General features: G+C 43.8%; 1 protein-coding gene across 1 annotated transcript; it reads right to left on the minus strand.

The window, feature by feature from the left end:
- Positions 1-13,461: 13,461 nt before the first annotated feature.
- Positions 13,462-120,968, minus strand: MYRFL (myelin regulatory factor like). The gene is made up of 25 exons (XM_008155570.3): positions 120,923-120,968; positions 94,375-94,465; positions 78,254-78,321; positions 77,921-78,164; positions 76,818-76,909; positions 70,717-70,867; positions 66,894-67,089; positions 64,206-64,282; positions 62,935-63,045; positions 61,160-61,250; positions 55,246-55,446; positions 48,525-48,633; positions 47,387-47,496; positions 35,688-35,851; positions 35,025-35,085; positions 31,828-31,913; positions 29,187-29,261; positions 29,049-29,104; positions 28,748-28,927; positions 20,541-20,603; positions 19,873-19,960; positions 17,596-17,670; positions 14,239-14,359; positions 13,809-13,883; positions 13,462-13,703 (listed from the first exon to the last, which is right to left on the minus strand). Exons 1-25 carry the CDS (start codon positions 120,966-120,968, stop codon positions 13,617-13,619), a joined length of 2,718 nt encoding a protein of 905 aa, XP_008153792.2. The 3' UTR covers positions 13,462-13,616.
- Between the last annotated feature and the right edge of the window lie 18,395 nt (positions 120,969-139,363).

Here is a 139,363-nt window from a genome sequence, read left to right on the forward strand (position 1 = left end):
CTGGCTCTGCAGCACCTGTGGCCCAACTCAAGGCTCCTTGCCTTTCAGTCCGGCTCCCAGGCTCCTCCAGGCCAGGGAGACAATGGGGAAAGAAGATTCCGTTCGGTGGCTACTGCGTCAGTGCTGCCCATGGAACTGTTCGAAACATTCAAGAACTATTACAGCCCAGAGTGGCAGTGAGTGGGGTGAGCATGCACTTGCACTCATCCTAATAGAGTAGAAATCAGAGGGTCTGTGTTCAGTTGTCAGCTCTACGACTTTCCATCTCATAAGGTTGGTCTAGTCATCAACTAGCAAATGTCAGCTACATAGCAAGAGCTCTATACTTGTTTGTTATGAATGTTTAAACCACTTAAGCTTTTGGGGGCCTCTATGGCTCTATATTAAACATAAGGAAGTTGGTATGGTTGATAATAATGATGCTTACAATATTTACTGAGCACTTACTGCATGCTGGGCCCTGTTGTGAATTAACACAACCTCTTAGTTGTCACAAGAACCACATTATCTCCTTTTAACGTGCAAGGAAATCAATGCACAGAGAGGTTAAGTAACGGACCCAAAGTTACTCGTTAAGTAAGAGGCAGAGCCAGGGTTCAAAACTCCCAAGCTTATGTGTTGACCCACTTTGTTTTGTCAACTTCTAGCTGGTACTATCACTTTCCCCACTTTATTAACTGTTATTATCCATGGGAAGATATTCAATCTCTTATTCCAATGATCTGTTTTACTTCTCATAGATTGGTCCTCCATGTGTCCATCAATACTTGAGCCTCCAATCATCATGGAAAAGCCTGTATTTATTAGCTACCTAATAAAAGAGTAACATGCTAATTGACCATACCTTCGTGACGCCCACCAGCCAATCAGGAGTGAGTATGCAAATTAACACAACAAAGATGGCGGGTTAATTTGCATACACAGGTGCTGAGCGGCTAGGGGCGGGGTGACAACACAGGCATTCCGCACCACCCCAGCTGCTCAGGGCCTCTGGGGTGTGGGGGAAGGTGCAAAGGCGGCTCCAGGCCGGAGCTGAAAGGCAGCTCTGGCCCAGAGTGAAGGCGCTGCCGGCAGCCAGGGGAAGGAAGGCCCATTCTTGCACGAATCTTCATGCATTTGGGCCTCTAGTTCAAATATAAGAAACCAGGAATTGTACACCTACCTGTGGATAAAGTATGAAGTGGGAAGGAATAGCAAGTTGGTTGGCCAAATCACCAACCCAAACATGCTGCAAGCAACCTGAAGGAGATCTAACGAGATCCTGGACTAGGCGGGCACTCAGCAGTGTGCTGCTCAGTCGTCTCTGAGAGCTAAAGCCCTGATATGCAATTTCCCTGAGTGGTGTCACAGGCCCTGGGCTGATGCAGAGGAGCCTCAGTCACGTGGGAGGAAAAGCACAGGACTTGGATTCTGATGGCTGAGTGTAGGTCTTCCCGGCTGCACAGCCCTAGGCAGGTTTGTTTCCCTCCCGGAGCCTGTCTCACTTCTGTAAAATGGGGATGTGTCAAGTACCTCACGGCTTGTCATGAGGACTGAATGGGATGACCTAGGGGAAAACAACACGGAAGACTTGGCACTCAGCGTGTGTCTCCGGACCAGCAGCATCAACGTCTCTCAAGAGTTTAATGGGAAGACAAATTCTCAGGCCCCACCCAGACCTGCTGAGTTAGAAGCTGCATTTCCCCAGCATCCCCAGGGTAGTGGTCTAAAATCCTTGGCCGTTTTTGTGGTAGGAGAACCAATAACATGCAAACCCACGTACACGAAACTGTCCCAGCCTTGGGAAGGATTGGTAAATATGAGACTGCATGTAAGTAGCCATCGAGGTGGAGTTGAAGTAGATTTTAATCTTTCCTGCTCAGGGCCCCTGAGGACAGCATCTCAGAGTGGGAGGGCTCCTCTCAGAAATAGATCCCTAATTAGATCCCTACTGTGTGAGAGAGACATAGTAGGTGCTTCCCACATAACTGTTAAACTGGGTTGAATACTCTATCAGCTTCCGAACTGTTAAAAGAATTTCGATACAACTGAGAACCTGTTAGAACACCAGGGGTTGGGCAGATAGCATGGAAGGACCCTTTACGTTTGGCAAGTGATAGGTTCAGGACATGCTACCCCCAAAATACTTTAAGCTGCAGGAGTCTGTGAAAACAGCAAAAGAGGACCTCTCCCTCTCCCCCCGCCCCCCACCCCCACCCCCACCCCGTGGCCCTTCTCATCTGAACAGGTTCTGGAACTCCCACGTGAAAGGTGCCCTCCTGTGAGCGCAGGAAAGGAGTGTGCTTATCTCTGAAGACAGAGACACTGCTGAGAGGGACCTGAGCGAGCAGGCCGCTCTGACTTCCCCAGCTGGCCACACTCACCTCCTGCACTCTGCCCTGTCCCTGTTCTCCACAGCTGTCCGCTCTTCACCACACCGAGCACAAAAATGCTCAGGGCTATCTGCTTCTTTGGGTCTTCATGTCCTTAAGGCTCCCCTGTCACATAACACTTATGTGCAATACATTTGTATGTTCTTCTCTGGGTAATCTGTCTTGGTCGGTTTCATCTTCCGCCCCTAAAAGGGTGGAGGGAAACGTTTCCTCCCTTACGTGAACTTAACCCATTTTGCGTGCCCAGACACCCATGTACCATCGTTCCTTCTTATCATTTTCTCCATCTTCCATTCTCCTGGTCAAAAATTAATTAATAACCTGTCAAAGTGTTAATGGAAATGGAATGACTCCATTTGTAAATCATTATTTATCCCTCCCCCCAAAAAATTATTTGGATTTCCAAAGTGTTTTAAATAGATGTCTTACATTTGGTTTGTTTAAGAAACAGTCTGTTCCAGAAAGTCTATGACTAACGAATGAAAAACTAAAACATATTGAAGCAGTATTAGTGCACAGACGTAAGTAATTGTGCATTGTTCTAAAACTTCAAAGGTCAGCGATCCGAGCTGAGTGGAAGTGGGTCAGGGGAGGGAAAATCTGCCGGGAGAATGTCTCACTTGGAGACTATCCCAGATGGGTTTCTATGCTCCTCACAAGTAGGCTGTTCTAAGTTTCCTGTTTGTTTTTGCTCCTGCCACAAAGAAAAAGGATGCCATCATTTGGAAAAGGCCAAAAGCACCCTCTCCTTGGGAAGCGAGCTGCCAAGCACCAACTACCTGGTACAAGGCATAGATCTCCGGGGCCCAGGAGCACGGGAGCTGAAGGACAGCTGTGTGTGCTGGGATGCAACTGCATTTGCAAAAAAAAAAAAAAAAAGGTTTAATATGAGTTGGTTTTATTCTACCTTAGAGGTAGGATTGTATAAAGCACTCTGACAACAGTGGAAAGTCTGTCAGAAGGTGCCCATACATTCTGTTCTAACATCGACATTCTCCCACAATTCAAGCATGCCTGGCCATGGAGTGAGTCCCCAGGGTCTTTTAAAAGAGACCCAGGGGTTCATCCTGGAGGGAGCAAGTAGAGGCCGCTAGGACAAATGCAGCCTCCTGGGAGATGTTTCTAATAAAGTCAAGTCCAACTTTCAGATCATCCCCTGATCCAAGAGGCATGAACTCAAACAAGGCCAACTCCTTGGCAGAGGAGGCTGCCAAAACCAGCTGCCTCCGTGGAGGACAAGCCCTGGCCTGGTTAGACCCAGCAGCGCTGGTGGCCGGGGCGCAGACGGAGCCATCCACACAGGCCCGCAGAGGCTGCCAGCACGCAGACGCTGCCAGCCAGGAACAGCAGCATCTCCAGCAGCTGCTGTGGCATCCTCGCAGGTATCGGTGGGTGGTCACTCAATGGGGCAGTGGTAGTGACCGGAGAGAACTTCCCAAGGAGCCACAAAAGCGAAAAGGAGAACGCGACTGTCACATCTCAACTAAGGGCGACCGCTGTGCCCACAGACACAATACCCTCAGGAACGCTGAGAAGTATTTGAGGTAGAAGTTGAGCGGGTGGGATTGATGGTAGTGGTGGTGGGGGGAGGGGTAAGTCCTGCACAGCTGGTTATATCAGAAGCAAAGAAGTATAAATTTGCCATTGTATTAATTAACTCTTGCTTTCCTCCCCGCACCCCAAGCCTAGTGGGATATGGGAAGGAAAGGATAGAACGGAAAAGTCTAAATATGTGGAAGCATAATATAAATCAGATTCAGCCACCCACGATGCTTATAGAAGGCCCAGATGGGACACTTTATAACAAGACACCACTTTTTGTTGGCAGCATTTACTACTTAAACCTATAAATTTATGTCTATAATTTTTGTGGTTGGGTTCTATTTTTTTTTTTTTGGGGGGGGGGGCGGGGTTGGGGAAAGGAAGGGCAAGGCAAGAGCATGCTCCCAGGAGGGAGAGCTCCCTATTTTATTTTTAATTCTTTTTCTCCTCCAGACATCATGGCACAGCTTACCTCAGGGATAATGTTATATGTCAGCTAGAGGCCTGGTGCATGAATTCGTTCACAGGTGGGGTCCCTTGGCCTGGCCAGCTATCGTGGTTGATAGGGGAGGGGGGAGGGGCTGGCCAGCCGGGGGCGGAGGGGGGGGCGGGGAGAGACTGCGAGAGGTTGGCTGGCTGCAGGAGGTTGGCTGTGGGAGAGCACTGACCACCAGGGGTGGTTAGCTCATGCATTGAGCGTCTGCCCCCCTGGTGGTCATTGCATGTCATAGCAACTGGTCGATGGGTTGTTTGGTTGATTAGGCTTTTATATATAGAGATTATACCTCAGTTCAAATAAATAAATAAGTAAATAAATGTAAAAAAATTTTAATTGAAATAAAATGGATATTACAAAAAAAATATCGTACTATATAGTATTATCATGTGAAAGGAAAAAAATCAAACATTCAACCACCTTGGCTATTGCCCAAACCTCTGCAGCTACTGAGGGACCACATGGGTGCCCCAAGCACAGGGCCTGTCATTCTCCAACTGCATTTCCCTTTTAACTTTTCCCAACAGAGTAGTCTCAGTCTCATTAGCTTCTTCATTAACGGATAGCAGCACTTTGTTCAAGATCTGTAGTTACGTGAAATAAGGATGATAATAATTCCTATCTCTCAGAAATATAGGAATCAAACGAGAGAAAGAGGCTATACTGAATATGCTTATAATTTCCTTCCCTCCCACACCCCCTTCTTAAAGAATCTATCCAGCCCTGGCCTATGTGACTCAGTTGGTTGGGCATCGTTCTGTGCACTAAAAGGTTGCTGGTTCAATTCCCATTCAGGGCACATGTCCAGGTTACAGACTAGATCCTGGTAGGAGGTGTGTGGGAGGCAGCTGATCTGTTACGCTCTCACACTGATATTTCTCTCTCTCTTTCTCCCTCTCCCTCTCCCTTCCCAGCTCTCTAAAAATCAATAAAATATCTATTTTTAAAAATAATCTATCCACCACTACCCTAGTCTACAGGGGCAGCCCTACAAACCACACAGCCCTCTTACCTAGCAACAACTGATTAAATCGCAGGTGGACAGCTGAGCCAAGCTGGATCAGTCTGAATCTCCTCCATAGGCATTTGAAATTTGAAAGACTGAGTCCTGTGGCCTGGAGAACCAAGTTGGAAGTCGATAGAGACTTGGGGTCTAAGCCTACATTTGGGGGGAGCCATGATTGGTGCAAGCAAATGAGTGAACAGAGAAGCTGGTCTACAGAAGGGAGAAGGAAGCGGCCTTGCGAGAGAAGCAGGCACACCGTGCAGTACCCAAATGAGGATGTACAAAGCTTCTTGCTGAGGGCTGGTGTTCATCAGGACTCCTTTGGCTGTGGGGCAGGATCCAAATTCTATCTGGCTAAAGCAAAATGGAAACACATTAGCACACTTAGCTGCTGCTAGTAACTCCCTGGAGGGAGGCGGAGCGTATCTGGCTTGGAAATCTGTCCTCATATCTCTGCTTCCCTTGTGCTAGCTTCATTCTCAGGCAGGCGATCCAGCCTGGTGGTAAGATGGCAGCCTCAGGCTCACTCCCACCAGCTTAATGGCTCCCACAGAGAGTCCATGGTTGCTTATAGTTTCAGCCAGACTCCCAGGGATGGTTCTGATGGGCCTGGTTTCGATCTGATGCTTACCCCTAAACAAACCACCCTTGCCAAGGGCACGGAATATTTTCTTTGCTCAGGACTGGGTCACGTGTTCTCTGGAGTGAGGGAGTGTCCGTTTCACCTGATTCATAGAGATTAAGAGCTGTGGCCAGATCATTTGCCAAAAGAAAATCAGGGGCTGCTGATACCAAAAGAATGAGGAAGGCGTGCTGGGAGGACTTTAAGAGATACTCCCAGCTCTTCTCATCATGAACATCTGAGACTGAAAAAATAAGAAGTGAACTTCCCGTAGAATGGAAAAACCTCTTTTATTTTAAAATGGTCAGAGTGACCCAAAAGCTTGTAGGTGTGTGCTCTATGCAGCCACTCTCACCCTTGCACAAATATTTATCAAACCCGCCACAAAGAGCCGGGTACCTGTTGATGCGTCAGTCACTGTCCTGAGGCTCAGCCTCCCCACCCACCAGCTCCCTGCCAGGTTCCTGAGTCATCCCATGCCCCACCCAATGTGAGTTTCTTTTCCCACAGTCTCCATGAATCTCGTGGGACAGATGGCAGGCTCTCGGAGCTGAGGGTAAGAGGTGTTTGCCAGAAACAGGAGTGCCTCTCCTGTAAGCAAAGCTAGCGGAAGAGCTGCCTCCAGCGGGGAAGGGCGGTAATTATCCACTTTGCAGTTCCTGGGGCACTTGAGGTTAAATTCTTCCTTACAAAAAAAAAAAAAAAAAAGCATTCATATGTCACTTTTACCTTTTTCCATTTCTCTATTTAAATACATACACACACAAAGAAAAAACACACACTTATCAGCCTTTTAGATCCAAATAGCTCCAATGTCTCTTCCTGCTTGAAACCTCCTCCTTTCTACCTCCATTCTCTTTCCCATTCCCCTGAGAGCAGGACTTAGCACCCCTTCCCTGTACTTTCACAGCACAATGCCAATGCCACAGTTACCGCGCTTTTCATACTGTGTGACGGCTAATGGTGTGTCTGTGTGGCTAGTGCACCAGATGGTGGGTGCCTCCAAAAGGTCAGGAATGATGCCACGGACTGGCACATAGATCGTCCTCCACCAATGCTTAAGTGAGTGAGTGAAAATGAACAAACTACTACAGAGCTCTGGGGTTGACTATGTGAAAGATCATCTAAATTGGAGTGTTTCCTTGGAGGCAAAGGGATCCTCCATGAAGGAACCGAGAGCCTTTTTTTTTTCTGAACATGATTCCAGAGGCTGCTCCTGAGAGCCTAGCATAGCCACACTGAAAAAACACACATCGTTTTTCAGTAGTTGTATAGGATGACAAGGACTTACAATTCACTTCAGGGGAAAACTACAGCAGCCTAATTACTGTCATAATGCATTCAGTGTTTGGATATATTATGAGACGTTCATTAAGTTCTTTATAACCAATCTGCAATTAAGTTAGATCCTTACGCAGTGGTGCTGTGTAAAATTCAGCAGTATAAAGATCAACAATGACTAATAGCTGTAGCTGACTCCCCGGGTCCGGAATCCTGTACCAAACAATAGGCCATTTGAATTTCTAGTTGCGATTGGAAATCATTTAGAGGTGCTCTAAGTGTGCTTAGAGAGAGAAGAATAGCAATATTCCAAATAATATTAATTTAAAAAAATTCATGTTGGCAGAGTGAGAAGAACTCCAATCTGTTTTAGTATGCTGTCACGCCACAGTCCCTGGTAAATCAGAGGGAATGTTCCTATTTACCCACCTTCCATTTAATAAATGTTGATTGAGCACCTATCATGTGCTAGCAACTAATTATCTTCCAGGTGAAGATGGTGGTTGAAAATGTAAGTAACTGACCCTGAGCATAATGGACTGAAACTCATTACAAGAAGTAAGAATTTCCAACTCCTTATTACTTGTTCAAAATGTCTTCCCAAGGACCATTCTTAAAATTCTTGTGTTCAAGCAGCACCATCCACTTTAGAGTTTTCACATAAACATCCCATATAGGCAGGACCGTTATGGACCCAATTTTGCAACCGGGAAAGTGAAGTGAAGGATCCAAGATGACACCAATGGCAAGTTACTGAGCCAGGACCCGGACCAAGTTTCCTGGCTCTGAGTCTGGTTCTTTTCCCAGAGATTCGCATTTAAACAGGAGGTCAGACTAGTGCAGCTAAAAATGGCTTGGGAACTCAACTCTGGCAAAGACATGTTATCAAGAGTCTTTCTAAAATATGACCTCATTTTGTATTTGTTTGGGGCCGTAAAGAAATGGAAGGATTGAGACTATGATTTTTGGCCCCCATCCCTTCCTCCAATTACATGTCTTAAGTACTAACAAAGTGTCCCCATTCACAGAACACGGCCAAGCAAAGATGAAGTTGTATACCGTTGGTAAGTTGGAGGTCTCCCACGCTGTGCTCTACAAGCTTTAAACAACCACTCATCAGAAATGCACTAGATTTTGAATCTTTGGATGCTTCTGAAGAGCTCAATTGGCTCTTTAGCCTCAGACACAAAAATCAATGACACATGTCCCTGAAGAAATAAAAGCCAAAACACTTTTAGCTCTGCCAAGTGAGGATTTTGCTGAAGTGTTCCTCGGAGTGAGGTTGATTTTTAGCATTCTTACATGAGCTTTTAAGCCCTGGTGCAATATACTAGTAAATACATGGAACTTAGTGACTGGTGACAGAGAGCCCTTCATCTCTGTCCCTCAACCCACTCTCCATTCTGTATTTCGATTAAATGATCTCTAACAGATCCTATCAGTTTACAAGGCCTAGTACGTGTAAATATCACTTACCAGAGCCATTAACTTGTCAGTACCTTTTTGGTGGGTCAATATCTGAGTTGATGGTTTCTCGAAAGTTACAAAGAGTTGTAAAGAAAGGAAAAAATTTCCAAAGGGTAAGTGATGTAATGCTAAGGACTGAATTGTCTTTTCCTCAAATTCATATATGGAAGCCCTAGTCCCCAGGGCATTTGGAAATGGGGCAGTTGGGAGGTAATTAGGTTTAGATGGGGTCAGGAGGGAGGGGGCCCTCAGGATGTGATCAGTGCCCTTAAGGAGAGACACCAAGAAACTTGATTCCTCCCTCCATCTCTCTCCACACAGTGAGATCACTGTTGTCTGCAACTCAAGGATACAGCCCTTACCAGGCACTGAGCCTGCTGACACCTTGATCTTGGACTTCCAGTCCCCAGAACACTGAGAAATAAATTCCTGTTATTTAAGCCATCAACTCTTAAATTTTGCGATGGCAGCCACACGAAAGGGGATATGAAATATAGTGGAAAGGGATATAATTTAGCACCAGAAAGCCTGGCTCACCTCTTTTCCTTGCTTAACCTCTCTGTCCTCCATTCCTTATCTGTAGGATGGGAAAATATGAATAACTCTCCTCACTCCCAATATCACAAAGCTGTTGTGAGAATCCAGTGAGGAGGTTTATGAAAGTGCTTTGCAAACTGCTAAAAGAATTGCCATTTTGCTTTTTTCTTGAAGATCTTTAGTTTAATGATTCAAACAATGTAGTGTTGGGAATCTGCCACTGAAGTGAAATCCAAAAATTGCATAGAAAAAAATAAAAATGAAAACAGAGTAAGTTAAGAGTACTACAAGATGATTTTGTTTAAAAGTGCTGTAGGGTTGAACACACACATGCTAATTGTTTTAAGTGCACGTTGGTGGTTTGGTTGCTTTAAAAAAATTGACAGCTTTCAAAATTTTGTCTGAGTTCCTCTGTTAGCACTCATGAAAAATTATTATAATTCTATTTATCTATGTTATATGATTATATATTTTATTATGTGCGTATATTTCTATTTTATAATTCTATAGTATTTACCATGGTATTTGGGAACTAATTAAATTGATATGCAGAATATGACAAGTAATTGGCAAAGTAGGGAAATAAAGTACTTTGGCCTGAAGTTAAAAATACCTATTTTCAGGCTTGAACTTATCCTCTATTATCACAAATGGCACCTGGTGGCAGGATCTGGTGCTGCAGCCCAGCTCTTAATGATTTTTTTCCCCTGACTTTTTTTAAGTGTTTTATTTTGGAGAATATTTAGATTTATGAAGCTAGTACACAGGGTTTCAACAAACCCCACACCTAGTTTCCCGTTATGAACATCTGTCACAATAAATAAGCCAATATTGGTACCTTACCACTAACTGACATCCATACTTTGTTCAGATTCCTTTTGTTTTTACCTAATTCCCTTTTTCAGTTCCAGGATACCACATCACATTTAGTCATCCAGTTTCTGTAAGCTCTTCTTGGCCGTAACTTTCTCAGACTTGGCTTGTTTTTGATGACCTTGACTATCTTGAGGAGCACTGATTAGGTCTTTTGTAGCATGCCCTCAGTTGAAATTTGTTTGATGTTTTTCTCATGATTAGACTGGAGTTATGGAATGTTGTGAGGAAGACTCATATAGACATTTTAATTATTTGAATTTAGAAATATTCCAGTGGAGAGTCATGTAATTCTCTGACACAAGAAAAAATATTTTGGCCTGAAGTAGCATGGTCCACAGTGGACAGCTCACAATTGGAAAAGTGCTACAAATGCAAGAGAATTTTCCAGCAAAACCTATTCTTCTCCTCATAGGTTTAACTAATCCCCGGATGCCCTGGATTGCCACAGGTCTGTCCACTCTCTTCAATCCTTTATTTCTGAATACTTTCAACCCAATCTTCTATACTAAGTTTCCTGTGGGAAAAAGACTTCCAGTTTTTAAGTGGAATTTAATAAGAACACAATATTCATTTTACAGAAATCCCCTTATAAGCAACATGACTGAACCGCATTAGATACCTGAAACCTTCATACCATCTTGAACATAAGTGTGTGAGTAAGGACATGGGGTTTATATGCTGAAGAGAACTCTTGCAACTGTTGCTGACAAGGATTCCTTTACCAGGAGAAGAGTCAAGTTAACGGAGTCTCTCTGGTACCAAGCACCTGGGATGCTATTATGAAATGGAGTGGCAGCAGCAGACCCAGAGCTAGGTCATTCTGGACAGGGTGATACAACACAGGAGAACCAGTTTTAATTGGAATCTAAGAAATGGGAGGAATTCTGAAATACTCCTCCCAAGAATAACTACCTTATTTTATTTTCCACAAAGATTACGCTGGTTAGTAAAAGAGAAAACAATTTTTCAAATATAGAAAAACATATAAACATTATCTAGTACACATCATATGTTCTGTCTGGGTGTGGTTTTTTTGTTTGTTTGTTTTGTTTTGTTTTTTTACAGTTGACACAAATGCTTTAATATCTGTGAATATTTAGCTATTCAATTTCTTTATAATCCCATGGTAGTCTTTATAATGATTCAGCTCTGTGAAGGTATAATAATAATAGCTTATATGTGTTTTATCCCACTTATTCCTATCTGTAAATTTCCTCTTCTATAAGTGAGGAAATTGAGGTGTAGAGAAGTTAAATAACTTGCCTAAAAAGGCACAGATAAAGTCAGAATTTGAATTCAAAGCAAGGACTTTTTGGCTCCAAAGTCTCAGCTCCTACTGGGTTAAACTATCTTTATGTCAATAATCTATTTCAAAATGCCATCTGGGAGAATGCCCCTCAGTTGGGATTTGTTTGATGTTTTTCTCACAGAAAGTTTAGTATCCATCAAACATGACAAAGTAGACATGCAACTATTTCTCTTAAATTCATTTCATCAGCAAGCCTTTCTTCTCTTAAGTGTTGGGGCCTCACAATTAATTGATATTCAGATGACACATGTTTAATAATACTTGAAAACAAGGAAGAGGAGGATATGTTAATACTACTGATTATTATTGTCAAGGGGAAAAAAATCAAATTGTCTCATCCTAATTGATTTACAGGCCAATAGTAAGATAAAGGAAGGCCAGCCATTCAGCAGTTCTGTCACCTGGAACCAGAGCAAGAGTGGCTTGATTCTGTTCTCCATGTTATAAAATATAGTGTGTTAATAGAAAATTTGAGGTATAGGAAGACCAACAGTTCAGGAGATGTTCAGCATTGAAAAGATAATCTGTTGCTCATGGTTCCCAAAAGGAAGAGACAGGACACGCCTCTGGGGGCCACATTGGGAGGTACCATGGTTGTTAGAAGAAAAGGGAAGAACTATGGGCAAGAGCCTTCACTGTAGTTTCCACAGGAAGGAAGAGGTGAGCAGGGTAAACAGGCTCAGGACTGGCTCATTTCACAAGGCTCTGTATACGGGGGCTGTGCCTGGTTATCACCTGGCCCCTGGCCCTGGGGTGACTGGCACAGGTGGAATGTGAGAGTGTGATAAAGAACGTGGCTGGGGTATGGGCTCTGCATTGGTTGGTTTGTATTTGAAAAGACTCGTGGGCAACTTGTTTATTGTCTCTAGGAACTGGCTAACCCTGGGAGGTGCAGTCCCTCCAGGGTCAGCAAGACCTTGAGATGTCAAAACATCAGAATACAGAAAATAAAAGACATAGGTAACACACTCTAGCCAGAGGAGTTATGGCCATTCTAACTTGGGAAAAGCATACAAATCTACCCATAAGCCAGGTAGACATTTCCAAAGCTAATTTCGCTATAAAGAACCGAGATCGTCTTGATGCCCTTTAAGGGAACCCCTCATAAGTAGAGGAAAAATGGCAATGACAATTAGATCCAATGCAAATACCTGGGCCTAGATCATCTAAGGCAGTGGTCAGCAAACTGCGGCTCACGAGCCACATGCGGCTCTTTGGCCCTTTTGAGTGTGGCTCGGTGTTAGAACCACTTCTTCAAAATAGACTCGCCCAGGCCGAAAACCGACTTCTGCGCATGGGCCACGAAGTTTCAATCGCACTGTACATGCGCGCCCGCACGTGGTATTTTGTGGAAGAGCCACACTCAAGGGGCCAAAGGAGCCGCATGTGGCTCGCAAGCCGCGGTTTGCCGACCACTGATCTAAGGAGACTTTAAAAACTTGTCACAAGCTGGTGCTTCCCTCTTTACAGGAGGGAATATCCCACCGCACAGAAAGTTTAGTGTCCATCAAACATTACAAAGTGGATGTGCAATTATTTCTCTTAAATTCATTTCATTAGCAAGCCACTCTCTGTAGTGTAGTGTATATAGTACACACACACTCACACACACACACACACACACACACACGAGCAAACACATAGCAATGGTTTGCCTAAATATGAGCTCAGCAACAGACATCACCCACCCCTCCTGCCAACACACTCCATAGCACACATTCTCACAAGTCTACGTTTAGTGGGTCTAAGTTGACATGGCTTAATGGGTCTTTTTGTTTTTCTCCAAAGCTTTGAAATACATTCAGACAAAATAGAGCTAGACCTGCCTCTTTGACCTCAGAGCTTCCTTAATAGCAGAAGCAGTAAGTCCAAGAGTGCTGTTTTCTTTGTAGTCATGGCAAAATCAAGCACCACATTATCTCAAGTTTCAGCAAACACTTTATACTCTTCATTGATGTCTCAAAACCAAAGCCTGATCAAGTCCTTTGGCAAGAAATGTGGGTGTTCGACAAAAAGATGGAAGAAGTTGAACATAAGGATATAAGTTTCTGTTAACCGTATCTCTGAGTATTTTTCCTTGGTGAAGTCCCCAACCAAACTTGAATAAATTAGGCACAGTGTCGATGGAAGTAAAAGAAGTAATCTGTAAAGAATATCCCAGCAAAATAAGGATCCGTTGAACAGTCGGCTAAATCCTGTCAGAACAGGAGAAAAAAAGAGAATGATTAAATGTAAGAATTGACTGTAGTTAATTCTTTTTTTCTCACTGAAAAGAAACCTTAAATTAAAGAATAGCTTACCGGTGCAGCCACACGGAAATGGTAGGCGCTATCAAAGAACGGAGCTACCGGGAGGCTCCAGATGTGCTGGTATCCCTAAATAATGAATGAAAGAGATCCGTTTCATAACCACATTTTACACTTAATTGGGAAGAGTATAGGCTGAGAAAGCATTTCCTTGCCCACTGCAGGAGAGGTGTCTGTGACAACAGCTTTTGATAAGGATTGTCAGAGCTGCAGCTTCCGGAGGACACACGGAAGAGGCTGAGCAAAGCCGGGGAACCAGGGTCAGCCAGCAAGGGGAGGCCCTGGCATGCGGCTCAAGGCATCGCTCTCTTAGTTGGGAGCAGAGGCTCACCACAGTCACACACACACACACACACACACACACACACACACACACACGTCTCCTGGAACAGGGGCGCGACGCTGAGGAGCCAGGAAACATTACCTGTGTCGTCTCCTGGGAGGCGTCTCCCTGGGTCTGCATCCCTTTGGCCTTCCCTTTCCTCTGGAAACATATATTTCCGAGGGAGAGTTTGCACTGGAAGACTATCAGTGGCTCAGTTGTGCTTCAAAAGACAAAGGAAATAAAGGGTAAATGGAAAAGCAGTTATCATCTCCTTCCAGGCGACACTTTAATAAGAGGAGGGAGCAGTGCTCGCTTCGGCAGCACCTAGTCTAAAATTGGCACAACACAGAGCAGATTACTCCTAAGAAAAAAAGAATAAGAAGAAGGAGAAGGAGAAGGAGAAACATAATGGGAACATAATGTGGAAATCCATTCAAAGCTCAAAATAAGCATTTTATTACCCAGAGCTCACTGATGCCAGTGTGCTAGCCCACGTCTCATTATTACAGAAGGAAACTCAATCTCAGGTGACTACTGCTTTGGACTGAATGCTTGTGTTTTCCCAAATCCAGGTATTGAAATCCTAACCTCCAGTGTGATGGTGTTAGGGCAGTGGTCAGCAAACTGCGGCTCGCGAGCCACATGCGGCTCTTTGGCCCCTTGAGTGTGGCTCTTCCACAAAATACCACGGCCTGGGCGAGTCTATTTTGAAGAAGTGGCGTTAGAAGAAGTTTAAGTTTAAAAAATTTGGCTCTCCAAAGAAATTTCAATCGTTGTACTGTTGGTATTTGGCTCTGTTGACTAATGAGTTTGCCGACCACTCCTAACAGTTAGGAGGTAGAGCCTTTGGTGATTAGGTCAGAGGGGGAGTGAAATTAGTGCCCTTATAAAGAAGACCCCAGAGAACACTCTCATGCCTCCTGCCATGTGAAGACACAGCGAGATGACCATTAATAGCCAGGCAGCAGACCCTCACTAGACACCGAATCTGCTGGTGCCTTGACGTTGGACTGCCCAACCTTCAGGACAGAGAAAAACAAATGTTTATTGTTTAGGCCACCCAGTCTATGGCATTTTTGTCATAGCAGCCCAAACGGACTCAGACAACTACTGAAATAGTATTTGACAGCCTCTGAAACCTAATCCCCCGATTTAAAAATTACACCGACATTAGAATTTCTTCTCTCCATAGATTTTAAAATAACTTTGAGCTATATTCCTTCCCTTTTCACTGAAACTAACTTGCAACTATCTGAAGTTTCCAGGATTTCAGAGTCTGCAAAAGCCTGATCTGGGTAGATTTTGTTGGAAGCAGCAAGGCTAACAAACACAGGTAGGGGTGTGGGGGTGAGACCCACTGGAAATGAACAGCCTTTAAACCTGTCAGAGTGGAAGAATGGTTCTTCCCTGGAGGCTGGCCCATTCATCATCACCAAGACGATGAGATTCGTCTGTGCTGGGAAACAATCTTTTTGCACAGACAACCTATAATCTCAGTTGAGTATCTGGGTTATTTTAAAATCACCCATATTAGAAAAATGGCCAAGTTAGTGGCTCAAGATGGACCAGCTGCCACTTCAGGAGATGTACCATTTAGGCTCATTGCCCTCCATGAAGCCAGGAATGAAGGAGGAAACGCTGTATCTGGTTACTCGGTGAGTGCCGGAGAATAGGAGTGCATTTAACTCCTAAGAATAGTACATTTAGCTTTTGCTCTGCCTTGACTTATCGTGGGTTCTGGGCCATGAAATATTAGCTGCTTGAAACAGACCTTTCCAAGGCAAGTGGTCGGGGTGAGAGTCATTAGCTCATTGTAGGAGCAGGTTGATGAAAGGAGGCATATGAAGCCCGAGTGAACCAGAGGAAGAGTCAAGACTGGGGGTGGATGATGGAAGAGGAACAACAGACCTGGGGAAGCAGAGGGAGAGAAGGCAGAAAGGGAAAGAGAGAGCAAAGGATGGGGAGAAGAGAGGAAATGCGGAGGAAGGAGAAAAGGAGAAACTAAAGTCAAGAGATACAAAATGAAAACCATCTATCTCCGTGGTAAGAGGTAGCGCATTGCGTACTTTCTGAGTGAAGTGAGTAAAAAGTCTTAAAGTACCATAATTAATTAAAATTGATCAGAATAGTTTTGTGATTTTGGAGGAAAGGTAGTCATAATAAAAGCTACCATGTTTTGAGTGCCGACGATGTGCCAGGGAGGGGCAATATTCTTACATATCTCATCTCATTGGGAAGGCGGGAAAGTTTGGTTTAAAAAATGGGCCCAGCTCCAGCTCTTAGGAGCTCTGAGCTTCGTGTTGGGTTTTCTGACCTCTCAAAACCTGTGTTCCCATCTGAAAAACAGAAACTAGAAAAATAATACCAACCTTGGAGGGTTATTGTGAGGATTATATGACCCGATACTAAAGCGTAGTGTCTAGTTTATAGTCTGTGCTCGGCAAATGGTAGTTATTAATCTCACTATTATTTACAGTGATTCCCACAGCAGCTCTCCTTGTTATGGCATAATGTCAAACTCATTTTATAGATGAGTAAACAGTAGCTCAGAGAGGATAAGTGGCTCCTCCAAGATTACAGAAGTCGTAAGTGACAGAAACAAATTTGAGCCTTGGCCTGCCCAATTCCAAACTCTGACTCCTTTTTTAACTCCGCTGGGGAAAGGAGGTGGTGTCTGCATTAGCACTGCTACCAGGAGCTCACAAAAATGTGCAGTCCCCCCATCCAGGGCCCTGCTATTGCTCTTGTTTCCACCCCAATTCAGAGGGGCACAGTCAGAGGCAGTCTGCAGCTTGTGAGCGAGATTCAAACCCAAGGTCACTTCCATTTTGTAGGTGTGAGTGTATAGTTTAGAGCCTTTCTAGCCCCGTGAAGGGAGGGAGCTTGGAAGATCTTGGCCTTCATTTTTTTTAATTACTTTATTGATTAAGGTATCACATATTTGTCATCAACCCCCTCCCCCCGTTCCCTTCCCAAACCCCCCCACACGCATGCCCCCCTCCCCCTGTTGTCCGTGATCACTGGTTAGGCTCATATGCAAGCACACAAGTCCTTTGGTTGATCTATCTCCCTTGTCCCCACCCTCCCCTACCTTCCCTCTGAGATCTGACAGTCTGATCAATGCTGTTCTTGTTCTTCAGTCTATGTTGTTCATCTTTTCCCCCTAGATGAGTGAGCTCATGTGATACTAGGAATACACTTATAGGAACCGAAAATGAGACAAACAATAATGGTTATGCTGAGAGGCAAATGAATCAGTCTATAGTGAGTTTCTTTCTGGTTGGCCTTCATTTTGAAAAACACTTTCCCAAACTGGTCCACCTCTCAACCCAACTGTCATTGGTCAACAGGGACTGATAAGTTTCTACCTCCTGACTTACTGATCAAATTGTAAATTCAGGCTGGCTACTCAAATAATAATAAAAATAGAACTGGTTTTTACAGTTACACACTTACTTGATTTCCAGAGAGAATTTGACATTTGTGGGTGTGTGCTTATTAACAGGAATATTGTAATTGTAATTTCCAGACCTAATTATAAAAAAAAAAAATCAAACCACAAATCAAAATATGCAGGAAATGATGCAAAAGGCTTTTTGCTGCTCATTGTATACTATGTAAAGTAAAACATTCTATAGTAAATATATAAAACCAAATTTAACATGGTATAGTTTAATGTTTTTCAGATACATACCTGTCAAGTTGCAAAGGGATTTCTTTCAGGTCTTAATATATAAAATGTACCACAAAATGTGTAGCTTGTTAGAACACACAGACAAAGTGATGGAAAGTCAAATCCCAGGCCAAATGCACAAAGCTAAGCACACAGAAATGACTTCAGTTCCCCTAAGAGATACAGATTTCAGAAAACAAATGAGGCAAAGACCTCAAACTAACAACCCCTCTGGAAGGAGGATTGGACATAATAAACACCAGCTTTTCTACCGTAAATCACTCCCTTTTAGGAAACATTAGCAGGAAATATTATGCACTTTCAGAACTTGAACCAACTAAAATTATTATAGTCCTAATTACCACTTAGTAATGGAGATAATTGCAAGACAGAAATGCTTATACAGTGTCCTCCCCCCTCCCCTGTAAGAGAGAAACTGGGGGCAAAGAGGGAGGTCCTTTGATTTCATATTGAAATGAAAACTCCAGAAAAAAAGGCATATCAGACCTAAGTTCTTATGACCTGACCATCTTTTAAATTATATATAGAAACAATTTAAAACCCGGTAAATGGGAAAAATAGCCAGTGGTTTTAGATTCTCTACACTGACCACTAAAATAAGTTGTCAAAAATGAGAATGCAAAAATGAAGGAAATAGATCTGCATTGGAATCAGGAGAGCTTTGTTCAACTGGATGAAGCTTCGATGAATGGAATTCATTCCCCACCCCATGACTCCCAAGATGGGAATACTTCTCGGCAACCCTACTCAGTGGATGAGAAAAGGATATGTAGGAGAATAAAGATCTTGTCAAAGTTCTAGAATTTAAACCTGAATTGTCCTACTCTTCTTCATTACGTCACCCTACCACATTCATTAATGTCTGTCTCTGGCTTTTTCAAGTTTACTGAACCTCAAGTTCCTTAACAACAAAATGCAAATAAGTAACACCAACCTTCAGGGATGTCCTGAGGACTCAATGAGATGAACAGGCAGAGATCATAAACAAGTCATAAAGGACCATGTAATTTATTTTTAAAACTCGGGACCATCAACTTGCTGCCTAAGTTATATCAGGTTGAAAAGGAATAAGGCTGAGAATTCAAAGGATTTGTGACTCTAGTTTAAAAATATGTAGCCTTGCTTTCAAGCTGGCAGGCACCTGGTAAATATTCATCAAAGAAAAAGAAAAAAAGAACTCCCATTCTTTTTTTTCTTTTTTCAATAGGTTGTGTGTTTTTTTGTTTGTTTTTGTTTTGTTTTGTTTTGTTTTTTTCAGTAGGTTTTACTGATTTCAGAGAGGAAGGACGAGAGAGATAGACACATCTATGATGAGAGAGAATCATTGATTGGCTGCATGTGCCCTGACTGGGAATCAAACCGTGACCTCCTCGTTCATAGGTCAACGTTCAACCACTGAGCCATTGTGGCTGGGCAGATGGGAAAAATAGCCAGTGGTTTTAGATTCTTAATGCTATAACTTGTGTATGGTGCTTGCTGAAGCCACTTGCTCTCCATGCTTCTGACCCAGCATTAGCGCCACACAGACATACAGCATGCACTAGAGGTAGATGCTGCTGATACCTTTTCAGTACCTGGATTTCCCCCCCTCCTAGCTGAAAAAGCTAAGATAAGCTATATTTTTCCCCAGCAATTAAAATAATGATATCCCTGTTTATTTAAATATACAAATTTCAACTCACTCATAAATTGAAGCCATTGGTAACAATGTCTTTCTTGTCTATAAAATTAACTAGCCCCTCTGCATCTCTGGTTTGTTCCCGCAGAGAGTCGGCCACAGGGCTGCCACTAAGCTTTTTGCTTTGGTCATACCCATTAAAACCAGGAGACTGGGATCATTGGAGCCGTGGTTTATTGACATTTGCTAATACCAACCGTTTTATGATTCCCTCTTCCACCGTGTAACAAATGTGTTTTTACTTAAGGAGCAATGTAAGCACACATTGATTTTACCATGTGGCTTTAGCTTTTATTCAAAACACCCAGAGCCTGGAGTAAATTCCAGAAACAACTGGGGTGTAATGGGGAGGCTTACCCACCCGCACTGGAGGCTTCTACTGCAATACCGGCGATCTATTATTTGCTGGATTTCCATAATCTGAATAGAACTGATGGTTGTATCAATCCCTGGGTTGAGAAGAAATAGAGAAAAGAAGGTAAACTCTTCTGCAGAGGAAAGGAGTACTGTACTTCAGCCCAGTGTCCACATTTCAGAATGCAAAGCAAGAGTTTCCTGGATCAATGGGTGTCACTTGTGTTCAGATAGAAAAAAGAGGAGGAGAAGGGAAGGAAAAAGGCGTTTTTGTTGTTGTTATAGTAAATTTTAAGAAAACTATAAATAGCCTCATCCTATCCAAAAGAATTCCCGGATCCTGGAAGCCCTAAAAAATTGAAATTTATTGAAAATGCTTTTAAAATTGAGAAAACAGAAGACAAATGAAAACATAATGATAAAAAATAGAAGAAGCAGGAAGTTTAAATAAATTATTAAAATCCATGGAGATCAACCATATCTGCCTAGTAATGAGCCACCATTTCTAATGCTCCCCTGAATGGTTAGGCTGGCTGCCATTACACAAGCATAATGCCATGGGGGTGTGTGGCAGGGTGCAGCCTTTGCCCTGTTCCTCACTCTAGTAACCATAGCCCATAGTCCTCTGCCTGGTCCCGCCAGTCAAAGAATCGAGTCACTTAAATTTGAACTTACAGTCACTTCCCCAGTCGGGGCTGGTTAGCACACCCCCTGCCAGGAATGATGTGCTTCTGTCTTCTGAAAAGAGAAAAGTCTGTCAGTCTTTTTCTTTTTTTAAAAATAACTTTAAATTGATTTTTAGAAAGAGAGGAAGGTGGAGAGAGGGAAACATCAATTTGATCGGCTGCCCTCTACCCAGGACTGAGTCCACAACCCAGGCATGTGCCCTGACGAGGAATCAAACCGGCAACCTTTTGGTGCACAGGACAATAGCCAACCACTGAGCCACACCAGTCAGGGCAAGTTTACCAGTCTCTAAGGCCCGTTCAGGATGAGAAGAAAACCCAGTGTGCGATCCAGTTTATCTCTGTCAATGGAATGTTCCCCCACCCTTTCTCTCTCCTATCTTTCAACCCATCATATCCCTTACAGGAGATTCTCACTGTTCTCCAAGAAGTTGTCTGCTTTGAGCTAAACTGTGTACCTAAAATTCTCATGTGTGACATCCTAACCCCGCTAGTACCTCAGAATGTGACTGTATTTGTAGGTAGGGCCTTTAAAGATGTAATTAAGTTGACATGAGACTGTGAGAGTGAGACCAAATCCAAACGGAGACTAGGCCAGAGAGAGTGTGTGCACAGAGGAAAGACTTTGCAAGGGCGTGAGAAAAAGCGGCCCTCTGTGAGCCAAGAGAGGTGCCACCAGGAGAAACCAGGCCTGTTAACACCTTGATCTTGAACTGCTAGCCCCCACAGCGCTGAGAAACGATACTTCTGTGTTTAAGTCGCTTGGTCATGCCAGTCCCAGCAGACTAAGACACCAGCCCCGATTAGATCACTGAAGCTCATAGCTCCCTCCTTTCTAATGCCATAGCATGTGTTACTGAGTCTTCTATGTGGTGACCCATCAGTGGTATATCTGTCACTATAGCAAAGGGCATGTTAACTCTATCAGTATTTAAATGTTTATGTATTTTTGTCCTTTCTCCACAACTCCACAGGAGGGAACCTCTGTTAACATTCTTTTTTGTTGCTGTTAACCCTCATCCAAGGATATTTTTCCATTGATTTTTAGAGAGAGTGGAAGGGATGGGGAGAGAGAGAGAAATATTGATGTTGACACATTGGATTGGTTGTCTCCCGCCCATGCCCGACCAAGGTCGGGGATGGAGCCTGCAACTGAGGTACGTGCCCTTGACTGGAATCAAACCTGGGACACTTCAGTCCACGGGCCAGTGCTCTAACCACTGAGCAGACTGGCTAGCACTACATTATTTGAATCCTCTGTATCTCCTGCATAACGTGATCCACTTGGGAATAAGTTGAGCTTAAGGTAAGGACTGAGTTGTGGCCAACTGAGGAGAGGAATCAGATCCCTGGTGTGCAGCCAGAAGCTGACGGTGAAAAAGGAAGCTGGAGAAGTGGTTAGGATCCATCAGAGCCAAAAAGGCATTTCAAGTGCAATTTTGAAAAGGTAACCATTCAGATGACTGTTGTTAAGACTATGACGGAAAATATATTTTTTTAAAGTGAATAGTGAAAACAATCATTTAATGGGTGGTTAAATACATAAACCTAACAAAAGAATTCAAAAAATTTTGCAGCATGCATTTTTTAAAATTTGAAGATTACTTCCAAGTCTCTGTACTTTTATTGCATTCCTTCATTTGCATTAAACAACATAATTTTATATTTTTCAAAAGTTTTTGTACAGAACACAAAGACATTGACCTTATTTAATAAGAGATACAAGTTCATAAATCACATGCTGCTTTCATGGGCAGAAAAAAGAGGCACGATGTAAAACAAGTTTCTGTGTGGCATTTCAGGAGAAAAAGCAAAAGGGACTGAGGGCGTTACTTCGGGACAGTCACTCCTAAGTCCCTCTGTCCTCATCAGCACTTCCCACACTAGGTGCACGGGCTGCTGTACTTGTCGTTCACCTGACTGTGAGCTTCTGGAAGACTGCATCTTGCTCGCTGTTGTATCCCACCTAAGGCAAGCCCAGGCTCAACTGAGGGTGCTCAGTAAATATTTGTGGAAGGGTGAAGGAAGAGAGGTGGGGCGGGGGCGGGGGTGAGGGGAGGGAAGAAATGAGAGAATATCAAATACCCTCTAAAAAATGTGTCCTCTTACACACTCAAAGGGGAGAACCCCAGGGGATGGGTGTAGAGGGATGCTGGAAGTGGATGTGAGATGTTGATCCCCTTCACTGTATTAGCAATGGGAGTGAGACAAAACGATCAGACCGTCAAACCTCAGAGGGAAGGTAGGGGAGGGTTGGAGTAAGGGGGAGAGATCAACCAAAGGACTTGTATGCATGCATATAAGCCTAACCAATGGATACAGACAACAGGGGGGTGAGTGCATGATTGGGGGGGTAGGGGGATAATGACACATATGTAATACTGTAATCAATAAAGAAATTAAAAAAACCTTAAAGGCAAGGCAAGTACCCTTAGCATCTGCCCCAACATGATGCTTTCCATGAAGAAGAAATGATCTTGATATGTGAGGATTTTCTAGAAAACTGGATATCTATTTCCCTTTAGATGGAAATATATGTGCTATCTAAAAAGGGCTCCAGACTGCTTGGATTCCAGATATTGCAATAACAATTTTCAAGCACATGTCTCCTGCTGTGGGTTTTGCTTGTGATGGCTTCCACAGAAGGCTGTGAATTTACAAGGCAAATGAGGCATAAAGAGAAGGGAAAACCAGAATTCTCCATCCCTCTGTCTTCTTCCCCTACCTTTTGTTCCACGTTCCTGCTGAATTTGCAGGAACGTGGCTCATTATAAACTCTATAAATAGAACTACAGAGTGGCCGCACTTCCACAGGAGGAGTTTTCAGGTTCCTGAAGACTAGAACCCAATGCTAGGATTTACTATCTGATAACAACATATTTTTTTTAACAGTAATAAAAAGGTGAAGGTGAGGAGAAATCATCCTGCAGATTTAGAATTACAAAAATGGCTTTTGAAAAGCAGGATTGGAAATACCAAATTTTAAGTCTCCTGTAAAACACCTCCAATTTGTCACTTCTCTGAGGCAAAACTATTCAATTCTGAAAGGCTGGTTATTGAAAAACCATGAATTTTCCTGTTGTCATACAGGAGTGGCTCTCATTTTACAAATGCCTCCCAGCAATATTCACTTTAAATGTAATATACATCCCCAGTGGTTGTCATTGTAAAGTTGAAGATATATTTCATAGTTGGTGAATAAGATCTCTCAATAAGCTAAATTAGAAACTTCTGGAGAGGAGAGGTTTTTCCGAAGCGTCTCCTGTGGTGGTAGAATGTGCGTATTGCACTACTTGTACAACTGGGCTGACGGCTGAGCTCCAATACAGCATCTTGGATATCTCTTCCTTTCCTGATTGAACCAGACTCAGGCCAAGAAAAAGTCAATGAACCCAACCAATCAATGACTGAGTCCTTTAACACAGCGAACGATTTTCTTTGGGAAATTTGCTCTTCTTAGAGTTCTGGTCTCCAAAACAAATAAGTATGAATTCCAGATGCTTTTTTTGCCTTGTGAGATTGAAAAAAAAAATGTATTCACTAAATCTCTATAAATCTGTAGAATTCCATAGATTCTCCTCCCTCCCCCCAGTTCCCTGCCATAGGCTCTTTGCTTTTTTTTCAGTGTCTCCCATAGGAAGGAAGTTGAGCAGACATTCTTCATCCCAGAGAAGAGAGCAAAAACCTTCAGAAGAAGAGCTAGTTGCTGCAGCAGTGAATTTGCTCACAAAGGTTAAGAAACCTTGAAAATGAAAGTTGAATCAGTCCCATGACCTCTTCCTGTCCAAATTCATTATCAGTACTTCTCTCATAGGTGAGATGGTCTCTTCTGAGGACTGCTCTCAGAAAAGGGACACCATCCATACTACCCAAAGCAATCTACAGATTCAACGCACTCCCCATTAAAATACCAATGACATATTTCACAGACCTAGAACGAACTCTCCAAAAATTCACCTGGAATAAAAAAAGACCCCAAATAGTTGCAGCAATCCTGAGAAAGAAGAACAAAGTAGGAGGGATCTCAATACCAGATGTCAAGCTGTATTACGAAGCCACTGTTCTCAAAACTGCCCAGTACTGGCACAAGAACAGACATATAGATCAATGGAACAGAACAGAGAACCCAGAATTCGACCCAAGCCATTAGCTCAATTAATATTTGACAAAGGAGGCAAGACCATACCATGGAGTCAAGATAGTCTCTTCAATAAATGGTGTTGGGAAAGTTGGACAGATACATACAAAAAAAATGAAACTAGACCACCAACTTACACCATACACAAAAATAAACTCAAAATGGATACAGGACTTAAACATAAGACAGGAAACCATAAAAATACTAGAGGAATCCACAGGCAGCAAAATCTCAGACATATGCTGAAGCAGTATCTTCACCGATACAGCTTCTAGGGCAATGGAAACGAAAGAGAAAATAAACAAATGGGACTACATCAAAATAAAAAGCCTATGTACAGCAAAAGAAACCATCAACAAAACAACAAGAAAGCCCATTGCGTGGGAGAACATATTTGCCAATGTTATCTGCAATGAGAGTTTAATCTCCAACATTTACAGGGAACTCATACAACTTAACAAAAGGAAGATAAACAACCCAATCAAAAAATGGGCAACACACCTAAATAGACACTTTTCGAAAGAGGACATATGGAAGGCCAAGAGACATATGAAAACATGCTCAAAGTCACTAATCATCTGAGAGATGCAAATCAAAATGACAATGCGGTACCATCTCACACCTGTCAGAATGGCTATCATCAACAAATCAACAAACAACAAGTGCTGGCGAGGATGCAGAGAAAAAGAAACCCTCGTGCACTGCTGGTGGGAATGCAGACTGGTGCAGCCACTGTGGAGAACAGTATGGCGTTTCCTCAAAAAACTAAAAATGGAACTCCCATTTGACCCAGTAATCCCACTTCTAGGGATATATCCCAAGAAACTAGAAACACGAATCAGAAAGGATACATGCACCCCTATGTTCATAGCAGCACAATTCACAATAGCTAAAATTTGGAAACAGTCTAAGTGCCCATCAGCAGATGAGTGGATTAAAAAACCGTGGTACATCTACACAATGGAATACTATGCTGTGGTAAAAAAGAAGGAATTCTTGCCATTTGCAACAGCATGGATGGAACTGGAGAGCATTATGCTAAGCAAACTAAGCCAGTCAGAGAAAGATAAATATCACATGATCTCACTCATTTGTGGAATGTAATGAACGACATAAACTGATGAACAAAAACAGATCCAGAGACAGAGAAGCATTGATCAGACCATCAAACCTCAGAGGGAAGGTAGGGGAGGGTGGGGGTAAGGGGGTGAGATCAACCAAAGGACTCGTGTGCATGCATATAAGCCTAACTAATGGACACAGACAACAGGGGGTGAGGGTATGAGTCGGGGCCGGCGGGGGCGGGGAATGGGCGATAAGGACACATATGTAATACCTTAATCAACAAAGAAAAAAAGAAAAGAAAAGGGACACCAAATGTCCCCAAAGTGGGCCCCCAAGGTAAGGAAAGGATTCAGCAGCCACAACATGTGCGTTCACAATGGATGAAGGCTTCTTCGGGGGCGGGGAGGGGATAGCAACAGACCTTTGCGTATTTAAAACTATTGGGAATATGACTGAAACAAATTCCTTTCTTCATATTGAACCTTTATCCTCACCCTATAGTAATGCATGTTTCCAAGTTCAATCAGAAGCTGCTTTCATGAGAAAAATAGTGCAAGCATTGCCTCCTATAGGCGTGGGGGAAATTCTCTGTACATAAACTTCCTCATTGGAAGAATGGGGATAATTACAATGCCTATCTTTTAGGCTTGTGAGGGTTAAACGATTTACTTATGTTGACCACTTATAACAATGCCTTATAAATAGTAGTACTTCACTATGTGAAGATGATGATGATCTGTAAATGTTATTTATTCAAGACTAAGATATGAAATAGTATCAAAAGGGAAAAAAAGTACATTGCCACCCCAAAACTTCAACCACTGCCCATATTCTGTGTCAGTTAGTAGGGCTGCTCAAAAATATTTGGGTTCCTCTTCTTCCAAATGTATGTTAGGTATGTACTTCCCCCAACTGTTTTCAAGTCAGACATGACCAATATCTCCTTTTGTTACCATAGCATCCTAATAAATTACATTAATACATATTTATTGCTATTATTAGCATCATCGTTACAATTTTAGACAATACGTGTGTATAAAATATTTCTTAAAACAAATGTAAATTATCATTCACTTGGATATATTGTATTTGATCTTACAGAGATAAATACACTTTTAGTCCTTGTCAAGTTTCCATATTTTTTAACATAAAATTCTGTTACTTAAAAAGCATCTGTGTGTGTGTGTGTGTGTGTGTGTGTGTGTGTGTGTGTCTGTGTGTCTAAGAGGAAAAAGATGTTCTGAAAGTGGAATGCCAATCTTGTGTTTTTTCACTAACTTAAGGATTACATTGAACTCAGAATTTCTAAAGCCTTTTACATTTGCCCTACTTGGTTTGGGCAGAGAGCCCAGATACTACATCATTTTTAAAATTTTAAGTGAGCCAAAAAAATCTAACCATCCACATGTAATTGCTTCAGTTGTGCAACTATTACTGTCTTTGTTGTCAACAGACAAATGAGACCCTTTCCCTTGGATCAACCAAAATTTCATTCCTTGGCAGGGAGTTCAATATATTCACTCACTGCTTAGCAACAGGGATATGTACCGAGAGATGTGTCTTTAGGTGACTTCGTTATGTGAACATCATAGTGTGCACTTGCACAAACCAGATGGTACAGCCTCCTACACACCTAGGCTATCTGGCAGAGCCTATTGCTCTGACACCACAAGCCTGTACAGCATGTGACTGTACAAAACAACCTGAGATTAGATCCAGCACAAGAGAAAATGATGCAATCAAGTGATGTATGAGGCTGCTGCCTGTGTAACATGGCATACTGTTTTACAGAAAACATTTTTTTCTAAGTAGGAAGAGTACACTCTAAAAGAATGGTAAAAAAATGTAGTATAGTACATACATAAACCAGGAGCATAGTCATTTGTCATCATATCAAGCATTACATGCTGTACATAATTGTATGCGCTATACTTTTATATGGTGGGCAGGCAGTAGGTTTGTTTACACCAGCATCACCACAAACACGTAAGCAATGAGTTGCCCTATAACATTATCCCATCACTAGGCAATAGGAATTTTTCAGCTCCATTATAATCTTACTAGAGGCCTGGTGCATGAAATTTGTGCATGGGGGGGGGTCCCCTCAGTCCAGCCTGCACCCTCTCCAATCTGGGACCCCTCGGGGGATATCTGACTGCCTCTCGCAATCCGGGACTGCTGGCTCCTAACTGCTCACCTGCCTGCCTGCCTAATTGCCCCTAACCCCTCTGCCTGCCTGCCTGGTCACCCCTAACCACCTCTGCCTGCCTGAATGCCCCTAACTTCTCCCCTGCTGGCCTGATCACCCCTAACCACCTCTGCCTCACCCCACACCCGGGACCCAGGATTCCCTCCCTCTGGCTGACCGCAGGCACCCAGGATCTGGGCCAGCTTCACCCAGGCCAGCCGCAGCCACAGGGGACTGTGGGCAGGTGGCTTCGCCAGGGCCGCAGCCGCAGGAGCCCAGGACTGCGGGGCGGGCAGCTTGTCCCTCTCCCGGGCCGCAGCCGTAGGTGCTCGTGTCCAGGACCGCAGGGCAGGTGGCTTGTCTCTCTCCCAGGCTGCAGCCTGGATGGTCCCCATTCCTCTCTCGTGAGCTCATTTGTGCCTGGCTGGTCCCCATTCCTCTCTTGCGAGCTCATTTGTGCCTGGCTGGTCCCCATTCCTCTCTCTCCAGTGTTGAGTGTCTGAGCAGTTCTGGTGCGAGTGTGCGAGGGCATGATGACAATTTGCATATTAGCTCTTTATTATATAAGATGGGACCGACCATCATTGCATATGTGGTCACTCGTTGACTAGAACACTGTTAGGCAGTGCATGACTTTATTATAAGTGACTGCAAGTTCGTTTCTTTGTGTTTTTAAATATCTCACCACCACAAATAGAAGAGTAGAACAATTATCTGGAACTATTAAGAGATTATTCATGTAAATATTGACAAGGAGATGGGGGTCGGGGGAAGCTCTAGCTGTTTCTCTTTGAACATCCTTTACCTGCCCATGACCTCTGAAGAGGTTTCATTTCCTTGGACAGTCTTTGCACAGGACTGGAGAGGATGCTTCTTGTTCCCCAGATGGGGCAGCAATAAATCTCCTGACACGGCAGGATCTCACAGAAAGTGATTTCTGGTATTTGGAACGAGGATTGTGTGGTTGCCAGAGACGTTTTAGGTGCTGCACGGCATTGGGCAGAGAGGAGAGAAGAGACAAGGTTAACCTGACAGGCTACTTCCTCTGTTGACAATTCCTAGGAAACACAGGTTGGGTTTAAGGGTGAGGAATGTGAAGATCTTACCTGAGGAGGAAGAGGCTATGGGTGGCAGGGCCGGCTCCTGAGAACTTGTGACATTGCTGGGAAAAAATAATGAAACGATTTATAAAGAGGCCCTCAAGGACCCTTCTCCCCAAAGGAAAACAAGACTGGAATTCTCACCTCGGAGGGAGATTTGGGGCACGTTGGTCTTGATCTTTTAAACTAAGTATGTAAAGGGAGACTATCGTCAAGGCACTGTTTAAAAAATAATAAAGAAAGTATTATGTGGCAGGTTTGATTCCAGATATATCTCACCCAACCAGCTGGCCAGAGATGTTCTCTCACAGGCCACACAGATGGGAGGGGCGGGGGGGAAGGGGCCTGGTTGACAGCGTGCCATGGAAGCCAGCAGTTCTGCTTCTCTGCCCTGGTAAGAAAAGCCCAGGTGGTCCTGGAGCTCAGAGGCACCTAGGATAGCCCATGCTGATGGGTTTTTCCACAGGGCAGCCCCCTGGCCCTGGCAAGCTGTCTCAGAAGCATCTGTCACTGGTGGAAGATTACAAGAGGAAGCGTGTAAAGGGCTGGAGGCAGCCCTCTGCTCTTTGCAGGAAAAAGCCAGAGCAAAGTTCACATCCACTAGTGGAGGGCGTCCACACTGGTGTGTGGTGGTGTGTGTGGGGGCGGGGCTTAAAGGAGGCACAGGTTTAGTCAGTTGTGGATGCCAAACCCTTTGGCCAGTGCTGACACCTTCCAGCTGCCTGTCTCTTCAGAGCACAATACACCAAATTGGACAGAGGAAGGAAAGACATTCAATAAAGCACCCATTTCCACACTCCATGGCTTCAAAATAATGAGTATATCTCCCCCCACCCTGGTGATCAGAACTGATACATCCAAATGGGAGCTTTCCTTAAAGGTTCTGAGCTTGGGGAAGCTACCATTCCCAACAATGCTCACGCACTGAGCATTCTCCTCTTCGGGGGAGTCTAGAACGCTCCTGTGAAAGTCTGCTTGGTGACCTTACAATCCCCCTGGGCTGGCCCGACACAGGGTGACCAAACTTGATCTCCTGCCAGTTCAACTTGACACCTGATTCTGCAGACTCAACTCATTATTGTGTTCCCCATCAAAGGTGGTGGATTTCCATCATTAAATACGTACAAAGTATGTGCCACATGTCTGCATGCCACTCAGGAGGAAAGAACTCCCAGTGCGTCCTCCGCGGCAGCTGCTTACAGCCCAGCCGGCACGGCCCTGCCTGGGAAAGTGGTGCTGAGCCCACTGAGGCCTCGGGCATTGGTTGTGTCCCTCGGGCGACTGCCTGCTGTGGCCCAGTCTCCCTTACCTTGTTCTGCCACAGCCCTCCTTTCCTATCTGCCTGTGACTAATCCTCACTATTCCTTCTGAATTCTCTGACGTCTGCTTCAATGCACGATCCACAGAACTTCTAGAATCTTAGAGTAACATGGCCATCTGCTCCTTTCTTTGGGGGCAAACTCTGCTTTTGACCCTTCTCAGTTAGACCACAGGCCAGAAATAGGATAACAAGCCTAATTCCACCCATTTACCATCCTGGCGGTCAACAGTACCGGAATGCATAAGCTCTCATGAGCACGTTTCAAACGCAGCCTCTTTGTGTCGGGTTTAGAGCTCCTACAGCCTTTCCTTGGGTTTTCACGGCAATATGTGACTCTAGAGAATGCTGAGTGTGTCTGTAGTGGTGAGAGGCTCACACTCTCCTGAGCTGGGAATCTCAGCGGAAGACAAGCGCACTTAGGAGAGTGAGCAAAGGGGGAATGGCTTCTCATGGGAATTCTGTGTCAAATATAATGGGGATGTTCCCACAGTGGGCAGGATAAGGGAGAAGTTAAAATGGAAAGGGAGGCAAGCAGATGGAGACCCCACTGTCTTCTACAGCAGAAGCTGCTTTAGACGAAAGGAGTGCAAGTACCCTGGCTCCATCCCTTACTTTTCCTCTGAGAATGACTGTTTCCCCTGAGATGAGCCAGCAGCCGGTCCTTCCCCACACTAACAAAGCATTTTTCAAGGGGTAGATAAATGCCCCTTTCACCACGTGAATACTTAGACTAAGAACAAGAAGCCCTGGAGGACAGAGGCAAGATGACCAGGGCTCAGTGTCTGAGGGGCATCACAGCAGCAGTGGGAGCCTGGAGGCCAGAGGCCAGAAGACTCCTGCATCCCGGGAGGGTGCCTCCACGTCCCTGCAGAGGAGGGATGGCAGACAACAGGGACCCAGAGCTGGCGCAGCACACACTTTGGTCCTTACTGTACTTGCTTGCTTTAACTACAGGTAAATTTGGCTACGAATTCATCATATTGTACATCTTGGGGTAATCTCACAGCCCCTTTGGGGTGAAGTCTCCACTGAAGAATCTAGAAGAATCCTAATAAAGATGACTGTCCAGGGGAGAGTGGGTTGTACCTGATTACTTACTCACTGTCTTCTCCCACGTAGGCCAAAGAATTTGAGAAAGTTATTTGCAAGACTAAAAAAGACACACACACACACACACACACACACACACGTGAAAGGCACAGTAACCTGTTACAAAACATCAGTTGACTGAAAAAAAAATCATCCTTCATTGTACATTAAAGTGCAGAAATCCTGTGCTGCTTTTCTTCCAAGCATGAGTCTATAAAGGGCTCCCTCACCTCTAAGCTGAATCAAAGGTCAAAGCCCAGTTTAAAGGGCTCCTTGTCTTCAAAGTAAATAAAAGGCCAGGCCTCCATTCACATGTGAGAAAAGGAAGATGGGAAGAACAGGAGCTCCCATAGATAACATTGATGTTTTTCTTACCAAAATGTCATCACAGCAATGAGCGTTATAACCAAGGTCTGGAAAACCCAGTTAGGACACCACTGTTTTTTTCCTGAAAAATAAACCTATAAAAAGATTCAGTAACGAGCAATGATAAAGCGGTAACGCCAACTGCGGAAAGGACGCCTAAAGACTCACTCCCAGTGGGGCATCTTCGCTGCTCCCTTGGGATGGTAAGCGTGCTCCCTTCATCCTACATATCCCTCCTCCTCAGCCTCCCTGAAAACAAAGCTCTCTCAAAAGCCACTCCAATTCCCTCCTTTCCCTTGATACTCCAGGCTCCAGGGAACCCGCTTTTCCCTGATGTCCTACAGATGATCATCTGTGCCATTCATTCAGTGCTTATTCTTAAAATTTGATGAGAGAAGAGGGCCTACAACACAAGACACTGTCAGAAGCCAAATGTCCACTTCTCTTAATAGGATGCTTTTCAAAATCAAAAGGCTTTTAAGACATGATAGGATAAATCCCAGTGGAAGGATTTTAGGCATCATGACAAACCATGGAAAAGATTTATGTGCCTTCTCAAATCTTACACATCGGTATCTAATTCCACCACCTATTTTTTTGGGCCTGTGTCTTATTTATACATTCAACAAATATTTATAAAGTACCAATATGTACAACATGACAGGGGACATGAAAATGAATAAATTACAGTCTCTAGGAAGTGAATGAGACAAACCTTTAGGACTGACACATATTGGTATGGAACTTGCATATGGGGAATGGACCAACAGCTGCAGGCTAGACAGCTGTGCAATTGCTGGGAAATCTGGCCAAATAGATAGGAGAGGTTTGCTGTGCCCTTAAATAAGGTGCTTCTTAAATATGAGTTTTCCTGCCAATGCAATAGGGAGTATTATGCTTTCTTCCTCTTGGGGAGTACAGGGTAGAATTATGCTTTTGATCAGAAGGAAATTGAATGATGGTGGTAGTTAAGAAATGGCTTAAAATTGGTCTTTGTTTGAATTCCTTGAGTACTAATAATGGTGAACGCATCTACAGCCCTTATTAAGTATCATAAACTCTTCTGAATGCGTTGCACATCCTATTTTTAATCTTCATAATTATCCTCAACCATCTTCTGAGACAGGACTGTTATCCCCATTTTAAAGAGGAGGATAATGAGGCCTAGGAAGGCTAGGTTCCTCGCCTAAGATCATACAACTGGTAAGTCACAAAGCCAGGATATGAACCAAAAACATTTGGCTTTAGAATCTGTGCTCTTAATCACAATGCTATGCTGCCTCCCTTTGTCCGTAAAAGAAGGAAATACCCTACAACTTAGATATTCATTGTTATTTAAAAGGTCCACAAGGCTTAGCAAATGAACTCCTTAACCTGGTGATCCAGAAACTGAGCCTAACTTGTATTTTCAGCCTTATCTTCCACTCTCCTTCCTAACCAACTCCCACTTAATCCTTCAATGAAGCTGTGTCAGCTCCCAGACCTTTGCTCATAACATTCCATCTGAAACCCCTAACAGCTCCTGTTGGTCTGGCCAACACTCACTCTTCCTTGAAGACCCGGCTCCCATAATACTCCTGCAGGACCCTGAGCTCCTGCAATGTTTATCAGATTCAGAAACAACTGTTCTTTGCCTTTACTCCTGATCTTCCCTTGAAATTCTTTAGCTAAATAAGTCATGTCTCACCTTTATCTGCCTTCCACAGGCCTAGGACATTGACTTCAAGACGTCTCCAAGTCGAATGGGTGCTCTTCAATCCCTATATCATTTCCTGACTCTGTGTTCACCTCCCCACCTCCAACCCACCCACACATCCAAGACACTTAATGTTTTTAATTTAGATTGTGAGACTTCAAGGAATATTTTCAGACTGAGCTCTCCATTTATGCATTCATTTGCCAATATTATGTGCCAGAGCCTGAGGCATAACATGAAGAAGACAGACACAGGCCTGCTTTCATGGACCATAAATCCTAGTTAATTTTCTGAGATAACTGCAAAATAAAGAGATTCTTTGGGTGCAAGATGCAAGCTATAGAGGTTGCACATGAGCAAATTGCACCTATTAGAGTCGTTATGGATGGAGATACCATCCTGCCTATCCCATTGCAAACTAGTTAGTACATAGGGCACCTTCCCTGCACAATATTTTTAATGTTTTGTGTTGATTGAGTACCTGCTATATGCTGGACATTGTGCTAAGGGCTTTAGCTCATTTAATCCTTTCAGCATTTTTTGTAAGGTATCATACTATTATTATCTCTATTTTCTAATGCAATTAAGTAACTTGCCCAAGAACACTTTCACATATGTATTTAATCCATGTATTTACATTTATCGGTACATCAAGAAGCTTGTCAGCAACATAACATTGTAATAGTTTTTAGTTAGAATATTAAGCTTTTTTTTAAGTCCTTTTAGCATAGTTCAACGTAGCATAACGTGAGGAGTAGAGAGAAAACTAGTGCAATGGCCCTCACATCAGGTCATCCCTTACCAGAATAAGGTCATGAATCTCTTCCTCAGGGAAGGACCAGCTTTGGAACACTGGTGGGTTAGAGGGGGCACAGCTATCTATGAACTGCAGCTAGAAAGGGAGTATTGTAGCTTCTCCCTCCCTGACACTCCTTTTTACAGAGAGGGTGTCCTCTAAATTAATAAATGATTAACCTTCACTTTTTACTGTAAATGCTATCCTACTAGATGAAAGGTCTCTGTTCATTAATAAAGCCATCACATTTTAACCTCTGCAAGCAAGTGAATACCTCCTCTCTATTTGCATATATAGTCCTAAATATCAAAGGGAGAAGAGGGGCTTGAGGATTAACTGACATCCTTTGGGATCTTCTGAAGTCAAAGGTGAGGCACTGTGCGGAGTGAAGGCATCCACACTGAGATCTTACAGCCCAGGACCATATGCATGTGGAGGCCAGCGAATTTCCACCTGATGGGGACACTAGAAATAAAAACTGGCGGAATACTATGTTCTGAACTGAACATGTTCTGTATTCATTTCTCCAAACCTCTCTGAAAAACCAGGTAATATCTATTCAACGGTTAGTATTTAAATACCTAAATGCATAAGGATGCAAAATAGGGACTTCATTAACAAAGAAATGAAGAAAAAATATATTAATAAATTGCTGTAAAGACTTTTTTTATAGAAAATATTATTTCTGTTAGTTATAAATGTAAGTTTACTTACCTTGTTGGTTTTTTTGGTAATGTTCCTTCTTGGAGGAGTACTAACAATTCTGCTAAATTTGCTTTAAAAAGAAAGAGAAAATTAATTACTATTCTAATGCCTCTCCAGCAATTATATGACAAAGACCCAGGCTGTCGCTAACACAGCAGTATGACTATTTTTTTTGTAATGCAGTGGTAATGTAAAGAATGAAAAGTCAAGGCAATTGAGAGTTCCTTTTGTGGAAAAGAACCTTAGTAAACATAAATGAATGCGTTAAACATTACATTATATTTCTCTTTTTTTCCCCCCTAAATTATATCCCAGGAATTGTGCTTTTACCTCCTTAAATAATAAAAATAATAGAAGTTGTTTTCCTGAGGACCAAACATGGTTTTCTAAATTTAGAAAAGGCCACCTCGCCTAGTTAAAGGAGAAGCGACCCTTTTACTAAAATGTAACACTTCTTGTAACATCTGCTCCTAAACAGATGGGTGAAGTTTTGTCTAATCTTTAAAGCTGCAACAGAAAAAAAAATAAGAAAATGATCATTTAAGGCAATTGTGTTCCAAAACATTCTAAAAGAATAGGGACTTAATGATCAGAAACAAAGGGCTGCTGCCTGACCTGGTTATGGAAAGACTCACTCCTTTCTCCAGATTCCTGTGGCAATCCTGGGCATACCTGGTGGAGCTTGCTTCACTGCCTGAGGACTTCCAACTACTGAGCCGCTTGAGCCTGGCCAGCTTCTGGTTCCATATTTCTAATTCCTCTATTCTTTCTTCAAGGTTGTTGGTTAGTTTGCAGAGCTGCTTCACTGCACCCACATTTTCCATAAAGATCTGGTCCTAAAAATAAAAATAATACAAAGTGCATAAATTTATAAATTCAAGACCATCAGAGAACTGTCCATAGCCCATTCAGAGACATTGGAAGGCACTGCTGAAAATGGTTACGCACAACCTTGAATTCATTCAAGATAAATCTGTAGAGGTTTGCCTCTTAAAGAGGTTTTGTTAAACTGCTGGCTGCATAGTAAAAGTGCTTATGTTCAATTTGCAATAAAATGGAAATATGTCCTTGTAACCCAAGAGAGAGAATGGAGCTGGAGGACACTGTCAAGTTTGGACTCTGAAGAATTATTTCCAATGGTCATGTGCTATATTTAAAAGTCATTAAAAGAATGTTGATGTGTGTGTGCATCACTAAATCATCCTAAGAGATGACTCCAGTTCTTCCGGGTAAAATGTGCATCGAATTGCTCAGGTGAAGGAGGAGGAATGAAGACCTGGGCTTTTCTCTGAGTTCTGCCACTTACTGGTTGTGAGACCCAGATAAAACACAACCTCTCTGAGCTTCGGTTTCTTCATCTGTAAAGGAGAGGAAAGTTCTTGAGGTGTTAATTTCTGCCCTAACAGCCCATGAGCTATCATGTATATTTCAGCCTAACTCCCAAACAGAATTTAAAACAACAGCAATACTTAACTCTTTCTGTTCAGAGAAAGTCACTGACAGGTCAGAAAGAGCAAGAGAGGGGAAATCAACCAAAGCCAGAGTAAGAGAGCCTTCTCCTCCCCCACCCAATACACTTCATTTATTTATTTATTTATTTTTAAAGATTTTTTTTTTGTTGTTTTTTTTTTGTTTTATTGATTTCTTACAGAGAGGAAGAGAGAGGGACAGAGAGTCAGAAACATCGATGAGAGAGAAACATCGATCAGCTACCTCCTGCACACCCCCCACTGGGGATGTGCCCGCAACCAATGTACACGCCCTTGACCGGAATCGAACCTGGGACCCTTGAGTCCGCAGGCCGACGCTCCATCCACTGAGCCAAACCGGTTTCGGCTACCCAATACACTTCATTTGTCATAGGAATATAAGTGTCTATCTCTCAGCCATAACAACAACCCTAGAAAGCTCTCATAAACTCACACCCTGATCCATACTTCTCCTCCTTACCCACAGAACTCTTGGGGGCTCATAGTAGCTGTTCCACTATTGTAATGAGCTAGAGGCCAAACAAAAAAGACTGTTTTGTGGCTGGGGGAATCAAACCGAAAGGTGTGTGTCTTTGAGATTCCCATCATGCAAAACAAAATTTTAAGGGTTTCAAAAGCTGTAAAGCAACTACTCAGAAAGGATTCAAAGGCTGAACATAATGAATTTAAGGCTTAGTTCATGCAGTTTAAAGACATGCACACTGCTACAGAACAGACTGGTAAAGGTAAGTATACAGTCAGTTTTAGAACACTCTACTACTGAACTATGATGGTATATAAATCACTTAACTCTAGCACAAAGGTTAAAGAACAAAAGTATTAAAAATAACTACAGCTACTGTTACAGAAGACCAGAGAAAAACCAAGCAATGTCCAGAGAAATGGAGTACACTCCTTATTATGCCAGCGGGCTCAGAGAAAGATTTCAAATTCTGAGTAAAAACATGGAGGAAACTTTTCCTTTTTATATCTTTCTAGCCCTTTGTCTCCCAAATAAGGGTTTTTCTGGTCCCCTTTGCAAGTTCTTAAAGAGCCCCATGTGCTGGGGCCTTGAGACCACAACTAAAGGCCTGGCCTGGCACCAGCACTGATAACTCCATCTGGGGATGGTTTATGGCCTCTCTAAAATGGGAGTAAACAGGTCTTGAAGGACCAGACAATTAAAGGGGCAGTGGCTAGACTATAGGCTAATAAGAATGTGCATTAGGTTAATGGCACAGATTCAGATTGCTAGCACCCAAAAATGTCTCATTTTCCCCATCACTACAATAATTTGCTAATGGTACACACATTAAAAAAGGTAAATTATAACATCAAAAACATAAAATGTGGAAGGGGAGTAAATGGGTAGAGTTTTTGTATGTGATCGAAATTAAGTTACTATCTGCCAAAAATAGGCTATTATATCTATACTAGAGGCCCGGTACATGAAATTTGTGCACGGGGGTGTGTGTCCCTCAGCCCAGCCTGCACCCTCTCCAATCTGGTACTCCTCGAGGGATGTCCAACTGCCCGTTTAGGCCCGATCTCAGTATGATCAGGCCTAAATGGGCAGTCGGACATCCCTCTCACAATCCAGGACTGCTGGCTCCCAACTGCTCACCTGCCTACCTTCCTGATTGCCCCTAACTGCTTCTGCCTGCCAGCCTGATCACCCCCTAACCACTCCCCTGCCAGCCTGATTGATGCCTAACTGCTCCCCTGCCAGCCTGATTGCCCCTAACTGCCCTCCCCCGCAGGCCTGGTCACCCCTAACTGCTCTCCCCTGCAGGCCTGGGTCCCGCCCAACAGCCCTTCCCTGCAGGCCCGGTTGCCCCCAACTTCCCTCCTCTGCTGGCCTGGTCACCCCTAACTGCCCTCCCCTGCAGGCTTGATCACCCCCAACTGCCCTCCCTTGCAGGCCTGGTCCCTCCAAACTGCCCTCCCTGCTGGCCATCTTGTGGTGGCCATCTTGTGTCCACATGGGGGCAGGATCTTTGACCACATGGGGGCAGCCATCTTGTGTGTTGAAGTGACAGTCAATTTGCATATTACTCTTTTATTAGATAGGATAGAGGCCTGGTGCACAGGAGTGGGCCAGCTGGTTTGCCCTGAAGGGTGTCCCAGATCAGGGTGGGGGTTTCCTTGGGGTGTGGGGCAGCCTGGGCGAGGGGCCTGTGGTGGTTTGCAGACCAGCCACACCCCCTGGCGACCCAAGCGGAGGCCCTGGTAGCTGGGATTTATTTATCTTCTATAATTGAAACTTTGTAGCTTTGAGTGGAGGCCAGGGCTGGCCAGGAAGCTTGGCTTCCTTCATCGCCAGGGGCAACCCAAGCCTCCTGCTCTCTCCAGCTCTGTGGCTGCTGCCATTTTTGTTGGGATTTATTTATCTTCTACAATTGAAACTTTATATCCTTGAGCGGAGGCCAGGGCTGGCCAGAGTGGGTGGGAAGCTTGGCTTCCTCCATTGCCAGGGAAACCCAAGCCTCCTGCTCGGTCTGTGGCTACAGCCATCTTGGTTGGGTTAATTTGCATACTCGCTCCTGATTGGCTGGTGGGCATAGTGGAGGTACTGTCAATTTGCATGTTTCTCTTTTATTAGTGTAGAAGGTATGTCATGTAAGCCTGATGGTGACCACACAATAAAAACTTACAGGAGATAGTAAGGATGATTATTTCAGCATTGTTTAGGTAAGTCTGCATTTCTCTAATACTGTATTTAGTGAATACTAGTATTCAGCAAATATAAAATGACAAAACATGCTATACAACAACACATATAATGTATAAAAAATTATTTTGGTGTGAATAAATGCATTAAAAAAGATAAAAAAAAAAAAAAACTTACAGGAGATACAAAAAAGATAAAGAGGAGAGAATCAAAGCATTTCACTATAGAAAATCATTAATTCACCCAGGAAGACAGCAAAAGAGGAAGAAGGGAACAAGGGAAGAATAGCCGGAAAACAATATGATGGTGTTAGTAAGTCCTTACCTAGTAATAATTGCCTTAACCAAAAATGAATTAAATTCTCCAATCAAAAAGCAGAGAGTGTCTGAATGGGTTAAAAACAAACAACAACAACAAAAACACAGAACTCAATTATATGCTGCCTACATGAGGCTCATATCAGCTTTAAGGACACACATAGGCTCAAAGTGGGAGGTGGGAAAAAAGATACTAATGGAAACCAAAAGGGAGCAGGGGTGGCTATACCTATATCAGATAAAATAGAATTTAAGTCAAAAACTAACAAGAGACAAAGAAGGTCATTATATAATGATAAAGGAGTCGATTAATCAAGAGGATATTACAGTGGTAGATATATATGCACTCAAACCCAGTGTGAGATGAGTAAGTCCTGGGATCTAATAATGTGCAGCATGATGACTATAGTGAACAGCGCTGTATTATATACTTGATCATTGGTAGGAGAGTTACAGGGGAGCAGGACTTTGCCACCCCAAAATATGTCTCATTGGCATAAAGGTTCTTTTAGGCTATTTTTTTAAAGAAACAAAAGACACAGGAAGAGCTTTCTACCTTCCCCTTCGCTGCCTAAAACAATTTGGATAGAGGGCCTGTTTCAGGAAGCTCTCACCCTAGATTACTGTGAAGAATAGGAGCCAGGTGTGGTGACTAGAGAGCAGTCCTGCTTGTTCAAAGTCCTCTCTGTGTCTCATTGTCTCCACTTGGCATAGCAAACATTTGTTTATCAAACATTTGCTTCTTCACCATGTAAATTGCCTTCCTCCCCTTGGAAGTCTCAGACTCCCAGCCCCTTCTCCTGAGATCTGGATGGCATATAAGCCTCAATTGCCGGATTGCCTCTGGGCCCTCATTTTCTTATGGAGCCCCAATATGTACAAAATTCAACTTGGGTTTTCCTTGGTTATCTGTCCCATGTCTATTTAATTCTTACACCAGACATAAGAATCTATAAGGATTGAGAGAAACTTTTTCTTTCCAACAGAGTAAATCTTAAATGTTCTCACCATACACACCAAAAAAGGTCATTATGTGAGGCCATGTGTATGTAACTTGCTGTAGTAATAATTTTGCAATATATGTGTGTATCAAGTAATCATGTTGTATACCTTAAACAGTGTTATGTGTCAATTATTTCTCAATTCAGCTGTGAGGGAGGATACTTTATTTTAAAAAAATAAGATTGGACATGAATTGATAACTGTGAAATAAGTGACATATATACATGGGTTTCATCACTATTCTCTTTATTGTATATGCTTGAAATTTTTCATTAAAAATGTTAAAAATAAATAAATCACAAAATATGAATCAACCAAAAAAAAAAAAAATCTCCTGACAAAAGCTCTTCTAAAAGTTCTAACTCTGGTATATACTGAGTGGCCAGATTATTATGATCTCTGAACACATAATAATCTGGCCACTCAGTGTATATCCTATATAATAAAAGGCTAATATGCAAATTGTCCTCTTGACCAGGAGTTCGACCAGCAGGCAGGCCAGCCAACCGCCCATGTCCCCTCCCCCTGGCCAGGCTGGCCGGACCCCACCCATGCATGAATTCATGCACCGGGCCTCTAATAAATATATATATACACACACACACACACACACACACACACACACACTAAGTGGCCAGATTATTACGCGTTCAGAGATCATAATAATCTGGCCACTCAGTGTAGATATTCTTTTACTTCTAAATTTGTTTTAATAAGTATAAGGCAAAAATGGTGAAGCTAAGAATAACATTCTATAGTTCTAAATCATAGTAAATGTCATTTCACTATTTCCTATGTTTACACTGCAGAAAGCTTTGTGCTGTAATGATAACTATCTTATTTAGTGGATCAGATGGTCAGTTGATGTCCACCTCAAATCCAAATCAGGTTCCCAGCCATGGCGTCTGATTCCCCACCCCCCACCCCCACCCCTCCACTCCCCGTGCTCCCCACAGGCAGTCCATTGGGCAGTGCTGTCAGCTCAACTGCCTAAATCTCCTGATCTACCCACTTCTCTGCATCCTCACTGACACTACTATACCATATACATAAAGTGTCCCCCCAAAATGTATACACACACTTTGAATATTTATAGACAGTGTTATTAAAATACATTTCATTTTTGAAATTGAGTTATCAGCTGTTAATGTCTGCATACATTTTTGGGGACACCCTCTATGTTTTTATTTTTACTGGCAACTGATTCTTCTTTAAAAAAGAAGAATCTTTTTTAAAAAATGTTTCCTTGATACATTCAATTGTGATTTAGCCCCAACCAAAGCAGACCATGGAGAAGGATGCTAACGTCCCCTCTAAACCGCGGCATGATCGTTCCGCAGGGTCTCCCCAGGACTTTTAATGCTGCCTAACATGGAAAGAGCAATGGCTGCCTGTCCAGCTACTTGTCACTAACGATAACAAGCAGCTCCGATTCCTCCAACTCAAATTTGCTGGCACCAAGTGGGTCCACTAGGCCAGAAATAATTCATGTGCTTTCTTTCCTATTTAGGGGGAAATAAAAGTGGAGAGGGAATTTACTCATACCTTCCCAATTATAATGAAGGCCCGGACATTATGGATCCAGTGGAAAATTACCAAAAGTAACTTTCTAGGACGTGTTCTGGGGACTGACTCTTACTAAAATGCTCTGACTTCTGTCCTCTGTCGTCACGGTGAAGCCAAGACAGAGTGGGCAAAAGTAGATGTATAGTTGTAAGCATGCGAAACAGTTTATTCTTATATAATTACTAGAGGCCTGATGCATGAAAATTTGTGCAAGAGTAGGCCTTCCTTCCCCCGGCTGCCGGCACTGGCTTCCCTCCGGCACCTGGCACCCAGGACCCGGGACCCAGGCTGGCTTCCCTCCAGCCCCAGTTTCCTCAGGAAGGATGGCTAGAATGATGTCCAGAAGAAGTCTGGTCTAATTAGCATATTGCCCTTTTATTATTATAGATTTATTAATTACTTGTTTGTATTAAAACTATAAACCTATTTTCCCCATCCCTGTATAAATATGCTAAAAAATTAACCTATTTCCTGAAAATGTCTCTCCGAAAATAAAGAGACAAAGGTCCAAACCCCCGTGTTAGGAAACGCCCATGAAAATGCAGGTGAATTAAGCAAAGAAACAGTAGTGTTTGAAGTTCCCAGTGCAGTGGGATAGTGGCTCATTTGTACTCAGCAAACTGGTTTCCGCTCTGGTTCCGTCCTTTCCTCTTTGGAAGGAGACCGGCTCAGGAGAGAGAGGGATGCCCCTTCAGTCCCCCTCACTCGCTAGGAAGCCCTGGGACTCTGCAGAGCACAGCTGCAAGCTCCTGGGTCCCGAGTCCCGTGCGGGTCTGAGAGTAAGTGAGCCCACAGCCCTGGGGAGCAGCCGGGCAGTGCCATCGATCGCCTGTCTTCAGGAACTACAGCTTGTCCTCGGTCAACGACACTGAGGAGGGGTGACTAAGCCTGGTGGCAAAGAACGCTGGGAGAAGTTGAAATAGGCTCTGATTTCTTCCCCAGTGAGAGTCACAGACTGGAAAATCTCTCCTCGCGGCATCTGATGTTGCACGGACTGGCGTATTATAATCAGATCATGGGAATAAAACAGCCTGTAATTGAGCATTATGAAAATGATTGCCAAAGGGAGAACAACTGTCCTCAGCCAATGGGTGTGTCTGACAATTGTTTGGGCTTTGGATAAACTCGGCTTTAGATCTTTGTCCAGGAGTTTATTTTGTGGGTAGTTCTCCAGGCCCTGACATGGCCTTAAGAAAACAGAATCTCCAAACCAGAAGAGCAGGCTGCTGAGACGGTATGGCCGCTCAGCCCTCCAGCTGAATGTCTGCCAGGCCCCCCGAGGAGAGGTTTGCATATTCCTCTTGCAAAGAGGACACGTCCTGGGTTCATTTCCCTGGGTTTGTGTTTTGACCTCTGCTTTATAGGGGGAGAGCACAGCTTTATAGAACTGTTTAAAATGATGTTTCATTGTTGCCTTCTGTGTGCTGTAGAATCCTTGCTTAATTTATCTCTGATTGAGTGGAATTTTCTGTGGAAGGTCACAGTTTGTTGCAATTCTTCGCTTTCTTGTCTTCCCTGGGTGAGGTGTGAGCTCCTTTTGAGGGCAGTCACTGTGTCTTGTGACTCCCCAGGGCCAACTAAATACCTGGCACATGTCGCTTAATATTCAATTAATGGACAGAATCAATAGTTCTTTATCACGCAGCTATGATGTGCTAACCATTTTTCTAGGTGCACGGGTAAAACAATTAGATAAGGCAGAAAGGGTCTCATAGAGCACATTTTCTAGTGGGGAAACTGGCCAACAGCAAGTAAACCACAAGTAAATAATACAGTTTTAGGTTGTAATTAGCACTAGGAAGGAAGCCAACAAGGCACTGAAATAGGAGATAATTGTCCCTATCTTAAGGCATTGCTACAGCTTTGGCCTATTAGTTTTATTTTTTAAGAGCCCTGGGAAAGAATAAAGTGGCCTCAAGTGGAAAGTTACAGTCTCTTCCCGAGACTATATAAAACTGGGCCCAACAATTCACAGAAGGAGAAATCTCAGCAGCTAACATAGGAAAGAAATGCGCAGCTTTATTGTCAGAGAGAGGCAAATTAAAACAGTAAGGTATCACTTTACCCCAATCAGATTGCAAAATGTAGAAAGTCTGGTAATGTCAGGTGTTGAGTATGTAGAGAAACAGTAAGCCTCGTGCACGGCTGTTATGAGTTAGAACTGACCAACTCTCTGGCAGTATTCCATAAGAGTAAGGCTATGTGTACCCTATGCCCCACTCCTGGTATAGGTCCCAGAGAAAACCTCCCACAGATTCACACGGGGGCCTGTGTGAGAACATTCATAGCTGCATAGTTGTGGTCAAGGGATCCACACTTGAGAAGGAGAAGGAAAAGACACAGGCCAAGGAATTCCATGCCTCAGCCTATGAGCAGAAGTTCATAACTCAAAGACATTTGAAACACATTCATAAAACAACACTAATAATATTTCAGAAAGCCCAGACATCTAAGGGTATATATGAAACACATTAGAGTGGCTCCATGGCTGTGGAGGATTGGGTGAAAGAGGAGATGAGGATAAGGGGTGGGCTGGGGAGTGCAATAAAGTAAAAGAGCAGTAAAACGAGGATTGTCGTACATTAGCTCTAAAGCTTCAACAATAAAGACAAATCCTCTGGGGGGAGAATGAAAGGGATTTTGCACCTTGAGAGACACCACTCTTGTAGAAAGTTTCTTTACTCTTTAGCTCTCTGCTCAGTGTGAGTAGCTAGAAGGTGCAGTGGTGCATGGAACAGCCGAGGCAGAGTCCCGTAGCCCACGTGCTTTGCAGATGAAGTCCAAGAAGCTATGTTTACTCCCTGGGAGCAAGTGACGCTGACCTGGGTGTCAGGCTTCACAGATCGAGGGAAATTAGCATTGGTCAGAAAGGAACTGAATTATACTTAAAGACTTTACTTCTTTAAAGATGGCTCGAAAATATTCTCTTTGAAAACTTTGGCATAAATTCAGCTATTTTGTGAAATTCCACATCCTAGTCCACAAGTCTATCTGAGTGACAAAGCATTGCCACCACCTGCTGACACCATATTTAAATTGCAGTTTTAAGTGTCTGAACCATGACTTCCTTTCCCAACATTTTATTACAAAAACTAGAGGCCAGGGGCACGGATTTGTTCACTGGTGGGGTCCCTCGGCCTGGCCTGCGCCCTCTCGCAATCCGGGACCCCTTGGGGGATGTCGGACTGCAGTTTCGGCCTGAGCCCTGCAAGCCAGGCAGAGGGACCCCACCAGTGCACGAATCCTATGCATTGAGCATCTGCCCCGTGGTGGTCAGTGCACATCAAAGCTACCGGTCGAACGATGGAACAGTCACGTAGGCTTTTATATACATAGATTATCCAGCATACAGAAAATTTTAAGAAAATGTAAATACTCATATACCCACCAGCAGCCAGAGGGAGCAACTTTTTCTAATTACTAAAAGGACACAACACACCCTCACAGTGGCCCTGAGTCTCACAAAGTGAACCTGAGTGAGGTGGAGACTTCAGATAAGGTGGTCAGGGGAGGTCCTGGTGCTGAGAAACAGCTGACGAGTCTTTAGGACAGAGACACATATCATCCCCAGCTTGTTTCTGCCTGGGCATGGTTTTCTCTTCAGGTGACAAATGAGCCCGGCTGTCTGGAACAAGAATGCCTCCCCCTACTTTCCCAGGGTCTGCACTTGCCTTCTTAGGATTGAACTTGGGTTGTGGCCTCTCCTGGGGGAAGTGGGGAATGGCCCTGGGAACTCCTGTTGCTAATAATCTCAACTGTCCCCATTCAACTCAACTGGGAATGGGATGATACTGGGCCAGGGGGAGAACTAATTATTTTGCTGAATAATGGGAGTAGTAAGGCCCCGGGCAGACATCACCTACACTGAAAACACAGAAATCTCTTTCCTGCGTGTTGTAGGGAGGGTCACAGCCAGACTGATATAGCTGCTTCCAGAGGAGTAACCCCAAGAGCCCCCGCCTTGGCAGCCTAGTGGCACACTCCCAAGGCTGTGTCCTGAGACTGACAGCTGTGCCTACGCTCTCTTCTCTCCGCCCAGGAAGCTTATGAAAATGAGAGAGTGAAGTGACTTTATTGTATGAATACCACTGGATCTAGTTTATATTTTAAGTAAATATAAAAGATTTAAGTAAATTATTTAAAAACTTCAGTGCTTACAAAAATAAATTTCTCATGATACACCTCTCAAGTGAAGTGATAGTCCAGGTTTGAGAGAGACAAAAAAATTTCTTTTATTGAAGATCCTGGGAAGCAGGAACCCGGCTTCTGCCACTCAGCCCTCGCAGCCCAGGCCTGAGCAGGCCATCCAGAGCCCATCATCTAAGTATTTGCTGTCTGAGAACTTGCAGACAGAAGACGATGGAAGGGCCTACCATGAAAATGCGCCTTCTACCTTGCTACTCCAACGCGGCCTGCTGACCAGCAGGGCTGGTGAAAGTGCCATCACCTGGAGGCCGGTGAGAAGTGCAGGACCTCAGGTCACACCCCAAATGCTGAATCAGAACCTGCATTTTGGTAAGATCCCCCACGGACTCTTATGTACTTGGAAATCGTCTCGCTCCAACATCTCTCCCAATTACTATAAAATTCCATCAGTCAGTCTCCCCTCCCAGCATCAAATATAATAATGCAACATAAAGCAAACCAGCAGCTGAGTGAATTGGCCAAGTTCACAAAAGATGCAGGATTGCACAGAACTAACAGACGTGATCAGCCAGGGGGAAAGGCAGCCTTGGACCCCAGAACAAGGGAAGGGGGGTGAATCCGCAAGCATGGTCACAGTCCCTCCAAAGACAACGCTGTGAATATCTGAGAATGAAGACAGGCTCCTGGAGAAAATGATGAGGCTCATGAACATCTTTGTAAAAATGACCCACTTTATGACTGTGCTGGGGAAGTCAAACACACACCATTTTGTTGAAAACTGAGCTAAAAAAAAAAAAAAATCAACACTTAAAACTTCCTCCACTCTGAGGAGGAGCACATTGTTTTAATGATAACTTCAATGATATGTGAGAAGTTACTTTTGTGAGTTTTAGTTCCATTTCTCAAGACAAAGTCTAATCCAAGTGTCACTCTTTCTTGTGGTTTCAGTCCTTGTTTTAAGTGGACTTTCCCAGGGCCGGTTTTTCTTTTTGCCTATGGGACTTGGTTTGGGTGCCGATGACCGATGACCGGTGTGGGATAATTGACACCAACTTACGCCCCAGCTGGGGGAAGAATTCTTCCTACTCTCCTGTTTCCTGGGCGGATGTTTCGCACACTGTGATGTCACAGAAGGGGGTCCCCCCCCCGCCCCCCGCCGGGGGTTATAGCTCTAGAGGCAGGTATCTATTCAGTGGTTACCTTGTCGACCATGAGGAAGTTCTCCAGCGTCTCTCCGTTTTCACAGGTGACATCACCAACCTCTCTCACGGCTCTGGGCAGGACCTCTCGCACCTCCTGGGCGATCATTCCTAGACACAAAACGCTCCAACAGGTTGAGTCAGGAAAAGACCTTTCTGGAGAAAACCCTCCCAGGCCCACATCAGAAAGGAACGCTGTCATGACAGCCACAGGCCACAGGGGAAGTCTTGGCAAATAGATGCCTATCCCTTCTCAGCTTTTGCTTTGATCTACAAGCGTTTGAAGCAAAGAAGGAATTTTGAGCCAAGCACCACTATAGGATTAAGTGGGAGTGCCGTTTTTGTTACTTTTCTTTGAGACTCTGGGCCAAATGTTGGAAGGGGTGAGTAAATACCTTAACATTTCTTCACATAGAAGCAAGGGTGGGGCATTATCTTGGTTTGGGAGGAGGGGGCGGGGGTTTGTTCGTTTGTTTTTGTTTTGTTAGTTTGTTTTCTTTTCCTGCAGAGGACTCTGCCTCCTAATCCGTTCTTTAGGATTCCGGATTGGAGTATAAACACCACTTTGGCCCTTCTCTAATCTAGACCTGTCTACTGTGCCATTTTCTCTCTCCATCCCAGGACTGCCCTCGAACAGTTGGAGCTGCCATCTGCACCTCGACCCTCATCACATGAGCAAGAGGATGCCAGTGAAAAGGAACAATATATCTAGTATTGAAAATACTTTGGGGTGCAGGAATGGGGTGGGTATTGAATAAAGACAACAGGAATTTCTTTAAGCTTCCCTGTTCTAGTGATTATGGATTTCACAGAGGAAGAATTAGACCAACAGGGTATTTTCAAATGCCATAGCACACAACCTCCAGGTAAAGAATTTGGAATTAAGCCTGGCCTATGTGGCTCAGTGGTAGAGCATCGACCTATGAGCCAGGAGGTCACGGATTAATTCCCGGTCAGGGCACGTGTCCTAGTTACGGGCTAGATCCCCAGTAGGGGGTGTGCAGGAGGCAGCCAACCAATGATTCACTTCATTGATGTTTCTATCTCTCTGAAATCAATAAAAATTATTTAAAAAATAATTTGGAATTAAAATGTTAATAGGAGACAATACAAAATTAAAAAGGGAACTGTGTGTGTACCTGTTTGATGGGCAGTGTTTATTCCCATTGCAGATGCGAACTCAGGTTTGTAGTCATATTCAACAATCCTCATTTGGGCTATTCTTCTCAGCTGTTCATTTGTGTCAACCTGATTGAATTAAAGAAGAGCAGACTTCACCCACTTAGATATTTGCTATTCAAATCAATGCCCAGAGTGACTCAGAGAGATCAGGCATGTTGAAAATTTGATTGTTTTTTCCTGTTGCTCAAATTATTTTAAGAGAAATTTTTATTTTTCTCCTTAGAGAAGCCAAAGCTTCAGCTTCCATGTTAGTGACTTCTGTTCACCGTTTTGTAAACTGAACCAGTTTTACTAGTATGTCTGAATTCTAGGACAAAAGCTCCCTCATTCACTGCTCCTGCCTTCTTCCCTCTGAGAGGCAAACCCTCCTTCTGAGAATGAGGTTGCTCACTTTGGAGAGAAACAATTGCTGAAGGATTGAGAAGTATCATTTCCAAATGAACACGCAGCATAAACACCAAACAAATACAGGTCAACTTTGTATTTATAAATTGAAAATGCAATGTTTAGTTCAAGTAACGAACTTTGAGGTATGAATATATCCTCTATCATTTGCTTTTGACGATTTTGCTGGAGAAAATTTCTTCAGGGGGCAGATTGCAAATCCAGGTTGCCCACCCGCTGGACCCTCCTGACCCAGACTTCCCTCATGGAGATGGCTCCTCCCCAGACCTGCCTGTCAGTGCCGGTGCTTTCTGAGCTCACTGCTCCTGCAGGTTGTTAAAGGCATTCCCAACGGTCACTGCAGATTCCTCAAAAACATTGCACTGGGTCCCAGCAAAATGATACCAATAAAGACAATGGAGATCATTTTTCCTAAAGCTAAATGTGTTTCATTCAAAGCATTCCCCTTTGAGGGTTTTTGTTTAATGAATTGATGGCATAACAAGATTGTGTTTTATTGATCTTGTTCAACAAGTAAAAAGTTGGCGGCCCTATGTGGGTCCCCTAAATTTTCTTTTAGAATATAGCTGGATTATGAAACCAGTGGTCTCTTCACAATTAAAATGATACTGTCTCGGCATTCATCCATGTGTTGGAGCAACCAAAATGCTTTGTTGTTGCTGCTACTGTTTTAAGAAAACCCTGTCATGGCCCTCAGCTCCTCTGGACCCTCGGTGCCTCCAATCCCATTAAAGTCTCTTCCCTAGTGGGCTGATTGGGAAGGCCTGTGGCTCGGCAGCTAACTAGCTAAATGGACAAGCTTTACTTCAGGTATTTGTCAGGGAGTGTAATTTTGAGCTCACTGTTGTTCTCAGGAAAAACTTGATTCAATGCGTTCATTCATTGTTTTATTCGACTAACACCTACCAATCGTCTTCAACACACCATGCACTGCACTGAGTGCTGGGACTTCAAAACTGATTGCCTTTTCGCCCGAAACTGATCCAAAATAATATTGAATGTAAACTGTAATTAAAAAATAAAATTTAAAAAATTTTAAGAGTTTGTGGTCTACACAGGAAGGCAGACTCATCAATATGGATTATGTTACAACTGGAGGCCTGATGCACGAAATTTGTGCAAGGGCCTTGGCCCCGGCCCCCACCTGCCGCCACCGCAGCCCGGGGCCTCTGCCGCCTCTGCCGCTGCCCACCCCCCCCCCCCACCCCCCGCCGCCCGCTGTGGCTTTGCCTGGAAGGAAGGACTTTGGGTCTAATTAGCATATTACGCTTTTATTATTTTAGATGTGGCATGCAGGGTGGTGATGGAATTGTGAATGGAGAATCATGGCCGCTCCAAGCAAGTATCTAAGAAGTCTCAGGGGAGCTAAGGAGGGCTTCCTCCAGATGGTGAAGCCCAACCGAGACCTTGGTTCCTTTCAGTTCTCAGCTTTCCGTGTTCTGCTCCTTTCACTTCAGGACCTTTGCTCAGAGCATTTTCCATGCCTCCACAGCAATTGCTCCCCTTCCCACCTCATCCCCCAGCATACACATCCCTTCACCAGAGAAGCAGTTTTTGACCCCCAAGATTAGGAAGGGTCCCGCTGCTTATGTGCTAACGGCACCTGCCCTTTCCCTTGGTAGCACTAATCGAGTTATCACCAGACAGTTGGTTGTGTCACCCTTATTATCCGTCTTCTCGCTGGGCTACACTCCTGAGGGTGAGGACAGATGAGGCCATGGCTTTCTGTTCATCACCAAATCACCAGTTTCCAGGTAGTAGGCACTCAACTAATACTTGTTTAATAAATTAACTTTAAGATAGGCGTTAGTTGTGGGGAAATGTAGATAAGGGGAGAACTAGAAAGGGGACGACTAAGACAGGGGTGCTGGAAGAAAGAACACCAAGAGCCAAGTCCCAAGGCAGCAAATCCCCCAAGTGATGCCTGCACAGTCGAGGCAGCGTTTGACATTGCCAGACCATAAAGATAAGGTCGGAGCAGGGAGGGCCTTGCAGACCACGCTGGGAAGGAGCAGTCACCATCTCATACATCCGTCCCTGGGAGCTCCCTCATGCATTCCGCAAGTATTTAATGAGTCGTGACTACGTGCCAGATGCTATTCCAGGCCCTGGAAGTTAAATGAGTGTTTCTTATCTGAAGTTCAAATGTTGATAAAAGCTCTGTTCCTCAGGGCAAGGCCAACGTCTTGTTCATTTCAGGAACTGCACGGTGCCCAGCAAAGTGTCTGATGTAATCGGCACCCAGAGCAGCCCTGACACTAACAGAATTGAAGATGGGGATCGATCAGGAGCCAGCCCGGCCCGGCCCTGTGCTAGCCAGGCCCTCCCCAGTTCCCACTCCCCACACCCTTGGGAGTCCTGTGCTTGCTTTGCCCACTTTTTATTATCCCCGGGGTTTGTGCAAGAGTCCCCAATGGAGACCACCCTCCCTCAGGCTGTCCAGGCCATGTAAAGGGAAAAAGACCCCTGATGCCTAAGTTGGATCCTTGGATGCGTTTTCCCCAAAGACATATTGCTACACGTAGCGATCAGGTATCAGACAGATTTTTGCCCAAAGAAAATTTTGAGGGTTAGCTTGGGGATCTAAAGACCTATAACAATGTTTCCCTAAGAAAATGCTCTTCTGGTTTCTGGCTCAAGCTACCTTTCCAAAGCTAAATATAAACGGCCTGGGTTGCATGCTCCCTAGCTGTGCACTGGCTAGGGAGAACCCTGGAGGCAAGGGCTGTGCCCTGTTGGAATCCTCCTCCAGGAACCGTACACAGACCAGCACTTCACGCCACACCTTGCTCATCACGTGTGTTGAGCAAGAAGGTAGAAACTGAATTACAGTGTCTGATTTGATCTTGCCCAAAGCAGTTTTGGAAAGTTTTGACCTCGAATGCAAATGGCCATCACTGTCATGCTGCCTCACGCCCAAGGTTTCTATGTCATTAAGCCGGGAACCGCACCACGGAGACATCTCAGCCTGTGGGAGGCCAGGGGCTTCAGGGAAAGCGATCTCACTGCAGGCACTGGCCCTGGCCCTCAGCCAGGACGAGCAGTGGCATCAGACAAGGCTCACCCAGAGCTCAGAAACCACTGCATTTGCCTGTGGCCTGAGGGGAGACTGCATGTTTACCTTCCTCCAGCTCTTCACTCGGTTCTCTTTAACCAGCTAACTGCCGGTGCGGTGGAGAGAAAAACATTTTGAGCATTTCATCTTCATTGATTTTTTTTTTTCCTAGCTTTTATTTTTGGGTCTTTTGCTGCCTGTTTCCCGCCTTCACTGCAGAATTTGACAGATGTATCCAACTTTCAACTTCCTCTTTTTTTTTTTTGCATTGACTTTGAAGTTCTTCATGCCCCTTTGATTTTCAGCACACCCTTTCCACCCTAATTTTGTTCCGTTTCCAAGCCTCGCTTGCTTGCCCAGTCTGTAATCACGTCGGTAAGCACAATGCCACTGTCCAGGTGAGTTAAACTGCTCCTCTTAGACCCGTGGTCGGCAAACTGCGGCTCGCGAGCCACATGCGGCTCTTGGGCCCCTTGAGTGTGGCTCTTCCACAAAATACCACGGCCTGGGCGAGTCTATTTTGAAGAAGTGGCGGTAGAAGAAGTTTAAGTTTAAAAAATTTGGCTCTCAAAAGAAATTTCACTCGTTGTACTGTTGATATTTGGCTCTGTTGACTAATGAGTTTGCCGACCACTGTGCTAGCCTATTTCTTCCTATGGGCAGCAGCAAAATGTATATACGTACTTAGCTAAGTATTTAACTAATAAAATAACTGTTTGGTGCATAATACATTTTAATGACATGAGTTTTTAACAAGTGAGAAACTTCTAGAATGACAGTATGATAATAGGAAGTATCCCTGTGCTTTCCATCTGCACGCAGCCTGCGCTGCCTGGAGTGAGGAGGCCCGGGGCGAGGCAGCAGCCTATATCCCTTTTCCCTGTCCCAGTGCTCGGTAACATGTTTTGCCAGAGCTCATCCAGCTGCCATGCAACCTGAAAGAATGAAGGGTGCATGCCCCCAGTGTGCATGCAACCAGATCAACCCAGGATCCCGTCCCAGCGCATCTGGAAAAACAGGGAGAGGTGAAGATGAAGCCCACGCATGTGTCAGTACCATCATCAACATTACCACTCCCTCTCTCGTCTGTAATAAGTAGCCGATTGAACAGACAAGATTTCCAGAAACATGTATTTTGTAAATGTGGGTAGACCTATTAAGGACAAATGCATTATTATGAAATAATTTAATAAATAAATGACATACAATTTGCACCTTTAAAAAAAATATTTTTAAGCCCGTGGGTAAAATGAAGATAAGCATTTCCTGCCAGCTGGCGTGGCTCAGTGGTTGAGCATCGATCCATGAACCAGGAGGTCACGGCTCGATCCCCAGTGTGGGGCATGCAGGAGGCAGCCGAGAATCAATGATTCCCTGTCATCACTGATGTTTCCATATCGCTCTCTCCCCACCCCTTCCTCTGTGAAATCAATAAAAAATATATTTAAAATTTTTAAAAAGAAAAGCATTTTTTGTTCACAGAATAAACAGAGGCATAGAACGTCTCTGGGCCACATTTCCTGGGCCAGTGGGTGCCAGGATCGGGACTAAATTTCTCGCCTTCCCCCGGAGACTGGGCTAGGCCCCTCTGTGTTCTCTCATGCCGCTGCCAGCGGGAAGGGGAAGCAGGAATGTCCCACTTGGAGCAATGCCGCTCTGTGGAGAAGGTTCCTAGAAGGAATGTGAGAAGCTCTAGGGAGGTTTGCTATTTTAAGACAATAAGTTTTCTTCAAACCAAGGAGCGCCCTTTCAAGACGTTAGGTAACTAAAGTTCCGGGGATGGCCTGGTGGCAGCAGCAGGGGGGACTTTCCCCAACTGTCACCTTCCATTTCCATTTAGATAAGACCTGGCGGGGAATTGTATAGCCAATTGCAAGGACAAGCGTGAGCTGGTGTGATCTGAAACACAGACAGTTTTCTCTCCCTAAAAAGCAAGGGCACACTATCTGGGGCTGGGATCTGACAATGTCTGTGAGAACTTTCTAGCCCTAGGAGTTCCCATCCAGCTAGTAGGTCACGGCTCTTCTAACAGCAGCCGCAGCTCCACAATCAGCACGCAAGTCTACAGTTCCAGCCGTCCTCTGGCATCCCCTCGGCCAGAAGGACATTCCTTGGCTGGGTTAGAAAACCCAGCGCAGATTCGCACGGGGAAAGGAATGCAGTCTGGAAGAATGGCCAGTGATTTACAGATTAAAGTCTACTGTTAACTGGAGAAGAGGACGGATAGGAGACTTAAAAACGCCATTCTGCCACAGCCTCAGAAACGCTTACAGGAGACGCAGTGTCCGTGAGAAGGTGGGGAAGTGGTTGAGGCAGTGATTGGGACACAGAATTAAACGGTGGAAGGTCTGGAATCAGGAGTAACCTGGCATCTTCATCCTAATCCCTGAGGTCTGTGGAGCAGCTGTGATTTCCCCCAAACGACTCAGTGCTTATCTCAATGGGGTGAAAACATACAAAGGACTCAGCAGGGCCAGGCAGAGAGACACCGATTCCACCTCACAGACGAAGACACTGAGCTTCGGCGAGGCTAAGGGGCTGTCCGGGGTCACGCTGCTGGGTGAGCCCAAAGTGGGGGAGCAGCCTCCTGACTTCTAGGCCTGATTCCCGATTTCCACACGGCGGCTGCCTCTCCACCGAGGGAGACAGTCTTGACCCGGCTCTTGCACATCCCTGTCTTAGTCTTACCCTTTCCAGTTCACCCAGACCCGGCACTGAGGGCTGAGCAGGAGGCGCTCCCTGGCTGCCCCTCGGAGGAAGCTGAGGAGTGGGGCAGACTGGCCAGCAGGGCCGGTGCCCGGGCTCCGGGAGGAGGAACCCGGAGAGTCCAGGAGACATATGGGCAGGAACTGGCCTGAGACAGTGCTCGGAGGATACTCAGGGAGGTGGAGATCTGGAGATGGGAAGGAAAGGGCAGTTGACAGTGCGTGGAAGGAAGGGCCAGGGCCTGTGGGAAATCACCCGGAGACCTGCTGCGGGGGCAGCCAGCGCGATGCTGTCATCGCCCCCTGCTCCTGTCCGGTGAGGCCATCCTCTGGGGCAGGCCTGCTTTGCAATCCCAGCAGGGATGCCCACCGGCCGCGGCACTCGTCATTGTTAGGCAGTCGCACAGCACAGGCGACCTGTAGAGATGCCCCCTGCGAGGCGAGTCAGAGGCCAGGAGCACCCGGCTCACCTGACTCAGGTGTCAGAGGTGTCCAAGGCCGCCCCGTGCTCACCTCCTGGATATTCTGCTTGGCCCGGCTGTCAGAGGGATGCATAACTGTCCCCATCACTTTCATGTTGCCACAGACAACCAGGGCTTCGTCCGGTGCATCTGTGTTTATTCCCACTCGACCGTGACAGACAACAGATTCTGGAACTTGTCCTCGCTGCCATAATGCATCACTGTCATTTTCAAATTGCCCAGGGTTAGAGGCCTGGAAAACATACATAAATATGTTACCATTAAAGTCACAGTAGCAGGAATAGACGATCAGTTTATTCCTCAGAGCGAAGGAAAACAATGCGTCTAAGTCTATCATCTGAGACTCATATGCTGGATGGGACATTTTGACATATCCCTATAGCTGTGGCCCCAGGAGAGCCAGGGGCCCCCTAACTGCTCTGCCCCCCATGAGCAGGAGCTCAGTTGGCCATGGTTTGGAACATCCACTCTCTATCGCATGCATCTGGAATTGACGATGTGTCAATTGTACTGGGAGAAAGATGAAGAAAAAAACTCACAGACTGTCTTTTCAAGGATAATAATAATGACATTAAAACCAGAACATTACATCAGAAAATATTATAAGGTTATTAAAAATCTCAGATAAATAAAAAAAAACCTTGAATTTAGCTAGCCCTTTTATAGTTTTAAAGCACTTTCATATTTATGATTTCATATGCAATTGACTAGCTAATGACAATACGAATATATTTAATATACCTCAACTATCCCCTAAACACAAATAATACCGAAGGAAGAATAATAGCTACATTTGTCGTGTAAATCCACACCCCAATTCTATGAGACATGTACCATTATCCTCATTTTACTGATACTGGGACTCTGAGAGGATAAAAAAAAAAAAATGCCTAAGGCCACAAAGCTAACAAGTTCCAGAGCTGGACTTATACTTCCTTTGATTGTTAAATAATGACTTTAACTTGGCCTTTTTATGCTGTTGCCCAGAAGTAGTAGCCCTGGTTGAATGTGGTCTTCAAAGAAAATCCAAGTGAAATTTTAGACAAAGTTCTGGAGATTTTACTCTTAAATAAAATTCTTCGTTGAAGAATTTCCCTATGTATTGCCTTCCCCCCTTGCCCAGTTCCCTGCAGCCACTGAATATATTTCCAAACATCTTTAAGTAGAGATCTCTGAATCCATCAAAATCTTCACAACGAAATTTATTTGCTTTTGAAATTATGACCTATCCTTCTAAATCTGACTTTTGTGTGTTTGAGGCAGGTTGTCAGGAATTCAGACAAAACAGTAGGGACCCTGATCATCAGCACAAATGCAAAGTCTTCACTTTGTGCCTTTCTGGAGGTCTACAGGAGACATTGTGAAGTCAGCACTTGAGCATGCGCAGATTATTTCTGAAGAATACCCGAGAAATCAAAAACAATGGTTTCTTCAAGGATGGGGGCTGGGAGACGTAGAGACTGGGGTGGAGGGAGATTTGCTGTTCACTACGTGCTTTCAGTATGATTTGAATGCTTTTACCATGTACACATGTTTCCAATTTAAAAATAAATAATTGCAAGAAACCACAAGGTGTAGTGCTTTGTTGGGTTCAGGTAAAGAACTTTTAGGTGTCTTCAACTTCCTGTTTCATCTTACCTGACTAACCCCTGACTCAACCGTTGACACTTGATAGACAACAGCAGTGAAAGAATACAAAGCAGCAACGTTGAAGATTATTTTGTGTGAATTCACTTGAACAAAGAGCTTTTCTGCAAAATCCCTAGAGCCCCCTTGGCTGTGAATGGCAAATTGGCTTTGACTCAAATCCTTTTAGAGCAAGCAATCGACTAAATCCAAAGGTATCCCATACAAAATGTTGATGTGTTTTTGCTCTACTCGGAACATAATGAGCCAGCCACTTCAAGGAAACAGAATAGAACAGTGATGGATTTTTGTTTTCTTAATGAGCTTTGGGATAATTATTGTCATGTTGGTAACTGTTACTGGAACAGCAGATAGAGTAGGTTTAATTTTTTGGGACTATTACAACAATCTCACTTGGCTTTCATTGGATGGAGACTCAAACCCCTAAAATATGTTCAGATTATTTTGGGAAGGGCCAGAGAGAACCATCAATTGAACTGGTAACCTCTTGGTTCATGAGTCAATGCTCAACCACCGAGTCACACCAGCTCGACTTACATGTTCGAAATATAGAACCTTAAGGAGGAGTCCTCATCCCTAATGGAAATTTATATATAAAAAAGGCTAATATGCAAAGTGTCCCCTTGGGAGTTTGACCAATTAATGGCAATTGGAGGCTTGCTTTAAGGTTGGAATGGAAAGTTGGAATTTCTCTGCTTTACCCTTGTTTGGGCTTCTAAAGCCATAGCTGAAGAGCATAATAGGAGCACTTGAGCGAAGGAAGGCAACTCATAAGAAAGCAATATTTGTATCTTTTGAAAGGGCTATGGAAAATGGGTCCCAACATGCTCTCTACTCATGCTACTCCAAGTGTGGTCCCCAGGCCGCAGGGGAAAGAAATGCATATTCCTGGGCATCTCCAACCTATTGAATCAAAAACTGAGGGGAGGGGACCCAGGTGTCTGCCACATCTTTGAAAGACAGGCATAAGCAGTCATCCCTCCAGCCAGCTACACATCAGTGAAGCAGGTTGAACGGTGCGTTATAGAAGAAATGTGGAACCGAAGGAAAGCCTCGTCACTTACAAGGAGACTCTGAAGGAACTCCACTGGGGAATGCTCCCAAGTCAGGCATCTGGGAAATAACTCTGTTCTTTGGAGCAGACCTTAATTTTCATTAAACTGGTCAATTTACACTCTGGGGTCATAATCTATTTCTTTTCTTTTTTTTTTTTTTCAATTTTTTTAAATTAAGGTATTATATGTGTACATATCTTACCATAATCTATTTCTAAAGCTGTTTTGATTGACAACCCAGAAGACCAATTACTGAGTCAGTATAGTGTGGGTGTCATCTCACCATTCTCTCTCCAAGGAGAATTCTGACAAGTTTGGTTCCCTGAATCCTCCTGGAGGCCCAAACTGGCAGTCTTGAAAAATGTACCTGGTGTCGAGGCTCCTCCGTGTCCCATCCCTCTTACAGCCCCCCTTACATGAATCTCTGCTATTGGGAGGAATGATTCTTAGGCCCCCAAATGAATCTGAATTTGCTAAATGCAGTTCCCAGTTCTCCATTTAATGTGGTCAGGTCTTGTAACATCTTTAATTGTCAAATTTTTCTTCCTTCATCCTGGAGCTCAAATTAACAGAGCCAGGTCACAGCCTAAGAGGGCACATTTGGCTTTTTTGTAGAATGCAGGCTGGTCTGCTCTCTGCCCAACTCGTGATGCATATACCTGTATGGAGCCTTCTAGAATCTCAGTGGCAGGACATGTGTCCTGTGGACATTTCTAATACTCACTGATTCAGAAAATATCGCCATTTCTGAAATTGTTTTTCTCTTGGTTGGCATAAACATTACACAAATAGATCCAAAAGTCTACATTCATTTTCACTTCTGCATTTTGGGGTTAGAATGGACAAAAATATCAATAAGATATTTCTATTTTGGTATGGGGGAGGTTTTGTGTTATTACCATTATTCGTCTCATGTTTGTTGGGGTAACCCTTGTTTTACTCAGCACACTTATAGAATAGGTTGCTCTCTTTAACCAAAATTTATGGCTAGAAGAAAGCAATCAAATTTGGAGTGTAATCATATCTTTTCTTCTATTTTGTTCATATTATTTATGGCAATCATTTTTTAAAAATATTTTTATTGATTTCAGAGAGGAAGGGGAGAGGCAGAGAGAGAGATAGAAACATCAATGATGAGAATCATTGATCGGCTGCCTCCTGCACACCCCCTACTGGATACTGAGCCTCCTGCAAGCCCCTCCTGCATGCCCCCTGTTCTCTGAGCAGGAATGGAACCATGACCTCCTGGTTCATAAGTCGATGCTCAACCACTGGGCCACCCAGGCCAGGCTAGTGCAATCATTTTTTTTTTTTAATTCAGTGAATGACTTGACACCCATATCCTGAGTAGATATTCAATGTTTTTTAGTATTCATACAGAATGTGAATTTCAAAAAGTTTTCAACTTTTCAAAGTCATCCTTATGAGTTAAACTATCATGTTGCTTTGGATATGAGGAGGCACCAGTTAGCAGGGTTTGGGTAACAGCATGCTGGACAGAGGAGTTCCGTCTCGGTTGGCTGCCGTGCGGACTTGCGCAGCAGCCGGAAGACAGCTTTCCAGGAGCTGCCAGCAGGACACGGAGGAGCCTCGACACCAGGTACATTTTTCAAGACTGCCAGATTCCAATATGAGCTATACGGCTCAGAGCAGCACTTCCATGATATCTAATCTCTGCTGCCTCTCAATTTATTCCTCCCTATGAGAAATCAGGAACAATAAACAACCTAGTTTCCAGACTTTATTTCAAATCAGATTTGTTATCGCTGCAAAGCAAGCCCAGATACATCAAGTGAGGGGTCGCGGACCACCCTGAAGGCTGCGGAGGGAGCACAGGAACCTCTGCCCTTGGCTCCGGAGCAGGGGGAGGGCCTCGCCTGCCTTTCCCGGGAGGAGCCTCACTGGACACCTAGCCTGGGGCTCGCACACAGGTGGGTGCACAGCACAGCCTCACCTTGGGACATCTGAACACATTCCCGTCATTACTCCACCTCCATGAAGACTCTGAGATTCAGTTTAAGGACTTCTACTAAAAGGTGGCTTATTAATTTTAATTGACTAAAAGGATTACACAGAGGGCCCTTTGTTTTTTTTAGAATAGCTCAAGGTGAGCAAGGAGAGACTCAATTCCCCAAGTGGGCAGAACTTGTCCCCAGATCTAAGGCTAACAACCGCCCATGTGGGCGTGTCCGTGGTGAACGTTTTTCCTGATTGGAGTTCTCATGTCTTCCCTGTGTCACTTCAAAGAGCCATGACAGCACCCCCTCCCAGGGCTGCCAGGCCCCTGGTCACCTGCTCCCTCCTGGCCCTGGCACCCTCAGCAGTGGACAGCTTGGCCTCACAGCTGCAGCTGCAGCTGCCAACAGCTTTCTGTTCTCCTCGCTGCCAACACTCTGTCCACAGCTGTGACCAATCAGTCATCCAGCAAACCATACCGAACCATTCCTAGGTGCTAGGCGGGGGCCCAGATGCCCCTGGGTCACCCATCACGTTAGGCCGTGAAATGCCTTCCTGTCACTTTCTGTGCCCTGTGGGCTTTGGGGTCAGAGAGAACTGGGTTGTTAACGGGCTCCATCATTTATAAGCTGTGTAAGTTTCTGACCCTCTTGTACCTCCATTCCTCTGGGTGTAAATGTTGTAATACAAATGGTCCTGGCCAGTGTGGCTCAGTTGGTTGGAGCATCGTCCCATACACCCAGAGGATTCGGGTTTGATTCCTGGTCAGGGCACATACCCAGGTTGCGTGTTCAATCCCTGGTTGGGGTGCACGTGGGAGGCAACCACCCCAACCTCATTCTCTCTCTCTCTCTCTCTCTCTCTCTCTCTCTCTCTCTCTCTCTCTCCCCTCCCTTCCTCTCTCTAAGTCAATTATATCAATTTAATCCTTGGGTGAAGATTCACAAAATAAAGAATGTGATACAAATGTAAAACAATATACAATGAGGTCAGATCTAAATAACTTAGCCCAGTGTGGTTTCCCAGCTGCAGCACTACTGGCCTTATAGGAGGGCCATTCTTTGTTGTGGGGGTTGTCCTGTGATTTGTAAAGTGCTGAGCAGCCTCCCCGACCTTTACACATTAGATGCCAGCGCCCCTGCCCTGTGATAACCAAGAATGTTTGCGGACATTGCCAAGTGACCCTTGATTGAGAACCACTATGTAAAAACTGAAATAGCAGCATCTGCTATTACTGTCCTCAATAAAAGCATGTGCAACCCAGAAAAGTCAAAGAACGGAGCTTACCCTTACAATGATCCTTTCAGAGATGTGGGCAGACAACAGATAGGACTGGTCCTGGTTAGCAGCATACAGTCCAACCACCAACATGAAGTATCTAACTCAGAAACAGCAGACCAATGCCAACACATCAGGGGACAGAGTCATAATTTGTGCAATCAAATACCATCCCACAGTTAGTCAACAGTGCATTTGCCTAGACGGGTTTATGCATTAAAGTTTGCGTGTGTAAAGATTTTACTCCTCAGCTCTAAGTTGCCCCTCCGGTGACATGAGAGAGCACTTGGTTTACTCGCTGTTGTTCTGGGCCCACCTGTTGCCCAGTTTGAGGTATCTGTGTGCTGTGTAGCCTTCCTTGGGGAGACATCCGCTGGGGGCCTGGCTCAGCCCATGTGTGCTGACCTGGCGCAGGCTGCATTCCTAGGCCCTCAGCAAGCACTGCTCACAAACACGTGCACAACAGGAAGTCACGTTAGAGGTCTCTTTGTCCAGAGTCACCCAAGCCACATGTCCTAGGCCTCAATGGAGGGTGACTCAACAGGGTCTGCTCAGCCACAGTGGACCTTCCCATCCTGAGCTGGTTTTTGGCCACATACCCTGTACCTTCCACACCTTCCAGTCATGACTTTCGTCAAAGATCTGGACCCTCCCCTCCAATTGCTCCCAATGGCAGTTTTCATCAGTTATTTCAGTTGTTTCTTCATCTATACCACTGATGAGACATTTTAAAGATCAGACCATTTCTTGAAAGTCAAAGTGAAAACTATCCCAATCAGAGAAGCTTTTGCTTTAATACCTGCATGAAAATACTTCACTAACTTCCTCTGTAACACTCTACAAATTCTCTAATCCCTAGAGAATGGGTCCTCCTTTGTATCTAAAGTAAATCAGGAATAGCAATAATTGTTGTTGTTGTTGTTGTTATTATTAGCTACCATCTACTGAGTGCTCAATGAGTCATGAATAGGCTAAGCAGTTTATCTATATTTTTTTACTTAGATCCCCCGAACAACTCTATTGGAGTAGAATATGGTTGTTTTCCCCATTTTACAGAATAGGAAAATGAGTCTCAAAGAGGTGAGGTGCTCAAGGTCACCCAGCTAGTAAATGGCAGTATCATATATTCAAATTCAATTTTTTCCAACTCTAAGACCTATATTCTAAGACCAGTGGTTCTCAAACTTGAGAATACATCAGAGTCCCCTGAGGGCTTGTTAAACACAAATTGTTGGGCCTCACCCCCAGAGTTTTTGATTCAGTCGGTCTTTGGTGAAGCCTGAGAACTTGCATTTCTAATAAGTGTTAAGGTTATATTATCTCTGATATTCCTGAGACCGCACTATGAGAACTATAGGTCTAAATTATCAGTGCAAATGTATTTTATTTTCTTAATCAAAAAAGACCACAGCAAAGCTTCAGGATTCAGAACATCATATTAGTGACCAGCACACAGGTTTGAGAAATGCAGTCAGTCCTTGGCGCTCAGATGACAATGAGACATGAATGTATGGTCACCCCAGAGAATTATGGAGGGAACCAAGGCCAGCAGGTTTGGGCGGGGCTGGGTGGGAGAGCGGGCATTGTGGGGGTGAGGTTGGCAGAAGAAAGATGGCTAACGGTAAGGGAGATGTGCTAATACTGAGTCAGAGAAGGGAGAGAAATGGCTGAGGGAAGCCCGGTTTTCAGGCTAATAGGGCCCAGAGGGGCAGAGGGGCCCTGGAGGGCTCTGCCTGGCCACCTAATTTACCGGCCACCCTGGGATGGCACAGTGACTCGGGTACCTCTGCTCAGGATTCGGTTTCCCCTTCTTTCTCATGTTATTTGCTGTGGTTTCACTGAAGTGTAGTCGGCCCAACGTTACTTTGGTGACTTGGTTGGCCAGTAGGTCAATTCTAAAACAAACAGCAGAAATACCAAGAGAGTGTGAAAGAACATAGAGTCTTGGAGCATATGTAACCATTCTGAGATTCTCATGTTCGGTCCCCGGTTCCTGTCACACTGGGGAGGACAATTTATTCTAGTCGCTGATTTTTAATAAACTACCCATAGCATGGCCAGGAATGGGGGCCAGGGAAGTCCACAGAATAGCTCTTGAATGGAAATGCTCACTCGGCAGGAGCTCAAACCCAGAGTGTCTGACTCATGGGGCTGAACGCTCCCTAGACCACATATGGGTTCTTTTACCTCCACGATGAGGAGAAAGACATATTTTATTCATGCCTCTGCTTCTATAGCACTCACGTCATGACTGAAGCAATTTCTCTAGGTTCCGTGTGAATTCCATCACAGCTCCTTTGTGTATCTGCCCTGTCCAGGCCTGGCTGTGGGAGACTGCTTGCTCCTAAGGAAACCATACACAGCCTCGAGGGAGGACTGCATGCTCCAGGCAAGTTTGGAGCTGTGTTTGTGCAGGAGGCTCCTGCTTGAGCATCAGGTCTGCCCCAGCTAAGGGACCATCTTCTTTCCGCCCCAATGGGATTAACTCAGAGTCAAAACACTGAGAGTTCTCAACTATATCCCAGCCAAGTCAGTTGAAAAGCAAATCCCACTCCAAAGTGATTCCATTGGGGACTCTCTCCTTGGACCACCATATTGTTTTGGAGAATCCCAATCCTGAATGCTTTCTACTTTGGAACCCATTAAGCAATCTACCAACATATCTTCAAAAAATAAGGAAAAAAAATGTATTGTAAGCACAGGATGGATCCAGAGCCTTGAAATTAATTCTATCATCATCATCATACCAATTTAAATTAAAAATTAAAAGATGTGACAGTAATTTATCTCAAGAAACCAAGTTTGTTAGCAAGGTTGTCAGTAGCAAATGATTATAAAAATAATAATGATATAAAAATGGAGCTTTTTATAAGAAACTGTTTGCAATTATGTCAATGCATTTTACCTACTTTGTTTTTTATAGCATATGTTCAAAACATTAGCATATTGTCATTTAGTTTTTACAGTAGGATTTACTTAAAATAAGCAAAATAAATTGGGCAATAGGTCTTCTTCCCAAAACATTCCCAAAGGAATTCAGAAAAGAAATTTTTACCTAACAGGATTGAAAATCTTTTTGCTCCTATCAGCTTGGGACTGTTCAATAGCAATTATTTGATTGGTGGCTTCCACCTGTGTAGAACAACGTAAAGCAAATTAATCACTTAGAAAATTAATTCATTAATAAAAATGTTCATTAGTAAATAATATACAAGTACTTTAAAAGTTCTCCAAGGTGTTCGTTTAGGAACTGGGCAGAAAAGACATATAAGACGTGGCCTGACCTTAAAGCAGTGTGCTTGCTATTGGTGAGGAAAACAAATACCTGTGAAACTACACAGTGAAAACACAAGACCACAGAGCATTTCAGGTAAACAGTGAGTACAGAATGAGCTAGTAGAAACATCAGTTCCAAGACACAGGAGCAACTCAGCTCAAAGGATGCATTCATTCATTCAGTCAGTCACTCACTCATTCATTCATTCTGTAAATACTTGTTGAGCACCTGCTATGCACCAGGGATTGCTCAAAGCATTAGAAATGCAAACTTGACCAAATTAACAGAGATCCTTGCCCTTGCAGAGCTTACATTCTTTAAAAAAATACATTTTTATTGATTTCAGAGAGTAAGAGAGGTAGAAACATCAATGATAAAAGAATCATCGATCGGCTGCCTCCTGCATGCCCCTTAACTGGGGATGGAGCCTGCAATCCGAGGAGTGCCCTGACTAGGAATTGAACAGTGATCTCCTGGTTCATACGTCAACACTCAACCACATAGCCACACCAGGCATGTGCAGACCTTACATTCTAATAAATAAATAAAAAAATTATAGCCCTGGCCAGTGTTGCCCAGTGATTAGAGCATCTTCCCATGTACCCAAGGGTCTCAGATTTGATTCCCAGTCAGAGAACATACTAGTACCCAGGTTTCTGGCCAATCCCAAACCAGGGCACATGTGGGAGGCAACTGATTGATGTTTCTCTTTCTCCCTCCCCCTTTTACTCTCTCTCGAATCAATTTTTTTTAATGATAAAAATAAATAAAATATCGGAAATGACATTTATTTGTTACTTGCTACAAACTACTGTTATTATTAGTGAATATTGGCAACAGTGTGTTGAGATCAGCCCTGTCATCTATGGCTTGTGGGTATTCGCACAGTAACAGTCTTTCTGGAAAGCCATTGGGCAACGTACATCAAGAGTCTCAATAATGTTCATATTTTTGATGTGTAAATTCCTCTGCTGGAATTCATTCTCATGCAAAGATGGTATATGCAGATGTTTACTGCAGTTTTATGAACAAGAACAAAAAAATAGAAGTAAAACTTACAATAATATAGGAATTTCTATGGTACATCTATACAATAGAAATCGATATCATCTTTATAAATAATAGGTGATAAAGTCTTTAATATCATATAGTGTTATTTTTACAATATATTAACGATATGAACTTAATTTTAATAATGGAAAAATTAAGCTACCAAATGGTGGGTCCAAATATGAATGAATCTTTTCTCTTCATATTTTTTTGTGTTCCAAAATTTTCACAATAAATTTATTACTTCCAAAATCAGAAAAGTATGGTTTCTGTTGTTGTTTGTTTTTATTTTGTTCTATTTGGTTTGGTTTGGTTAAGAACTCAGTTTGAAGAAAGAGCAGTCTAGCTCCAGTTTGGGAGGCTAAGTCCAGGTTAATGATCAGAATAAAATATGTGGACAATAGCTACTCCTCCCATTAAGGCACTGGATCTGAGGTAATAATTTAATAGACTCATTGACCAATCAGAAGTCATTCTGCCTGCATCCTAAACCCAGCTCTATCATGTATTATCTTGGATGAATTGTGTAACATACTGGGTCTCAGTCTCCCCTCTCTGTAACTGGAAAAGAGGTCTTGACTAGCTTAGTGGTTCCTTGTTTTAAATCAGGGACATCTGAGAATTTCATGAAAACTTTGAATCTACTCCATATAAAAATGAACCAGCATAAAAAAATACAAAATAATTAAGAATACATTTAGTGCCCGGCCAACGTGGCTCAGCAGTTGAGCATTGACCCAGGAACCAAGAGGTCACTTGTTTGATTCCCAGTCAGGCCACATGCCCAGGTTGCAGGCTAGATGCCCCGTAGGGGGTGTGCAGGATACATCCGATCAATGATGTTCTCTCTCATCAATGTTTCTATCTCTCTATGCCTCTCCCTTCCTCTCTCTCTAGAAATCAATAAAAACATTTCTTTAAAAAAAGAATACATTTAGTAGAAGAAGTGCAAGATTTATACACTGAAAAGTGCAAAGCTGCAGTATCTGAGTCCAGGGTTAAGAAATTGGCAGCTTCCGCTTCCTGTGTCCTGGAATATTTATTCTTAGAACCCATCCACCATGCTGTGAGGAAGCACAAGCTATCCTTTAGAGAGGTCGCATAGAGATGAGCAATGGCCTCCCAGCCACTGTCCCTTTGAGCTCCTGGCTGATGGCCAGCACAAACTTGACAGACATGTAAGTGAGCCATCTTGCAAATTGGATCCAGGCCCGGTTGAACTGCCCCAGCTAATGACTCCTGAACAGAGATGAGCTATCAGAGCAAAGCCCTAACCAAGTTTTAGATTGTGACCCACACAAGTGATTTTCAGTATTTTAAGTTGCTGAGTTTTGAGGTACTTTGTTATGCAGCAACAGACAACTGGAACACTTAATAAATGTTCGCTGAATTAAATGGAAGGAACTATAGACTTACCTTAACCCCAAAAGCTTTCAAGTAAAACATTTCTATTGGCTTTAGACCCATTTGGGTTTTGACAAATTTTGGACTTCCCCAAACTTGGATGTGGATGGTTATCTGAAAATGGTTCTTCTTTTGGCAAACAAAAGCTTCATCTACTGGTGAATAATTAAATCCTTTGTCTGTGACAACTCGATAGCCTATATGGGGTCTATGAAAAGAGGAACACAAGAAACCAGTTTTACAAACATTTTCTACACATTTTCTTGCATTAACCATATTATTTGTGTAAACAATTCAAGAAAATATATTGCAGGGAGTTCCTTTCGCTATATTTAATCAATCAATTTTGTGAATTTTTACTGAGAAAATGAAAATGATATTTCAAAACACAGCTGGCTCTCTCGCAGCTTTTCATCTCCTCACAAGGAAGGAGCACAACTCTTGCCAACTGGAGGCATCATTTCCTCAGCCTGCCTTTTCCCTTTGTGCTTTCTAGACTTCTAATTTCTCTCCACCGTATGATACAAAGACATGGGCTAGATGTTGGGAAGTCACCGCATTACTCAGACTTGTGAAATATCTGGGATAGAGTTTTATCTTTTTCCTCCTTGAAAAAAAGAAGTCTCTAAATTTTATCAGCAACACCATTCTCAAATAGTCACTCAGATGAATGAATATTCCGCCCGCTGGTGATCTTATGAGTAAAGCAGGCGGGTCAGCAATACCAGGGACAGCTTTCCACCAGATCAACCAGAGCCAGTCATCCTACGGATTGAAAACCTGCTTTCTCTAGGACCCACCCAATCTGGTAACTGCACCGGAAACCTACTGTGCTGGTTATTTCTGCAGAAAGGCATCAGTGGTGGCAGAGTGGCTACAGACCAGACTCTTGCTTTCCTTGTTTTACCAAATAATTTTCAATAGAATGTCACATGTTTCATTAAATGCTTAATTAATTCAACATCTTTACATATTTGAATACTCTTCTTTTTTATTTATCCTTATTGTTGAAAGTATTACAGATGTCCCTTTTCCCCTCCATTGGCGCCCTCCACCTCGACCCTGGCCCCCGCCAAATAAAACGTGTTAAATGTGAAACATTATCAAGTAGAGAAGAGAATATAAAGGTTGAAAACTCCTTTGGTGAGTTTTTTACGGATGTTGTAGCTATGGAACATGACTTCTAATTCATCGAGGATTCTGAATGTGGGTTTTTGCCCGGAGGGAAGCTCCTTCCTGGGACCCCGGGCCGAAGAGGCAGTCCTTCCTGCTGCCTTCGCTCTCTGCTACTGTGGATTTTTGCATCCTGGGATCTCCATTTGTAAGGCCGCCATTATAATGAACAACCCAGAGTTTCTAATTTGTCCTCTAATTCCAGAGACAGAAAATATTAATGGGCCTCTTGGGTAAATAGTGTTAGTTCTTTGCAGGTAAAGCATCTTCTCAATGAATCAAGTCACCGGGTCATTGATTACCCTCAAGTAGCTGATCAGTCAAAGGTTCCACAATCACAGTGCAGGCAAGAAAATCCATTGAATGAAGAATTTGATAAAGACCATGTGTCTTATGCCATCTGGGAACTTTATATTGACTCGGGTTTCTAGAACTAATCTGCTAATTTGCTCATCTAAAGGCTACGTGGATTGAATTGTATAGATTTTCCGACAGAGGGTAATAAGAACTGTCTTGGTTAAGAAAAAAGGAAATATCTTGTTGTGATCTTCCATGTTTCACTGTCAAAAACTCTGAAGGAAGCAGGTAAGGCAGACAGCTCAGATGTGAGCCTGAAATTTAAGGATAGCTATAACAGAAATGGAACCAGCCAATACTTATACTGTTGAAGATGATTCTGAAACTTAAACACCAATCTCTGGTTAAGAAATCTATTTATTTAAGCATAGCAATTCTGTTTTTTATATCAAAAGTTAATTATAAAGTCACCTAAACTGGCTTTTTAAAAGCTCTTTTAAACACAGGTTTTAAATATTATCCAGGAAAAAAAGATCGGATAAATTTTCAACCCCTTAACGTTAATTAGGTAATTTAAGAGAACAATATTTTTGTAACAAATTAGACATAATAATCTAAGAAGACACAAGTGATTTTCTTTCTCAATGATCTGAGTAGTGAAACCAAGAGGGCCAGATGAACATTGCCTTCCTTTCTGCTTAAGAAAAGCGAATCATGGCTTCAAAATAAATCTTCCTTTTCACCTTTGAGTTGATTCTGCCAGTGTTCCACTTTTTTCCTAGATCAGTTGAGAATAGACTGGCTGTTCAAATAAACTTTAAAATGTAATCTATTCAAGTAAGAAGAGAGATAACAGTCACCTGGAAAACTTGATTAACTCAGATGCAGAGAGATTAAGAAGAATTAAAAGGTGTCAATTAAAATACTGTGCATGTGGGTGACAGTTTCATACCTTGGTCCTCATATTTAAGATAGAATACCGGACACCCCCCAAAAGATAATCAAACGAAGACTAAGACTCAAAACCAAGACCTATGGACTCTTCCTTTCTTTTTCTAAGTGCACACAATGGCAAAGACACAAAGCTGTGACATTTCAGTGATACAATTAGCAACTTGCTTCTTTCTGCCTCCTATTAAACATACCAACTCCCAAATCTGTTCAACTCCTTAGATTTTTTTAAAAATAATTTATTTTATTTTTTCCATCACCATTTATCCCCTCGATGCCCTCTTCTACCTCTACTTAACTCCTTACTTTTTGTCTTAAGGAAAATATTTCTTCCTTCTAGTTCATCTTACATTAAAGTCCTAGGGATAATTTTTGCTCTTAAAGAAGTTATACTTGAATTTGGAAAATGCCACGAAGGCCCTCAAGTTTGTAGGCCGACATTTCTTATTTCATATTATTTTTATTTCTTGAAAATTACATTTTATAACCACTAACATTTTCTAGTGTTTCAAGAAGGTATTTATAATCAATGAAAATTCTAGAAGACGTAGGTGGGTAAATTATATCTTAGGGAATATAGAAAAGTCTTAAAGAATGTTTAAGAGCAATAATGTATAGGTCCATGTTCGTTTCTTGAAACCATAATGTCATAAGAATAGGGTGTAACTTTCCCAGTGTAAGGATATTCTGTATGCTTTGATTTCCATCTCTGAATACAAAGCCATCAGTGACTATGATTACTGCAGCATATGTTAAAAGTGAACTTGACAATACTGATTGGTAGCGTAGAAGCTGGGGAGGAAGCTGTCACTAACTAAAAATGTATTGTGGCCCCAAAATGAATTCTCTAAATTTTTTAAATAACTGCAGGATTACATGTTGGTAATTTGGGAAATTTCCATTTTCCAGATTTTAGTTTAAACTGAACATGTGGTCAATGGATAGAATGCCGGCCTTTGGACTGAAGGGTCCCAGGTTCAATTCCAGTCAAGGGTACATGCCTGGGTTGTGTGCTCAATCCCCAGTGTGGGGTGTGCAGGAGGCAGTCAATCAATAATTCTCTCATCATTGATGTTTCTATCTCTCTCCCTTTCCCTTCCTATCTGAAATCAATTTAAAAAAAAAAATGGTGCATGTGATCTGAGAAAGATTCCCTCCTCCTGCATTGTTCAGTGGGAAAATTATAAGGAGTTAGAATTATGAGTCTGGATTCATGAAGGCCAGAAACCCATGTCCCCGTTACTCATTAGTGAGAATGCAAAACATAGGGAGTAAGACATACCTTCTCACTGGCCCATCCCATTTGGCCAAGGTGGCATCAAACCCCAAATACTTGGGTTTAGTCTTGAGAATTAGCACTGCCTTTCTCCCCTCACCCTCCAGCCCACCACAAGGGATTCCTAAGGCCACTTACAGTTTTTCGTAATGACCATTTAATAAACTATGCCAAGGAACACTTTGGTACGGCTGCCACTTCAGAGCAGGGGAGCACTGGTCAGCAGGCATCATGTTCTGTCCCTCACTGTCATGGTCTTGCATTTCGCTGCTGTAACTCCTACTCGTCACTGCAAAGAAATAGGTGAGTTAGATCTTTCCCCCAAGGCTCCTTTTCCTAGACTCACAGACAGCTGCATGGAGCTAATGAATAGGCCATCAGAAGGCAGAGTGACTGTGTGGGAAGCAACAGGGTTGGGAGGCAAGAGGCATGTAGCTAGCCTTGTTTCCTCATCTGTAGAAAGAGCAGCTTGAGGTCAGTGGTCTCTAAGCCTGAGGAGGGCGGGAGACCCAGCCAGGCTTGGCCAATCCAAGTACAGCATTCACTAGTGTGTCCATAATTGCATCAGGGAGACACCTGGCCTAATCCAACCCAAGCAGAGTGGATTTCAGCACCACTGGAATGCAGGTTCAAAGATGCTACGATTTTTGCATGAGGTTTGAACCTGGGAGATACATCTCCAAGAGCTGCTGGCACCATCCAGGGACATAAGGGACACGCCTCTCTGGGAAGAAGCCAGCACAGTAGAAGGCACATTGAGAATGAAGGGCACCCCGTCTGATGGGGTGATTTGAGTTCTGGGGTCCAATCTTAAACTCCTGGGTTCCAGAAGTCAATAAATCCTCTAGTTGTTTGTTTGTTTGTTGCTTAAGGCCGTTTGAGGTTTGGGTTTTTGTCTTTTGTTTATTTGCTTTTGTGCATTGCAAACAGCATATTCTAATTCGTTACAGGTCCCTGGTGGCACCAAGATTCTGTGGTCCCAACTAGCTTTTGAACTTAGATGAGTTATTTTTTCACATAGTGTCCTACTTCCCTCAACTGTGAAACAGAAATGAAAACAGGTGCCCTGCCCAACTTGCAACATTACACAGCAGAGAAAATATAGTGACAGCACTTTCAGAAGCTGATACCAGGAGAGAGTGACAGCGATTTCACACGTGCAAGCTACTGTTTTTGCATAACTTGCACGTTGTCTTAATGTGAGTGTGCCTCCAAACTGTACGATTCAACCACAGATAATTTTAATGTGAAGTCGATTGGTACGTTTGCTGTTCCTCTTTTCTTTGAACTCCTCCACCACTACTCATGCCTGACATCAGGAGTGAAAGGGAAACAGTGGTTGTTTGTGAGATCAGGTGCAGGCTGTAAGAACGATGCAGAAATATGACATTAGCTCCTACAGAGTGCACTTAGCCCACAGCTTGGAAAAAGTGCAGGGGGGTGTGGCTGGGTTTCCTTTCACTCACCCAACTTTCTTTGTTTATACTTTCACTAGAGGCCCGGTGCACGGATTCATGCACATTGAAAGGAAATTAATTAGAAGGTGGCTGGCAAGGCGGTACTGGCCAGGATGACCAGGGCTCAAAGGGCATCTGTGGAGTGAGTGGGGTCCCTCCGGCAGGTGGGGCCTTTGGCCTGGCCTGTGAGGATTGGGCCAAAACCGGCAGTTCAACATCCCCTGAGGTCCCAGAGTGCGAGGGGCCACTCTGCAAAGTTGCTGTCGCTCAGCAGCTCCTGTGTTGAGTGTCTGCCCTCTGGTGATCAGTGCATGTCATAGCTACCAGCTGGTCGGCCAGTCAGCCAGTAGGCTGGTTGCTTAGCCTTTTATATATATATAGATTGAGGATTTCCTAAAATAAATAAATGAGCTGTTTCAGGTTGCTTTTGATCCAAAATGCCACAGAAAATGTGCTTTTCTTGGGGTATCACTATTACATGTCATCTCAGCAACACATCTACTTTTTTGTTTTTTTGTAAATATGGATTTGGGAATGATTTCTCAAAACCCTGAGAAATGTTTTCCCAGCTGTGAATGAGGAGGTCAGCAATGCAAGGAGCTCTTTATGTCCTCACTCCTCCAAAAGTTATCTGGCCTTAAATATTTTCAAAACTACAACAACAACAACAACAACAACAACAACAACAACAAACCTTTCTAATATCCTCCTGTTTATACCAAGTTCAGAGAAAGGGAGAAACTGGTTCTTCCAGCTCTCCTTCCTCTCTCCTCCAATGAAGAGAAAGTAAGTGAAGTTCAAGAACTTCAAGTTTGGAAAGAGTTTCAATCACAACTCTACGCTCAGTGGCTATCCGATCTTAGGGAATGGTTTAAGGACTCTGGGCTTCAGTTTCTTCATCTGCAAAATGGGAGTCACCTTAGGACACCTCCCAGGATTATTGAAGGGATTCCATGAGTAATGTCTGTAAGTGCTTAGCAGAGTGTCTGTCACCAGTAAGAGTTTAGACAGTGGTGTCATCATCACACGTACTTGTACCAAGAAGCCTTGGCAAACACTTCCTTTCTTGGCCTCCATGGTAACGCTATCTGATGTGAGAACACCAGCTAATTCAGGCCCTTTCCCACTCAAGCATGGTGGCGAGGGCAAGGTGCCGGGGCAGCAGCCCAAGGCCAGCTCTGCTCCTGGAGGTGCTGGCAGGGAGGGTGGGCAGTGGGAAGAAGGCATTGTCCTCAAGGATAATGGCACTGCCCACCCTTTCTCCTCCTGGCAGCAAGGGTATCGGAGCAGCCACTCCAAAAGGACTGACAAAGCCTGGCTTCTCTGGGAGCTGGCTACCAGCTGGAAAACCCCAGGGATGGGAATCTGGGACCACGAGCTCACACCAAAATTCCAGGCACAAGCCTGGGCCTATTCAAGAGCTTACTAATACTGCTAAGAACATCTACTCTTCCTGTGTGTTTTCTGCACCATGGGCACTGTCCCAGACACCTGACACCCTTTCTCATCAACATTAACTCACCTTCAAGGTAAGGACCCCCTTTTTAATAAACTTTCTTTATTGAAGTATAATATACACAATGAATTATGATCATTAATACACAATTTGATACTTTTTTTTATAGAATGAATTATACCAGGTAACTACCTTCATCAAGAAATAGAACATTCCAGCACTCTAGAAGACACGCCCCCTGCCCTCTTCCCATCACTGCTTTCTTCCGCCCAAGAATAATCACTATTCTGAACTCTAACACCATAGAGAAGTTTACAGAAATGGAATGATATGATAGGTACTCTTATGTGTTGGTTTCTTTTGCCCAAAATTGTGTTTATGAGATTCACTTATTATTGTTGTAAATGGCAATTGTTTGTTCATCTTTGTTGCTGTATAGTACTCCATTGTACAACTATACCACAATTTACCCTGCCCTTGATGGTCATTTGCGTTCTTTTCAGTTTGTGGCTATTATGAGTAATACTGCTATGACTGTTTTTGTGCATGTCTTTTAGTGGCCTACGTACAGATTTCTGTTAGGTATATTCTAGGCGTGGAATCACTGGGTGATAAGATGTGCTTTAGTAGATGCAACCAAACAGACTTAGAAAGTGGTTATAAAGAAAGGATTCTTAATCTCACTCAACAATTGTGGAAACAGGTTCAAAGACCTGAAATAACTGGCTTAGTGTTACAGCATTTAAGTGGAAGAGGCGGGATTCAGACCTTTCTCTTCCCTTCCAGCTACACGTAGGATTTCTTGAGGAAAATGTAACAGAAGAGAGAAGCAGAAATGTGAAGGCAGCAAACTGCCCGAGTCCCAACTTTTTGGAGAAAAACTCATAGCTTAGATTTGAATGTCTTTCAAAATATTTTTTATGCATTCTTTTTTTAATAGTCTTGGGAAACGGTGAAGTAGAACTTATGACTCTTATTTGATAACCAAGGAAAGTGAGGCTTTCAAAGTTCCCAGTTGCTGGAGAGATGAGACAGTCTTCTGACTCTATAGTGTGAATTCAGCCACTGCACCTCTCAGTGGGGGCCAAAGGTCACAACTCTGAAGCTGATAAACCCTTTTATATTTGATGTGCAAACCATATGAGGCCACAGACCCTTTAATATTTGGGGTTCAGATCAGGTGGGACCAGGAACCCTCTCATATTTGGGATCCAGACCACATGGGGTCAGAGCCAGCTATGAGGAGCCTGCCTTCCAGTTGCCTTCTCTCGGAGCAAGATTTTACATACGCTCAAAGCAACCCAGTAATTCTACACTGTGAGCCCTGTAAGTGGGGATCTTGGGAAACTTGGCCAAAGTGAACTGCTTGGAAGAAGGTCACCGGAATATTATCTCCCATCAAAACCCTGCCTGTAAGACTAGCATAAGCTCCCCCTTCCTCTACCCACATGCCATTGCCCCAGGACCTTGGTAAAAACCCTGGGCCTCAGCAACACCAAATCTGAGCTCTCCACGAGAAAATGTTTGCTGAAAATATAAACTGTAATGAAAACATGGCACTTGCAATTACTTGAGTTTTGCCCCCCCCGCCTTTTTTTTTTTTTTTTTTTTTTTGCCATCTGCTCATTATTATTCTAGAACCATTGTCTAGAGCCAATTATCTTCAGCCAGCTTTTCAATGACCTTTGAGTGGGTGTTCAACAAGGGATTCAAGGTTTCCTGTCTGCTGGGACATTTCAGAGAGTCTTCCGCGGCTGTTTTCTGGAGTTGGTGACAAATCAATGCCCTTTCCAGGGACAGGCAGCAGAAACTCGTCACAGGATGGAGCTTAACTCTGAAATGGCCAGGGCGATTAGAGCAGCATCTGGTTACAGGAGGAAACCCCTGGAAGGTTTGGGGGACGCGCCTGGTACTCGCAGTGAGCGGTGCCTCTGGGCGAGAGCGAACAGATGGTCCTCTCGTCTGGCTGGGAATGCACTCAGCCCTTTGTGTTTGAGAATCATATTGAAGCTGAAGGCTGGATGCAAGGATGTCTGCAGAAATTAGGAAGGTGGACGGAGAGCTCTATATTATCTGGAAAGGGGCCCTTACTTTGCATTTTGTATTTCTAGGGTTGGAATAAGAAAAACCAAGCAACTGCTGAGCACAGTGGATCTATGCAAAATAAAAGACCGTAGGAGGTTTGGACACACAAGGGCCGGATGTCCAGCACAACTCTGCCACAGCACTCCCAGGAGGTGGCAATGCGTGGGAGTCGGCTGGGAGGGTGAAGGCACCGTCCACTGCAGGACCCCGGGGCCCAGGCTGGAGCTGAGGCCAGAGGTCCCTGAGGCACCGGCTCTTGTGTAGCTGGGACAGGCAGAAGCGCGACCTCAGTGGGCGCTTTCCCACCGCCTGCCTTTGATTATTTACAGGGGCCAATAGACCTGAGGTGTGTATTATCCGTTTCCCTAGCAAGTACCATAGCATTTACTCTGAAAATTCTGAAGTTCAAGGCTCCAGACCAAAAAAAAAAGAAAAGAAAAAAAAAACTTTTCTCAACTCGATCACGTCTCTAAGCTCAAAACACAATGTGTCACATGTTATATAAGACAAAGAAAAACACAATGTCTCATATGTTATAGAAGACAAAGAACAAAGTAGGCTGGCCACTTGGGCATCAGATGCTTGTGCTAAAAGACTTCTAAAATGATGTTACAAAATTTTGAAGCGCTACTGGGAACCTGCTAACTTGAAATAAATGTTAGGGAAACTCAGCTGTCTACCTTCCTGCCCCCTGGAGAAGTCCTCTAAGGTCGTGCTGCTCAGAATAGCTGCCGTGAGCAGCAGCATCCATCGCCGGGAGCCTGTTAGGAAGCTGGGATCTGGGACCCCACCTAGGCTCCCTGCGTCAGCTCTGACTGTCCCCTGCCCGTGCCACCTGTGCCACCGCAGCGGAGGAACTGGCGCTGACAAAGCAGGGAGCCCACCGCAGGCTCTTGAAGGTGCTGCCACCTGGGGAAGGCACAGCTCCCCCAGGCCTGGGGCCTGGGTCCTCTGAGACACACGGTCCTGCAATTGAAAGGACTGGTGTGCCATCTGCAGCAGAGACAGCAAACTGCATCTCCTCCTGGGAGCTCCCGTATGACCCCACTTAAGACTGCAAGAAACATTATGTCAACTGGGAAGAAAGAAACTCCCAGGGTCAATTACTGTCCTTTTATGAGAGAGAAAAAATTTTGTAGGGCTGCTCCAAGGCTAGTTTAAAAAAAAAAAAAAAAAAAGCCCTGGCTGAATGGGATGGGCAGCGACACCCTGCCCCCCTCCTCCCACCGCCATTGGCTCACTTGGTCCGGAGTCGTGGGCCCACATTCGACAGTCCCTGGAGTCCTCCAGCGTCTGTGTGCACTTTCTCTTCTTTGTTGGTGGCAATGAGGCTCTAAAATCAAGAAACCAAAATGAAGTTAGGCTCCTTCTTTGCTCTCCATGTCACAGTAAATAAAATTTAATGTCCCAGTCCCCTGTTCTTTGCCTTCTTAAGTCTAATTCTAATGAACTAATGTTCCTTGGGCCCTTACTCGTCTGCAAAACCAGGTCTATGCATGGAGTGGACAAAGCAAGCCCCTACTCCATGAGTCCTACTGGTCTCAAACTTCATTTCCCCTACTCAATGGACCTGGATTCACCTACTCGAAAAATGAACTGACAGCCCTGGCCCGTGTGGCTCAGTGGGTGGGCGTCTTCCCGTGCACCAAAAGGTGGCCAGTTTGATTCCTGGTCAGGGCCCAGGGCCAGGTTGCAGGCCCGATCCCCAGGGCCACGCACCAGTTGATGTTTCTCTCTCCCTCTCCCTTACTCTCTCTCAAAAATTCAATTTAAAATCTTTAGAAAAATAAAATAAAATAAACTGACAAAGACAGAGGACTCATTGAGACAGAGAAGATACCGACTTAAAATACAGGTATATATTTTACACCTGAAATTTTTTCACAATTTTCTATGGCCTTTACTCTTTTTTTTGGCCATCTTCTAAGTCCAACAGTTGGAATGAAAGGGAAAAGGGGGGGGGGGAGAGGAAGGAAAAAAGAAGAAAGGAATATTAGTGAATGTTTAATTGAGAGATATTTTTCTGAGAGCTCAGGCACAAATTGCCTTGAGTACTCTACCTGTGGCTGCACGAGCAAACAGGGCTTTCTCCACCCCCAGCATCTCCCTATGCATCTCCCTATGCATTCCTGATACTTTCGCTTTTCATCGAATGAGAAGGACCTTGAGTTTAGTGGGTTTTAAATGAATAGGTGGTAAAGCCAAGAGCACTGGGCCTGGCCGTGTCTAATATATGTCTCAACACTGCCACCTCCTGGACAGGACGCCACTGTTCACTCTCTACTGGCGCTGCCTGGGGCGGGCTGCTCCGAGGTCTTTCATAACCGAGTATCTTGCTCTTTACCCAGGGCTGTGGCACAGAGGCTGCTGGCAGTAAGAACAACTTGTCCCCAGATGAGAGGACACAGACTGGTCCAGGGCGGTGGCGGGGTGACCGGTGTTCGGGCCGCAGCTGGGAAAGCCGTGGTGGGCAAGGCGGGAGGCGCTCCCTTGGGAGGAGCTCTGTGGGGGGTGCTCAGGCAGGGTCCCGGGTGCAGCAGCAGAGTGGGGGAGAGCAGCTGGGGTCCTCACAGCCGGGCAGCAGGCACCTGCGGGGACACACAGGTGAGAAGGGCCTCTTCCCCGCCACCCAGAGCTGAAGAAGGTGCACGTTGTGCGGGAGGCGCAGGGCACTCACCTTTGACCTGTGGAGGAGAGCAGGAGTCTGACGCAGAGGAGGGTGGGGTATCTGGGAGCTGGCCTTGCCTGAGGATAAACCAGACATGCGTTGCTTTTTTTGTAGTAACTATTCCATCATTACATTTTTGTCACAAGCGGAGGCGGCCCTCAGTGTACAGCACCTCCCGGGACGGTTCCAGGTGCTCCAGGGGGCAGAGCCCACCGGACCACGCCCAGGGTCCTGTATTAAATGAACGGGGCTTTGAGTCAGACAGGCCTGGGTTTGAGTCCCAGCTCTTCCACTTCTCAGCTGTGTATCCATAAACAAGTCCTGAGCCTTTCCAGGCCCTGGGTTCCTCGCCTACAAATCGGGAATGTTCATTACACCTTCCTCATAGCTTCACTGTGAGAATTAAATGAGACACTGTGTGCAAACCCATAATGCCCCAAACCTAGAGAGTGCCCAGGAAACTGAAATTAACATTATTATCGCTTTTGAACATTTTCAAAGCACTTACACCAGAGAGATACAGTTTGGGCTAAGACAAATAAAGCAAGAGTTTTCCAGATGTGCTTTGGGAGATCCCAAAGTTCTTGGCAGTAGCTCAGGGTTGCATAAAAGAAAAATGTTAATACCTTGGCAGGGAGGGGACCATAACATTTATATATTGAGGTGCAAGTAAAATTTTATTTAAAAAAAAATGAGTACCACTACTAACAAAGTGTGAAAACTTCTGTTCCAAAAAACCTACCAGTCCCTAATGGCTCAGAAAGTCTGTGATCCTAAGTCATACCTAAGCACCACCACCCTCCACTTGATTCTCTTGCTGGAGAGTAAGCCGTCATGTTTTTCTTGGTTGACTAAGACTTCACGCTTGTACAATAAAGAGAAAAGTCTGCTTTTATTATTTACTAGGAAAGTCATGCTTTCTCCTCAAATTGATCCTTCATAATTGATTCACTTCTTACTAATAAGGGAAGAGAGAACAAACATACTTTTAAAAGTTCTCAAAAAACCCCACCCACCCGAATGAAAGTAAAGGAATAAAGAAGCATAAACACAAAAGGACATAGAGCGCATGAGCAGAGACCACACCAGGCCATATTTCAATGACACTGGTGCAGACAGAAGTAGTGTGGATGGGAACTGAACCACAGGATGGAAAAAGCCGAAACAAGACTTCCTGGGATGGCGGAGGGGACGTAGGAGCCAACAGGAAATTATCTAATTCAAATACAAATCCAGAAAAGCCCAAGACATTGGAGTTACCAGGAGCCTCTGAATTTGGGGGCTAAAACTAAAAGGATCCCTTGAAAATTAGATGAAGGGACAGCCAGACCCTTAGATAATCTTCCCCAACCTGTACAGCCAGGCAACCAACTCCATCCGCCCAACAGAAGCTGAAAAAGCTTCCGCTCTGGAGAAATGAATCCCAGGAGACTATGGAGCTACTGGGATAAAAATGGAAAGATTAATTAAAAGTCCAAATGCTGAACTGAGACCTTTCCTTAACTTGGCTTTGCAGGCATTCAAGCAGGTTTCTCACAGTGGAAATGGAAGGTTGTTCCCTAGAAAATTCTGATGTGCTTGGGGCGGGGGCGGGGGGGGGGGAGGGGGACGGGAAAGGGGGGACAATCATATTTTGAAGTCACCCAAGAAAATAGCCAGTCCCTGCCCGATCACTCTACAACGAAGCTCATCCTTTGAGAAGAATGGCTTGCACACAGAATATCTTAAACAACAACCAACAAGGAAGGAGCAGACGTTTTCAGAAAACCTTTCACGTTGAGGACAGAGAACAAACAGCTAGATACATAAGGAGTGCAAAAGAAACACAAAAAGCTCTTCTGCTTCTGATATGACTGGTGAGCTCCTACCAGACCTGACCCTCCCACAGATAAAAGCTATGAACTCTGGGGGGAAAAAATTGTAATCTACCCCAAAACAATGAAAAGTGGGCAAACGCAAGAAGATTCTAGAGGGGCACTGAAACTTGGACAGAGATAATGGCATAAGATGAGTTACTTGTTTACAGCTCTTAGCTTTAGGGCCGGTTGAAGTCAGACCCACAAAACAGCTAAAATGCCCATAGAAACCTACAAACTTTCTGGCCTAAGGAACTGGAGAACAGAGTGTGAGGCAAACACAGCTCCTGCAAGAGAAAGAGGAATCTTGGAAAAGAGAGAGCTAGAGAGAAGAAACCCCAGATTCTACAGGTAAACTCTGCCCAAGTGTCTGGCTGACTCCTGAGCCATCCATGTGTGGGGCTAAATTCACACAGCCCAGCCAAAGGAAAAAGGACTAAATTGAATTTGAGCTACTGCCCAAGAGATAGACTTTACAAATTGAGTCTAGGCAAAGTAATTGCCTTGTAAAACAAAAATATACAGGGTGTCCCAAAAAACTTATACACACTTTAACAGCTGATAGCTCATTTGATGGTTTGTTGTGGTGGTGGTTTTTAGATTTAACCCATTGGAATTAATAAATATTCAAAGTGTGTATACATTTTGAGGACACCCTGTATATACTCTTCAGAGGAATATAAAGTAATCCAGAGAATCACCATGTCCGGGATACAATTAAGAATTCCTCAATGACTTAATAGGAATAAGTATCTTTTGGTTACCAACTCTAAGTTGACAAATAACTGAGAAAACAACTCCTAAAAGAATGTTATCCATAAATATACAATTCATTATTCCAACAACAGCAAACAGAGAACTACTCAATAAAGAAACAGAAAAATGTAGCCCAGCCTCAAGGGAAAGAACAGTCCATGGACACTAATCCAGAACTGATTCAGATACTAAATTAGCAAAAAGGAATTTTAAGCAGTGATTGTAACTAAGCTTAATGGAGTAGAAGAAAACGTGTTTGTAAAAAAATTTTTAAATATAAAATCTCAGCAAAGATATAGACACTATTAAAAAAGAACTAAATGGAAATTCTAGAATTGAAGACAATTTTAGATATGAAACTTTAAAATTTTTAAAAATCACTGGGTGGCATAACAGAACTTGAAGATAGATCAATAGATATCATTCAATCTAAAGAACAGAGAAAAAAATGAATTAAAAGAGACTCAGGAACTTATGGAGAGGGTGGAGCAGAAAAATAATGATATAATGGCCCCAAACTTCCCAAACTTGGTAAAAGACATAAATGTATAGGTTCAAGAAGCTCAGCAATCTTAAGCAAAGTAGATAATGAGAAAACCACACGTAGGTCATCAAAGTCACATAGCCATAAACAAAAAATAAAAGTAGCTTCAAAAGTAACCAAGGAAAAACAACGTATTACATGTAAGGTAACAGTGATTAAATGATCTGTGACTTCTAATCAAAATCTCCAGGGGCAGTAAGAGTCCAATATCTCTAAAGTGCTAGAGAAAATAAAAACTGACAATCTAGAACTTTATATCCAATGAAACTATCTCTCAAGAATGAAAGCAAAATAAAGACATTTTTAGATGAAAAACAATTTTTAAGTGAATCCATGAATAGATATGCACAATGAGAAATGCTCAAGGCATTATTCAGGGTAAAGGGAAATACAGATGAAAACTTGAAAGTTTAGGAAGAAATGCAGAGAATGAAAAAATGGTCTATATCTGAATGCAAATTACTTTTTCTCTTAATTTTTAAAAAAATACATAGGACTGTAGCAAGCAAAAGTTATGACATTATCTTGTAGAGTTTATATTGTGTGTAGTTATAATACTTAGGACAACTATAGTATAGAGGATGGGACTGGGGGATAAATGGAATTATACAGTTGACGGTTCCACATTTCTGAGATAACATTAAGTTATTAAAATGTATAAAGTAAGAAGACCAATAAAAGAGGAAGGGGGCTGGGGGGGGGGTGGGAAGAGATTAACCAAAGAATTTATATGCATATATGCATAACCCATGGACACAGACAATAGTTCATTGAAGGCCTGGGTGAGGGGTGGGGAGAGTGTGAGAGCGGGTGGAGAAGGTCAATGGGGGAGGAAAAGGGGACATCTGTAATACTTTCAACTATAAAGATAAATTTTTTTAAAAAACATCATTTAAATAAAAGGTGGCAGAAATATCTAAAAGGGTTAAAAAGTACCTGCCTCTGGGAGAGCCAAATTCAGGGACATGGGAGCAGGGCAGAAGATTGCCGGTTTTCATTATGAGCCATATATATGGCACCATTCGACTTCTTAAATTCTGCACATGGGTCGCTCTGATAAATCTACGAATTAAATTTGGTGATTGACTGTATGACCTTAAATGCCACATTCAAGGCAGTTAAGTTACCTTTACATTAGCAGCACCACTAAATTCAATAATATGAATAGAAACTAACAATCGTAGGTAAATTATAAGTGTACTCGGGAAGTAGGGCATGGCATATTAAAAGCAGGAATGCATGCTCCATTCCTTTGTGGAGAACCGAAGGCCCCTGTGTTCAGTGGCAGCAATGTGTGTTGGTGGTTTTAAAATGAAAATTTTTAAATTTTAAATGCATTCCTCAAAACGTAGTGTCCCTTCCAAAAGGCACCACAGCTACTCCTTTATTTCATTGCATTCCATGCTTGATGCATTTTAACACATTGAAATTTGGCAGTTCTTTTCAGAGAATTTGGGCAAAGAATTAATGATAGCTACTTTCAAACTAGGAAAGTTATTTAAAGTAAGTAAGCAAATTGTTAGAACAAGGGCAATGATTAACTCCAAGGAAAACACTCTTATCTGGAACTGTTTCTAAATTGCTAACTCTTCCCTAATCACAGGCACCGTGGCAGGAATCCCAGGAATGCTCCTGAGACTGGCTTTCGGCTTCCTGCTCTGAATTTACCTAGTAAGCCCAAGAGATTTCATGAAGTGGGCCCAGGAAGCAACAGACACCATGAGTCACTCCTTGAGGGGCCAACTCTGTCTCTAGCTTCTGTAGGAGGGAGTTGTGAAAATAAGAATTTTAGCTGCTGACAAAAAATAGAATAATTTCCCTTCTAAACCCTTTCATCTGAGACACACAACTTGTTTTGAAGGGTGAGTGGAGGTCCAGTCTTTTGGACGTTGAATGTCACGCAAACCCAAAGAGAGGGTGCAAGCGAGACGTGACCCTGCTGCTGGCTGAGGTTACACGTACATCCGTGACATCTGCATTTGCCCCCAAAGCATCCAGTATTTCTTCCAGAATGCAACCAGGCGTGAGCAAGGATTGAGCACCTCGTGTGTGCTGATGGCTCCACTAGGCACCATGCAGGGCACATGGAGTTAAGACACGGGCCTCATGTGAACACCCAGCTGGGACTACTGGCAATCCAACAGTCCGATCCCCAGTTTTCGTCAGTGACTGCCTAGTGCCTTCGCACACCAACTGCCTCTTCTTTCAAGTTCTATCACACAGTGAGCTCAACTTGGCACAGGGCCTGGTACAAAGTTAAATGCCTGGTACTTAATAAATGTGAATTACTGCTTTTTTACACTACGTGGAGTCATAGATGTATCACGAGAGGACTTTCCTGACCACCCACCGTAAAATGGTAGCCTTCCCCCAGCCCTCACTCTCTACCCCCTTACCTTATGCTTACTTTTCTCGTCTTACTGAGTGACTTTATCCTCTCTGCCATTGTCTTTCTCTTCCCACTAGAGTGGCGCACGGGCAATGAAGTCCCAACAGTGAAGGAATGGGAAGAGGAGGTAATAAGGATTTATAAATAAGGATTTATTTTTAAATTCTCTACAGAATTTAAAAATAATCTTTAAATTCTCTACAGAATTTAAAAATAATCTTTAAACTTACCCAAAAAAATCATCCTGCTTTATCACCACATACCACTAACTCAGAGAAAAATGCCTGGGTGCCCTACCAGGGCAGACGGCTTCCCACCACACTGCCCTTAGCAGAGGGCTCATCTGTTTTGTTCGCTGTTGTATCCCAGTCCCCAAATATAAAAATTGTTATTGAAAGTATTTTCTTCAGTTTTTCATGTGTACGATTTGTCCTCCCACATGGACATTCACATAAAGAGCATGTCTTAACATTCTGTGTGTGTGTGTGTGTGTGTGTCTTACATAGTGCCGGGTTGTGAGCACATGGTAGACACTCAATAAATACTTGGCCAGCTTCTTTGGGTTTGTACCCACACCCAGAACTTGGGCGAGGAAAGGGGCGTCGCAGAAGTGGCGTCAGTGGATAAGGGAGCCTAAGAAAATCATGACGGGGCAGCGAGAGGCAAGGAAAGCGTGATGCCACTCCTCCCCTCTGGCCCCGCGTTAGCAAATGGCAAGGACCTGACCCCATCACCACCCTTCTCTGCTGCTTTAGAAACAGATAGCCTGTCTGAAGAACCTACTCTGGGCCAGACACAGAGCTAGCTCTCTGCATGTGTTGATTCATCTGATCTCTACTACCACCACATGAAAGGTACTGTTATTGCGCCTATTCCACACGCAGTGAAACTGAGGCTTCAGGTTATTCGTCTGGCCACTAATCAAGCTGGAATCAAGTGGTCTATCACCAGAGTTCATGCTCTAAAGAACACGGTGTTCTCAATACAGGCACTCCTAATCAAATGTAAAACCAGAGGCCCTGGCCAGTGTTGCCCAGTAGTTAGAGTGTCAGCCCGCACACCTAAGGGTTATGAGTTCAATTCCCAGTCAAGGATACGTATCTGAGTTGTAGGTTTGATCCCTGCCCTAGTCAGGGCGCATGCAGGAGGCAACCAATTGGTGTGGCTCTCTCACATCGATGTTTCTCTCTTCCCCTTTCTTTAAAAAATCAAAGGAAAGAATATCCTTGAGTGAGGAATAAGTAAATAAATAACGTAGGTAAATAAGTTTTAAAAACCCACAAAACTGTAAGTTATTTCATTTTCCACAAATATGTTTAGAATCGAGAAATCAGCAGCAATGTTTTAGCCCAAGATCCTGCTTAGTCCTTCTCCCACGGAATCAGTTTGAACCAGAAGGCAGACGGGTCAATGAACTCACACAGCCTTTAACAAGCTCTTCTCACAGAACTGCGTGTGTTACCTCGCTGCCTTGCGCAACACCACCGTGAAGAGCTTATCAGCCCCACTCTGCGGCGACAGAATTCAACATGCAGCTGGTCATTGACTCCTACCTCATTTGCCATCCAACCCCAATAAGCCACGTCCTAGGTAAACCCCAGAATATGAGGCGCTTACGCTCAGCTATTGGAGTGAAATTAAATGAAATCTGGAGTTGATGCTTCATGGACCTAATGGGTCTCTAAGGCCCCTCCTATGAAGTCACTGTGAATAGGAGGCACCTCACATGTTTTTGAAGGAAACAAAATCTGTTTTGAAGGTGCACTAGTCTATTTTCCAGAGTCTTCCTTCCTTCCGCTAGACACACACACACACACACACACACACACACACACCCCTCATCTCTTTCCCTGCACCCTCCAGCGTTTTATGCTGTCCCCTCCATATCTAGCCTCCCTCCCTCCAAGCAGCTCTCCACCTGGACACTTCCCCCCGTGTCCAGCTAGCCCAGCTCCCCTTGTCTCTAGCAGGCAGCGGGCTGCCGAACCCAGGGACTTAGAGAGGACTTGGGCCTGCTCCTGCTGCGCACACCGCTGCCCTGACCTCGGCCACACGGGAAATAAAGGTTTAAGGGTAATTTTCAGAAACCTTCACCAGCAGGACTGCCCAGCCCAACATTCCCATCAGGTTCACACGGAAACCTGAGAAAGCCCTGAGCAGCTATCCCAGGCTCACCCACGGGTGCGTGCCTCCCGGAAGGAGCTCCCAGCCAGATGAGTTTGAAGAGCACTACCTTCGCCTTCCTCGTTGCACATCAGCACAGCGGAGGTCCTGGAAAGCGCTGCAGCCAAGGGGATCATTGGATTTTAATCTAGTGGGTCATGAGCTCATTTATGGATCATGGGACTTTCATCCTCCCCCCCTCACCCCCCGCAGCATTTCATGGGACCAGTTTTCCACAGAGCACGTAGGAGCATCTATTTTACAGAGCCCATAGCCCCACTTTTTTTTTTTTAATATATATTTTATTGCTTTTTTACAGAGAGGAAGAGAGAGGGATAGAGAGCCAGAAACATCGATGATAGAGAGACATCGATCAGCCGCCTCCTGCACAACCCCTACTGGGGATGTGCCCGCAACCAAGGCACATGCCCCTGACCGGAATCAAACCCGGGACCCTTGAGTCCACAGGCCGACACTCTATCCACTGAGCCAAACCGGTTTCGGCCCATAGCCCCACTTTTTAACAGGTTTGAGATTTGAAGATCTGCCTAGGTCTAGGACAGTGGTCAGCAAACTCATTAGTCAACAGAGCCAAATATCAACAGTACAACGATTGAAATTTCTTTTGAGAGCCAAATTTTTTAAACTTAAACTTCTTCTAACGCCACTTCTTCAAAATAGACTCGCCCAGGCCAGTGGTATTTTGTGGAAGAGCCATACTCAAGGGGCCAAAGAGCTGTATGTGACTCGCGAGCCGCAGTTTGCCGACCATGGGTCTAGGAGGTTCCAACTGGCTCTCGTAACATTTGCAGCCTAGCGGTCTCTTAGGTTCCTTAAAGAATTGTCACAGACATTTTTTTAAAAAGCACAATTTATAGGCAATATAATAGAGGAGAAGTAATCTGGGTTTGTAGGAAAGCTGGTGTGGAGACCAGCTTTGCTACTTACTGGCTATGAGCTGAGGCAAGAAAACCTACATCCCAGGGCTGTTGGGAGGAATGAAACCAGCCTGCGAAAAGAGCCTGGTGCTTAGAAACACTCCCCACGTGGCCATTTGAATAGGCTGCACGGATGTAATGCTCATGGGACCAGCCCCATCACACTGTGGTCTTGAACTGGGCCTGTGTCCACTTGTTCTCGCTCCCATTTTTACTGCAGCCCCACTGAACTGCATGCACCTGAGCTCTTTTTATCAAGCAATGACAGGTTATCTGATCAGAGGCCTTTTCTTTAACGGGCACAAACGCTGACGATCATGGCAAACTATGTATGGCTCAGAACCATCCTGAGTCACACCTTTTGGCAGATTACTTTGGACACATTTAGGATATTTCCCTAAGGTTCACTGCCCTCCAAAATATCACTTAAAATATCAATTAATCTAAAAGCTGCCTGGAGAAGAAAGGACATGTATTCTAAAGCCAGACACATTTCAATCCCAGCTTTGCCATTTGTTTACCTATAGAGAGTCACTTAACCTCTTTGAACCTCAGCCTCCTCATCTGTAAAATATGGACAATAGTGTGCTTATTTGGCAGAGTTTGTTAAAAGAGTGAGAGGTGTAAAATCAAATATGTAATTAAATAAGCGAATATGTCAAGTGCAAAGAATACTCCGCAACATTTGTAAGTGCTCAACAATATTAACTCCCTCCTTTAGTTCACTTACACACCCCACCCACCCCCAAAGGTAGAGAGTGAAGCTAATTGGGCAAACTAATGGCAAAAGCCTATAGGGAGATATCACTGGTCCTGCGGGAAGGATCATTAGTATCTTGGGGACAAATATTATATGGCAGATTTCAGAACTCCCAGGTAAAATGACAGCTCTTCAAATAAGATTTTTGTTCACTTTTCCCAAAAAAAAACAACAAACAGCTAAAGTTCTCTCTACTCGTCATAAAAGTGATTGAGATGATTAAACAGAACCCTGGTGGTCTCAGCTGCACCTTCTCTTAGGAAGTCACCTAGGAGAGAGAGTGACTAGAAAACTTCTAGCAAATTGTTTCCAGGCCAGGGATGGTAAGGTTATATCCACTGCCCACCCTCCCCACAGGAATTCACGCCTGCTGCTTGAGTGGAGTGAGAGGAATGTGAGGGCAGGCACAGGGCAACTAGTGTCTGGGTTCAGCCCACGCAGTGCCTGGAGCAGAACAGCAGGCTCAAAGTGTGGGCTCAGACATTTGGCAACTTACCAGTTGTGTGTGTGTGTGTGTGTGTGTGTGTGTGTGTGTGTAACTAGCTTGCAAAATGTTGAGCTTCCCTTCTTCCCACGGTCATTTGGTAAGGATGTTTTTATTGGCAAAGAACAACAACACCCAGGTACTAGAAATATCTGAAAACAGGTTTCCCCATAACTATTGACATTCAGGTCTGGTTTCACTGTCTATCTTTCATGGGGGAGAAAAAGGAGGGAATTTACAAGGGTGTTAGTAACAAAATGGAGATGACACAAGAGGGTCAGTAAGCTTGAAGACAGATCAATAGAAATTGTCCAGTATAAACAACAGAGAGAAAAAAGATTGAAAAAATCAAATGAGATTCATGGGCCTGTGTACAGTACTGAAGGCCTAACATTAGTATCTTTACAGTCCTAGGAAGAGGAAAGAAAGATGTTGGTACAGAAAAATAAGTGTAAAGACATAATAGCTGAAAACTTCCCAGATGTAATGAAAACAAATTTACAGATTCAAAAAGTTGAGCAAACCCCAATCAATGTAATCTCCAATATTACCATGCCCATACCCAGCCATATCATAACAAAAACTGCTGGAAACCAAAGGTAAAGAAAATACCTTGTAGCTGGAGAAAAATTATATATTACATACAAGGAAGCAACGACTCAAATAACTGTTTATCATCAGAAGCCATGGAGGTAGGAAGACAGTAGGTCAAAAATGTTTAAGTGCTTGGAAAAAAGAACTTGGAACCAAAATTTCTAAATCCACAATCATTCTCCAATACTTTGCCATTCCTCTTACATTGGTAGATAAAAGTCGACAAAAATTAGCAAGAACATAGAAGACCTGAACAATAATGTCAATCAATTTGACCTAATTAGCATTTATAAACACTCTACCCAATAATTGAATGCACTATCTTGATGAATGGAGCACTCATAAAGTAAACCTTAATAAATGTAAAAGAATTAGGATCATACAAAGCATGTTCTCTGTCTATAATGGAATTAAACTAGAAATCAGTAGCAGAAAAATATATGAAAAATTCCAAAATATTTGGAAATTAAACAATGAAACTCCAACAACCCATGGTTCAAAAGAGGATGTCTCAAGGAAAACTAGAAAGCCTCTTGAGCTGAAAGAAAATTAAAATATACCATACCAAAAACTGAGGGAGGCAGCTAAAAAATACAGAGAGGGAAATGTACTGCACTGCATATTAAATTAGGAAACAATGGACTCAAATCAAGAACTCAAATCAAGCTTCCGCCTTAATAAACTACAAAAAGAAGAGCAAACTAAACCCAAAGCAAGCAGTAGAAGAAAATAATAAAAATAAGAAGTAAAAATCAGTGAAATTGAAAACATGCAAAATGAAGAAAATTAATGAAACCAAAAGCTGCTTATTTGAAAAGATCGATAAAATTGATAAATATCTAATGAGATTGATCAAAAAAAGAAAAAAATTACCTATATGAGGAACAGAAGAGAGCATATCACTATGGACTCCTCAGAGTCTTCAAAAGCTAATAAGAAATATTATGAACAACTCTATGCCCATAAATTTGAAATGGACTGATTCTGGGGTTGGAGAGTTGGGGGGCAAAAAGCTACCAAAACTCACTTAAGGAGAAAGAGATAACATGTATGTATTGGATAAATTTAATTTGTGGTTAAGACTTTCCATCAAAGCAAACTACAGGCACAGATTATTTCACTGGTTAATTCTATCAATTTTAAAGTAAGAAATAAATACAATGCCACAAAATCTCACCTAGAGAATTTAAGAGGAGGGAACACTTTCCAACTAATTTTAAGAGCCTATATTTACCCTGATCCTAAAGCCAGGAAAAAAAGGCATATAAGGAAATACTGAAAACTAATATTCTCATGAACATAGATGCAAAATCTTCAACTTAATTTTAGCAAATTGAATCCAGCAATTGATAAAAAGATAATACATCACAACTAACTAGGTTGTCCTAGGAATACAAATCTGATTCAATATTCAAAAATTAAGCAAAGTAATCCACCATATTAACAAACAGGAGAAAAAAACAATGTGATCATAATATATACAAAAATAACATCTGACAAAATTTGACATCCATTCATGATAACAATTCTTATCAAACTAGGAATAGAAGAGAATGTCCTTAAGCTAATAAAGGGCATGGCAAAAAACTTACAGCTAACTCATACCTAATGATTAAAAAACTGAATTCTTACCCTCTAATATCAAGGACAAGGCAAGAATGTTTGCTCTCACTTCTTCCCTATTCTCTGTTATATCCAAAGTCCTACCCAGTTCAATGTGAAAGAAAAAAATACCAAAAAGTATACAGTTTGGAAAGAAAGATACACAACTGTTCCAATTTGCAAATGACATGATTATCAACATAGAAAATACTAAGAAATCTACAAAAAAGCTCTTAAAGCTAATAAACAGCTTCAGTAAGATTACAAGACCCAAACCCAATATATAAACATCAGTAATATTTCTAATATATTGATTCTGAATAATTGGAACCTAAAATTGGGGTGTGGGGTGGGAGGGAGTATTACAATCACTCAAAGAGAAATATGAAACATATAGATATAAATATTAAAAAAATATTTGAAGACAGATCAATAGAAATTAATCATTATAAACAACAGAGAGAAAAAAAGATTGAAAAAATTAAATGAGATTCAGGGGCCTGTGTACAGTATTGAAGGCCTAACATTAGTATCTTTGCAGCCTTAGGAAGAGGAAAGAAAGATGTTGGCACAAAAAAATAAGTGTAAAGAAATAATAGCTGAAAACTTCCCAGATGTAATTAAAACAAATTTACAGATTCAAAAAGTTGAGCAAATCCCAATCAATGTAATGTGCAAGAAAGAATTTGTATGCTGAAAACTATAAAATACTGATGAAAGAAATCAAAGAAGGTCTAAATAAATGGAGAGATATACCATGTTCATGGATTGGAAAATTCAATTTTGCTAAGATGCTAGTTTTCCTCCAAAGCATTGCTAAGTTTCATACAATCCTAACCAAAATCTCAGTAGGACTACATAGATGTCAACAAACTGATTCTAATATTTATGTGGGAATCAAAGGAACTAGATATCCAAAACAATTTTGAAAAAGAAGAGCAATTTGAAGGACCTACACTACATGATTTTAAGAATTATGATAAAAATAGAGTAATTGGGATAGTGTGGCATTGGCAAAAATGATAGGCACATAGATCAATGGAACAGTAGAGAGTCTATATAGAAATCCAAACAAATATAGGTGACTGATTTTTTTACAACAGCATAAAGTAATTAAATGGAGAAAAGTTTTCAACAAATGATTCTGGAATAATTGGATACCCTATCTAATAAAAGAGTAATATGCAAATTGACCTTCACTCCAACACAAGATGGCCGCCCCATGTGGACACAAGATGGCCAGCAGGGGAGAGCAGTTGGGAGGGATGAGGCCTGCAGGGGATGGCAGTTAGGGGTGACTGGGCTGGCAGAGGAGGGCAGCTGGGGGCAACCAAGCCTGCAGGGGAGGACAGTTGGCGGGGACCCAGGCCTGCAGGGGAGGGCAGTTGGGGGTAACCAGGCATGCAGGGGAGGGCAGTTGGGGGTGACCAAGCCTGCAGGGGAGAGCAGTTGGGGGTGACCAGGCCGGCAGGGGAGGGCAGTTAGGGGGGACCAGGCCTGCAGGGGAGGGCAGTTGGGAGGGACAAGGCCTGCAGGGGAGGGCAGTGGGGGTGGACCAGGCCTGCAGGGGAGGGCAGTTGGGGGGGACCAGGCTGGCAGAGGAGGGCTGTTAGGGGTGACCAGGCTGGCAGGGGAGGGCAGTTAGGGGCAATTGGGCCGGCAGGTGAGCAGTTAGGCATCAATCAGGCTGGCAGGGGAGTGGTTAGGGGGTGATCAGGTTGGCAGGCAGAAGCAGTTAGGGGCAATCAGGCAGGCAGGCGAGCAGTTGGGAGCCAGCAGTCCTGGATTGTGAGGTGGGATTGGGCCTAAACGGGCAGTTGGACATCCCTTGAGGGGTCCCAGATTGGAGAGGGTGCAGGCTGGGCTGAGGGACACCCCCCACCCCCCCATGCACGAATTTCGTGCACTGGACCTCTAGTTCATAAATAAGAAAATAAATCTCAACCTCTATCTCAAATCTTATACAAAATTAATTCAAAATGGATCACAGATCTAAATAAAACTTTTGTAAGAAAACAGTAGAAAAATTTTGAGAACTTAAATTAGGCAATATCTATATTTCTTAGATATAAAGTACAAACCACATAAGAAAATATGATAAATTGGACATCACTAAAATTTAAAACTTTTGCTCTGGGAAAAACACCATGAAGAGAATAAAAACATAAGCTATGATCTGGAAGAAAATATTCACAAATCACATAGCCAACAAAGCTCTTATATCCATAACATTTAAAGAGTTCTCTAAACTCAAATATAAGAACAACCCCATTTTAAAAATATATTTTTATTGATTTCAGAGAGGAAGGGAGAGGGAGAGAGAGAGAGTAACATCAATGATCAGAAAAAATCACTGATCGGCTGCCTCCTGCATGCCCCACACTAGGGATCGAGCCCACAACCTGGGCATGTGCCCTGACCAGGAATCAAACCATGACCTCCCTGGTTCATAGGTAGATGCTGAACCACTGAGCCATGCCGGTCAGGCCCCAATTTTTTAAAATGGGCAAAACATTTAAAGAGATACTTCACCAAAGAAAATGTATGAATAGCAAACATGCACATGAAATGATACTCAACATCATTAGCCCTTAGGAAAATACAAATTAAAACATGATGAGACATATTAGACATAATATAAACATATTAGAATGGCCACAATAAAATTTTTAACTGATAATACCAAGAACTGGTGATAAAGAAAAGCAATTGGATATTTTTACATTGCTAGTAGTAATGCAAAGTGCATGGCCACTCTAGAAAATTTGGCAATTTTTATAAAGTTAATTTACACTTACAATATGACTCAGCGGTCTTTAAGTATTAACCTAGAGAAATTAAAACTCTTAATCACACAAACACCTGTCCATAAATATTTATAGAAACTCTTTATAATTGCCAAAAACTGTTCTGGAATGGGTGACTGGATAAACAATCTGTGTTATAACCATGCAACAGTCTTTCTCAGCAACAAAAAGAAATGAATTATTGATCAAAGACTTACTATGCTTCGTGAAAGAAGCCACACTCAAAAATGTTAAATACAATATGGTTTCATTTATGTGACAATTCAAAAAAAGCAAAACTGGCTGGTGAGGCTCAGTCGGCTGGTGCACTGAAAGATTGCTGGTTTAGTTCCTGGTCAGGGCACATGCCCTGGGTTGTAGGCTTGATCCCTGGATCCCTGGATCCCTGGATCGTGCAAGAGGCAGATGATTGATATTTCTCTCCCTTCTTCCCCCCTCTCTCTCTCCCTCTCTAAAAATCAATAAAAATATTTGGGGGAAAAACCCAGAACTATAGAGACAGAGAACAGATCAGTGATCACTAAGGGCTCAGGGTGGGTGGGAGGTTTTAACACATAAGAGAATGTTTCAGGGTGAGGATACTGTGTGTGCTGATCCTGGTAGTAATTATACAACCATCCATTTGTCAAAACTCACAAAACTATAAACAAGGAAAATAATTGAATTTTTTTTGCATGTAAATTAAAAATAAAAAAGAAAGCTGGAGTGACTATATTAATATCAGAAAATAAGGACACAAATCAATGAAAAACAAACAAGAATATAAATTTAATCAAAAGCTGTTTCTTTAAACGGTTAAAAATCTTGCCAGATTAATCAAGAAAAAAAAGATACAAATTACTAATATCAAAAGGATCATCACTATAGATTTTACAGACATTAAAAGTATGACAAGGAAATATAATGAACAACTTTAGGCCAGTGAATTGGACAACTTAGATAAAATGGACAAATTCATTGAAAGACATAAACTGCCTCAGCTGATAACTACTGTAGATAACCTGAAAAGCCCCAAATCTACTAAAGAAATTAAACTGGAAGGGAGGATCTTCCTCTAAAGAAAACTCCAGGCCTACCTGGCTTCACTGGTGAAACCTGCCAAAGATTTATAGAAGAAATAATACCAACTCTACCCAAGCTCCTCTAGAAAACAAAGTGGAGGGAACACTTCCCAGACCATTTAGCTAGTTCATAATTTTTAAAACATCAAATGGAGAGCAGTGCTCTCTTTACTTACAAGGCCCCCAAATCGAAATCATTGCCCAAGAACTCCTCCAGCAGACTTGTATCCAGGGCCAGGTTTCCCAGGGTGTCGCTGGCCCCCTGAGCTGCAAAGACCAATTGAAAATGTTGAGATTCGTGAAGATTTCATAATGGCTAACAGCTAAAAACAGTGATATGCTTGCACCCAAGAATTTCAAAGCAACTAAATGGCATAATGTATTTATTTGCCATTCAGATATGTCCTTCAGAAATCTCTTTAGATGTCACCTTTTTCCAGCAGCCTTCCCTGACTGCCCAAGGCTGGTTCGTGGCCCCTCTTTATGGGTCTCCTTTAACACCATGTGCTTTGCCTCATACACTATTACAATCATTTGCTTTTGTGTTTGTTTATTTATCTAAAGTTTTTAAGGGTAGGGACTGCTGTATCTTCCTTACTGTAGCCGCAAGAATCTATAGTGTAAACTTTTCTTATTGGATAGATGGATGGATGGATGGTTGGACAAATTTTTTCAGTTGAGACCAATAAGGCGTTCCATATCTTGCTTCACACTTTGTTAGACTTCCCAAAATGTAACACATTATTTCTGTCCTTTTTCTCGGTTTAAATAAATGAAAATAAACTCATCAGTTTATTCTGTTTATAATAAAAATTTTAAAATTGTAAAAGAATATAAAGTATAGGAATATACTATAGAGAAGACAAAACCATCTTTATTTGCAGATAACATGACTCCAGACTGAGCAAACTCAAGAGAAACAACTGACAATTAGAAAGAATCAGGAAATTTAAGAGTGGTTGGTTAAAATTAAATATAAAAACTAACTACTTTCTTATACATAAAAAATCCCAGTCAAGCACTTCAATAAATACCATGAAAAAAAAATTCCATTCAAAATAAAAGCACAAATTATCTAATTTGGGGACTTTTTTTAAAAGTGTAAGGAAACTCTATGAAGGGTCATAAGAGATTTGAACAAGTGGAAAGACATACTTTGTTCTTTGACTAAAAGACTCAATATTGCAAAACTTCTACTGAATATTATTTAGGACAACTACCAAACCTGTATATTCATTTTCTGAGAACCTTTCCCTTATATTTGTATCATGTAACTTCTACAGGCACCTGAATCCGGGAGAACCAATCCGTTGGTTGGCCAGTGGCTAATTCAATGATTTCTCCTAAGAATTCGAACTGATAGACTTTAAAGCTGATGGTTGGGATAAAGTCATAGCTAAGGCAGAGGACTAGAGGGTAGTCTAAATATTTCTGCCACCTGTACCTAGGTCCTTCTTGATATTTAATCCTTACTGAGCCTGATTGTTCCACTTTTGCTTTAATTACATGACAAACTCTTTATATACACAACTAGAGGCCCAGTGCATGAAATTCGTGCACTGGCGGGGGGGGGGGGGGTGTCCCTCAGCACAGCCTGCACCCTCTCCAATCTGGGACCCCTTGGGGGATGTCCGACATCCCGCTCACAATCTGGGACTGCTGGCTCCCAACCGCCTGCCTGATTGCCCCTAACCACTTCTGCCTGCCAGCCTGATCACCCCCTAACCACTCCCCTGACAGCCTGATTGATGCTTAACTGCTCTCCTGCAGGCCCGGTCACCCCTAATTGCCCTCCCCTGCAGGCCCAACTGCCCTCCCCTGCTGGCCTGTTTGCTCCCAACTGCCCTCCCCTGCTGGCCTAGTCCCCCCCAACTGCCCTCCCCTGCCAGTCATCTTGTGATGACATAGGGGCAGCCATCTTGTGACCACATGGGCATGGCCATCTTGTGACCACATGGGTGTGGCCATCTTGTGACCACATGGGCATGGCCATCTTGTGACCACATGGGGAGGCCATCTTGTGACCACATGGGCACAGCCATCTTGTGACCACATGGGGTGGCCATCTTGTGACCACATGGGGGTGGCCATCTTGTGCGAGGGCATGACAGTCAATTTGCATATCACCTCTTTATTATATAGGATATACTCTTTTGAATTAGTTACTATGTTACCTGAAATCAAATAATCCCCAAGTTAAAGTGTTCTGGAATTCTTCTGAAAAAAATAAATACCCAAAAATCGCCAGAAAAGTTGTGGAAGGGGATGGGGATAAATGAGTACTGAGAAACACACAAATGGACACATCAAAGGAAAACAAGTCCAGGGCATTTCAAGAAACATTACACGTAAATGAAATATATAAGGACTTTTAACACATGATAAACGTATCCTTTCATACCAGTGAGAAAAGACTAATTATTCAATATAAGTTGTGCAGAAAATTGGTTAGACATTTGGGAGAGAAAAGAAAGAAAAAAACTGGAACATTTTCCTGCTTCAACACCAAAATTCAGGGTAGATCAAATATTTCAACATGAATAAAGGAAACCATAGAAAGAAAACATGAGTGAATATTCTTATGACCTTGAGATAAAGAAGGCTTTTCCAAGCATGGCATGAAAACCACAACTATAAAGAAAGAGATTGATAAATTTTACCTTATACAATTTTTAAGGAGAGAAAGGATTTTTAGCATTTTATTTTAAAATAATTTTTAACTTAAAGAGAAGTCACAAGAGAACTTATACCCTTCACTCAAATTCACCAATTACTAACATTATGGGGGGATTTCCAGGTGCAGTTTAATATGTAATACTTCAATTCTCTATCCCCCACACCAAAATCCCTCCCATAATCCAGTGCCTTGTGTTCCCAGGGGCAAGGCACCTTCACATTCAGATCACTGCATTAGTCACAGGAAGGCCAATTTATGTTTAGCTTTTGGCTTGCTATCTCATCCACATTCATTGAAATAAATTTTTTTAAATCCTGAACACCTCCCAAATGGGAAATTTTTATGGTTACCAGAGAAAAGTAGAAGGAAGGAAGGAAAAAAAGAGAAGGGAAGGAAAAGAAAAGAGAGATCATCAACTCCATTTGGTGGCATGAACTAAGAGGGAAATAGAAGATATTCCTAGAAGTTGGGATGGTCAAAAATGACCTCATAGTGGAGTTTAGTCTTGAGCTAGACTTTGAAGAAAGGATAGGATGGAGATGGGCAGGACAAGACTCATTCACTCTTTCATTGCTTCAGCCAACATTTACTAGGCATCTACCATGTGCTGAGCACTGTACAAGATTCTGAGGACATAGCAGGGGGGTTGGGGGCGGGGGAGACAAGACCCTTAGGGGGCCTGAATTGTAAGGGAGGAAAAGATGGCAATAGTGGGGTCCGGGGAGGATATTCATGGCTATGGAAAACAATAAAGAAACAGGATTTACCGGACAGTGATGAAAATAAAATGGAGTGGTATGAGGGAGTGGGACAGAGCTCTTTTTGATGTGGAGGCCTTGCTCAGAAAGCAGTCAGCCATGTAACTACGGGGGAATGGCAAGGGCAAGAGCCTGGGCCTGGACCGTGCGGGCCGTGCTCAGCATGTTTGAGAAGCAATCATTCCAGCTTGGCCAGAGCACATGAGCACAGGGAGGTGGGAGGAGAGGGTCAGAGCAACGGAAAGCCTTTGGAAGGCGACACGATGTGCTTTACATTGTTAAAATGTTACTCTGGTGGCTCTGTGGGAAAGGACGATAAGGGGACAAGAGCAGAAGAAGGGAGATGAAATCGAACACAATCGCTGTTGTCTAGGGACAGTCAGTAATGAGTTCGTACTCTGAGCCAAGCGAAAGGATAAGCACTTCACCTGTATTTCCTCATTACTCCTCACAGCAGCCCGAGGAGGTGGGCATCAATAGCATCCCCAGTTTACAGGGAAGGTAACTTCCAGGGTCGCACAGCTAGTAAATGACACCCAGGGAAGCCAACCAGGCCTGCCTTCATTCCTGAGCCTACCCTCAGCACAGCCTCCATCCCCACCCCGCCCCCAACAATGCCAACCAACCGCAGAGAAGCAACTGCTTCTAGCACTTCACTGGGCTTTGGTCAAGCCGATTGCTAAGAGAAGCAGATGGAGGGAAGGATCTGTTTAGTTTCCCACTGAAATCCCTGCTGGTGTCCCATCTGCTTTATACAGCACCCTTCCCCAACACACACACACACACACACACACACACACACACACACACACACACACACAATTTCCCAGGAACAAATAGGAGGTGGCCCATAGATGAGTGATGTGCTACTTGCTTTACATCACCACCTTCGCCCACCCCCACCCCCAGGTAGAAATAGGAGTTGGTCCACAGCTCCCAGGACCTGTGAGGCTTGTCTGAACCCCTTAATGAACAAGGAAAGCTGATCCCTGTGGTAGCCAGCGTTTACTAGGACTCCAGCAGCACATCTGTGCTTTCCAGACCCAAAGGAAATTACTCAACAAGATAAATCCACAGTGTCAGATGCAATTGTTTCCAGGAGGCTTTTACACACACCGGGCCTCTCTCTAATGGCTCTGAAAACAAATCCCATGCTTTTAAAAATAATCACTTTGCTCTAAAGGTCTTAAACACTGGCTTATGACACCCAAACCTGCAAAGAGGGGGTCATTGGGCATCCCACCCCGTCGGGAGGCTCTGTTTCAGACCTCGATTGTTCCCTTTTCTACATTATGTTTGTGCCTGGGGAGGGCGTCACAGTCCTGCTCACAAAAGGAGAGGCTGCCCAGGCCTCCTGGGAGTACCGGGGAACTGACTCTTTATTGCTCTCGGAAAGCAAAGCCCTTCCTCACCCCAGCTCTCTGCCTCCTCTTCCAGACACAGTGACAGCGGCAGGAGGGTGACCCGCCCTGCTGCCCTTAGCCTTGGACAGACAAGAAAAAAGCACATGGTTATGAGAATCAATCCACAGGGAGTGAGTGCCACAGACAAAGCCATGCTGCACTCAGAGGACTGACTAACAGACCTACATGTGCCTTTGGGGAAACTGCACAGCCTTTCATTACTCCCTGCCTCCCCCCCACACCCGCCTGCCCATCCACACACCCCGGTCCTATGTGAAGGCCCTTCTTGTTTACATCTGATGGGGTCCCTTCCCACATCACTGTCCCCAACCTGAATGCTCCTGCTCCTTCTCTATCTACTCTTCCATCCTTTGTCCCACAACAATGCTGCCCAGAGTATTCAGACAACAGACACGCTGACAAAATTAGGCAACCACGAGGATCACCGTAATGGTTGCCCTTTGGATTTAAACATAAAGATAGTTCCCCTCAGATATGCCAGTGTTCATGAAAAATTGGAGCAGAAATGGTAATGGATACTCCAAAGGAGGAGGAGGATGGGTGGGAGAAGAGGAGATGGGGGAGAGGAAAGCTAATGTTGGTGTTTAGAGCCATAGCCAGTTCAGAGTTGGATGACACCAAAGATGACATTTCCCCAGAGACATTTCCAATCATTAATTAATTGTTTTATTCATTTATTCAACATTTACTTAGCATCCACTGTGTGTCCAGAAATAAAATCAGGGATGAGCTCACAGTCCAGAGAGAGGGACGAGGAAACCAGCTCACGGCGCAGGGTGTTCGGTGTTAGGGTGGATGTAGACATGGGTACCAATTAGGATGGCTGGGGTGAGTCAAGGGTTTCTAGCAGGTGACACTTGAGAGGAATTTTTAAGGATAAGTAGAGGGTGGGGGGAACATTCTAGGAACAGAAAAGAAATTGTTCACATGCATTTAACTGCTCAGCGGCAGGATTCCTGTGGAAATGTGCCAGTGGCTGGGCCAGAGCTGGAGGGCAGGTGAGGAACTCGGCAGACTGAGGGCAGCCCCTGCAGGGACCCCCTGCACGCTGCATGTACTTGTAGATCAACCGCTGCAGCAGGTACGTGGTGTGTGTCTGTCTCTCTGCTGAGCTCTAAGCCTCTCTAGGGTGGAAACTGCCTCTTTTTGTACAGACCCTACACACCTAGAAAAAGGCTTATAGCATGCTGATGATTCAATAAATGTTGAATTTGTTGGGTGAGTAATAATATGTAAATGAATAAATGTGAATGGTGGGACATGTGGCTAGAGAAACTGGCAGATAACAGATCATGAAGATTCGAGGTACCAAGGCAAGAAATTTATCTTAAAATTTACTAAGATGTTGAAATTCTTCATCAAAGGAGTGACACTATCATATATTTTATTGATTTACTTGGAAAGAGAGAGATTTATTGTTCTACTTATGTATGCACTTATTGGTTGATTCTTGTATGTGCCTGACCAGAATCAAATCCACAACCTTGGCCTATAGGAAGACACTCTAACCCACTGAGTTGCCTGGCCAAGGCCAGGTTTATATTTTTGAAAGGTCCTTCTGCTGCTGTTAGGAGTGAAACTGGGCAAGACTAGAGCAAAGAAACTAGTCAACAACACTGCCAACAGTAGCCTTCCCTCATTAGATCACCCGACACACAATCAGAGGGCGCCTGCTATGGACCACGCACAGTGCTAGAGACACAAAGACAAAGGAGCCTTGGTAGGTAAGGGTCCTGGTTCTGCAATCGGCCCTCGGGTCAAAACTGGCTGCACCCTGGGGACAATTACCTACTTTCCCTGTGTCTCCGTGTCCTTATCTATAAAATGAAGATAATAAGAGCATCTACCTCACAGCGTGGAAGGATTAAATGAGAGGATGCCTATAAGGTGCTTACATACTTCCCAGCTCAATAAAGACTACATTTTGTCATTACCATCAGTTGCTGTGCTCAACAAACTCATAGCTCAGTGAGAAAACTGATATAAAAACATACTATGGCAATTCTATGTGAGAACAGAGTTGTACACAGGACTTTATGGGACACCTAAATGTCTCAGCAGGAGCAAAAGGTGCCAGGAAAAGCTTCTAGGAACAAGGGCCTACGAGGCTGGACCCATTAGCAGGAGCAGATCCTGAGGCCGGAAAGCCAAGAACCCGATCTGGTGCAGTGGCGGTGGGGTCAGGAGAGCGGAAGGATGTGCAGGGGCGGGCTGGAGTCAGCGTGTACACGCTTGTGCACGTCTCTTCCCAACTCCACGTTTAGTGTCTTCTTGTTGGCAGTTTGACATTAGCCATACCAGGAGCCTTTACAGCATGGAAGCTGGCAAACACTACGAATTGGGGAATTTTCCCCCTACCCTAAGAGTCGGTTGTTAAACATTCATCAGCACACCACTGGAGGTGAGTAGTATTTGAGAGGAGAGCCCCACTGAACTTCGTGATTGATGAGAAGGCACCTGAGCTGTTCCTCATCCCTGTGCTGGTGGCTGGTCATGCTGGTGCCTTGAGATGGGAAATGTGAGCGACGTGGGTGAGGGGCCTGCGCAGGAGCTGGAGGGGCTCACTTGCTCAGGCTCATGCCATGTCAGTCTTGCTTCCGTGCTCCTGGAGACGAAGTGAGCAGCAGGCACTGCCCTCACGGAACACGCCACCCGATGACCTGGAACCCTGGGAGGCTCCCAGCCCTCCTTGTGCAGGCTGTCCTACATGGACCCAGGAAGAACCTAACCAGTTCTTTCCAGCAGAGCTAACATGATTCATTGTTGGAAACAGTGACTAAATTAAAAGACTGTCTCTGGACTTCCAGGTGATATGAATCACTTGAAATTCATGTGCCCGATAATCAGAAGATAAAATGAAAATTAACCTTTATTTCACTTGAGCAAATAAAGAGTTCAAGCACGTTGTGTAACAGAATGGCAACACCCACATGGGGTTTCTATAACTGTCGCAGATGCAAAACTCTAGAAAGGATTGCTAAAAACCTGACTGCCGGCCTCTACAAACATCAGAAGGCAGTCGGGGAGCCTGCATGCGCCCACAAAGAACTGGCTCTGTGGGTGGGCTTCATGTCCTGTTCAGCTGCCTGACTGGCAGATTAGGACACTCTCCACGGAAATGTGCACCTTCACTTCAGCGGCACACTTAACAAAATTGTTAATCCATTCATTCAACATTCACTAAATATCCAACGAAGTGTGTGTGCGAGGCTCTGGGGATACAACAGTGAGCAGCACTCAGTCTTCCCCTCAAGGTGGGGGGAGCTCAGAAAGGAAACCATCGGCACCAACATGATGTGATCCGTCAAGGGGGCTTCCAGCCCTACGTAGGGGGGAGGAGCAGGCAGTTAAGGGCGGCTGTGTTTGTTGCTAAGATGGAGAAAGGTGGAGAAAATTACATTAGAATTAGGTGAATTGACTCCTGGGCGAACAACTGTACCCCAAAATGTTAACCTGGAGAGAATCCTAAAATTCAGTATAAAATGACTCTGCTGTCATCCTTCCCAATGACGTTATTTGTGGTTTGGATAAGTGTAGAGAAAGCAGACTGGCCAAGTATGCAGATGGCCTGGAGGTGGGCAAGGTGCAACATAATATGCAAGAATCGGGTCTCATCTGGGCTGACGAGATTGATGGCTGACTGGCAAGATGAAATTTAGTGAGTTAAGCATTCAGCTTTACATAAACTTTTTAACTTATGTAAGTATGAGATAGGGAAACTTGGCTTATCAGCGAATAGGTGATAAGGAAGTATTGGGAAGGAAATAAATTACTGCAGGGTTATAATAATAAAATCATTGAGTACAGAACTAGGATGTTGAGGCCCCTATTCCTCTATGCACAGGTCCATTCTTAGTGACATGGGCCCCATACCTTCAGAGGAATGATGACAAATACTAAGGTGTCCGGAGGAGAGCCAACAGAGTGTGAAAGAATCACAGACAAGCCACGTGAGAGATGGTCAATGGAGAATAATAATAATATTTGGTAAATTTGTTGAGCACTTTTTATATGCTGATACTGTGCTAAGACTTTCATAGTCACTTTCCCATGTAGTCCTCACAATAATTTTATTCTATCAGATAGGAACGCCATTTTATTATCCCCATGTTTCAGAAGAGCAAATCATCTTAGCAAGCTTAAATGCCTGCTCAAGTTTCAATAACACAGTTATTAATGTAGGGGCTCAGGTGTTTTCTACTATAACCTATCTATTACTGAACAACCTTGTTTTCTGCAAAATCATGTGAAGTAATGAAAGAAAGGTTTGGGCAAACCACTTAAAAACTAATAAAAACAATAACACACATAATAAAAATGTAAAAGGCATCAAATTATTATTAATATCATTAAGTACTTCAGAAAATATAGTAATTTGCTTTATAAAAGGATGTTGAAAGGGGTTGTAAAGAAGAGTTACAGCTGCTGAAATGTAAGGGAAAGAGAGTGGAGGAAATTGAGATTATGGTAACTGGCTTAAAACAATTACATGAGACCTACCCTTCCTGGGCTCAAGGACTCTCCTCTCTCTGAACACATTAAGTCCATTTTCTCCTCAATAATGTATACTTGCCCAGCCAGAGTGGCTCAGTGGTTGAGCATCAACCTAGGAACCAGGAGGTCAAGGTTTAATTCCTGGTCAGGTTTCGGGCTCGATCCCCAGTGGAGGGCATGCGGGAGGCAGCCAATCAATGATACTCTCTCATCATTGATGTTTCTATCTCTCTCTCCCTCTCCCTTCCTCTCTGATATCAATAAAATTAAAAAAACATACATACTAATGTTAATACAGGAAAAAAGAAAACACTAGAAGAGAAATAAAACACAAATGCATGTTAACCATAGAAGATAAATTTGGGAAAGAAGCTGACAAAAAGAAATTTAATTGTAACACATCAAGGGATCTTATTGATTTATGTTCAAGAGTTTGAAGAAGTATTGTTCTGGTTTGGTCTGTTAGAAAGTCTAATTTTGCCAAAGGCCAAAAAGGAGTAGGAAGAGGAAGGAAGAGGAGGGAGAGGAGAAGGGAGAGGAGAAGGAAGAGGAAGAGGAGGAGGAGGAGGAGGAGGAGGAGGGGGAGGAGGAGGAAGAGGAGGAAGGGGGAGGGGGAGGAGGAGGAAGAGGAAGAGGAGGAGGAGGAGGAAGAGGGGAGGAGGAGGAGGAGAAGGAGGAGGAGGAGGAGGAGGAGGAAGACCGTCCCAAAGGAAGAATAGCTAAAGAGGGGGAACCCACCTACGGGCTTTACAGGGGGTTGGGCTCATCTGGAATATGCAGTGCTGGATATTAAATCAAGGCCCTCATGGGCAGAGCCTGCATGGCACAACTTCAGAAAAAACGTAGCAAAGAAGCTGCCCACCCTGCCTCTTTCAGGGGTGCCCGTCCTGCCTCAGCAATACCTCCTGTCCTTCGAAGCCAGGCAGAGAGGGAGGGCACAGCCCACCAGAACACCAGCTGAGGGCTGAGTCTTCAGCCAAGTGTGGGTCAAAGACTTTCGTCCTCTTAGATGCAAGAAATAAAGGAGGAAAACTGGGAAGACTTGGAATCCTGGAAAGAGACCAGGCTTGGAGTTCTATATTTGTTGATTCGACAGATTTGTTTGAGTCTCTACTGTGTGCTGGTTCCTAGTTGCTGAGGTGCAGGAATGAATGAGACATAGTTCCTTCCTTCCAGTTGTCCATAGGAGACAGACACAGGAAAAGGCCATACATGCCTGGAAAGGTGAAATGCAAAGAGCTACAAAGTTCACGGGAACAAGGAGGGAATGGAGCCAAAGCCTACGGTGAATGGCGGTGAGCCAGGTGAACAAGGGCCGGAAAGTATTCCAGAAGGAAGGAGCCCATGTGACTCGGAGGCCGAAGTGTGAGAATTAGGGAAACTGCACGGCAGGCAGACCTGGATTAAATTCCAGTTCTCCGGAACCTCTCTGGGCCTGTTTCCTTATCTTGAAAGAGGAAATGGTTTTTACCACTGGAGAGCTTGCAGACTAAATGTGATAACATATATAACTCCACAGGTTCTCTCCTTGACCAAACTGTACTCCAATTCCCTTGAACTTTTCAATGAGGCCACTTCCGTGTTTCTCTGGGCAGTTTTTAATTGTAACAAGAATTCTAATACTGTCAGTTTAACCAGCGTCCTCCCTTTCTGTATCTGATCACCTTCAATATTTAAATCAGGTTCCCATCCTCCCCCTCCCCCAGGTGATGTCAGATCACCCCAGCCTGCATTCAGCAAGGATCTTGTTAGGTCAGTTTATCCAGAACCCCCTTCCCCTGCTCCTTGGATAAAAATTTCGCCCACTCACGCTGTATTCAAAGTTGAGTGCAATCTCTCCCCTCTACTGCAAAATGCCATCACAGTGGTCATTATACCTATTGTAATGGCCTCTTCTTTGTTTTTGTTTTTAAATATATTTTTATTTATATCAGAGAGGAAGGAAGAGGGAGAGAGATAGAAACATCAATGATGAGAGAGAATCATTGACCGGCTGCCTCCTGCACGCGCCCTACTGGGGATCAAGCCCACAACCTGGGCATGTGCCCTTGACCGGAATCGAACCCAGGACCTTTCAGTCCGCAGGCCAACACTCTATCCACTGAGCCAAACCGGCTAGGACATGGTCTCTTCTCTGAATGAAGTCCCCTTTACCATGCTTTAATAATAGCATTGATTTTTTTTTCCTTTAATGCTACATGCTTGACTCATAATAAATGTTCATTCCCTTTTATTCCTTCTCTGCTCTTCACCTCCAATCCCAAACACAGGCATCAGAACAATAAACCAATTGCTGAACTTGGGCAGATCAGTTTCATCAAAGCCGGAGATTAGGTGAAGGCTGAAGAGATAAGAACTTGCTCGCTCTGTTCTGGGGAGTGTAGGGTTGGGTAGTCAGCAGCCAATTTGTGGGAGATTACATGGTAACTAGACTCAAGTGAGGGAGAGGAGGGTTAAAGGGAGGAGTTTTTCCCAAAGATCGACCATGTTCACTTAAGTATTTTTGGGCACCAGGGAGCAAAGACATGTTTGGCCAGCTGGCCCCAGAATATGGGTGCCAATAAGACGAAACATGTCTTTGCTCCCTTTTTCCTTTGGAAAGGCAAAGTGGGATGTAGATGGAAAGAGCTTTGGACTTGGAATGAGAAGACCAAGATTTGCCACCAGCCCTGGCACCTACCAATGTGAGTTTAGATACATCTGTCAACTTCTTCAAGGCTCCACTTCTTTCATCGGTAAAATGCCTTCTTCTTAGGGTCGTGTGAGGGGCCAATGAGCTGATGGAAATGGACGGGTTTGTAAAATACAGGTATCAAACTCCATCAACAAGCACAGTACAAATGGAAGAGTGAGGAGAAACTTTTGAAGATGGGTCAGGAATAAACTGACAAAATAAGAAAATGTAAAAATTGGTGGCTGAGTATGAGTTTTTGTGTCCTCCTCCCTTCCCCCCAACATTTCCATAAACAGCCAGCAAAGGGAGGGAGAACCAAGTCCTGAGCATGGTTCGCATCCCTAAGGTCCTCAGCACCATGAAAGGTCAATTCACATTTTCACACAGAGGCCTGCTTCTCCCAGGGGGAGAGGAGGGGAGAAAGATTTTTGTGTTTGTCTTATGTTCATGAACATTAAAAAGAGAACATTGTAGTTCTTCAAATGCTTTAGGCACACTTCTTGAGATGTGTGAATTATAGACTTTAAAGTGCCTCTCTTCTGATCAGTTGGAATTAGCCTAGTCATGCTAACAGCTAGATCTTATTCTTTTATATTCATGCACAAAAATTGTCCCAAAGGACATTTACTCTCAGCAGAAGAGCCTTTGACTAGCTGTTACTATGTAGAATTTATAAGAAACTAGAGGCCTGGTGCACAAAATTCATGCACAGGTAAGGTCCCTAGGCCTGGCTGGTGATCAGGGCTGATCGGGGTCTTCCTTCCCCAGCTGCTGGCTGCTGGCCAGGGCCTTCCTTCGTTCAGCACTTCCCCCTGGTGGTCAGTGCACATCATAGCGAGCAGTCGAACTCCTGATTGGTCGAACTCCCGAGGGGACAATTTGCATATTAGCCTTTTATTAAATAGGATCATTTGTCAGTGTCCTTTTTGCCTCTTCCTGCATTTAAAACATGTTATGTGACTTCTTAGATTTGTTTCAAAGCTTCCCTAACCCAACAAGGGGAGAAAAAAAGGATCATTGTCTTCCCTGTTTGCATCTATAGAGGCCCACTGCACAGGCAGAATGTGTATGAGGAGCAGGGGAGTCAAATTCCAATCAAGAAACTCTCGGACTTCAGAAAGGTGCCTCACAACCTTTTCCAGAAATCTGCCTCCGGAACTGCTGTTCTGATTTCTGTCATCATAGCTTGGTTTTCCCTGTTCTTGAATTGAGCATAAATAGAATCATAAGTACATGCTCTTTAGTATATTCCAGTACACTATTTTGTAAAATTGTAAACATAAAAATTTAAAAATTCATCCATGGCATTATGTTACCAATCAGTAGTTTATTTTTTACTGTTGAGTATTTTATTGTATGAATATACATAATTTGTTATTCATTCTTTTCTTAATGAAAATTTGGATTGTTTTAGCTTTGGGCTAGCTTCTTTTTTTTTATTTCTCACCCGAGAATATTTTTTTCCATTGTTTTTTTAGAGAGGAGGTGTGGGGGAGAGAGAGAAACATCAATGTGAGTGAGATACATTGACTGGTTGCCTCCCACACATGCCCCAACTAGGGCCAGGGATCGAATCTGCAACCGAGGTACATGCCCTTGATGGAGAATTGAACTTGCAATCCTTCAGTCCCAAGGCCAATGCTCTAACCACTGAGCAAACCAGTCAGGGCAGTTTGATTAAAGCTATCTTGATTTGGCTATCTTGATTAAAGCTGATTAAACATTAAAAAAGATAATACACTTTTGCACTGTTTTAATACCCATGAATAGAGAAAGAGCTATGCCAAAAAAAAAAAAAAAAAGGTTTCCATACATGTTTTTAAGAGCTTTTTAAGACTATAAGCTGTATTGGAGTACTTTACAGGATTTTAAATAATAATATATTCATTCTATTTTTTTAATTTCAGCCCTTACTTACTGATTATCCATGGACAAAACAACAACAAAGAACAACACAGAAGTAATTGAAAGCTTTGATACGTGTGGAGAAAAAATGGGGTTCTATGGAAAGTAACTTCACAGGGTGATCTGGGCAGGTCCTGGTGGGTAGTCATGCCCCAGGCATACAACTTCTTTACTAAAAGGTTTATCTTTGCCTTAAACAAGACCTGTCCTTTGTTTCTGTGCACCTTGGTTAACACACCTTCCAAATAAGTCATAACCACCCACAGGAGGGCAAATAACCTTGTTAACTATCCTGTAATCCAACCCCACCTTGCTTCCTCCCACCTCCCCGTAATCTTCCTTACTGCCCTCCTTAATTTCAAATGCACAAAAGAAGCTGTGAAACTATTCATCTCCGGAGCATTAGAGATCTGGCTCCCCAGAGTCTGTCATCAGTTTGGCTCAAATAAACGCATAAAAATTCTCTGCAGTTTTAGAATTTAGTTCAGTTATGTGTCACAAAGCCAGTTCCCCAACCCTGCCAGTGCATGGCTGAATGACCTGTTTGAGGCCAGTGGTTACCAAGGTCCTCACGTAATAGTTCTCATCTGTATGTTACATCACCCCAGCCTTTCCCAAAAGACCATTAAGAGATCAAAGGACCAGTTCTCTTACAGTGAGAGCAGCACAAAATATAAGCCCTGTTCCTGAATAGCCTAGAGCAATAATAACAATGTACCCCTTTCAGCTTTGATTCTACCCCCAAACAAGGAATGCGCTAACCCTGGAAACATGGTATCAAGTTTCCCTGTCTGTCTTTTCTGAAAAATGTTGATTTCAGGACTAACATGGAAAAGCTGAACCTTTTTTTCCCCTGCAATAAAAGGAAATGCTCAGTACTTTGTCCTTTGTTGCTTGGCAACTAAAGGCTATAAATGGATTTTATGATTATAAAGACTCTGGAATGACTGTGAACATGTAGAAGTTGTAATAACTCCCTGGAGACAAGAGTGTTTCTTTGAGAAAGAAATGTGTTGAGATATATGGTGTCCCCCAAATTATATACAACTTTGACTGCCATTATTAATTCCAATGGGTTAAATCTGAAAAGAAAGAAACACCAATTGAGCTCTCAGCTGTTAAAGTGAGCACTGTATACATTATTTTGGGACACCCTGTATATGCAGCTTGTACTTGCTCTTGTTTCAGAATAAAGCCAGCAATTTGGTTCCTTCCCACTTGCAAATGTTATACTAAAGATCAATAGCCGAAACCGGTGTGGCTCAGTGGATAGAGCGTCGGCCTGCGGACTGAAAGGTCCCAGGTTCGATTCCGGTCAAGGGCATGTACCTTGGTTGCGGGCACATCCCCAGTGGGGGGCGTGCAGGAGGCAGCTGGTCGATGTTTCTCTCTCATCGATGTTTCTAACTCTCTATCCTTCTCCTTTCCTCTCTGTAAAAAATCAATAAAATATATTAAAAAAAAAAGATCAATAACTATCATTTACTTCATCATGTCTGCATTTTACCATTAATCCTCACACACCTAAGAGGTAGGTATTATTATCCCTACTTTATAGGTGGAGAAAACTGAAACTTTTATAATTGACCTAATGTTGAGAAATGAAGAAACAGAGAAATCAGGATTCAAACCCAGGTCTGCCTGAACCCAGGCCTAAGCCATCAAACACACACCATAGAGATTCCTAGGAAGCATATTTCTCGGCTCCTAATATTTGAGGATATTGATCAGTTTAATCCTATGGGAGTGACAGTATTTCCAACTACCAAAGCATATGATGTTCTTCATAAAACACACTACTTTCCATTGCTGTGTATGACAATTGTTTCTTATACTGCTAATCATATATCAGGGTACAATATTGCTGGGCTTTTTGTCCTGAGTCTGGTTACCAAAAAGGACAAGATTGAGAGTTATTTTCTACTACTCTTCCAAGTAAACCCAGCTGCCTCAGTTCCCTCTATGGATTTGTGTTATGCACCAAGCAGATCTTTGCATTCTTCTTAGTAGCCTTATCTTTTGAGTTTCTGTAGCTGCTTGCTCCATGAACATAAACCATTGACGTTAAACCACAAACACCTCATCTTACGGTGCTAGAGCTGGGCTTTGCCAAAAAATGCCAGATGGTACCAACTGCTAGCAGTCCAGAATAATTTCATCTACAGAATGGAATTACATGCAAATTGTCACACACACACACACACACACACACACACACACACACACACACACACACATGCACACAGCCCTGGTTATTTTACAGGAGCCCTAAGTTCCACAGTTACTCTACAGATATTCCCTTGCAACCTGTTTAGAAGACCCTGCCCGGTGCCTAGGAGCACAGGCCTTCAGAGAAAGAGACTTTTGTCCAACTCCAAGCTCTGAAGCACAATAGCTGTGCAACCTCGGGCAAGGTACAAACCTTCTCTGAATTTCTGTTTCCTCATCTCTAAAACGGTGATAACATTATCTGCCTGTTCATTTTGTTGTGCAAATTAAGAATTAATACAGCGAAAGGTCTCAATACAACGTCCTACACAAAGTCAAGTGTTCATTAAGTGGTAGTGGTTTTCTTACTGATGGTTGCTCCAGGGAGCTCCTTTAAAAGAATAAACATTTTTCTTTACTATAGAGCACTGACAATACCACTTCTTTGGGCAAATAACTGTATGGTAGGCACTATGCAAAGTATTTCACATACATTATCTTAATTCTTATTCTTTTCCTATTAGGTTTGCCTTCATTTGATAGACAGGAAACAGTCTCAGAGGGGCAAGTCATTTACCAAAGCAGTATCTTAAATTCTCAGGAGAGGTGGGATTTGAACCCAGGGTAATCTGCACTACTGTTGAGAGTTAATATTGTCTACTGCACTTGTGAGCACACCCAGCTGCCTCCATCCCTCTAAAGACTTCTGCTTTGCACCACGCAGTGCTCTGACAAAGCATGCGCTCCAACACCATGTCAGTCATCACCACCCGTGCAGGCTGGAGTCAGGAGCTCAGGGTTAAGGTGTGTGATTTGTAATAGCGCCCAATTTCCAGAACTGGGGTGGGTGTCCTATCAAATACAGCCTCAGCTGAGAAAGACGCTGTGATCAGACAATCTCCGTGATCATTCCTACAACCTTGACTGGTGTCCTGGTGCCTGGACCTCTACTTTTGCTCAGGACTAGGGCTTCCACTCCTCTGTTTGACTCCCAACATCTCCTGGTGACTCACAAGTTTTGATGCTGATTCTCAGGTCATAACCTGGTTTGAGTTGCAGCCTGAACCTCTCAGTTATGGACTTGGATTTTGAATTCCTCCGCCCTCAGTTAGCATCTCTGCCATGTGTCCTACTGTACACCACACCACCTCCATTCTTTATTCCTTTCCTGCTAATAAAGAAACAGACGTACCACTCCTAGGGGAAGATCACGGCTATGGGTCCCAGATCCAAACGTAATCCACATAAAAAACATTGCTGAGGAGCTGACTTGCTCCCAAGTTGATTCTGATAGTAAAATATCTATAAGAGAAGGAGCACAACCTTTGTATAATGCAATTAAGGCCCCTGCTTTGTGGTCAAGAATCTTATTCATTTAACATGTATTCAAGTTAGTTAGTTAGTTAGTTAGTTAGTTAGTTAGTTAGTTAGTAACTCTACATTCAAGACCCTAACTAAGCCTGCAAAGATGATGAAAGTCAGGTACTAACCTAGCTGCAATCATTGTCTTCTGTGGGAGACAGATATGTAAACACATAAATTAAACTTCGACGTGAAGGGTGCACATCAAAGGTATGGACGAAGTGTTATAGAAGCATGGAGAATTTTGCTTCTAACTTTGCCCAGAGAAGTTTGCTAGATGAAGTAGGAAAGTGCATTCTGGGCAAAAGACACAGTCAAAGACCCAATGTTATGAAAGGGCAGGGTATATTCAAGGAACCATGAAAAGTACCTGGGCGATAGGTAACAATAATAATAATATCTATGATGATAATAACAGATGCATAGTAATTGAGGTATTGTCCTGAACCTTACGCATATTGAATAATTTAACCTTCACCTTAGCCCAATTAGATAGATACTGGCATTAACCCACTTTTACAGATAAAGAACTGAGGTACAGAGAGATTAAGTAACTTGCTCAAGATCACAGCTAGCAAGGGGCAGAGTCAAGATTAGAACTCTGGCCCTGGAACATGCTGTTACCCAGTTACATCAAACTGCCTCTAACAGATGTGAGTACTGGGCAGTCCCCGAAGATAAGGATGCCTGGAATGTTGCATAGGGACCATTATGCTAAGCTCAGGCAATGGAGATTCAACAGGAATGTTTAAACAATGGCATCCTTCTGAGCCAAGCGTGAAATGGAAGGTGATTAGCACAGGAGAGAACTTAGAAGGCTCTAGCAAGAGATGACCTTTCAAATAAAGGGCAGGTTATGACTGAAAGACATTTCTGAGATTGAAGCAACAGACTTCAGCAATGATTACCTATGAGTATAAGAGGAGCTGTCAAGAGTGACACCCTCCTTTCTAATCTGGGAGTTTGTTGGAGAGTGAAGAGAATACAGGAGGAAGTGAAGAATAAAGGGAAGAAGGCAAAGGACAATGAGTTCCACTCTGAATGTATATATTTGGGGCAGTGGTCGGCAAACTCATTAGTCAACAGAGCCAAATATCAACAGCACAACGATTGAAATTTCTTTTGAGAGCCAAATTTTTTAAACTTAAACTTCTTCTAACGCCACTTCTTCAAAATAGACTCGCTCAGGCCATGGTATTTTGTGGAAGAGCCACACTCAAGGGGCCAAAGAGCCGCATGTGGCTCGCGAGCCGCAGTTTGGCGACCATGGATTCGGGGAAACTGAGGGACACCCATACACATACATAGATAGTTTAAGCAGCTGTAAATATGGGTCTGTAACTTGACAATAGAGTTTGGGATGTGCTGATCCATGGGAATAAATGAAACCATTCAGGATAAGCTTTGGTGCTCAAATAAAAGAGTTTCTGAAATAGGACTCTTAGGTATCAGAGGAGGAAGGTGAACTCCTGAAAGAGCCTGAGAGGACACAGAGATGCTGAATGGAACCTAGAAGGGAAGATGCCATGGAATCAAACAAGAGAGTGTTTCCATGAGTAAACAATGGGTGATGGTGACAAAGCCTAGAGAGAATGCCAGGATGGTGAGAGGTTAAAGGATTTTTTGTTTTTTTACATTTTTTTCCTCTTTTTTTCTTCTTGATTTCAGAGAGAGAGAGAGAGAGAGAGAGAGAGAGAGAGAGAGAGAGAAACATCAGTGATGAGAGAGAATCATCCATCAGGTGCCTCCTGCACACCCCCTACTAAGGATCAAGCCCCCAACCCAGGCATGTGCCCTGACCCGAATTGAACCATGATCTCCCAGTTCATGGGTTGATGTTCAAGCACTGAGCCACACTGGCCAGGCAAGGGGCTGAAGATTTTTTAAAAATATATTTTATTGATTTTTTACAGAGAGGAAGGGAGAGAGATAGAGAGTTAGAAACACTGATGAGAGAAAAACATCGATCAGCTGCCTCCTGCACACCCCCTACTGGGGATGTGCCCGCAACCAAGGTACATGCCCCGACCAGAATCGAACCTGGGACTCTTCAGCCCGCAGGCCAATGCTCTATCCACTGAGCTAAACCAGTTAGGGCGGGCTGAAGATTTTTAATATGATCAAGCAATTAGGAAAATTTTCATAAGAGTAAGTCAAGGCAGAAGCCAAATCACATTGAACTAACATTCACCAATATTGATGCCAATACCTCGGCATCATCTCTAATTCCTCAGCCTTCCTCACTCCCATATTCCATTCATCTTGTATTTCTTAAAACTCTCCACTGGTTTCCTGTCACACTGGGAATAAAAATCCAAACTCTGACATCACTCCCACCACTTTCACTCAACACTGTCCCTGCCCCTGCAACTGCCCCCTAACCCTACTCCCCCCTTTCCTTGGCCTCGCCAAGCTCAGGTGTTCCCATTGTCTGGAATGCTCTTCCAATGGGTGATGGATGATGGCTGATGGATACCTTGCTCCCAGTCATTATTCAGGCCTCAGTTTGAATGTCTCCTTCTCAGAAGCCTTTCATGACTGCCTCACCTGAAGTAACCCACTCTTCCTCCCTTCATCAGTCTCCACCAGTATCTGGTTTTATTTTCTTCACAATTAATGACTACCTAAAATCAGTGTATTTATTTGCTTATCTCTTTACTGTCTTCTTCCTTTAGCTAGAAGAGGAGCCGCTTTGGGGCAAGGACTCTACTTGGTCACCACTGAATCTCTACCCACTGGGGCAGCGTCTGGCTCATTTCAACTGGCAGACGGAATAAGCAAAGGAAAGGAATAAACGATGACCTCACAGCCACTTACTAACTGGAGGACCCGTAAGCAAGTTATTTAACCTCTGTTGGCCTTGTGTTTCTCTCAGGAATATAAAAATCCTTCACAAGGCTGCTTTGATGCTAAACAAAGGAAATGTTAATAAAGTAACAATGAGAATAATAATAACTAACACTTACTGAGCTTTCTGTGCCAGGCATAGCGCTTTACAACCACTTTATGAGAAAATACAATTATCCCCATTTTATAAATAAGAAAACTAAGACCCGCAGAGGTTTACTTATCCATCATCCCAGAGGTAGTAAAAAGCAGAGCCAGGATTCACACACAGGATGACTATGATTCTATACCCAGAACATAGTAAATGCTCAATAAATAACAATTATTATCATTAATTAGGTTGTAGAACAAGGGTTAGCAAACATTTTTTATAAAGAGCCAGATAACAAATATTTTCAATTTTGAGGGCCATATGGTCTCTGTTGCCACCACTCAGCTCTGCCATCATAGCACCAAAGCAGCCATAGGTAATCTGTTAATGAATGAATGCATTCCAATAAAACTTTATTTACAAAATCATGCTGCGGGACATATTTTGCCATTGTTATCGAAGAATAAGTAATGATATGAAGAGATATTCACTCTCTATTCCATAAAAAAGTTCATTATTAAAGTATAGTATAATCCCATTTTTGTTTTAAAAACACACACACAAAATTGACACCAAACTGTGAACAGCTGTTATCACTAAACTAGAGGCCCAGTGCACAAAATTTGTACACGGGTAGGGTCCCTAGCCGTTGCCAGCTGCCGGCTGGGGCCTTCCTTTGTTCCACTCTGCCGTCTGGTGGTCAGCGCACATCATAGCAAGCAATCGAACTCCTGGTCGGTCAAACTCCCAAGGGGACACTTTGCATTTTAGGCTTTTATATATATAGACTAGAGGCCTGATGCACGAAATTCGTGAATGGGGCGGGGGGGTGTCCCTCAGCCCAGCCTGTACTCTCTCCAATCTGGGACCCCTCGAGGGATGTCCGACTGCCCGTTTAGGCCCGATCCTGATAGGATCGGGCCTAAACGGGCAGTCGGACATCCCTTTCACAATCCAGGACTGCTGGCTCCCAACTGCTCGCCTGCCTGCCTTCCTGATTGCCCCTAACCACTTCTGCCTGCCAGCCTGATCACTTTCTAACCACTCCCCTGCCAGCCTGATTGATGCCTAACTGCTCCCCTGCCAGCCTGTTTGTCCCTAACTGCCCTCCCCTGCAGGCCTGGTCACCCCTAACTGCCCTCCCCTGCAGGCCTGGTCCTCTCCAACTGCTCTCCCCTGTAGGCCTGGGTCCCCCGCCCAACTGCCCTACCCTGCAGGCCCAGTTGCCCCCAAATTCCCTCCTCTGCCAGCCTAGTTACCCCTAACTTCCCTCCCCTGCAGACTTGATTGCCCCCAACTGCCCTTCCTTGCAGGCCTGGTCCCTCCCAACTCCCCTCCCCTGCTGGCCATCTTGTGGTGGCCACCTTGTGTCCACATGGGGGCAGCCATCTTTGATCACATGGGGGCAGCCATCTTGTGTGTTGGAGTGATGGTCAATTTGCATATTACTCTTTTATTAGATAGGATAGAGGCCTGGTGCACGGGTGGGGGCCAGCTGGTTTGCCCTGAAGGGTGTCCCGGATCAGGGTGGGGGTTCCCTTGGGGTATGGGGTGGCCTGGGTGAGGGGCCTGTGGTGGTTTGCAGGCCAGCCATGCCCCCCAGCGACCCAAGCGGAGACCCTGGTATCTGGGATTTATTTATCTTTTATAATTGAAACTTTGTAGCCTTGAGCGGAGCCAAGCCTCCTGCTTGCTCTGTGGCCACAGCCATTTTTGTTGGAATTTATTTATCTTCTATAATTGAAACTTTGTAGCCTTAAGTGGAGACCAAGGCAGGTCAGGGCTGTGGGAGCTTGGCTTCCTCCATCTCCAGGGGCAACTCTAGCCTCCTGCTCTCTCCAGCTCCACGGCTGCTGCCATTTTTGTTGGGATTTATTTATCTTCTATAATTGAAACTTTGTAGCCTTAAGTGGAGGCCTGGGCCGGCCAGGGTGTGCGGAAAGCTTGGCTTCCTCCATTGCCGGGGAAACCCAAGCCTCCTGCTTGCTCCGTGGCTGCAGCCATCTTGGTTGGATTAATTTGCATACTCGCTCCTGATTGGCTGGTGGGTGTGGTTTGTGGGTGTAGTGGAGTAATGGTTAATTTGCATATTACTCTTTTATTAGATAGGATGGTCAGATTACAGTGAAAACTATCCTCTTGTTTTAAGTTATCTGTATTTTCCAAAATTGCTTATGTATTGAAAGTGTAGTTTCCAAGATGTGTGGAGTCTTCCAGAAACCTAATTCTAACTCTGAAATTGAAAAGATGACAACCTCAGGAATCCCAAAGAAGGTGGTGGAGCCTCCTCTCAGGAGCCTCCTTCCAGAGGGTCTGTCATGGTGGTTTGGTTCCAGGATTCCCTAGAGAGGGTGATAATCCTGGCGGGTCTCCAATGCAGGGTGTTTGCAGGTGATGGGGGTTAGCTATGACCTACTAATGGCACATGTTACATTCTAATTAAATCGCCTTCTCCTTGGGGATCCCAGCATGAAAGAAGAAAAGGGATTGCTTCTCAGTGGCACCAAGCCCACACCTCTTTGTTGTGATGCTTCACACCATGGCAACGTAGTTTCTAACCACCTGCGAACACCAGAGAGAAATGTTCAGATAATCCTAAACCGCTTGCATGATCTGGCAGGCTTGTCCTTGGCATGTTCTCGTTGGCAGTCTCCTGGGCAAGTCCAGGCTGTCTCCACACGGAAGCAGAGGCAGCCTCACTAATAAACAAGGGGCTCCTGCCTCGAGATCATTTCAGAGATGCTCGGGTGCTGCATGACGTCTAAAGGGCCACCATCCGATGACGTCCACCATGACACATGCAGATAATGGGCAACAATGGAATAAAAATGGACATCATCAAACCTCAGTGCCAAGAGTTACCCAGGTGGTGCTGTCAGTTTGTTGTGTTTGTCTTTTTAAGCCTTCTGGCTAAAATGTTTTCTGACTTTATCTTGGCCAATTTTGGGCCACACTAAATATTAGATAAACTATTATTTAATAAAAAAAATAAAATAAAATTCTACCATTAGAGATCAACCGAACTTACCCTTAGAGAAGGTAACTTTTTTTGACTCATTTAATCAAAACAGCTTTGCATTCTATGAAAGCGCCTGGAATACGAAAGAAGCGTAAGGTGGGAGATCATTTGCTATTTGTACCTTCTGAGCAAGCTCAGGTTTTACTAGGACAGAAGGAAGAGACCATAAAGGTGCTGGCTGTCAGGGTAAGAAAGTGCTGGTCCCAAAGTGAAGGAAAGACAAAGAATGGAGAGACTGGTCTGAGGCCAAAGATATCCTTTATCCACAAGACAATCTTGCCCATGGCCAGTCCTGGTACTGTTTCACTGTTCAGAGCTTCTGATTGCTCTCACGGGGATTCAGGAACATCAACCAATCAGAGCTGGTTTCACTCCGGCAGAAATAACGTACAGGGCCCACTTGAGGCATTTACTATTTTATCGCTGGTAATGATGGAGCCCGAGGCTTTCCACCAACTGGCAATACTAGGTCTCAACAGCCTCTTTTTGTTCTATTCGCTGGACCTTTCTGCTGCTGCACAAGTCTTCCTCTTCCTATATTTGAACTTGCCCGGTTCTCTGCATCTAGAGTTTAAGTTTAATAGCTGTCTGTTGCATAGAATAGCCTTTTGCACAATTCTTTCATTCACTTATTCTATAAATGTTATTGAGTGTGTACTATACACAGACATCCACATAGGCACTTTTCCAAGCTGCATCTCTCTTCTACTCAACAATTCTGCTTTCCTCCCTGAGGCCTCGCTAAGTAGTTCTTCCCACTCCTCTCAGTCAGGGCAGGAATCTCTTTTTTTGCTTTCATGATCAGTCAAGAAACATTTGAAAACCTACTTCAGGACATTACAAAGAGAATGAGCTAAAGAGCTTCTCAACAATTCAGAAATTTCCTCTTTCAAGATTAAATATAATGAATAACAAAAGACTCTTCTCAAGGCAGTTTTTAAACTATTCTAAAAAGCATGGGAATAAAAGATGAGTCCTCTGATACCAAAGAAGTCCAAAAGAAATACCCATAAGAAAGCAAATTGAGAATGTAAGGTCATATTTAAAACTTTAAAGTGAAAACTAAGATCTCAATGGCTTTGACAATTAAGGCCATTAATTTAAGATGGTATTGTCAATCCAGATATTTTTTAAAAAATTTTATTGATTGATTGATTTTAGAGAGAGGAAGGTGAGAGAGAGAGAGACATCAATTTGTTGTTCCACTTATTTATGCATTCATTAGTTGATTTTTGTATATGCTCTGACGGGGGAGGGGATCAAACCTCAACCTTGGCGTCTGCCAGGGCAATTCAGATAGTTTTAAAAGCAAAAGTGTTCCTAAGGAAAAATACATTATGTAGAGCTTAGTTTCTTAGAACAAAGAGTCTGAGGAAATGAAGAAAAACAGCTTTCAAGTGGGTAAGAAATTGCCAAAACTTTTCTTGATTTTCAGATCTTGATTCTTCATACAAGATTGCAATTATTTAGAAACTGACATATCTACAGGAACACGCCATGCAAACTGGCCCTCCTCATTAGGATATCATTCTAGTTTTGCTGTTCTCATTCTAAGAAATACTTGAGAAAGGAAATCATTACAATCTAAGGAAAAAGCTCCAAAGAGGTGATTGTTGGACTTGGCACACAGTAGGTGATCAATATTTGCTGAAGAGTAGGTAATAAAAATTGACAATTAGTTGTGTAATTTTCAGGTGGTAGGGATCACATTATGTATTACCTCTATTTTTATTCCTAAAGTCTACCATTTTCTCCATCTATTCACTCAAATATAATACAAGGAAAACACTGACCATTTTATTCTCTTTTCATGGAAAAATGACTCCCCTGCCCTCTTGAAATAGGCTTCATGGAGCAACAGAGTTTGGTTTGGGTTAAGAAAGATATTATTATAATAATCAGATATTGTAATAAGCTACACAGGGAACTTATGGAAACTATATCTCCAGAAACTTCTGAAAATAGTACAAACAAGCACAGTATAAGATCCTAGGTATAATAGCACTTTCATAAAAAGGAAGGTAGACCAGATAAACTTTTCAGGTCTTCTCCAGGTCAGGGAAGAAATCAAGTAGACTCCTTGCGTCTGTTAAATGAATTGGTGGTTTCTCTAAAATAAAGCAGATGTAACTGTAGCCTGGAGCTTGCTGTCCACTGCTGGAGTGAAAGTTACATAGGATGTAAAATCAGGCAATAACAGTCCAGCAACATTAGGGTGCCTACTGTGCGCCAAGCGTGACCCAGGTGGGCACCCTGAGTTGGACACTGTCAGAGACAGAACACTGGATGGGTTGGATCACAAGGCTGAGATAACGCAAGAATCTCTTGGTCTTCCATTTCTTCTCACCACTCTGGCAAAATCCAAGCCACTATCAAGAAACTACCGTATTGTGTTGACTCCCTCTGTTAGTGGCCTAGAATCTCACTATTTCTTTGGTCTGACTGCTCTTCAGTGGTCATCACTGTTCGGCCTTGGTTCCATTCAACCTTTAAACATCTAGCATTTGTCAGACACTTCACTAATCACAAGAAATTCCAAGAGCACTTTCTCAATATGCTGCTAACTGCCCTCTGGCTTCTGTGAATGAGCAGGTCGGCCCTCAGTTCTTCTCCACTCCCGCCTGGGAATCACCCTGGAATGTGTAAAAGCTGTGGCCACAGTTCCCTTCACATGGAAGTCTGAGCATAGCTAACCGGTAAGAAACTAAAGCCGCTCTGACGTGGAGTCAGTCCTTGCTGACATCAGACCCACCATCAGAATATCACCCCAACTAAAGGTGAGAAGCTGCTGCTGTTTTTAGGGTTGGGGAGGAATGAAATCTGTCTAACCTTGTCCTACAGTGCGCCTCTCCCTTGGAGAAAAAGGTATTTCGTTCAAAAGCAAATCACTATTCGGTTACACATTTTTAAATTGCTGTGAAAAACAGAGATGGGAATGAGGGGAGAGGGGTTCCTCTGCTCTTTCAGGCTGTTTAATGTTTAAAGGAATCAGAAGGAATAAGATCTAGCACAGGACTCGGACAAATGCTAGTAACAGATAAGCTGACCCTTGATTTTTTTTTTTAAACTACGCTATGAAAAGAAAATCCTGGTTTTGTTTTTCAATCACTACCTCTACCATTGATTTTTGCAACAAACACAGCAAATAAACCTCCCCTTCCATTTTAGGACAGTCAACACGACAGCATTTCTTCCCAGGCCAAGTGTGAGTGAGTCGCAGAAGGGTGCGTCCGTGGCAGTGAACTCCGTGTTGGAAGCCTCTTACCTTCGAAAAACTGCTGCAGGGCCTCGCTCTCGCCCTCCACCTCCATGGTGCTGCGGGCTGCTTCCTCCCGGGCAGGGCTAGCAGGCGGGGGAGTCCGGGCTGTCCCCACGAGTGCCCGGCTAGGAGTGCTCTCGAAAAATCTTCATTTTCTTTTTGTTGGAGTGAAGTGTGTCTTCAGCATCGAATTGTGCCCAGAGACCCAGAGAGAGGGTTAAGTTCTCAAAATGATTATAAAACCAGAACGACATTCAACCACGCAGGGAAAAACATGTCCAAAGTGGGAAGTGGTAGCAAGTCCATGGATCTTACTGTAGGGGAAGTGTTTCTCCTCTGCCTCTCGCCTTTGTTTTAAGGACCTTTGTCCTCAGTGACACATGTCGTTACATAAACGGGCAATAAAGGCAGCCTTATCTCCTACCCATCCTGTTATACCAATGTACCCATACCTCCCCCTCTATCTACCTGATCGGTTTCGTCACAGCCAAGCAAAGATACAGGGTGGGGTTTTTCCGCCTAGAGAAAGGGGCAAATCAGGTAATCACGTTGACAGATAACCCAGAAGAGCAGAGCATTTTAACAGGCCTGTAACAACGAAAAATTGGGATTTAATATTTTTAAATTTACTCACAGCTAAAACTTATGTTGCTTGATACACATCTAGTTTATATCCCTCAGAGTTTATTCTCTCTGAAAAGTATAAACCATAAAGTAAAAGAAGTCCCTCTTATGAGCAATAAAACTGCATTTCTGATTTGATAATTTTTACAAGCGAGTTTATGTTTCATTACCAGCTGGTTTCACTCTTAAATAAAGCCATACCCAAATAAATGTTTGGTTTTCACAGCTTAACTGTTTATTTATTTAATGATAGCCTAAAAATACAATTAGGAAATTAAACCAGTTCTCTCAGCCAGCCCCCTTTCTTTTTTCTTTTTCCAACATTTTTTATTTTGAAAAAGTTTTTAACCTATAGAAAACTGAAAGGATAGTACCATGAAATGACTAATACTCTTTGTCTAGATTTACTAATTACTAATATTTTCTCATTCTTGCCTTTTCTTTCTGGATATATCGATATACCTTGTTGGCTGAGCCATTTGAAAATAAGTTTCTGACATCTTGACATTTCACTCAGAAATAATTCTGTATTTATCTCCTAAGAAATAAGGACATCCTCCCACATAATCACAATATTATGATTATCATACCCAAAAATGCAACATCAATTTAATACTGGTAGCTCATATATAATTTCCACCACTGTCCAAAAATATCTCTTATTCTTTTATGATTTTTTTGTTTTGCTTTCTTTTTGTTGTTGTTCATCCTCACACAAGGATATTTTTACCATTGATTTTTTTTTTTTTTTAGAGAGAGAGTGGAAGGGACAGAGAAAGAGAGAGAGAAAGAGAGGGAGAGAGAGAGAGAGAGAGAGAGAGAGAGAGAGAGAGAGAGAGAAACATCAATGTGAGAGAGACGCATCAATTGGTTGTCTTCTGGTTCAATTCCTGGACCAGGGCCAGGAATTGAACCTGCAATCCATGTACATGTCCTTGACTGGGAGTCCAACCCAAGACCCTTAGGTATGCAGGACAATGCTTTATCTACTGAGCCATATCAGCCAGGGCTGATTTTTCTTTTCTGATCAAGGATCCAATGATTGTTCATGTATTGTCTCTGGTTCTATATTTTTAAAAATATAGAACACTCTTCTTGTCATTTTGGTTGGTTAGTTGGCTTTTTATAATAATGGCCCTTTTTTTACAGTCCAAGCCCATTGTCTGATAGAATGTTCCACATTCTGAATTTGTCTGGTTGTTTCATTATTATTAGAATTAGTATAGGTAATATAGTATACTTCTTAATAAGTATTTTTTAAACTTCATACTCATAAATTGTTCCTTGAAAATGAGCAAACTAATTTTGTCTGGGGCGGGGGGGGGGGGGGGCAAAGAGAGGCTTAGAATTCTACTTTGAAGGTCACGTTGAGCCCCAGATCTTTAAGGACAAGTCATCAAGTTGTTTAAAGAAATGAATTTTCTACGTGTTTCAATTAAACTTGAACTAAACTCTCTGCTGGATGCAGGAAATAAAAAGATGAGCAAATAATAGTCCCTGCCCACCATGGGCTCAAATCCAGGGTGTGAGAAGAACACGAGCAACGCAGCTGAAGGCAGCCTCTGATAAGGGCTGGGGAGAACTTCCAAGAGAACGGAGGAAGGCAAGGCTCGTTTGATCTGGAAGGATCTGGAAAGGTGTCACAGAGAGCTGGAATTTGAGGAGACAAACAACAGATGGGTCTTTAAAGACCTGAGCAATGGCTTGGAAGGGAGAGAGCACGGGTGCAGAGACTGGTATTACGGTGCGTGCTCGGTACAGTGAGAGAAAAGCTGGGAATAGCTTTTCTGAATTTGATTCTATGAATATTCATTGTAAGTATATCTAAGTATATGATTTCTATTTGGGTAATTGTGGTGCATGGTATAATTACATCTAACTCAGAAAGATAGCTGTGTTTGAACGTGGTTAGGGCAGTGACTACAGTTAGACCAGTTCAGAAGCTTCTGCAAGAATCCGGGTAGGTAGTAATAGAGCCTGAAGATGATATAGAACCAAGAAGAATTGGCTACTGGTTTGATATGGGGAGCCGGGAGAAGTCAAATGTTATTTTAAAAAGGAGTTCTAAGCCTTTAGCTGCAATACGAATGAATATAAAGCATGTCGCCTACGGCTAAATCCAGACTCAGAAGCTCCCAGCCAAGTTTTCTGGAGGCCGATGGAAGTAAGCATCACACTATATCTCTGCCAAAATGATGGTTTGGGATCCTATTCAACAGTTCTCCCAGACACTTCACACTCTCAGCAGCAGGGAATGAGTGACAGGAAGCATCACAGAGAAAGAAACTAGAGTCCAGTAAATGAGCTGAGAAGCAAAGGTTAGAACGGGGGGTCCCAAGCTCCAACAGTTACAGGGGCAGGCAGATAAGTGAGTAAAATGGGTCAAAATAAGAGAAACCAACCACGCAAGCATGTTGATAACTGACAGCTGACCCTTCGTCTTGGTGTCAGGGAGACCGGGGTGGTGGGCATAGAGCAAACCAGAGAACAGCCCCGATAAAGGGTGGAGCCGCCAGCAGAGGGAGCCACGAAACTTCCTCCAACAACGTTGGCTCCGTGTTGTCAAACCCGCCCATTTTTAAAGAGAAGCTGGAAATGCATATTTTAATTTTAAATGTTACAACTAATTTGTTTAAAAGCAAAACAAACAGGAAAAACAAACTCAAACCTTGTCGAGGTGAAATAGCATACATGTGAACACACAATTCAGCCTGCAGGCTAAGTCACAATGTCTGGGTTAGAGTCTAGGTTATAATAACCAACAGGGCTTGAGGGAAGTCAAGAGAATTCACAAGGAAGTTGTTGGAAGGCAGGAAAAATAAATCTGTATTAATGAATCCAGAACACACAGGTGAGAGCACAATCCAGTTGGTGGCATTTCATTTCGGATGTAAGTGGAAGTTTCTCCCTCTCAGAGAATAACTAACACTGCCCGTCTTTCCTAGACGAGAGACTTTACACTTCTAACATTTTCTAATTCTATTGGGCATTCCTATTTTACACAGACTCAGTGGCAATCCATTCTCTTCAAATAGTTGAATATCTAACGCATATCCCCTTTTTTTATTATCATTGATTTTTCAGAGAGAGAGGAAGGGAGCAAGAGAAACATCAATGTGAGAGCGAAACATCGATTGGCTACCTCCTGCATGCCCCTCACTGAGGATTGAGCCTGAAACCTGAGGAAATGACCAGCAACCTTTCTGTGCTTGGGGCGACGCCCAACCAACTGAGCCACATTGGCCAGGGCTAATGGATACTCTTGACTATCTAATGTAGCCATGGTTTGGATTTGGTTTGGTATTGACATTTCCTGGAGAACTCCAATAGATAAACAGATAAAAACTGAGCTGCTGGAGACTACGACAAGAGAGCAGAGCAGACACCATCCAAGACCACCATAGGGCTGGCTGAGTAGATGCTCTACAACTAGAATAAAAGAGGGGGATGTGGGATGATGCTGATGCCGGTGACCCAAAGACCACACTTTAAGAACTACAGCTCAGGCGACACAAAAGAACTATGGCTCAGGCGATACAACAGCGGCCTGGAACGTGCTCGGCTCAGTTCCCCCGGCGGTCTCCGGCTGAGGGGACGGCTCCATTGGCAGCCAAACACGGACAGACGAGCCCCTATGAGACATGGGGTGGGAGACTCCGCGCTTGCTGACCTCTGAGTCCGTCAAGAATCTCAACGCCCTGGAAGCGGCCAGGTGCGCATGCTCGGCGACCGGCCACCGATGCAGACGCAAGGGCCGACACAGCGACGCCAGACTGGCCCACCGCCATTCACCGGGTGCACCGGAGCTTCGCCGAGCCGCCGCCCGACGAGTTCTGCAGCAGCCATACTGGAGCTCCGGAAGGATGGCCAGGGGAATTGCTGAGGGGGGATTGACCGGCAGGAATTGGGATCGGGAAGACGGGGCCCCGCTGAGACCCGGGTGCGGGCGGGGTTGCGCGCCTCTGGGCTCGGGTGTGGTCACACGCCTCTGGGTATAAGTGAGGCCTCACGTCCCTGGGTCTAGGTGAGGCCACATGCCCCTGGGTCCAGGTGAGGCCGGACTCCGGGTCCGGGTGAGGCCAAGTGCCCCTGGACCCGGATGACGCTGGATCCCGTGCCCGGGCGAGGCCAAGCGCCCCTGGGTCAGGGAGAGCCCACACACCCCTGGGTCCAGGCGAGACAATGTGTCCCTGGATCCGGGTGAGGCCGCGTGCACCTAGGCCCGGGTGAGCCCAAGTGGCCCTGGGTCTGGGAGAGGCCAAGCGTCCCTGGGTCCGGGTGAGACCATGTGTCCCTGGATCCGGGTGAGGTCTCGTGCACCTAGGCCCGGGTGAGGCCACGTGCCCCTGGGTCTGGGAGAGGCCAAGCGTCCCTGGGTCCGGGCGAGACCATGCGTCCCTGGATCCGGATGAGGCCTCGTGCACCTAGGCCCGGGTGAGCCCAAGTGGCCCTGGGTCTGGGAGAGGCCAAGCGTCCCTGGGTCCGGGTGAGACCATGTGTCCCTGGATCCGGGTGAGGCCTTGTGCACCTAGGCCCGGGTGAGCCCAAGTGGCCCTGGGTCTGGGAGAGGCCAAGCGTCCCTGGGTCCGGGTGATACTATGTGTCCCTGGATCCGGATGAGGCCTCGTGCATCTAGGTCCGGGTGAGCCCAAGTGGCCCTGGGTCAGGGAGAGGCCAAGCGTCCCTGGGTCCGGGTGAGACCATGCGTCCCTGGATCCGGATGAGGCCTCGTGCACCTAGGCCCGGGTGAGCCCAAGTGGCCCTGGGTCTGGGAGAGGCCAAGCGTCCCTGGGTCCGGGCGAGACCATGTGTCCCAGGATCTGGGTGAGGCCTCGTGCACCTAGGCCCGGGTGAGCCCAAGTGGCCCTGGGTCGGGGAGAGGCCAAGCGTCCCTGGGTCCGGGTGAGACCATGTGTCCCTGGATCCGGGTGAGGCCTCGTGCACCTAGGCCCGGGTGAGCCCAAGTGGCCCTGGGTCTGGGAGAGGCCAAGCATCCCTGGGTCCGGGTGAGACCATGTGTCCCAGGATCCGGGTGAGGCCTCGTGCACCTAGGCCCGGGTGAGCCCAAGTGGCCCTGGGTCTGGGAGAGGCCAAGCATCCCTGGGTCAGGGTGAGACCATGTGTCCCTGGATCCGGGTGAGGCCTCGTGCACCTAGGCCCGGGTGAGCCCAAGTGGCCCTGGGTCGGGGAGAGGCCAAGCGTCCCTGGGTCCGGGTGAGACCATGTGTCCCTGGATCCGGGTGAGGCCTCGTGCACCTAGGCCCGGGTGAGCCCAAGTGGCCCTGGGTCTGGGAGAGGCCAAGCGTCCCTGGGTCCGGGTGAGACCATGTGTCCCTGGATCCGGGTGAGGCCTCGTGCACCTAGGCCCGGGTGAGCCCAAGTGGCCCTGGGTCTGGGAGAGGCCAAGCGTCCCTGGGTCCGGGTGAGACCATGTGTCCCTGGATCCGGGTGAGGCCTCGTGCACCTAGGCCCGGGTGAGCCCAAGTGGCCCTGGGTCGGGGAGAGGCCAAGCATCCCTGGGTCCGGGTGAGACCATGTGTCCCTGGATCCGGGTGAGGCCTCGTGCACCTAGGCCCGGGTGAGCCCAAGTGGCCCTGGGTCTGGGAGAGGCCAAGCGTCCCTGGGTCCGGGTGAGACCATGTGTCCCTGGATCCGGGTGAGGCCTCGTGCACCTAGGCCCGGGTGAGCCCAAGTGGCCCTGGGTCTGGGAGAGGCCAAGCGTCCCTGGGTCCGGGTGAGACCATGTGTCCCTGGATCCGGGTGAGGCCTCGTGCACCTAGGCCCGGGTGAGCCCAAGTGGCCCTGGGTCTAGGAGAGGCCAAGCATCCCTGGGTCCGGGTGAGACCATGTGTCCCAGGATCCGGGTGAGGCCTCGTGCACCTAGGCCCGGGTGAGCCCAAGTGGCCCTGGGTCGGGGAGAGGCCAAGCGTCCCTGGGTCCGGGTGAGACCATGTGTCCCTGGATCCGGGTGAGGCCTCGTGCACCTAGGCCCGGGTGAGCCCAAGTGGCCCTGGGTCTGGGAGAGGCCAAGCGTCCCTGGGTCCGGGTGAGACCATGTGTCCCTGGATCCGGGTGAGGCCTCGTGCACCTAGGCCCGGGTGAGCCCAAGTGGCCCTGGGTCTGGGAGAGGCCAAGCGTCCCTGGGTCCGGGTGAGACCATGTGTCCCTGGATCCGGGTGAGGCCTCGTGCACCTAGGCCCGGGTGAGCCCAAGTGGCCCTGGGTCTGGGAGAGGCCAAGCATCCCTGGGTCCGGGTGAGACCATGTGTCCCAGGATCCGGGTGAGGCCTCGTGCACCTAGGCCCGGGTGAGCCCAAGTGGCCCTGGGTCTGGGAGAGGCCAAGCATCCCTGGGTCCGGGTGAGACCATGTGTCCCTGGATCCGGGTGAGGCCTCGTGCACCTAGGCCCGGGTGAGCCCAAGTGGCCCTGGGTCGGGGAGAGGCCAAGCGTCCCTGGGTCCGGGTGAGACCATATGTCCCTGGATCCGGGTGAGGCCTCGTGCACCTAGGCCCGGGTGAGCCCAAGTGGCCCTGGGTCTGGGAGAGGCCAAGCATCCCTGGGTCCGGGTGAGACCATGTGTCCCAGGATCCAGGTGAGGCCTCGTGCACCTAGGCCCGGGTGAGCCCAAGTGGCCCTGGGTCTGGGAGAGGCCAAGCGTCCCTGGGTCCGGGTGAGACCATGCGTCCCTGGATCCGGATGAGGCCTCGTGCACCTAGGCCCGGGTGAGCCCAAGTGGCCCTGGGTCTGGGAGTGGCCAAACGTTCCTGGGTCTGGGTGAGACCATGTGTCCCTGGATCCAGGTGAGGCCTTGTGCAACTAAGCCCGGGTGAGGCCACGTGCCCCTGGGTCTTGGAGAGGCCAAGCGTCCCTGGGTACGGGTGAAGCCAGATCCTGGGTCCGGGTGAGGCCGTGCGCCCCTGGATCCATCCGGGTGAGGCTGGGTCCCAGGCCCGGGTGAGACCACGCGCCCCTTGGGTATGGGTGAGGCCACGTGCCCCTTAGTCCAGGTGACGCCATGCCCCTGGGTTCGGCCGAGACCAAACCAGAGGGAGTCGGACCTCCATTACCACCATTTGTCCACCATCCAGAGCTGAGGGGTCAGTGCTGACATGTACACATAAGGAACTACTGGACATCGAAATTGGGTCTCAAAAGAACTGTTGGTCCAGGGGGAAGCTCGCTACAGATTGATTCATTTGCCTGTCAGCATAAATATTATTGCTCGTCTCACATTCAGTTCTTATTAGTATATATCCAGTGACATTTGATCTCATTCATCTAGAGGAAATGATGAACAACATAGACTGAGGAACAAGAACAGAACCAGAATCAAGGAGGCATCGATCGGACTATCGGGCCTCAGAGGGAGGATAGGGGAGGGTAGGGGGAGGGTGGGGGGAGGGGGAGAGTTCAACCAAAGGACCTGTATGCATGCATATAAGCCTATCCAACGGTTAAGTTCAACAGGGGATTGGGGCATGCGTGGGGAGAGGGGTGGGATGGGAATGGGGGGATGAGGACAAATATGTGACACCTTAATCAATAAAGAAATTAAAAAAAAAATAATTAAAAAAAAAAAAAAAAAAAAAAAAGAAACAGTGGTGGTAATAAGAGGTCAGATTCAGGGTATATTTTGAAATGGTTATGATGGATTAGATGTGAAGGATAGAAGGAAAGGAGGAATCAAAGATAATTCCAGTGTGTTGTTTTTTGTTTTTGTTTTTCAGCCTGAATAGCTGTGTAAATGATGGAGAATCTAAGGGGAGAAGCAGGTTTGGGTTGAAAATCAGTTTTTTAGATTTAATATGCCTATTTTCTATGCAGGTGGTGATATTTGAATGGACAGTTAAATCACAAGCCTGGAATTCAGGGATGAGGTCCTGGCTCTACACATAATTTGGGAATTATCAGTGTGGGGGAGGTATTTACAGCCATGAACACCTGGAGAGAGAGAGTTTATAAGAGATCTAAGGAGCCCAGCAAAGAAGAGAGAGGCTGAAAGGAAGTTGGAGCTAGATTAAGACTGAGAAACTCCCATTGGATTTGACAGCCTGCAGGTCACTAGTGGCTTTGACAAAAACTATTTCAGTGGCCTTTGGGATAAAAACATAATTGAAATGGGTTCAAGAGAGAGTAGGAAAGAGATAATAGGATATCACTAGCAACTTTATGGTAATAAACTAAAAAGTTAGACAAAATAGAAGTGGTAAGCAGAATAATGGTCCCCCAAGATGTCCATGTGTTTTTCCTCAGGACTTGTGAATATATTACTTTACATGGCAAAAGGAAATTTGCAGATATGACTAAATTAAGGATCTTGAGATAGGGATTTTTTCCCAAATTATCAGAGTTTGTCCAATGTAATCATAAGAATCCTTGTAAGTGAAAGAGGAAGGCAGGAGAATCAGTATCAGAGTCAGAGCAAGATTTGAATATGCTAAGTTGTTGGCTTTGAAGATAGTGATGGAAAAGACATGACTTGGGGTGGTGAACACACAATGCAATATACAAATGGTATATTATAAAGGTGTATACCTTAAGCCTATATAACTTTATTAACCATTATCACCTCAATAAAGTCAATTTTTTTTAAAAGCAAAAAAAAAAAAAAAAAAAAAAAAAAAACTGAGCTGCTGTGGTTAAACCAGGGATGTGGTTAAAGTTGGGGATGTAATGATGGAAACCTTGTCTCCCTTGTGACTGTTCCTGAGACTGTAGCCCCAGAATTCTAGTGCTCATACCTCAAGTATGTGAACTTGTTCTTTCTTGAGAGGTGCTTTAGGAAGGGTTTCTCTTCTATATTTCAGCAAGTGTGCTCCTTTTCTGTGGTACTGATGCTTTTTTAATTAAAAACAAAGAAGATTCATGCATTGTTTTCAAAGCTGACTTATATTATTTCTCCATTAACAACTACCACTGTGAAAACTTGATGAGATTTCCTGTTGAATTTGGTTTGTTTTTGTTTTTATCCTAAGTGAAATGGGAAGCCACCAGAGGACTTTACGCAGGGAAGTAACATTATCTGATGTATGTTTTAAAAAGATCGTGTCGGCTGCTGAGTCAGTGACTGCGGAAGGGCAGGACAAGTAAGAGATTATTGCAGGAGTCCAGGTGAATGGTGCTGCTGGCCTGGAATGGGTGGCAGGAGTGGGCATGGAGGAAAGTGGACGGGTTCAAGATGTGCAGAGAGTTGATGGGTGGGATTGAGGGTGGTGATGACAGAAATGGAGAAACCAAGAATAAGCCCTAGATTATTGCTTTAAGCTACTGGGCAAGCGTTCAACCATGTTAGGTTTGAGATGCCCATTAGAGGTGCAGTGGAGGACTGGAATAGAGTCTGGAGCTAGAGAAGGGATTATGTCAGGGTTGGACATGTAGAGTTATGAGTAATAACCCTAGGGGCCTAGATGGGATGATGTAAAGAGTGTTTACTAGTAGATAAAGAGAAAGGGGCCCAGGACAAAGCTCTGAGTATTTAAGGGCTGAGCTGAGAGGCAGCGGGAGTTGTGACCAGAGCTGGCACAGAGCACTGCACATTCCTGGCGGGGGCTTACCAGGACCTACCTACACGCTCTGCCTCCTGCCTGCCTCTCCGATTGTCTCCTACCGCTCTTCTTAGCACCAGCTTCACACTGGGGCTTTTCGCCATTTCTCACGTGCCAAGCTCACTTCTTCCTTAGGAGCTTTATACCTGCTCTCCTCCCTTTGCAAGGCTGAGTGTGATCAGAGCTCAGCTTTAAAATGTCACCTCCTAAGTGTGTCCCGCTGGACCCTCCCTCTCTAACCCACTTCCCCATTTAAGTATCTATAGAACTCTTATCCAGTGGCACGGGTCTTTTTGTCCATGTCTCACTAGGCTGAGGGCTCCATGAGAACCTGGACCTTGTCGTCTTGCTCATCGCTTATCTCCAACACCTGCAACAGCGCTCGCACATACAAGATTCAAATATGTGCGGATGAACGAGGAGGACGTCTCTGTTTCTAGAAGCTCTACACAAAAATTACAGAAGCTCCTGGGTCTTTATTTGTCTACATATCAAAAACAGGAAACTTGGTCGTCTGTTGAGATGGTAATTGCACTGTATTCCATGCAAAAGAAAAAAGAACATTTTTTTTTTAGCATAAAAGTTAAACACAAATTCATACTGCTTTGAACATTCTTTATTTTAAACATTGTGTCTTATAGGAAAAAATATTTACCTGGGGAAAAACACAACAAAGAAGATGTTTTAAATTTTTTTCTGAATAAAAGCAGACCTGTTTTAGAGTCTTTGGAAGCACAAAAGAAAAACACACAGGATTTACGTAGTGGGGGTGATATGTAGGTGGCTGCAAGTTCTTTCAAGAACCAAGGCCCAATGCTCAGAAACCAAATTCTTTGTTCTTTCAGTGTAGTTGCTCAAAGGCTATAGTTGTCTTAGAGCTGAGAGACCACAAGGACACCTGGCTCGGCCTTCACCAAGGAGGCCAGGGAGGAGCGGCGACCTCCTGGTTTGAGGGGACCTGCTCAGGAGCCCACTGAGGGCTCCTAATCCAGAGTTCTCTCCATTAGGCCAGGCTTTCTCCTCACCGCAACTATTTATAGAAATTTATCAAAAAGTCTTTTTCTCCTTTTTAGAATTGGTAACCTGAGAAGTTAAATTCTGTCCAGAAATAATTATGCTGAACCCAAATTAATCAGCACACTCATTCGCCCTCCTTTGCCTTGCCATTCCTGCTAGCTCCTCTGTGGTCAGTCCTTCTCCAACCCTTTTCTTTCCCTGTCATAGTAACTCAGGGCTCAAGGCTCTACTTGTCTGACCCACACATCCCAAAGCTACCTCCTTATCCCGAATTGATCTCCTAGCCCAGTGATGATGGGCAACCTTTTGAGCTTGCTGTGTCAAACTTCGCCAAAAAACTGAGCATAACTCAGGTAGTATGTCACTTTGAGGAAAAAACATTATTTCGTGATATTTATAGTTTAAGTAACATAAATGTATAATTGTTATATATAATTGTATTTAATAAACCAAAAACTAAATATTTAACTTACCTGCTTAGTGACTTCTTTGTTCATCTGTCAGTCGGTTTCTTTTGTTGGTCTTGATATTATTTAGCTTGTGTGAGGTGCTGTGAACTAAGATAAGTGAGGGGGAAGGGGAATTCTTTAAGTAACCTGCCTATTAGTGACTTTTTTGTTGCTGAATTTCATTGGCTAAATCTTCAATTGAAGGTTGGTATTTTGTACACTTCAGGCCCAAGCAAGCGCTACTAACTTCATCTGTCAATCTGTTTCTTTTGTTGGTTTTGATATTATTTAACGCTGAGAATAAGGCCTCACAAAAGTATATAGAGGGAAAAATTGTGAGTAAAGCCATTGCTATATTTTTCAGGGTGCTAAAAGTGTCTGGTAGTCGGTTCCAGGCACTCCAAATTTCCTGTTCGTAGTGGCACTCCTCTTGATTCTCCAAGTGGCACCTTTCCAGATTCTCATGCTTTGACCTCAAGTCGACAAACACCTGAGCCCAGATACTATCTTGAAATTCTGCAAGTTGCATCTCCAAATCATCAATTTGCATCCATTGGAAACCATTTAATTCCAAACTACTGTAGACTACTATATCAGGATACTTATTTTCATGGTCTGTTCTAGACTTCTAAATTGACTAAATTTATCACTAAACTGGTCAAGTAACGAGTCTAAAACATGCTGGTACTTCATATGCAAGAGTTCCATTTCATTTTGTACAGCTGCACTGGCCTTCTCAAAATACTTTGTTACTCGAGGAAAATACTTATAAGTTTTAGTTTCTACATCTCGCTTGAAAATTTTAACTTTACTTTCAAAAGCTTTTATGTATCCAAACATAACGTCAATATTTTTGCTAAAACCTTGTAACTTTAAGTTCAGTTCATTAATATGAACAGAGAGATCTATAAAAAACATCAGGGTGTTGACCCACTTATCATCATTAAGCTGAGGAAAGTTTCCCAGATCCTTAACGTCAAGAAATATCTTAATTTCTTCAAAGCACTCCACAAAGCGCTCAAGAACTTTGCCTCGGCTCAGCCATCTTACATTATTGTACATCAGCAGTCCACTGTAGGTGGAATCAACCTCCAGTAAAAGTGCCGAAAATTCTCGCTTGTGAAGGGGGCAAGCAGCTATTAAATTAACTATTTTTGTAACAACTGACATTAAGTCATTTAAGTTGGTGAATCCTGCCTTGGCACATAAAGCCTCCTGATGGATAATACAATGAAAAGGCACAATTGGATGTCCAATGGCTTCTGTAAACAATTTGACAAATCCGACTTTTTTCCCCACCATATTTGGTGCCCCATCTGTCGTCACTGACACAACTTTAGAGATATCAATGCTTAGGTCACGAAATGTTTGTATAACAACCTTACATATTTCGCTTCCTGATTTACTTGTTGACACTGATACTAACTTTATCAACTCTTCTCTCATTGTGAGACCATCAGAATATCGACCAATAATGGCCAACTGAGCATGTGATGTGACATCAGTAGTTTCATCAAGAGAGATCGAAAAATATTTACACTTCCTTATGTCTCTCTTTAATTGATGTTGTACGTTTGTGTTCAGTCTCATTATTCGGTCTTTTATGATATTTCTACTGAGTGGTAACTCAGACATTCTCTTAATAATTGCATCTTTATTCTGCATATTGTGAAATAGAACTGGTGCACATCTTAGGAGAGTTTAATAAATTCTCCCTCACTGAGCACTTTTCCATGCTGAGCTATAGAGTGAGCAATGCTCAAACTTGCAGATGTTAAATTTGTAGAGCCTTTCATAAATTTAAGGATGGAATTAGATTGGCTCTTATAAAGGTATAGCTGCCTGGAAATGTATTCCTTCCTTTCATCCTCACTTTTTTCCAAGAGCTGAGAATGATTAGTTTCAAAATGTCTATTTATATTTCACGTTCTGCTTACTACCATTTCAGTACATAGAATGCAAAATGATCTGCCATTTTTTTCTATAAAGCCATACATCTAGGTCCATGTCTCTTGAAAGGGTCGGCCACTGCTACTACCACTTCCTTTACTTAACCTTAGTTTTTTATTTTTTGGGTTCTCCATCAGGGAGGCAGTGACAGAAGATAGAATTATAGATAGCTTGTTAGGCCTGCAGGCAATTAGGGGTTAACTAGCCTAACCACAAAATGGTGCATATAACTGTCTTTTAGGAAAGGGCAGGGTTAATAAGCAGAAATAGGGGTTAATAAGGATGCACAACAGTAATAGTGGTGAAATGGAGTCTGCACTATGGAGCAAGATGGTGTTTCTTATGTGAATTAAAATGGCTGCCGCTATTTCTAATGGCGGGAAATGGCACCCATAGCACGCCACAAACCCTTGCCTCTCCCAGCCTCCCCTTCACTTATCTCAGCAATGATGGATTAGAAATCCATGACACCCCAGAACAGTAGATAATGGTTGCTGTGGTTAACTGTTATTTGGTTACTGGTAATGGCAGGGCCCCCGGAGATGCGTTCCCTGCTGCGTTCCGCTGCTCCCTGCTCTGCTGGTGGAAGTGAGGGCAAAGATCCCGGCTTAACCGGAAGTCCCAGAACTAGACGCTCTGTGCCGGACTTCTGTTGTTTTGGCCTACAGACCTCCGGCACAGAGTGTCTAATAGGGGAGGATGAAACATTTGCAACTAGAATCTTGGAGTTAGCTCCAACACTCTAGTCACAAATGTTTCATCCTCAGGAGCAGCAAATGTTTCATCCTCAGCATGCGGCCGCCTCAGCGGCCGCGTGTCATCAGAAATGGCTATGCGTGTCAGTGCTGACACGCGTGTCAGTGTTGACACGCATATCATAGGTTCACCATCACTGTCCTAGCCTGATCTTATCGTTGAATTTAGACTTGTAAATGCCATAGCTACTTAACATCTCCACTTTGGTACTTGATGGACATCTCAAACAATGTGTTGACCACCAAATTCTTGTCTCTATCCCACACATACGTAATTTGCCCCTATCCCAGATTTCCCCATCTCAATAAATTGCTCAAGCAATAGCTCAGGCCAAAAGCCTAGGATTCAGATCCGATTTCTCTCCTTTCCTCTCTTCCAAATCCATGTAATCATCAGGTCCTGTTATCACGTTTACTTTGTGGTTTGGTACACAGATGCATGTAATTGGACGAATTAGAATTCTTGATTCATAACATACCATTAATGGTTTGTTCATGATTCTCTTAATTCATCTATTCATGTATATACTTTTAAAAAGTTTTTATTAATTTCAGAGGAAGGGAAAGGAAGAGATAGAAATATAAATGATGAGAGAGAATCATTGATTGGCTGCCACCTACTGGGCATATGCCCTGACCAGGAGTTGAACTGTGACCTCCTGGTTCATGGGTCAATGCTCAACCCCTGAGCCACACTGTGTATTTACCTTTTTTTGTTGTTAATCCTCACCCGAGGATATTTTTTTCATTGATTTTTATAAAGAGTGGAAGGGAGGGGGAAAGAAACATCAATGTGAGAGAAACACATCGATTGGATGCCTTCCGCACGCCCCTGACCAGGGCCAAGGATGGAGCCTACAACCAAAGTATGTGCCCTTGACCGGAATCCAACCTGCAACCCTTCAGTCTGTGGGCTGACGCTCTAACTACAGAGCCAAACCGGCTAGGGCCATGTATTTACTTTTAACGACCAATTAACCCATCATCCAACCGAGGTAGGAGAGAACGGTAACAATGACTTACTCATATATGTGTTCCTCCCAGTTCTTTTCCCTTACCGCCCGCACCCAAAGGTAACACTATCCTGAACTTTATCACTACCTTTTTTTAAAAAAATAATAGTTTTGTCCTATATATGTATGCCTAAATAATTGTTGTTTGATTTTGTGCTTTATGAGAAAAGTATTATGTCATATGTAGTCTTCTGAGTTTGCTTGTTCACTCAATCTGTTACTGTCCTGCATGCATGTAGCCAATGTTTCATTCATTTTGTCTGCCCAATGAGATCCAATTTTATATTTTCCCTTTGTCAGACCCATTTTCTAGTAATAGTTCATTGATATGCCATGCCATGAATCTATAGAACACTGATCTACCAGACCCACACATACATGTAAATTTTATGGTAATGTACATGTATGTGTGGATCATTTGGGAGCTCTCTATTCTGCTCCATTGGCCGTTTTGTCATTTCTGCACTAATGTCACACTCTCTTCAATACTTTAGTCTCATAAGTCCTTCTGGTAAGGTAAGTTCTCCCTCCCTTTTCTTCAGAAGTCCCTTGGTCATTCTTCATCCTTTTACTCCAGCACACAAACATTTCAAATCAGTGTGCCAACTCCAGGAGAAATGTTGGAATTTAGTTTGAAGATACATTAAATCTATATATTAATTTGGGAGAGAACTTACATTTTTTTGGGGGGAGATATTGTCTTCCTACTCATTAACATAGAAACACTCTAGTCTTCTTTAATGCCTTTTAGTAAAATTTCACAACTTTCTGTATACAGATCTGGCACCTAATTGGTCAGATTTGTTGCTACACATATTAGAATTGTTTTGCAATTGTTTGGTACCTTTTTAAAATTGTGTTTTCTCATTGTTTGTGGCTTGTGTATACAGATACAATTCACAATTATATATTATTATTTAGGATTATTATTGACTTAACTCTGTGACTATTTTGTTAACTGCTAATGTACTTTTTGTTGTTGTTCTTAATCTCCACACAAGGAAATTTTTTCCATTGGTTTTTTAGAGAGAAGGGAAGGAGGGGGAAGAGGCAGGAGAAACATCGATGCAAGAGCAATACATCGACTGGTTGCCTCCTGCATGCACCCTGACCAGGGCCCAGGAACGAGCCTGTAACTCTTCAGTCTGCAGGCTGACACTTTAATCATTGAGCAAGTCAGCTAGGGCCCAATTTGTACTTCTTAATCCCTTAACCTTTTTCATCCTCCTGGATGTCGTTTTTTCCCTATATTTTCTTTTAAACACTTTCATGTCTTTCTGCTTTGTCTATAAATATATCTTAATCAATTTGACTATCTTTTTCACTGGAGAGTTTATCTCACCATCTTAGAGCATATTTTTAAAACTGTTTTTAAACAGCTTTGAGATATAATTCGCATGCCATATAAATCACCCCTTTTAGCTGTATAATCCAGTGGTTAAATTATCTTAACTTTTCATTTCCACATCAACTTTTCCTTTTTCTCTCTTTTTCATTGATATCCATTTTCTTCCAACAAGACAAGAACTTTTTCTTCATGCTCTCTGGTTCCTCCCACTCCCATGTGTTGAAATTATAAAGAATTTTAGTTCTAGATTGTTACTGATATACTTTATTTTCTTTAGTCCTACTTTTTAAAAAAATTGGTTTGAGATGGGGGAGGGAAGAAAAAGAGAGAGAGAGAGAGAGAGAGAGAGAGAGAGAGAGAGAGAGAGAGAAACATTACATCTATTGGTTGCCTCCTGCATACACCTCAACTGGGCATCGAACCTGAAACCTAGGTATGTGCCCTGACCAGGAATCAAACCCACCACCTTTTAGTGTACATTGTACAGGATGACACTCCAACTAACCAAGCCACCCAGCAGGGCAGTCCTACTTTTTATTTATGCTTTTTAAAGTTATCAACAAACTTTCCCTAAGTATCTGATCACTTTTCTTCCCAGATCTCTCGTAGCATCTCCTGGATTGATTTCTCTTTAATTTCCATCTTTGTGTGGAAAAACTTCTAAAGCTTTGAAAGTCTGAGAACATTTTTATTATACTCTTATATTAGAACTAGCGTTCCCATTGCAGGAAGTTTCCTGCAATAGGGCTTCCTGCTGCACTCTACCCCGCCCCGCCCGCTCTCCTTCCTTCTCCCCCAACCCCGCCTCTGCTCCTCCCTTCTCCGCCAGCCCGCCTGCTCTCCTCCCTTCTTCGCTCTCCTCCCTTCTTCGCTCTCCTCCCTTCTCCGCCAGCCCGCCTGCTCTCCTTCTCCCCCGACCCCACCTCTGCTCCTCCCTTCTCCACCAGCCTGCCTGCTCTCCTTCCTTCTCCCCTTCCCGCCTCCGCTCCTCCCTTCTCCTCCGCCCCACTTGCTTGCTTCTCTGCAGCTTTGCTCCCTTCTGCAGCTCTTGGCTTCTTTCTACGCTGTCATAATATGCAAATTAACCACCATCTTGGTTGGGGTAATTTGCATACTTGCCCTGATTGGCTAGTGGGCATGGCTTGGCTGGTGGGCGTGGCTTGGGCATAGTGAAGGTGTGGTCAATTTGCATATTTGTCTATTATTAGGTAGGATACCTATTTATCAGGACATAAAATTCTAGGTTCAAAGTTCTTTTCATATTCAATTTCAGAGTCTTGAGCTGGCATGGTAATTATTGTTTCTACTAAATGATTCTCAAATGTCCTTTTGTCTACGGACTCCAGTCCATCCTGGTGACCAAGACTTCTACAGGGTAAAGTTGACTAAGCCTTTGAGACAGGACTAATACCAGCTCTCATACAGTGCTGCTGTGAATATAAGTTGATTCAAGTTTTCTAGAGGGAAATTGGGCAATACAGATAAAAAATTTTAAAATACTCATATACCTTGCTAGACCCAACACTTTTACTTCTAGGCATCTACAAGAAGGAAATTAACCCAACAATATACTCATCACAGCACTTTGATATGAAAAAAAAATAATCTAATCTACAAACACAATTAAATGATATTAACATCCTATAATCAAAATCTTAGCATGGTTAGATGTGTAGAAAAATACTTAAATTTTTAAAGTAAGAAAGTCTACTACTAGTTTCAGAACTATGTATATATAGGTAAGAA

The sequence above is a fragment of the Eptesicus fuscus genome, chromosome 7 (genome assembly GCF_027574615.1).
Source record: "Eptesicus fuscus isolate TK198812 chromosome 7, DD_ASM_mEF_20220401, whole genome shotgun sequence".
Lineage (NCBI taxonomy): Eukaryota > Metazoa > Chordata > Mammalia > Chiroptera > Vespertilionidae > Eptesicus > Eptesicus fuscus.

Excerpts from the sequence above, each read along its gene's own strand:
- MYRFL (XM_008155570.3), bottom strand. The coding sequence starts at position 120,968 with ATGGAGGTGGAGGGCGAGAGCGAGGCCCTGCAGCAGTTTTTCGAAG. Across the intron at positions 76,910-77,920 it reads CCTCTGTGCCACAGCCCTGG|AGCCTCATTGCCACCAACAA; the intron begins GTAAAGAGCAAG and ends TCTTGATTTTAG. Across the intron at positions 13,884-14,238 it reads CCTCCCAGGAGACGACACAG|GGATACCAGCACATCTGGAG; the intron begins GTAATGTTTCCT and ends TTCATTATTTAG.